We start from the raw sequence: 144,179 nt of genomic DNA, 5'->3' as shown, positions 1-144,179 counted from the left end.
TGTTTAATTTTTTTAGAAGAAATTTTTTTTTAGGTTTATGTTAAACATAAAATGTAAATTTTAAAGTGCATAAAAAAATTGAAATAAGTATTTATGGTTACAACATGTACATATAAAAACTAAATAAATAAACTTTAAAAAAATATATAATATTAATAAAAATGACGTAAAATAAGTCGTGGTAACCGAATATAATAATTAAAATATATATGAAAAATTGAAATTTAGGTCTATTTATCAAAATATATAAAAAAAATATAACTTTACAATAATTATTAATAAATTTTACTAAAGTGGTGAGACTAGACTTCAAAGAAATATAATAATAATGACCATAATAATACTAAAGAAAACAAGATCTTCACGACCTCCATCTTATCTTAAAGTAAAAAAATAAAGGTAAGTTTTCTCGCATTTGTCAGTCATACAAGACATTAACTAAGTAGGGATGGTAAAATGGGTCAGTCTGCAATCATATAGGAGACTTGGTCATCAAAATGAGAATGAATAGGGAAGTTTCTGGTTGAAACATGGAGCCCAAACTTGAGTGAAACTTTGAAGACAAGCTTCTAAACTAGGGATGACAAGCCCGTGGCCCGCGAAGAAAAACACGGGGTGAGCTGCATATTCCAATTTGTAGGTCTGCTTAGGACCGCTTAGGCCCACCCTGCATAACCCGCAGCCCGTGCGGGCCAAGTACGGGACGGTGCGGGCTGACTCGCATAACTTAAAAATCTAGAAATTTTGTTCTACACTCCCATATTTTCTTCATGCAACCTCATATTTCACATTCTGGAATTTTTATTCACATCTTATTACGCATGTTTCGTGAGAATAATATTGTGAGATCATTTACCTAATGCATCTAAATAAAAAAATAATTAAATTTATTCAAAAAAATTATTTTTTATTAATTTTTAAAAAACAACATTTCTTATGCGGGTGGGTCCACAGACCTGCATGCCAACCCTTATGTGGGGCAGACTAGTAAAATCAGCCCATATATTCGATGTAGAACGGACCAACCCGACCTGCATTTTACGGTCCAAATGCGGAGCGAACCAGCTCGCATTTTCATCCTTATTCTAAACCTAGCTTGAAGTCCAAACTTAAAGAAACTTGGAAGAAAATCTCATACACTTCCCTTGTAGAACCATCCTAGGGTTTCTCTTGGGTCATTACAAGCTCAATTGAAACCCTAGTTAGATTAAGAAAACCCTAATCTAAATTTGATTAGAACACAAGGCCCAAAATAAAATCATATGCTACTTGGCTCAAAATACAAGGTCCAAGATAAATTCATAAAGTATTTTGAACATTTTTAACAAATAGAGTTCTTGTAATCTTGTTGTTCCAAAATCTCTAGATTGACATCTTTTATGGCCCAAAAGACTGATTAGAGGTCCAAATAGACTTAAATAAGCCAAAACTCTATGTAGGTCTTGATCAAGTTTCTAATTACGTGACCTCTTTATTCTTGAATACAGTCTTATAGATGAATTTTCATCACTAGGTTAAGATTGTTCTTCTACCTTTGTTTCACCAAGCTTTAATATTTTTATAACTAGAAAACCTCATCAACACTCTTTGCCCTATACTTTTGGCATCTCAATGTACCGTTACATTTCTATATTCATATGAAATCACACTAGTTTTCATTATGTAAACCCATGAAAGGTTTAACTTTTCATTTTGTAAACCCATGAAAGATTTAACTTTTTATTATGTAAACCCATGAAAGGTTTAACTTGATTGTGCACCAACTACTTCAAGTAAACTTCTTTTATATTTTTTAAAAGAATTTTAGATTAATATAATCTTGATTTTGTGAAAGATAAAAATTAAAATATTACCAGATAATATTTTCAAAAAGATGCTAGAAATTGGAAGAATATCTTACAAACTCCATGAAATAAGTTAGATGGTGATTAACTACTTGTGACCTAATTCAAAAGATATGAAAAATCTATGAATACAAGGAACCTTGTACTAATTAAACCCCTTGAGATATGCAAGTACAAAGTCACATGATAAGAAACTAAGAAAGAAATTTTTTTACTTCCTTTAACTTTGATTAACCACCAAAGCGTAACACATGAGATAAGTTAAAAGACAACATTCAAAGGTAAGAAATGGAGATGCACGATTGTCATTATACTAGCTGTGCACGAGTATTTTATAAAAAAAAAATAAAAGAATTATAATAATTCCTGCAATTATATATGAATATGAATGAAAAATATGTAATTGATGATCTTTGAATTTTTTTACTAGTATACATTCTTTCAAGAAAATAAATTAATTAATTACAAAATAAATATTAATATATAAGAAATAAACATTAGTATATAAGAATAAATAAATACTCTAAACATATTAAAATTAATATAAACAATGCATAAAGATAAATAATACACATAGAAATGAAGAAATTTCTTTTAGAATTATTGACATATTTGTTGAACATAGACTTTGATGTCTCCAAATCCAAGTGGATTGCTTGAAGACTCGGTTGTTGTTTGTGTGTTTGTGTTTTGTGTAGTTTCAATTTGTTAATCCACTCTTAGTTATGATCCAAGGTTGCTTGATTCAAGTTCTTTTGAAAAGGATGTTTTCTAAAGAAAGTGGAAAATCAACTTGTTGAATTGTCGTTTCAACCGGTTGTTTTACACTTAGTGTTTTAGAAAAGAATTTGAAAAGGCTTAAAATTGGTTGATCTTACTGTCAAGCCAATTCAACCGATTGTTTCGTGTTTTCCAATCGGTTGATTTTTGAAAATTCTTAACATAATTATGTTAAAGTGGTTTAATCTATTTTAATTATTTTAAAACTGATTTGGCTCTTGCATTAAATGTTTTTAACAACTAATTGGAGTTTACATAATTTGTTTTACACTCTTGGTTATTAGTGATTCATATTATCTCTTTCAAATCAGTTTTCCAAGATTGCTTCAAGCTTTGGATTCTTTCTACGAATGGAATAGGATTGCTTTGTACATTTCATTTTCAATCTGTGATTGAACCAGGTGTTATCATTCCATTTCTCTCTTGACTATTGTATTTCTGTAAGAACTGTTGTTGTGCAGATCCAGAGGCTATTCTGTGATCTGTGGTGCTGTTTTCCAAAGGTGGTGTGTATTCTTGAAGGGTTCAAGATCACCACTTTAGTGTGTGTTGTGTAATCAAGGTGTTTGATTGCTTAGTGGAATTCTCAGAGGTTTTTGAGGACTAAATGTAACTCTTGGTAAAGAATGAACCGGTATAAAACTTTTTGTGTTGATCTTTCACCCCTTATCTCATTTAAATATGTTCTGCTTTGGTTTTTAATAACTGCTGATAAAAACAACCGATTGTTTCGCAAAAACAACCGATTGATTTTCTGGAATCATATTAAAACATATTTGTTTTTTGGATGAACTGATTTCTCCTTCATTGATTTCTCATTGGCTTTCAATCTACCTTTAAAACTTTCGAAAATCTTTCATAAACAATTCAACCCCCTCTTGTTTAAGGCCTACAATTCAAACAATATTGACTAGAAAAAGCACCTTAATTTGAAGAAAAAGGCTTAAGTTTCTAAGAGATTTGTTATCAGCCTTGTAGAAGACAAAAATTTCATTAGCATACAAAATATGAGAAGGAGTAATATAACCTTTAGGACTAGTCATGTTTAAGATCTTCTTCTCTGCCACCAGCTTTATGAAGTCTCTACTGAAAACTTCCTCAACTAAACAGAAAAGTAGAGGAGATAGGGCATCTCCTTGTCTCACCCCTCTACTGCAAGGCAAAAAGCCCACATAACTATCATTGATTCTAATAAAAAGCATAACTGACATAAGAATCTTACAACTCCAGCTGACGAAGGAATGATGGAAACCAAACTTCTTTAGGACCAACAATAAAAAGGTCTAGCTCAAGGTGTCAAACTCTTTATGAATACCAACTTTATAAGCCAAATTACCACCTCTGACCTTTTTAGAAAGCATGTTAATGGTTTTAGAAGCAATATCAATACATTAATAAATTTTCCTACCCTGCACAAAACTATACTAATTAGGAGATATAATTCTAGAAACAACCAAACCAAGTCTATCCACCAGAATCTTGGAAATATTCATCCCGGGAAGAATCCAGTCTTGCTTAAAAAACTATTGGACAACATTACACACATCTTTGCAAATAATCTCCCAACAAGAGTGGTAACAAACACCCCCAAAACAATCTAGACCAGGAGCACGGTTTCCATTAAGATTAAAAACAACAACTTTGATCTCAATATCATTAGGGCACTTAGTCAACATTAAATTTTCCTCAAAAGAAACCATGGCAGGAATGTAAGCACCAATAAATTCTTCAATTAAGCCAATATTGAGAGAATTTGGATTAGAATCAAAATAAAGAGATTTGTAGAAACCTAGGATATGTTCCTAAATGAGCTTAGGGTCCTCAATGACAAAATTATCTCTTCTGAGTCTGTGGATGCCACTAGAGTTATTTTTTCACTCTGACCACATAATGAAAAAAGGTAGTGTTCTTATTCCCATCTTTGAACCACGCCATCATAGCCTTCTCTTTCTAGAACAAATGTTGACAATGAATAGTTTGATCTAAATCCTCATTAACAATTTTTTCTTGAGGGATAATGACCTCTTTCTCCATATGACTAGCATTATCCATCTTCTGGTGGATATCTGATAAGTTCCATAGTTCACTAATATTTCATGTAAAAGGATAGACACTTATGGATTTTAATTGATAATAGAGTTATAATTCCACCTCTAACTTAGAAATTTGAACCTTTTACATATTTTTGGATTACGAGAGAATAAACACGATTTTTCTCAAGTTTGTGCCAATTTCATAAATCTAGGGGAAGATGGAGATAAAAGGGCTAAAGAGGAATGGACAAGTTAAAGACAAGATGAGAAGACAAAGTTTGAGCATTGAAAACTCGCCCAAACTCACCCAAGCAAGACCACTCCAGAGACAAACTTGTTCTCAGGAGCAAACTCGCACAAGACTCACTTAAGTGAGTTCACTCCAGTGAAGTTGGGCTTTTCCTCGTGAAATCCGCTTAAGCAAACAATATCTCGCTTGAGCGAGATGCCACTTAACCTACATCAAATTAGGTTAAATAGAAGACGTAAGGTAGAACCCTAGGGACCAAAGGGAGGCTCTTCAGAGATAGAAAACCCTAGAGGAAGCAACCTCAAGGAGAAACACCTTGAATCTTCTTTTCTTGATTTCCATGCTTGTAATGGCCAATATGAGTGGCTAAGTCTTCCCTTTGGGATTGGGAGTAATCTACTCAAACTCTTATGTATTGAGGTGATGTTTATTTATAATATTTTGTTCTTGATTGAGATTAGTATTATCATTTTAAAGTTTGAATCCTTATTCATGATTTTGATCCTTAGATTTGACTATAATGTACTCCTAAGCATCAGACCTACATGATAATGCTTAACATATTTGAATTATAGGAATAAATTTGAAACGTTAATTGCTTTATAACATTTGTTTGTAATGATAAGAAAGTTTTTATAAATATACGGCGAATTGATATTTAGGAGACAATCTTAATAATTTTCTATGCTAGGAATCAATATGAATGATTTTTATATGTGCATCAATATCAAACATGATGGAATGTTATATGTTTTTATTCATTGAAAAAACAGACGAGTGAGAAGGATTAACCCCAATCCTAATTTTCTCAATTCAATCATATAAATCATTTACCTTTTGTTATTTAAATTTCTTACTTAAATTCATGATACCAACAACCTTTTAAACAAACTTTGGCACATCTTTTAATATTCAGTGAATATTATGCTTGAGATTTTAGAATCGTTCCTTGTGGGTTCAATATCTGTCCTTAGGCACAATTTATTACTTATGACCTAGTACATTTTTTGAATTAAAGAGTCATCAATATCAAAGAGGATTTTCTACTTTAGAATCACCCTAGTGTGGACATTACCAAAAATGGTCTTGTTCTAGCTCTTGACCTCGACTTTCAACCTCTTGAGCTTATACTACAAAATAAACATAGGACAACCAACAACAGGGTTCTTCCAGGAATTTTGAATGAGCTACAGACAAGAAGGATTTTGTAACTACATTGTAAAAAAAACTAAAAGAACTGGACTTATAAAGATAGTCAAGAGAGAATAGGTTAGCAAAAATAGGGGAATGGTCAGAGCAAATTTTAACAAGATCAATTTGATATTTACAGGAGGACCACTCATCCATGCAATCAACATTACATAAAGCTCTTTCAATTTTGTGTAAACCTAATGGAGGACCATCTCAGCCACCTAAATCATCCAGCTCAGAAGAGAAGTGTTAAATAGAAGATTGTTTTTTAAAAGATTCTCTTTCTCAAGCCTTGTAAATTTGTATAGAGTAATTAGAATTTTCTATTTATGTCTTTAAAACTCTGTATTAAACTTTTTGGACCTTGTATTTGGGTTCATTTTTATATTAGAGTTGAAGAGCTTGAAGGGAGGTCTACTTGGCATCCACATAGGCGCCACATGGACACCTACATGGAGCCCTTCCCTTTTTTTTTTTCCAAAGTGACTCTTCCTTTTCCTTCATGATAACTTAGGCGCCTCATGCTCTCCTTTCTCTCCTCCTTATGCCACTGGTCACATCTTGAATGGAAAGCTTTGAGATACATGGACTGCAACATGGCAACCCAGGAATGGAGAGTTTTTAGGTTCCACATGTCACTACATGAATGGAGAGTTTTTGAGTTTCATTAGTCATTTTTCGCTCTATAAATAGAGAGCTCTTCTATTGTCAACGTAAGACTTGATTTGATTAATGAATTTCTGCCATATTGGTTTTCAGAATTTCTCTCAAGTCTCACTTTTCTTTTGCTTTCACTTTCTGAGTGTATAAGCCTTAGAAAAATCTAGAAGGTTGACCTAACCTCCTTCCTAGCCCCATTCTCCAAACCCAAACTCATTCATGTTCTTACCCATTTTTCATTGAATTCTTCCGTTTCCATGTCTTCTCCAATCATTCAAACCATTCTAAACCGAAGAACTTAAGAAAAGAGAGGGAGAACTCCATCAAAATCTCTCCTCCCATTCAAACCAATTAAGGAATTCATTACAAGAAACCTGATTCGGAGCAATCCCTCCTTTGGAATCATCAGCTGAAAGAACAATATTAAAGTCCCCTAATATGTGTTGAACCAAGTGGTGTTCAAGCTTTGAAGAATCCAAACCCTTTGAAGGATGTTGAAGCCTTGGTTGTGCTTCTTGTTGCTGTGCTGGTTTAGTATAGTTCTGGGGTAGTTTGAGTGTTGTAATCCACCCCTTGATCGAATCTAAAGCATAGGCATTCTCAATCTTTGTGAAAGTAAAATGTTTTCAAACTAAGTTAAAACAACCAATTGTTTATACTTAGATGTTTTAAGAAAAGATTGAAAACTGGTTGAACTGTTAGAACCAAAACAACCGATTGATTCGAGGAAACAACTGATTGTTTGTTTTGGGACCATAACAGAAAAACTGTTTTATCTTTGACTGAGCTTTAAATGATTTAACTGCTTACGCTCCAGTCATTAAATGCTTTGACCAATCTTTTAATGCAATTTAAGAGTTTGTTAAGATTTGATAACAAACTACATCTTTGAATATATTCAGAAAAATAGATTTGAGAATTAATCTTTGACAAGTTTTTTGCTAAGATTGGCTGTGTTCTTGAGGGGATCAAGATCAGCAATCTTAGTGTTGGTGTGTTGGCCAAGAAGAGTGTGTGTCTTGAGGTGTTCAAGGTCACTTTCTTGGTTGTGGTGTAAGTGATCAAGGTGTGATTGCTTAGTGGATTTCTTCAGGGTTTCTGAGAAGACTGGATGTAGCTTTGGATTTGGAGTGAACGAGTATTAACATCTGTGTGCAATCTCTCTATCCTTAACTCTTTAAATTCAGTTTTGTTTGTTGTTTGCTGGTATAAACAACCGATTGTTTCTGTGAAAACACCGATTGTTTTTCTGGTACTGCTGTTTTTTATTGTTGTTTTTGGCAAACTGAATTTCTTATCAATTGTTTCTTGAGATAATTTCATTCTTGTTTTAAAAGTTTGTGAAAACCCTCTTTAAACAATTCACCCCCCCCTCTAGTTTAAAGCCATCCATTATAACAATTGGCATCAAGAGCTTGGTTCTTGAAAGTTATTCAAGTTGATCCTAAAACTGTTTTTAAAATGGCTGATAGACTACCTTTTGGGGAAGGTGCTTCAATTAACAGACCACCTCTGTTTTGTGGTTTGAACTACCAATTTTGGAAAGTGAGAATGAAAATATTTATGGAATCACTTGACAAAGGAATTTGGGATGCAATTGAAAATGGTCCTTTTGTCCCAAAGTTTGAAAAAGATGGATCTGTCATTGAGAAGCCATGGTCTCAATGGACTGATGCAGAAAGCAAAAAGGCCAAATTCGATTGCATTGCCTAAAATATTATAACCTCTGCTTTAAATTCTGATGAGTTTTTCAGGGTCTCTCAATGCAAATCATCAAAAGAAATGTGGGACACCTTGGAAGTCACTCATGAAGGAACAAATGAGGTGAAGAGAGCTAGGAAGCATGCTCTAATTCAAGAGTATGAGATGTTCAGAATGCTTAAAGGAGAAACAATTGCTAAGGTGCAGAAAAGATTCACGCATATCATCAATCATCACATGAGTCTTGACAAGACCTTTGATAAAGAAGAGTTGAACATCAAGATCTTGAAATGTCTTGATAGAGCATGGCAACCCAAGGTAACTGCTATTTTCGAATCTAAAGATCTAACATCATTAAATGTTGCTTCTTTGTTTGGAAAGCTTAGGGAACATGAGTTAGAGATGAATAGAGTCAATGTTCAAGAGAGTGAAGACAAGCACACAAGGAGCATAGCCTTAAAAGCTTCCAAGCACAAAGGAAAACAAGAATCCAGTGATGAAAGTGATGTGGAAAACCTTAGCTTGCTGTCAAGAAAGTTAAGCAAATTCCTAAAGAGAAACCGCAACAAAGACTACAACAAAGAAAGGTATGGAAACAAGAAATCCAATGATTTTAATTCCAATAACTATACTTGTTTTGGTTGTGGTGAGCAAGGTCATATAAAGGCAGATTGTCCAAACAAAAGCAAGGAGAAAAAGTCTAGCTACAAGGAAAACAAAGGCAAGACAAAAAGAGCCTACATAGCTTGGGATGAAAATTAGGTGTCATCATCAAGTTCTTCATCAAGTGAAGATGAGAAAGAAAACATCTGTCTGGTTGCTAAAGATGATGATGAATGAGGTAAGTTCATGTGCTTCCTTGAATGAACAAAATTACAGTCAATTACTTGAAGCTTTTCAAGAAACTCATGATGAAGCTAATCGATTGGTTCTTTCAAACAACCGATTGAAAGATGTTAACAGCTGGCTAGAAAAGAGAGTGAAATCACTTGAAGATGAGATTGAAAAATCTAAAAATGATTTCAAAAATCTGGAAAACCATTTCAAAAATGCTTCTTGCAAGTGTGACACTTTCATTTGCGAAAATTGTGAAAATCTTGAGAAAAAGGTTCACTACCTTGTTGAAACTGTGGACAAGCTTTCAAAGGGGAAATCTAACTTTGAGAATGTCTTGGCATCTCAAAGCTGTGTTTTTGGAAAGGCTGGTTTGGGTTTCAATCCACAGAACCAACAAGATAAGTTTACAAATTTTTTTTTAAGAAAGCCAGTGAAACAACCGATTGTTAAATCGAAACAACCGGTTGTTACATGCTTTTATTGCATGAAAAAGGGCCATTCGTTTAGATTCTGCAAAATAAGAAAATTCTCTGTTCCTAGAGGCTACATGAAATGGATTCCGAAAGGATGTGAGGTTCCAAATGAGAAAAAGAAATCTATTGGACCCACATTTGTGAAGGGACCAAATCTTGTTGCTTGAATTCATGTTTGTGCAGGAATTCTAAAGAAGTGTGAAGAACTAAGTCATGAGATCAAATCCTTGGAAGAAAAAGACAGTCATTGAAGTTGAATCAATGCTATGCATCTGTCCAAAGGACCTCAACAATGAAAAGAGGTTTCTTGATCATAAAGCACATGGCTCATTGAAGAATTAACATAAGGATAAGACTTTCCTTTATTTGTTCTAAATTTGTGTTTTATAGTTCTTTCTCATGGATAAAAATATTTTTAATATGCTTAATATCATCTGCTTTGAACTCTTTCTGCTCATGGTTAAAATTAAAAATCAGTTTTAACTGCTGCAGAAAAACAACCGATTGTTTCTTCGAAACAACCGTTTGTTTTAGGTCTGACAGCACTGTGAAGAAATCCTTTTAATTGCTATTTTAAATTTCTATCCGTTGTAGATCAATTCAAAGAGAGAATCTTGGTCAAAGAATCTGTTTTGAAAGCTGATCACGTTCAGAGAGAAGTTACCACAGTCATAAAGGAATATATTCCAAAATCTTGGAAATTCAAGAGCCTTAATGACTAGTCAAAGATCACATGTGAAGACCATGTGATTTTTAGCTTTTTCTGACGTTTTTTGTGCAGGGCAGAGTCAAGTCCTCTCTCTCTGAAAAATCAGGTACCAACTAATAAAATTGAATGCTAATTGATTCTTTTTCTACTATAAAATCTGGTGCAGCTTATCTCTTCCACAAGAACAACCAATTGCAACATCTCTTGCAAAAATTTGTGAAGTGAGCTCTTCTCTGTTTTCTTCTCTGCCATCATGGAATCAACTTCTTCCACATCAAAGAGAGTCAAAACCAGGGCTGTAAGGTCTGGAGGAAGGCTAGAAGGCTGGTTTTCTGGAGACAATGATCTTATTGAGAGATATAGGTATGAAACAAGTATCAAAAAGATAAACAACCCCAAGGTTGTATGCTTTGATTGGCTGAAAAGTCAAAAGCTTGACAATGTAAGAAGACTGCTCAAGGATCAATCTCTCAGAAAGTTCCTGGAGATGAAGGGAAACATTTATCCAGATTTGGTAAGGGTGTTCTACACAAATTTAAAGTTTGAGGGAAACAATCTAGTTTCTCATGTGAAAGGTGTAGAAATGGAGATAACTCATGAAGTATGGACTGCTGTTGCTGGTCTCAAGTTCTCTGGTCTGAGAATCAACAAGGGAAACCTTGGAGTAGTGGAGGATTTTAACAAAATCCAATACTACAAGAGTTGCTTGAAGAATCAACATGCTCAAGTGAGAACATGCTCGGTTGGAGGTCTAAAGCTTGATGAAAGATTGCTTGCTCTCATTGTGACCTGGATTTTAACTCCAAGGGGGAGTAATCATTTTGTTCTTACTGAGGAAGATCTGGTATATATCTTCTGCCTCATGAAGAAAATCAAAATCAATTGGATCCACATCATCAAAGAGCAGATGCAAAAGGCTATGAGGTTATGTGACTATCATTATCCATATGTTGTTTTGGTATCTAAATTTTTACTCTATTTTGAAGTGAACATTGAAGATGAAACATCTGAGTTGGTCAAGTTAACTCAAGAGTTGAACAATGGATCACTCAGAAAAATGGGTTTTACCAAAGTAGGTGGCAAATGGATTAGCAAGGATGGTGACATTGGTGCGTCATCTAGTGGTGTTGTTGATCTTGAACAAGATGAACCTGCTGATATGGATGTTCAACATGAAGATCCACCTGAAGATTATCAAGATGCTGGACCTAGTGCTAGTGCTGGAAATCAAGAAGAAGAGATGCAAACCATGTCTCATTTTGAAAGACTCATGATGAATAGGCTTGATAGCTTTGGGGAGAATCAAAGAAACCTTCATGATCTTTGTGTTAGTAATTTCCAGAGGATTGACAACAGGTTTGACAACATGGATGCACGCTTCATGACTCTAGATGAACAGATTGAAGTTGTCCAAAACCAAATCTTTGATCTTCAGTTTGCTGCTGATGATGAATGAGGAAAAACAATCGGTTGATATATCGAAACAACCGATTGTTTTTGGTGGTTATATCTGGTTTTTTAAATTCTCTTTCTTTCTGTTGTTGCTGCTTTAATTCTGATGTAATCAAACAATATTTTGTTTTATATATTCTCTTTGTCTATTTGTGAAGACAAATAGGGGGAGATATATATGCTGATGTGTTTATATATTTTGTTAGAACAGTTTGGATGAGTAGTATTTGTTTCTGATTTAGCTCTGAAGTTTATTTTTTTTTTCTCTGTGCTAACCAAATATCAGAAGTTCTATGCTTTGTTCAAAATTGTATCTTGCAGGAACTACTTCAGATTCAATCAGGTACAACACAAGCATCATGGATTTGTCTTCATCAAATAGGGGGAGATTGTTGAACCAAGTGGTGGTCAAGCCTTGAAGAATCCAAACTCTTTGAAGGATGTTGAAGTCTTGGTTGTGTTTGCTGTTGCTGTGCTGGTTTAGTATAGTTCTGGGGTAGTTTGAGTGTTGTAATCCACCCCTTGATCGAATCTAAAGCATAAGCATTCTCAATCTTTGTGAAAGTAAAATGTTTTCAAACTAAGTTAAAACAACCGATTGTTTTATCGAAACAACCGATTGTTTATACTTAGATGTTTTAAGAAAATATTGAAAATTGTTTTTCAAATGGTTGAACTGTAAGAACCAAAACAACCGATTGATTCGAGGAAACAACCGATTGTTTGTTTTGGGACCATAATAGAAAAACTGTTTTATCTTTGACTGAGCTTTAAAAGATTTAACTGCTTACGCTCCAGTCATTAAATGCTTTGACCAATCTTTTAATGCAATTTAAGAGTTTGTTAATATTTGATAACAAACTACATCTTTGAATATATTCAGAAAAACAGATTTGAGAATTAATATTTGACAAGTTTTTTGCTAAGAGTTGAGATTGATCAAAGTTTGTGGAATAGGATTATGCTTGTATTGATTTTAGATTATCTCCTGTAACAAGTGTAATCCTTGTACTCTGTGAAACTAGTTTTCGTTTCTGTGTTTGCTGAGATTGGCTGTGTGTTCTAGAGGGGATCAAGATCAACAATCTTAGTGTTGGTGTGTTGGCCAAGAAGAGTGTGTGTCTTGAGGTGTTCAAGGTCACTTTCTTGGTTGTGGTGTAAGTGATCAAGGTGTGATTGCTTAGTGGATTTCCTCAGGGTTTCTGAGAAGACTGGATGTAGCTTTGGATTTGGAGTGAACCAGTATAAACAACTATGTGCAATCTCTCTATCCCTAACTCTTTAAATTCAATTTTGTTTGTTGTTTGCTGGTATAAACAACCGATTGTTTATGTGAAACAATCGATTGTTTTTCTGGTACTGCTGTTTTTTATTGTTGTTTTTGGCAAACTGAATTTCTTATCAATTGTTTCTTGAGATAATTTCATTCTTGTTTTAAAAGTTTGCGAAAACCCTCTTTAAACAATTCACCCCCCTCTAGTTTAAAGCCATTCATTCTAACAATATGCACCAAGGACCATCCAAACTCCAAAGTTGTCTCCTAGCAAAATAAGCATTAGCCCCATAAACACTTGCAAAGTGAAACACCTTTCTATAAAAGTTACACGTTGCATAAATAAACTGGAAATTGAGAACAAAAATTTGAACAAGATTAGGATCTGCAAGGCACATAAATTATCCAAATTATTACCATTATGAGATTTAGCAACAAAATAAAGGTTCAATTATTAAAAGTAGCAGCAATAAACTCAAAGAAAATTGTCCTAGGCTCAACTAAAAAACCAGCTAGGGAGTATGATGTTTAAGCAAACTACACAACATATCCACATATTTTTTATTGGCCAAACCTCTCACTTTCCAAAAAAGGCATGAAGTTTTCGTCTCTTTTTTTTAGGTTGCACATTCTTAAATGTTTTTTACTCCCTTTGGCACCCTTAGGAGGTCTCCCAGGTTTTATGATAGTCTTAACAATTTCCCCATCATTTTCAGAGGCATTGTCATCCTCCTCCACTTGATCAGCTCAATCAGTTTTCATAGTCATGCCTAACATGATAACCTTCTCTTAAACAAATTCCCCTCTCAAGGTCATGAATGTAAACAAGACCCAACTTGCATACATTTTACTGAAAAATATAGGAATATAAGGCCTTTTTTAGAACATTTGTCAAAAGATAGTCTAAGAGAATATATGATCAAAGAATGAGTCTTTCTTGGATCTTGATCTGAATGGCATGAAAATCAGCTTCAATATTTTTGTTCTATTATGAAAGGAATAATTTTTGGCAAACTGAATGGTAGATGCACTATCTGATAAAGTATTAAAGGAACTTGAAAAGAAATCATCATAGAGATACTTGATCCATTGTATTCACAAGTGGTTAAAGATCTATACTCAACATCTATAGAACTTCTAGAGATTGTAGATTACTTCTTGGATTTCCATAAAACTAAAGAACTATAAAATAAAACACAATATCCAATAATAGATTTTCTGCAAACTTGACGGGTAGTCAAACTTGAAATGAAAAAGGCTTGAATCTTTTTATCATTATGAACATAGTAGAACAACTCAATTTCTAAATCACATTTCAAATATCTTAGAATTCTTGAAGATAACTACATATGAAGTGCCATTGATTTGAAAACAAAGTGGCTAATTTTTTAACAACAAAACCTATATCATGTCTTGCGTTAGTCAAATACAAGAACCTATTAATGAAGTTCAATCAAAATTCAATTTTACAGAGGATTTTACATGGGAACTAGCTCATTTACAACCAATTAAGTCATATTTATAAATGATTTCCATGCAACACTTCTTGTTAGATCCAAGTTCAACATCCATGTGTTTGGTTTTGATTTTTTTTTTTAAATAGCAAGTATAAAACATATGCATCACAGATCATCTCAAACGCAATCCAATCTAGCGCATCAGACGCTATTACAAAGTGGACCTTAAGCCTAACAACATTATTAAATCGACTCATAAAGTGAGGTTTCCCCCCCCCCCCCTTTATATACTATGAAATGTTCTTATCTCCAGACAATGTGGGATCTCCAACACACTTCTCTCACGCCGAGACCCACCAACTCGTGCGTGGAACTATATATTTATGGGTGATCTGATAGCGGCACAATAGGGGATGAATTGATAAGCCCGACAAAATCTTGCTAGATAGATTCTAAATAACTTTAATACCATATTAAGAAGTGGACTTTAATCCTAATTCAACCTTACAAAACCAGCTCCTTGAACTTGATAATAGACTTTAATATAATATTATCCAACTAGAAGTTATATGGCCTTAATACTTTTCCTTTGAATTAGGAGATATTCCAACAAAAACTACCAAAGGCTTGCAATCTACAAGTCCTTTGTCACGTTGAACTACAGTACTCAAGATTCTTGGAGATCCCACATAGCCTAAAGATAAGGACATTTCATAGTATATAAGTGGGTGCAAATCTTACCTCAGGAGTTGGTTTTACGAGGTTGAGTGAGGCTTAAAGTCCATTTTCTAATATGGTATTAGAACCATTTAGAACCTATCCTATAGAGAGTGTGTTTAGCTTATTAGGCCACCCACTATCAGGTCGCTATCAGACCACCCATAAATATATAGTCTCATGCATGAGTTGGCAAGTCTCGACATGAAGAGGGTATGTTGGAGATCTCACATGATTAGAGATAAGGACAATTCATAATATATAAATGGGTGCAAAACTCATCTTATGAGCCGATTTTAAAAGGTTAAGTTAGATTTACAGTCCACTTCCTAATTGACACAATTGTATGGTATCCTTACCATAAAAGGGAATAAGGTATGTCTTAGGTTCTTGGGGATAATAATTTTCTCTAGGCTTATGTTGATGCTTAGGGTTGATAACATTCATTGTTGTGACCCTTTTCCATGTTTTCTCTTAGGATTATCTTCTTCTTTTTTCCTCATAAATTGAGCAAACATATCTCTCAACTCTTCATCCCTTTTTTGAGTTTATTCATCTTTTTTTCTATTTTCTTTATCTCTTTGTTCCATTTTTATTTCTATGTTTCTTATTTCGTCTCTTATACTTAAATTTTCATGTTGATCCATAACACTACCATGCACACTATATTTCTTAGTATGAGAATGATCACTCATTTTTTATAACAAGATTTTCAAAAAAATTTAAAAGATTAAATTCTCACAAATTATTTCTCAAAAGGTTTGGCCTAATGCAACTTTATACTAAGGAATATTTTTCAGAACTTTGTTAAAAATTAAAAGCAAAGAAGAATTAAAAAATAAGAACATTGTTCGTGTTCATTAATAATCCAAAAGAGTGATAATCCTTATGTATATAGTAAGATGGTACCCCTTTTTCTAGTGAGCAAACCTATGATCTTTTAGATAACACTATTTGTAAACCTTTTCGTTTTAGCCAAAGTGATTATTCTTCAAATAATACTTCGTCTTAGCCAGGAGTGACTGTGTTCCTAAAAATGCTCAATCATAGTCAATAGTGGTTGTGTTCCAAATAATACTCAGTCTTAGCCAAGAGTGACAGCGTCCCAAAGAATACTGTATGTCTTAGTCAAAGAGTGGTTGTGATGCAATCCAATCTTGTGGTTGATGGAATGAATGGAGTAGCAGTGGAATGATGTGAAGAGAATGCACTTAATTGAAGAGAAGGTGAAAGGTTTGTGAGGTTTGAAGGTTGAATTGAAGGGGAAATAGGTTTGGTCAACCTTCCCTAGGTTCACAGGATCACTAGCAAGAGAGATTTGGGAGAGAATGAGTTTCAAGTAAAACACTATTCATTCAATATATGTAAATCTTGGTACATGAGTAGAATTTAGAGTATTTATAGATGAAGGTAGCTTGCTCCTTAAGCTACCATAACTCTAGTTAAGTAGACTTAACTAAGATAAGTATGGTGGCTTAAGGAGATCATGTATGGTATTTTGAGATGCTTTCAGAAACCCTTACTTGTGTGACAACTTAGGATTTCTTAGAGTGTCTTTATTCATCTATGAATTACTATTGGAAAGAAACTAAAACTACAATTCTTATACATGTGTATTCTAGTATTTATACATCTTTATGACTAGAAGTTATAATGGAGCACATGAGGAGAGTTTTTTGACTATTAACACCTTTCTCTATTCTCCTAGTCATGGCATGAGTTAAAGGTCCTATGTGATTGGTGTTGGATGGTCCTCCATCAGGTTGTGTTACAAATAATACTCAATCTTAGTCAATAGTGGTTGTATTCCAAAGAATAATTTGTGTCTTAGCCAAGAGTGGTTGTTGTCCAAAGAATACTCTATGTTTAGCCATGAGTGATTGTGTTCCAAATAATACCCGATCTTAGCCAAAAGTTGTTGTATTCCAAATAATACTCTATGTTTAACCAGGAATGATTCCAATTCAAATAATACTGAGTTTTAAGCCAGGAATAACTACCAAGTAATACTCATTTGTATCTTATAATAGTAGTATGCCTAGTGGAACTCAATTTATTGATTGAGAACTACACATAATCTTCATTAACAAATGAGCCAATATAAAAATACAAATGTAAATCTTTCTTTATCCCTTATTGTTTTATATTACATGTTATTTAATTAGAATAAGAGACTTGAGAAAACAAGTTTAGAAAAGAGTCCTTATAGACATTTTATCTGTCAAAACTTGAAGTTGCATATATCATTCTCACCTTTAGACGTAATCTAATATACTCTCTTGCTTATGAGATTTCTAAAGTTTACTCAACATGAAGTAACCTCATGTCAACTTTCTCCTTGAGATTTCTAAGCTTACAAATTGAGACATTTGTAAGGTATAATAAAGTCCATACTTTGTGATGTCGATGCCACGTCCTAACTCTTAATGCTTACATCTCCATTCTTTTGTCCTTTTCAATGCATGTAATTACTTTTAGCATCACTGTACAAAAATACTTTTAAAAATTGGCAAGTAAATTCTTAAAATGTCAAATAAGTTCCTCAATTTAACTATCCACCTTATCTTACTCCTTTAATATAGGTTGATTATATCATTTATAACAGTTTTCAATAAAATGTTATACGAATATGGTTGTTAAAAATAAAAATGAGATAGAACATTGCACCCCAAATTTAAGAAATGTAAACACCATGGTTGTTTTGGACCACACTTGAAGATGGTGAAAGGTGGAGTAAGTTAAAAGGGATTTTCAAAGAATCTAAGACTGCAAGCAGCTGCTGCTGCTGCTGCCACTACCAGTCTGTGTTTGTGTCTGGCTGATGCATCTTTTGAGAGGATTGCAAAGGAAAAAGCTCTAACTAAAGAAAGAGAAAAGCTGCTGCAAATATCCCTCCACTGCATAAAGGAGACATTTTTTTTTATTTTTTTTCCTTTTGTAATTATGGAAGAGAATACACAACACGAATTCGAAAATGAAATTAGGTTATAAAAGTCATGGTAATAAAATATATTGATCTTTTCTAAAAGTCTTACCCTAAAATAGACTTTTAAATAAATTATCTTCATAATTTTAGTAGATTTAGTATTGATGTATTATACTTTTTTTCTCTTAAATGCAAAATAATTTCAAAAATATTGAGAATTTTGGTTAATTCAGTGAAAATTATTAAATTTTAATTGGAAAAATGATATATATATATATATATATATATATATATATATAATGTATGGAGAAAGAATAATATCACAAAAGTTTAATATTTAAATCTAAACTATTTAATTATGTAATCTTATATTTAGGGGGTTTAAGAACATTAAACTTTAATTCTTATAAATTTTAATCTCCTTATTTTTAGTTTTTTCTCCTATCTTGAATAATAATTACTTTATAGTTTATAATTTTTTAACATATCATTTTTTTCCTCATAAGCTTATCATACCTTTTTCGATATTTTACATATAATGTGAAATGGGTCTTCAAAAAAGCTTACCAAGCAATAAAAAGTAAGGTTACGACAATCACAAACGACACTTAAACTTTTTAATTTTATAAAACAAATTAGACCTAATTCCAACTTATTATTACCCTTACACTTTATCACTTTTTCTTAATCAAATCTAAGAGGTTTAATTACTTTTTTTTATCTGTAAGCAATTTTTTCAAAATATTTGAATTGGCGTAATGACCATCACACTAACAGCTTGTCTTTTGCTTCACCCTTACTACTTCTATAATTTTTTTTTTTAATATATTATGAACGATGAACTTTATATAATTTTTGCTAAATAGTCTAATTTTTAATAAAACATTATTTAGAAAAAATAACTATAGATCATTTATATCTTATATAATACATTATATGTATTTATCATTTTTATATAAAGGTGATTAATAATAAAAATATCTCTCCATATATATATATATATATATATATATATATATAAATATAATACGTCACAATTAAACTTTCGAAGTTCGCAATCTCTTGTTTTATTTATTTATCATCTAACTTTAAAATAACACACAAATATATTTTCTTGTTGTACAATATTGAATCATATCACAAGTCATCACAATTTTAAAAGTTTACATAAGCCATATTCATATTTCTAAATCTCGTTTTACCAGTATAAATTACAATTTCATCATCACAAATTTCAAATGATAATAATATTTCCAATAATATTTTCTTAATCAAATTCAATCCAACATATTAAGTCACAAACTCAACAATTGCAACATCAATGACAATCAAGAGGTATTTCATAAATAGAAGCAAATTCATTTATAATTCAAAATAGTTTTCCTTATTTGATAGTTATTTATTTTCCAACTAAAACAAAAAATATAGTTAAAATCACATTTAAGTCTCAAATAAGTAACTTAAGAAATCACCACCTGCTGATAAAAAAAAAAAAAAATCACCACCAAATCAATCAAAACACTCATCACAACTAAATCAAATCCTATTTCAAATTTATCATCAAAAGATTTTCAATGATAACTTCCCTTTCTTGCTCTCAATAAATTTCCAGCTCAAGTAATAGAATCTTTCAAAATCTAGAGACTTAAAGTAAATTATTCAAATATAACAAAAAGTTAATACAAGCTTAACAAAATTGAGAGGATTACTTTCTCAACTAACCCACCAAAATTTATGACAAATTCAAAAGAAAGAAAAAAATAGAGATTCCTCGTAATAAGAACAAATAGATACTTACTCCAATTGAAAAACAGATTGATCGAGTGTAAATGATCATTAACTCTTCGGTTACTACAAAATGTGATTAGATCTAAAAGAGATTAAATTTTGGAAAATAAAGATAAAGAGAAGTTAGAGGAAGGACCTAAAGAGAAAATGGAAATTTTTAAATGTACTAAAGAGAAAGAATAATGAAGAAATGAAACAAATTTTAATAAGAGATTTATAAAAAAATAAAGCAAAAAAGAGAAAGAAGGGAGAAAAGAAAAAGAAAAACAAGAAATTGTGAGTCTTAATCAAAATTGATACTAAATAAAAATCAATTTTATTAGTTGTTATATTGACTAAATTAAATATTATTTTATAGACTAGAAAAATTATTGGTATATAAATTAGTTTATATTATTGATAAATAGTTTCTAATTTGATATTTAATTAGCTACAAGGTTTTAATTACTAATTATTTATATTTTAAAATTGATAGTTAAAACATTGGTAGCTATTTAGATACCAATTTAGAAACTATTTATCAATAATATAAACTAATCTAGATACCAATAATTTTTTTAACTTTTAAAATAATATCTAATTTAGTCAATATAGTAACTAATTATTTTTTGTGTCTAAAATTGATTTTTATTTAATGATTTTCTTGTAGTGTATATATATTAAAAATAATTTTTGAAATTTATTTTTAATAGGATAATAAAGAATAAATTATTAATTAAAAAGTAAAAAACAATATAAAAAAGCAATAAAACCAATGTTTATAACATATTTAAAAAATTGTGAAAATAATTTTTTTACAAATATCCTATTTGTATAAATAATAAATGAATTATTTAACAAAATTTTGTACATGAAATAATTTAAATTTTTTTATTATCTTCATAATTCAAATTAATTCTATTTCATTAATCATTTTAAAACTGACAAACTAGGGTTCTGGGTAGCACTAGAACAGTATTAAAATTTGTCAGGATCTAAAGTAATAATTTATTTTACAAAAGTACAACTAAAAGAGAGTCATACTTGCAATACAAAAACACAAGAAAAATCATTTTTATTATTTACACACGAAATTTTTAAGAAATATAAAGTAAAAATATATGTTATAATTGTTTTCAAAATAAATAAATAAATTATACTGTAGTGTCCTTAATAACCTTTTTTGGTACAAAATGGTCTTTTTGATCCGGGCACAATGGTCTTTAACATTGTATAAGTATTTTTGGAACAATATTTTCATTTACTAGTATCCCATAAAAAATATTTAAATGAATTCACAATGAAATTATAAAATTTTAACAATAATATTTTAGTTGAATAAAATTAATATATTTTAGTATTTTAATAATTACTATTTTTTAGGAAATAAGAATTATCTTGAAATACAAATGTTGAGAAAAAAAACTACAAAGAAATGTTAGCGATTCATATTGAAACACTTTTTTATTTATTTTAAATTTACTGAAAAGCAAGAAAACTTGGATAATAAATTCACTAAATAATAATGATAACAATTAAGTGAGAAAATGTTCAATTAAACCTTAGTTATACTCTTTAAAATATATATTTAACTCTGATAATTATATGTTTGTAGATGCTTGAACACATGCAAATGAAGAAATGTGTCTTAATAATTGTGAACAGAGAGGCTGCATTGACGGAAAAACAACCATGCAATATTACTTTACTGTGTGAGTATTTTGATGAGAAAAGGAAGAAGACACGGTGGAATAACATAAGGTAATAAAGGGTGCATAAAGATAATTGATGTTATGGGGTAAACATGGTAATGAAAAACGAGAGATGTTGATTGGTGAGTGTGTGCATGAGACAGGGATGTTAACTTTCTCGCAGATTGATTTTTGAAAATTTGATCTGTTTTCTTTCTTTAGCCTTTATCTGCCGACAAAAACTCTGAGGACCATAAAGAGAGTGTTGAGTAGCGTGACATGTAACACAAACTCAAACTTAACTTTGTTTTTCTCCTTTTTCTTCTTCTTACTAATCTTCTCAGCTTCACTCTCTTGCTCATGGACATGGATGTTTGCCGAAATGTATCAGTTTCTAGTGAGCTTCCCACCCTTGATGACCTTTTCTCACATCAGAACATGGTTAGTTTGTTTTGGCCTATTCGTTACTTTCTATTTTGCTGCTTTTGGCATTTGTTTCATACAGTTTTTTGGCCTTGCTTCCTGTTTCCTAGTTTTACCACATGGGTTTTCCTTGTAGACCACTCCCCTTTTGATTTCAGTGCTGAGGGAGAGATTCTTTTGTGTGAATACATATACAATTTGCAAATACTTTATAATGTTTTAAGGTTAATCTGTTCACTTGGTTGTTTCCGTTTTACCTTCCAGTCTTATATGAGAAAAATGTTTTGGGGGTTTTGTGGCAATTTCATACTGACAGGGTGACAGAAATTCTTCTCCCAGAATCAAAACTTCAGTTCTATGTGTATATAAGACTAAAATTTTTAATTTTTACATGGACTAAAGAAACAATTTAATCAAGTTTTATTATTTGTTGGTGTGTATGTATATGTATGTGTTTATATGCTGTCTGGTGTGATTGTTCCTACTAAATTGAACTGTATTTTGGAACCTAAAATGTGAGCAGGAAGTGGATTTTGGCATGGAATGGTTGTCTGTGTTTGTGGAAGACTGTTTTTCCAGTAAGCCAAGTTGCCTTTTGGCACCCACTGGTGTTCAAACCACAAGCACTAGCAGCAAGCCTTCGAGCACAATGCAAAGACCCCAACAAAGTTACTGTCATTTGCAGAATTTTGTTGTGCCAGGGAAAGCCAGGAGCAAGAGGAAGAGGCTTTCAGCACCTAGGACAAAACACACTCTAAGCACATGGTCGCATAATTTTAGCTCTGAAGTGTTGTGTTCTGACCCTCCTCTCTTGAAACAAGCCTATTGGTTGGCTGATAGTGAACTCATTGTCCCAAAGAAGAAGGATGAGCAAGAAGTGAAAGTGGAGATTGTGGTGAGGAAGGAGAAATTGGGGGAGTGTTGTGATGAGGTTGAAGTTAACAATAGTAGTAATAATAATAATGGGCAGCACCCAATTCCCAGAAGGTGCACACATTGTCTGTCTCAGAGGACCCCACAGTGGAGGGCAGGACCATTGGGTCCAAAGACACTATGTAATGCATGTGGTGTGAGGTACAAGTCTGGAAGGTTGTTGCCAGAGTATAGGCCAGCCAAGAGCCCTACTTTTGTTAGCTATTTGCATTCCAATTCACACAAGAGAGTCATGGAGATGAGAATGAGTGTTCTATCTTCTGAGAAGTAGTAAAGTGATGTTACTACATACTTTCATGTGTAACCAAACTTGAAAAGTAAGGAACAAATTATTTGGAAACAAATATTATGAGCCATATGAAGCAGACTTTCAAAAGTACTAAAACAAGTGCAGATTATAGCTTGTAATATGCAAGGAAGAACTTCTGTTTTTCCAGTTCCCCATTTTTACTCAAATCATGGTTTGAGATTTAAAATTTATGTTGAAATATTATTCAACTATTGTTTTGCTAAATGTGTTACGATCCATTTATTCAAAGTTGTACACAACAAATTACAATTCCAGTTTTGAAGTTCAAAAACATGTTATCCAAGTACTACAATCCTGAATTCAAAGTAATCATGTTATCCATGTTATACCATCCAGAATCCAAATTTCAAATCATCAAATCATGTTACTAACATGGTTGATTCTAAATCATGTTTAATACACAATTTATTGAAAAGTTTAATTAAACGATAATATTGTCTGATGGAACGAAGTAGAAAAATGTGTAATTAGACAATATAATAGTGGTGTTTTTTTTTGAAAATTATGATGTGTAGACATTTATTGTTGTTTAGGCTTAGTTGTCTTAATGATTTTCTATTATTTTTTTTGTGTATAGAAAATATACATATGGTATCTTGTGAAACTTTGTGTATAGAACATTTTAGTCTCAATAAAAATGTTTTCTTTCAATCTTATTCTTGTGTTTTCTTGTTAGTTATTATTGCAAGCCCAACAATTGACTTTGTCTGTGTGAAGTGTTATACAAGTAGAAGGCTCGTGGGTAAAACACTTTCATGGTGAAGGAGTTTGCAATGTGTGGAGGATTGTGAGGAATTTAAATGTAGAATCAAGAGTTCCACATTGATTGGAGATGAGTGTTGTGAGCAATATCTGAGGAAAAGGACCCACAAATCTAATGTCTTAAGTTTTGGGTTGGAGGTTATGGTAGGTCAATTTTCTATATGAGTTAGCTCATGAGTCGAGACTCATCGGATTCACATCTCCCATGCTAAGTACTAACTCTCCCTAGTATATCAACTCAAGGAACCCAACAATTAGTGTCATCTATTGAGAATGTTGATACCAGAAAGTCCCTTTTTGAGTATGTTTTTATTGTTGAGTTTGGGGAGGTCAAAATAGAGAAGATACCTTCGGAGGACAATCTCGCATATGTGTTTTCAAAGTCCTTGCCAAGATCGAGGTTCAATGGTGCTTGAAGTCGATTAATTTTTCGTTGGAGGACAAAAGAAGATGATGTTGGATTGACTCTGAATCATGTTCAACTGATAGTCTCCTAAAAAGCTCAATCAAACAATGATATTGTCTTATGAAAGGGAGCATGGTATCGTTTACTAGAGACAATCTAGTAATGGTGTGTTTAGACAAATCATCAAATGTAGACATTTATTGTTATTTGAACTTAGTTGTCTCAACAACAACTTTCTGGTTGGGTGTGAGTTTGACTATCATATCCTCATCCATGTAGTAAAAATTCATCGTCATATCTATTGGATATTACTCATACCCATACTCGTACCCGGTCAATGTGGAGATTCTCCACCAAAATCGGGACAAGTTTAAACAATACCCTGCAAGACAGTTTCATTTGCTACCCTAATTGTCTGATGGAAAGAGGTATAGAGTATCGTCTATTAGAGACAATCTAATAATGATGTGTTCATACAAACCATCTAATGTAGACATTTACTGTTATTTACATTTAGTAAAAATTCATCGTCATATCTATTGGATATTACTCATACCCATACTCGTACCCGGTCAATGTGGAGATTCTCCACCAAAATCGGGACAAGTTTAAACAATACCCTGCAAGACAGTTTCATTTGCTACCCTAATTGTCTGATGGAAAGAGGTATAGAGTATCATCTATTAGAGACAATCTAATAATGATGTGTTCATACAAACCATCTAATGTAGACATTTACTGTTATTTACATTTAGTTGTCTTATCAATTTTCTATTATTTCCTTTCCTTAATTTCTATATATAGGCTACTATATGTATAACTATATAAGTATATGGTACCTTGTGGGAGGAGTTCATTTGTTAATCCTAATTGTTTGATGGAAATAAGCATAGTATAGTCTATTATAGACACTCTAATAATGATGTATTTAGACAAACCATCTAATGTAGACATTTATTGTTGTTTACACTTAACTAGTTTTATGATATTATCTTAACTTAATTTCTCTCGCGCTCTCTCTCTCTCTCCCTTATGTGGTATATTGTGAAAATCTATTTTAATTGTTTTCTTTCAATCTTATTCTTGTGTTTCTTATTTTTGTGTTTTCTTATTTGTTATCCTTACCAATCAAACCTTTTAACAAACTTTGGACCTTGCTAGCACTACAAAAAAATCGTTAAAAATAAACTAATTTTAGAGACTAAAATAATTAATCACTATATTTACTAAATTAGAGACCATTTTATAAACTAAAAAATTATTAATATCTAAAATAGTTTCTATTATTAATAAAAATTTATAAAGTAGTTTCTAAATTGATATCTAATATTAGCTATCAAGATTTTAGCTACTAACTACTTATGTTCTAAATTAGTCTCTATTAGCCTTTTAGAGACTAATTTAGAATATAAAATTTTAGTAGCTAAAACTTTTGTAACTAATTTAGATACCAATTTAAAAAGTATTTTATAATATTTTTATTAATAATAGAAACCACAATTAGATATCAGTAACTTTTTTTAGTTTCTAAATTAGTATCTAATTTAACTAATATAGTAACTAATTATTTTTAATCTAATTTTGTTGTGTTGTTTTAAATCTTTTAACATTGTTAGAAAAGCCTTTTTATCTTTGCTCAAAGCTTTTGCTTCTATAATATTGACATACACTCATTAGTGGCTTCTTGGATTTTTCAATATTGCTCCATTTTCCAAATTTTGATCCTTTTGTGCTTTGAAATTTCCTTGTCAACGTCACGATTTTGTTCCACTCAGTATCATATTCTAAGACTGTAAGCACGTGAGAGAGCTATTTTGTTTGAAATTTGAACTTTGCAGTTGGCATGCACTACCTTCCTCCATTACAATATCCATATGCTCCTCACTTCTACTTTCACCTAAGAATAAGAGGAACAAATCTACAGCGTTTTTTTTTTTAGGTTTTTAATTCCAAAATTGTCACTTTCTTTTTATTCGTTTTCAAATATTTAAATTGAAAGCACTGCAAATGACTTTTATTTGTTTTCTCTGTCCTTTTACGAATATTTGAAAAATAAAGAAATAAGTTAGAAATTTTATAAATAAAAACAGAAAATAAAATCACAAGTAAACGTTCTTTTGTTTTCAAAACTTTATCTCTAAACATAAAATTAGTCGGTGTATTGATTTTCCGGTTAAAACACTCTCTCTCTCTCTTTTTTTTTTTATCTAAGCACTTTTCTTGTAAATATTATATTTGATTCTCGCATCTAATTATTTAAGATCCTGTTCATGTAAAGTAAAGTAAAGAATTTTAGTGGTTAATGAAGAAGAAAGCAGTTGACATATCTACCAATTTATAATCTTTTAATCGTGTAATTGTCGGTTGATTTTTCTATTAACAATGAAAATAATTTATTTTAATAATCCTTAAAACTATTCTCAATGCTTTGATGTCACCAGTTATACATACACTAGCATGGTATTTCCCAGACACATGTGAAGACACCAGAATTAGATCACAGAATAAAAAGTCAAATGCATTAAGACTTGAGAAAAAAACAACTTTTTTCGTCTGATCTATAATGTTCAAGTAAAAAAGTTCTTCAGGAAATGAATGTTGAAACATTCAGAATATCTCAAGTACAACAACTCATGATCACATGTATGTATATAGTAGGGATTTGTTTTTACTATTCTCGTGCAATTTGACAAGATAATCACCCAAACAGGTAAAAAATTATCAAAATTGTTGACATAAGTTATCAAATTTAAGTTATGAAATTTGATAATTAATAAATGAAATTGCTGTCAGAATGATAAAAATCCCTATACTATACCTGCTACCTATAATAATAATGTATGTACAAGACCCTACAACATTAAAATCAAGGGTAGAGTGATAGATAAGAAAGCTACTATTGGGGGCCTGAGAGAAGGGGATAGGGAAGGATTGATCTGAAGAATAAAGTTGCAAGATGGTGTTGAAATGTTGGTTGTTGTAAGCCTTGCCAAACCTTCAAAATTGCAGGCCAAGTCATTCTGATCCTGTGTCTGGTAATACATGTTAAAGGCATATGAGGCATTCCCATTTGCATCCAAGTTGTTGCAAGAAGATCCATATCCAAGAGCAGTGCAATCAGCAAGTGTGCAAGCATAATTTATGTTATCAGCAAGTTTGCTTATGTCCTGTGTCTCAGGGTTGAACATGCACCACTTTGGATCAAGATAGTGCACATTTTGAGCACCAACTAGTAGCTTTTTTGGGCCTTTTCCAGAAAGGTCCATTGGAAACTTAGGCTTTCCATCATACTTAAAAATTCCCCAATGGCGCTCAAAGTTCCCTGGGTCAATGCTTTTGGCATCTTCATCAATGAGCCCAAAAAGATAAACTTCAATATATTTTGGCCTAAGTGGGGTCCCTTTATTCAGTGCAAGCCTTGGTAGAAGCCCATTGTAGAACCTAAAAGCATTGCCTACATTGGCATTTTTGTCCCCATCTGTTGGCCATCCTACCTCTCCTACCAAAATTGGCATGTCCCCATACCCCACTTTTTGGAGGGCAGAGACCAAGGTGTCAAAGTTTGCATCAAAGACATTGGTGTATGAAACCCCATTATCATTTATGGGATTGGCCACCCCATCAAAGAAGGCATAGTCAAAAGGGAAATTGTCATTCCCATAGAGGCTCAAGAAGGGGTAAATGTTCACTGTGAATGGTGCATTGTTCTTGGCCAAAAATTGCACAATTTGAATCATTAGCTCACTTATATCAGGCCTAAACATTCCAGCTGATGGAACAGGGTTGTTTATTGGAGACTCATACACATCAGCGTTTAAGGGCACTGTGGCTTTTATGGAGTCTCCTACACCAACTTCATTCAGGGCATTTTGAATGTTCTGTAATGCAGGGAAGGTGACTTTCATGAATGAACCATTGTAGGATCTCAAAAATGGCTCGTTCCCAACTGCTACATACCTTTGAAAGAATAAAGATGGAGTGAAAAATAAACACTTAGTTCATTGGAATTCAAATATAAACAAAACCAACATGCATTATTCATTGGAACTACCTAGTTCAAAAATCAGAATTGAGAAAAAGTTTCAAAGACAGAACATTTATCCATACTTTTGGATCTCAAATTTCTTGAGCAATTGCAAAAGGAAAAGAAAACCAAGATGGAGTAGCACACAAGTTCTTCTTCCAAGTCGCAACACTCAAAACAATAACAATTCTTTCTTCTCTTCCTTCCATCTCTTTGTTTATGTCTTTCAACATTTCTTTAAGACCAATGTTTTTTTTCTTCCATTTATTAAAGATGGGAAAGAAGATGTGCAATGAGTTTTCTCAAAATTAAAAGTGTAAAACTTAAAATGATTTTCTAGTCACAAAGGAAATAATTAGTTCTACAGATCTAGAAGTTGAATCGGTCAATTAAAATCGCTTTTTCTAAACACTCTCACAAGAAGCCACACCACAAGTACCGAAAAATAGAATCTATATTCAGAAAAAGGTACAACATCAGGTCACTTTTCTGTGTCTCCTTCTTAGATCCAGTGAAGGCCAATTTGCATACAGTCACACGGTAATTATACTTTAACCATAAGATAAAAAGTAGAAAATGAAAGTTATACACTATTTTTCGATCTGAATAAAATTTTATCTCAATAATGTACTTAATTTTTAATGTACATTTTTATTATGTATGAGATTTGATCACAAAGAAACTCATATCAAGAAAGAATCCAAATTAACAAGCAAAATATGAAACCAAATTAACACTCAGATCGGATTCATTATTGAAACATATTACATAACTTCTTACTAACATTCTACACTCCCTCAAAATTAAAAAGAAAGTTATGTAACTCACTTGATGTTAACTCCACCCCTGAAGTTGTAACTTGTGACATTTTTCTTCACCCACTGCATGGCACGATCATAGTCATTCATCTCAGAAAGTTGGTTATTGGGAATGGCAACCATGGTTTCAATCCCTGACCCAGATAGAGCACTCATGCTAGACTCATCTGCATCAAACAGCTTCACCTTTTGAATCCCATTGTCCTTCAACATCTCAACCACAGTGTCTGCTCTCAACTGGTGTGTGGCTTGAGTCCCCCAGTTCACCCCAAGCCCTTCCACACCCCACCAACCCATCACCCCAATCACTACAAAAACCCATCTCAAAAACCACCCTTTTCCCATCAACCCAGAAAAAACAAACAAAAGGGTATTACTACAAATTATTTGCTCTTCAAAGGCTTTTGGGTGATCACAAAATTTCCCCACTCAAAATCAGAGATACTGGATAGTGTGACAAGTGAAAGTGAGACCTTTGGGATGAAAAATCTAGAACACTTTTTCGCCCAACGAATGAAGAAGAATGACTTGGTTTTAACGTGAGTTAATTCACCATATAAAGAGACTATTTTCTATGGTTTGTTGTATTTTACCAATCTCTATTGAACTTGAAGATGTCAACTGGCACAAGTTCTTCCTGCCCACCACTATAAATCCAGGAATCAAGTTTCTTTGTTTCCTACACTTTTCTGACTAAAATAGGTGATAAAAATGAAAGTTGAAAATTTATGAAAAAGAAGGGTTGAATGAAAATCCCTATAGTGCCCAAAGAAGAAAGACAAAGTATGGATTAGCTTCACAAATTTTTTGTGATGGTGGTAAGGTGACACCAAATTGTGGATCTAGAGAGAGTTAGAATAAAAGCCACGTAACTTGAGAAGGGGTTTGAACTATAGCAGAAAGTGGTAAAGGTAAGAAAAAATAAATGCAGTGAAATGAATGGAATGAAAATAATGTAAGTTTGAATCGGTGATAAGAAAGAGTTGAAAGAGAAAGGTGTGTGTTTGTGTCGGTTTTGGATGAAAAGATTATGTGACGAACGATTGGAAGTTGATATTATTTGTTGTGTGAAGTGGGAAAGAGTTTAGACTTTATATTGAAGCAAAGAAGAAAGAAACGAGATGCTTCGGTTTATTCTATGTACAAACTACGTCAATTGTCACGGTTTCCAAAATTAATTAATTAATTTATGAGAGTTAATAAATACGCATCGATTCTCGTTTATAAGAGTATAAAAAAAATCTATTATAATGGTATAACCAACCTAAAATTTTTATAACACTCCATCAAATAAATCTAATTATTACAGTATACCTTTTCCATATTTTTTTATACAAGTTTATAGCTTTTTAAAATATTTACAAATTATAACTCAAAATATGGTAATCGATTATGTTCATATTTTTTTTTCATATTTTTCTAAAGGTACCGATATTTTGACATCTATATTGAGGTTGCTCCAGAATACAACCAGCTGACATGGTATTTTTAATATTAAAGAAAGAGAGTGTAGGTCGTGAAAGAGTGCGGTCGTGAAAGGTATTTGTCGAAGCAATAAGGTTTGTTCTTCCATTGGTCGGTGCATTTGAAAGTAGAAATGTGGATTCTGAAGGGACAACACTTGCGTTTTGGATTGGGAGGGTCTGGATTGGTGGGATTTTTGATTGGGCGTTTTCTAGGGTGGCATTTAGGGTTTTGGATTGGGCGCGAAACAAGTGTGCGACAGTTATTGAAGGGAGAAGCAAGCTTCATACAGGTGCATTGGCATTAGGGTTTTGGTTGAGTGCAATTTCGAATCAGGTATGTATTTTGGTTCGTTTGGTTTAGGGCTTATTTGTTTTATTGTTTTGCGTTTGGTTTGATTTCCATTGTCTAGCGTTCAGTGTAGTGTAATTGCGTTTCTTTGTTTGTTGTTGTGGTTTTTGAGTTTTGAATTTTTAATTGATTTGGATTTGATTGTTTACTGTTTTTTGGTCTGTGATTTTGGGACTGGTTTTCAACTTTTTGTGTGTGTTATGAGTTGCTGGTTTTGAATTTAATGTGAATGTTTGCAATGTTTTCTGTCTAGCTAAGTGGGGACCCCTTCGTATTTATGTGGAGACCTTTGAAGGAGTTTTTGCATTGTGATTTTGTATAACAATTTTGTTCTCAAAATAAAGTTTGTAGCCTTGTATAGTTTAAATTACTAAAAAAAAAACAATTTCAGTGTTTAAGTTTGGAAATTTTGATATATATTTTTTAAAGAATATTAGTTAAAGAAAGTTTGTATCATTATGAAGAAGTGCAATATGTAATGACGGTTAATCACAAATAAGTAAAACTGTTAGTAACCATCCTTGTCATATTGTTCAGTCATAGGGTTTGATTACATAAAAATCATGAAAATGTGCATGTAGAATAGTGCACGAATAATGGACCAAAGAAGGATAAGTGGAAAATAGAATAGTGGTTGTAGGTCAAGTGAACGTAGAAGCATAATTTGTTCATTATGTCCCACTTTTTGAGCCAATTGACATAGATTTAGTATAAAACCTTGTAAGTTGAACATGTATGTACCATTTTTGCAGTTTAACTCAAAAAGGTCAAATATCACTAAATTTATGGCATTGAAAAAATGAAGTTTAGAAAGAAACTTCATCTGCAAAAATTGGTGTTATGGTTTTTGAGTTTTGAAATTTCAATGGATTGGGTTTTCATTGTTTTTTGTTGTGCGATTTTGGGACTGGTTTTGAAGTTTTTGTGTGTCCAGAAGGTTAGGGACTGAGTTAGTGGTGATAGAATTGAATTTGAATGTTAATGTCCTGAATTAGTGACACTATCATGTGTAAGAATTGATGACTTAAAAAAGAGGGGGTGAATTATTTATCAAAGATTTTCGCAAAGATTGAATAAGAATGAACCTTTATCAAATAATCACAAATAAGAAATTAAGGAAAGCAATCAAACAATGATTAAGAAACTGTTTACAAAATTTTAACCGATTGAAAATACGTTTTAATCGGTTGTTCATAGCAGCAACAAAAGCAGAACTAAAACAAACAATTATAAGGAGTGAGAGTGAGAGAGATATACACAACCAATTTTATACTGGTTCACTCAACCTTGAGCTATATCTAGTTCCCAGAACAACCATTGGGTTCTACTAGTAATCAATTACAGATTACAACAACACAATCACAAAGAGGTGACCTTGAAAACCACAAGATCCACTCACCCTCTTTGCAACCACACACCTCAAGTCAGAACACCCTCCGACTTTGCATGATTTCACACACACTTACAAGTTTATGAAGTACAATTACAAGAATCATGAAAGGAATAGAAAATACCTGAGATTACAGAAACCAGGAAGTCCTATGATCTGATCTTGTACCAGTGCAAAGCTAAACAACAATCTTCCAAACTTTGAAAAACTTCTTTCAAAATTAATCTCAATCTCACTTTGTTTGATTTCAAACTGTGTAAAATCTTGTGTATTTTGTTTTGAAAGAAAGAATACATTTATAGCATTAAAAAACTAGCCATTCTAGGCAGCATTTATGAGCCAAAGCAGTTTTGATCACACCCAAAACAGATTAATAGGTTTTCAAAAAGCTGTTATGAAATGTTACAATCAACCGGTTAAAAATTCGTTTTAACCGGTTGAATTGGTTAGGCAGTTACATAACCAAATCAAAAATAGTTTTAAAATCTTTAAACAAGACAAGTGACAAACAAACGATTATTTCGATAATTCAACTGGTTGTTTTTCTCTTTGCTTAGAAAAACACTTTTCTTTTTAAAATAGAATGGGAAAGCTTTGTGCAAGGGTCAAGAACTGATCTTTACATAGATTCTAAACACTCTAATCTAAATCCAAACCAAAAGCAGCACAACTTTAAGCTTCATCATGGATTTTAAACATCAAAGCTCCCATGCTCTACATCATGGGGAAGTGGTGACCCCTTTGTTTTTATGTGGTGACCTAGGAAGCACCTTTTGCATTGTCATGTTGTCTTACCACTATTATGTTTGCATGTTCTGTTTTGGTGTTGTTAGGGTTGAAAAGGTAGTGCAGTGAGATGATTCAAGGTTAGAGAATTGATTATTGTAAGTGTAGGTTCAAATGTGATGAGTGTAGGTATTTATACATTGTCTTGTAACCTTCGAAGTTAATGTTTGAATTTAGTTTTATGAGGGTTGAGATGGGCAAGGAGGATGGGGAAGGGGTGAGGTATGTGGGAATAGGTGGTGACCTGCGGTCACGTTTATGCATAGTTAAAATCGGTGTGCTTTTTATTAATTTTTTGCATGTATTTTGGTGGGGCACTATTTATTTTGGTTTTTTGTAGAATTGAATTGTGGTGTTCATGGTTTTGAATTGATTAAGTAATTACTTGTTCAAGATATAATGTCAATTAGCGGACGTTCAGATGAGGAGGTTGTTACAATTGATCCTCATCCCGAGGCTCAAGCTAAGGTTTGATTGAAATGATGATTTTTTTTAAAGTAGACATGATGTTATATTTATGTTTTTATAATTTTATATATTAAAGTGTATTTGTATTTAATTTAATATACAAGTGTTTAGGCATAATTGCATATCAAAGTGTTTGGGTGTTGTGAAAAAGTAGTTAAGTTTGGAACAAAAGTGTATTATACAACCCACCCCATTTGGATGGCTTATGTGTGTCCGTGAGGAGATAAAAATGAGTCGTGGACTTTTAAGTAAGTTATGTAGTGCTTGGGTGGAGAGGAAGCAAGGTTTTGCACTTCAGTGTCAATATGTGTTGTTTAGCTATGTGTGTTAATTGTAGGTCTTAGAGTAGCTGGTACAAAAATTAAGGAACAGTAGAATTATATCTCACATTAGGAGTTTTTTTTTAAGAAGGTGATGTAAGTGTGGGAACGATATTTCTTCAGAGGACTTTTGTAAGTTGTACATCCTGTTAGGTTTGTCGGAGTTTATTGTGCCTACTAGAATGAGTTTAGTTCATGATGGATTGTTTAACATTGTTGATGATTTAGACAAACTTGGTATGTATAATTGGGGTGGGGTGGGGGGTGGGGGAGGGTTAGTGTATGACATTTTGGTTGATATTTTTTGTTCGGCCTCAAAATGGATGACAGAGGAAAGTATATCGCTTATCCATGTGGATGGTTATGCTTACCTCTTGCAGGTAATATGAAACATTTTTCTTATTAGTAAGTGTTTGTAATAAATTAATTTTTTGTATTCATTCTTCAAATATGGGCAATTGAGCATTTGTTCTCTTATAAGCGTCAAGTACCTAGGAGTGAAAATAAATATCCCCGTATCATGCATTGGGTGAATGTTAGAGTTGGTGACCATGAACTTCGACGTGGTCAGCGTAAGAATAAGGTATGTCATTTTTATTGGAATTTCGATCACATTAATGTTGTTTTGAATGTAGATAATTAAGTTTCGAATTATATATGTCAACAAACAAGTTGTTGCTGAGTTATGTGCTTTCAATGAAGAACTTTGCAGTGAATTTGTTCAAGAAGGTTTTCACCAAATTGGTTGTGGAATTAGAAAGAACAAACCAACAAAGGATGAAGTTCGTGCAATGAAGGTGAAAGTTGGTGAACTGGTGCACAAATATGAGGAGTAGGAAGTATTAATCACGAGTATGGAGAAAGAGGTCAACGAGATACTTAAGTTAATTGCAAGCAAAAATTTTGTTCCTGATGATACTTGGTCAAAAGTAGTTGAAGTTGAACCTCTTTCAGTGGATTCCACATACTTCAGAAAGCCAGAAAGTAGTCATGAAGACGTAGATGAAGAGAAAGACTTACATGGACATGAAGACCAGCCAAATGAAAAAGTCAACATGTTTCCTAAAATGAACCATGAACCGAAGAAACGTTTCAAGACTACTGTTTTGAAAACACCTTGGACAACATATTCAAGGAGGAAGCCAAAAAATCGAAAAACTTATGCTTGAGTATTTCAATAATAGATGTGTTTAGGTTTTTTTGGTTTTAAGTTAGTGGATGTATGGCTTATTGACATTGTTGAAACAATTGTAATTTGTGGTATTGTACAATTTATGTTGTTATGAAATTGTGGTAACAAATATTTTTGTTCAGGATTAATTTATTGTGGAAACTGTCAATGTCTGAGTTGTTTAATTTTCTTATTCATTCATAAATGTTTATTGCCTTGGTTAGCTCTGCAGGTATATTTGTGATTGTTGTGTATTGTTGAGATGTGTTTGTTAAAGTTTGTAGTGAATGTGGTCAATTGAGTTCAATCCAGGTTATGCAATTCAATAGTCCAGACCTGTGAAGTGGGGACCCATTTGATTTTATGTGGGGACCTATGTAAAACTTTATGCATTGTCATGTCATCCTCGAAGTTAATGTTTCCATGTCGATTTTTTGGTCTTGTGAGGGTTCAGATGGGACAACAGTGAGCATATTGGAGGCTAGGGAATTGGATAATGCAAGAGTAGCTTCTGTTGTGGCCTGTGGATATATGTGGGGACCCCGTTGATTTTAAGTGGAGACTTGTGTAGAACTTTATGTACTGTCATGTCATCCTCCAAGTTAATGTTTGGAAGTTTTTTTTTCTTTTTTGTGAGGGTTCAAATGAGACTCCAGTGAGAACATTGGAGGTTAGGCAATTGGATACTGCAAGACTAGCTTCAATTCTGATGAGTGAATGTGTGTGGGGACCCAAAAAGCAAGTGTTGAATACCAAAAAGCAAGATAAAAAAAATGACCTTGCAGAAACCTAATCATAGGTCCCCACTTATGACAACCACAACATGCCTTTAGCCACCCAATTAACATTCATACCTTACAACTACGTCCCTTGAAACACATTCTGCACTGCCAAGTTATGAATCCCAAAAACCAACATGCAAAAAAATGAACATGCAAAAACCTTGTCATGGGTCCCGACTTATTAACACATGTCCCCACTTACAGTACAGGAGTTCCTATGACCACCATAACATGCCTTTACCCACCCAATTGATTTTCATACCTTACAACTATGTCCCTTGAAATACATCCTGCACTGCCAAGTTCTGAATCCCAAATACCAAGATGAAAACAATGAACTTGCAGAAACCTTGTCATGGATCCCCACTTATTTACACATGTAGTTCCTATCAACTGTCAAAATAACACTCAATATCACTCAATTTATGAACATACAAGTTAACATTTATGTCGTCCAATGACATATTTCTGCCCAATATATGATATATAACAATACATGAAGTAAATATCTTAAATCAAATTGAAATTGCTTTCATTGATCAAACAAATGTATCTATATTGTTCACATAAGCTCATAATAACTAACATTTTTGTCAATAAGAATGAAATTGTACAATTACATAAAAAATATGTCAAATAAAAATCATGGACAATCTACTTCCAAATCTTTCAACACTGCTTATCGTTCAACGTTACGCTCATCTAACACCCAAGACAAAAGCATTTCTTGACGAAACCGTAGCAACTCCTTATGAATAATATAACATGAAATCAGTTTCCAATCACCAAACTTTAAATTAAACGTGTTAACTCATCAAAATAACTCTTACTGTAGGGTAATGGGGAAAGGTATTCCTATCCAACTGCTGTGAAGCATTCCACAACTCCATATATTTGACAACTAAAATGCCACAGTCATAACTACATAGAACAAACAAATTTGTAACCCTAAACAACAATTGAAAATATTAAGTCCAAACGAATTAAACAACATATAAATCAAAATAAATAACATTATTACTATCAATATTAACGTATTCGGTTGTAGGGGAACCTTCTCTTTTAACAATGAAATTTGAGAACCACTCTTTCTAGAGAAGTCGTCCAAAATTTCAAAAAGGTGTTGCAGTCGATCAACCTACAACATCCAATTTAACAATAATGATAAACAAATCTAAACAAAATCAATTCATTAAGTATTCAAGAACATCCAAATATTTACTATTATTTTATCAATCTTGTATCGACTTTCAATTCCATCACTAATGGAGTCCAATACATGCAATTGCCTCATCTGACAATTGAGTGCGTACAACCACTAGTGCTTATTGAACACGGTTGGCACAAGCACCTACAAAACAGTGCCAATTTTAAACTGACAAACAACATGACCATTCTAACCAAGACCAACAACTGGCAATCCTAATATAAAACAAAAATCAAGAATTGAAAAAGGAACTAAATTTTTTTTAATCCTAAATGCCTCGTTATCTGATGCCCATCTACTTAGTAGCTCTCTCATTAGGTTGTTTGAAATGTCCAAAACTTTGTCCATTTCAACCATCCACTTAAAAGGAGTTTGTTGTACCCTTTGTCGTTGAAAGCTGCTAAGCTTACGGTTTACATCAACAATATATTGAGTCAGCACATTGTGCCTAACTCGTACCTGCAACATCACAAAATAAAACAATAACACCATCTTTATTTATTATTAAACAAAGTCAATTCACAAAATATTCAACTATTATGAACACAAACTAAAAAACAGTACCTTCAATTCAGCTTTTGCATGACACAAAATTCTTGGACAATGAACTTTCCATTCTGTAAAATTTCACAAACAATTCATTTAATCAATAAAAAAACCAAAAAAATACATCCAAACATTCAATTGTAACACAACAAGACAGTACAAAAGGTGTTTCATAGATGCCCACATAAAAAGAAAGAGGTACCTAAACCACATAAAAATAAAGGGGTAACCACTTAGGTACACATATCACATTTCAAGCTACCTTTAAAATAATCAATTCTTCAAGCTCACTGGACTCCCTTTTGAAGCCTCACGAAAGCAAAAAAAAGACATGCAAACAATCACTTCTAACACAACATCACAGTGCAAAAAAGTGCTTCACAGGTCACCAAATAAAAATGAATGGGTCACCACTTGCATTCACACACCCTATTTCAAGCTGCCTTTAAAATTATAATTTGTCTAACCTACAATGAGCTCACTGGACTCTCTTTTCAACACTCACATCACCCAAAAGGACATGCAAATATTTATTTCAAAGACAACATCACATGCCATAAAGTTCTTCATACCCTAAACCACATAAAAATCAAGGGGTAACCACTAAGCTACACATATCACATTTTAAGCTACCTTTAAAATAATGAATTGTTCAACATATTCAATGACCTAATTGGATTCCCTTTTAAAGCCTCACAAAAGCAAAAAAAGATATGCAAACATTCACTTCTAACACAACATCACAGTGCAAAAAGTGTTTCATATGTCACCAAATAAAAACCAATGGGTCACCAATTGCCCATGTCACTGTCACTAATTCAGTTCATTAACATTCACATTAAATTCTATCACCAGTAACTCACAAGACACAAAAAGAGTTCAAAATCAGTCCCAAAATGCCAGACCACAAAACACTAATCAATGAAATCCAAATAAATTCAAACTTCAAAACCTAAACCACAACACGAATTCCTCATGACAAAAGTTTAATACTATTTCTCAATAATACAAACTTTCAAGTGGAAACAAATATACAATGATCAAGAAACCTTATACCACACAAGACACCACCACAAACAACCCTAAAATGCCACAAAACCAAAAATAAACACACTTACCCTAAACCCTAAACAATGCATTCAAAACAAAAACGGCCAAAACACCAATGCATTCAAAAAGCAACCACAAAACCAAAAAACACAATCAACCCTACATACCTTTTTGCCAAATGAAAACTGCGGGCACAACCTTTAAGCACCCGTAACCTTTTAACACTCCCAAGGAAACCTCTTTGGACTTCGCCGCACTCCACCTATAATCCTCGCCTTCTTAGGGTTCAACGTCTTCGCGATTTTGCCAAACGAAAACTCCGGGATCAAGTAAGCACCCGCAACCTCTTCGCACTCCGCCGCACTCCACAGCACAGTTCTCGCCTTCTTATGGTTCAATGTTTTTGCGCTGCACCTCTCAAGCTTCTTCTCTTTTCCCGATGCACCTCTCAATAGGGTTTTTTCAAAACAAAATCCTGTGCTATTTCATTTGACAAAAATACTCCTTGCAAACGTCAGCTTCACAACAACCTCAACAAGGTGTAATCTGGCGCAAAAAGGGAAGGTGGTATTGAAAAATCATTTTTGTTTTTTTAATTTGTGTTTTGCGTAAATTTTGCTTTGTTATTTTAATAAAACCTGGATTGTTTTCAGATGTTTTCTGGCACAACTTCTTCTTCCTCTCAGTCATGTTCTCAGTTATGTTCTTGTTTTGCTCTTGTTCAGGTATGTGATTTTTTAATGTATATTTTATTTTTATTTTAAATTTTTAGTTTAAATTTAAATTATGTTTGGGTGATTTTATTATAAATTTAATTTTTTTAATTTATTTTACATTAGTTATTTATGTGAATAAGTTTATAATTGACTTAAATATATTTGTAGTTAAATATATTTGTAGTTTAAGTTAAATGTGTTTTTAATTAAGATGTTTTTAGTTGTATATATTTTATGTAAAATTTAATAATTATATTAATAAATTAATTATCTCATGTTCTCTTAAGTTGTTTATCTAATTTATTATTGTATTTTTTTTAAAAGAATATAATGAAATATAAGTTTTTATTTTGTTTGACATTATTTTAAATTACAGATCTGAATATGTTTTTTTAAATTATTATTATTAATATATATTAATTTTATCTTATTAATCAAAATTAATTAAATACATTATTTAAAATTAAAAATACATATAGTAATGGAATTTATGCTATATTATTAATAAATGAATTCATAAATTGAGTATATTTATTATTGAAAATCTATTTAAATAAATTTTGAGATTGTTAATTAAAATAAATTTTAAGTATATAATAAAATTAATATAATTATTGTTTTTTAATGGATTAGTAAGAATTCATTTTAATATAACTAAGAATACATTAAATTTTCTTTTCGGTTTAACTTTTGTTTTTAGATTATTCCTTTATTTTTTTAGATTGTTTTGTTTTTATAAGATATTTTTCTACATTTAATTGTTTGATAAAAAAAAAGATTTATTTTATTTAAAATTAATATTTTGTACAGAATGAAAAGATAAACTGCATTTTTTTAAAAGATGAATTAATACTTATTCGTATTAAAATAATTGTTATATATATTAATTTAGATATGTATACAGTTTGAGATATTAATTTAGATATTATACAGTTTCATATACTAATTAAGTCAAAAAATTGAATCCTAACGTTTAATTTTTTTTATTAATATAAATTAATTTTATCTTATTAATCAAAATTAAATAAATACATTATTTAAATTATGAAATATTAATATAGTAATGGAATTTATGTTATATTATTAATAATTAAATTCATAAATAAAATATATTTATTATGAAGAATCCATTTAAATGAGTTTTGAAGGTATTAATTAAAATTCATTTTAAATATACAATAAAATTAATGTAATTATTGTTTTTTATTAATTAGTAAGAATTCACTTTAATATTAGTAAAACATTCAATTTTCCTTTTTGTTTAACTTTTGTTTTTAGATTATTTCTTTATTTTTTAGATTGTTTTGTTTACATAAGTAATTTTTCTTATATTTAATTGTCTATGAAGTTCTATTATTGTGTTTAATAACTTTTATTATTTTGTTTAAGGTATTTTTATGACTTTCGTTTATTTAAAATTGTGTTTCATATTTGATGTGATGAACATTTCATTCTTTCTATACAAGGTTATAATTGCATTATCCATGACATCATTATCCATAAAACTCATAAGGGTAAAGGTCCATCACATAATGAGTTCCTCCTAGCAAAGGAACGGGATTCAAGACGTTTTTGATTATTAAAGATACTTTAGTACAAAACGTCAGATGGTGATCTATGAAAAGATGTTTCATGGGAGATCAGTGTTATAACCAAAAGTCATGCATTTTTCGTTGCACCAGAGATTCAATTCCAGAACCATATGAATTTTCAAGGATTACAACATTTCCTTAGAATGAAACTTCAGTATTATGAGGACTTGGTGAGAGTATTTTATACAAATCTAAAGTTCACACAAATTGGTGACCTTTCTATAGAGATTTTGATGGAAGAGGGCCAAGCACACCCTTCCATGAAAGGCAAGAGCCAAGTCAAGAACGTCTAGACCCCAAGGCAAGAGCATCTAGACCATCCAAGACCAAGCTAGGAGCGTCTAAGACCAAGCCAAGAGTGTCTAGAACAAGAAGACTTGGATCAAGCTATGAATGGAAAAAGGCCTAATAGCACATATTCCGTGAAGGCCCATCAAGTGTAGTTTAGCTTTAAATGAGGTGTAAATAGCATAACCATGTGGACAATTGTTTAATTTTTTGCACATTAGAATTAAGGAAGCATTAACCTTGATTAGCTAAAGGTTTCTAGAAGCCTTTACTAATAAAGGACCATGTGCACCCATGTGCCATGTGCACCCATGTGCTTCACATTTACATTTCATTTGGCTTACATTTGTGTAGCATTTAGGTCATCAAATATGGTCCTCCTTAGCCTATAAAAGGAGGAGCCAACCTCATGTATTGCAAGATTAATGAGAGTAAAGTTATGCTGCCAACATTGTGCCATACTTTGCTTCTACCTAGTTTCTAGGATCTAATCTTCATCTTCCTCACCTACCATAGGGCTGGCCGAACCTCCCTACTTCCATACACATCATGCACCTTCAAGATCACCATAGCTCCTAGGAGGATCTTGCACATTTACATCCATGGCTTCCGCACCATTTTTCACATGATTCCGAGAAGAGCTCCATGAATTTGCCATCAGATTTGCTCAAATTGAATTGAAATAAGACAAATGGATTGGATGAACATTGAAAATCTCAGGTATGATGGTGTTAAGCTAACCCCTGGAACGATCCCCGAGGGAGTAAATTTTGATCGAACACTAGTGTTACCATCCATGATTTAGGAAGAGGTATAAAGTCAAAATGTCATAAATGCAGGTAGTCTGAATATGAATGACAAACTATTACATTACACATGGGTGCACATGTTGTGCCTTCGTGGCAACAACTTCGCACAACCATTGAATGAAAATATTTTCATGTTGTGGTGCAATAAAAATGATATATTGATTAATCGACCTCATTACGTCATGCAACATATGATGAAATGTCGGGATAACAACATGTCTCTGCCGTATGACATCTTGATAACACGGATCATGCAGATGTATGACTTGGACTTATCAAATGATGCAGTAATAATGCTAGAATTGAATCATTACTTTGGAAAAAAGTATGAGGAAATTAAATATATTCCAGGTCAATGGTATTTGACAACTTGGTAGGTCTTGTTGATCAAGAGTGATCAAAGGCTTTGAAGAATCCAAATCCAAGTGTTTGATGCAAGGCTGAAGTTGCTTCTGTGTTTAGGATAGGCTCTGGGTAGTTTAAATGTCTAATCCACTCTTTGTTGAATCTAAAGCTAATGTGTTTTAAAACCTTTTTAAGTTTAAAGTGTTTTTCAAACTAAGTGAAAAACAACCTGTTGTTTTGTTGAAACAACCAATTGTTTTACTCTTGGGTGTTTTTGAAAAGGTTGAAAACTGTTTTGGTTGGTTGACTTGCTGTCACACCAAAAGAATCGATTGTTTTGTGGTTTCAATCGATTGTTTGTTTGAAAATCCTAACAAAATTTTGTTTTGTTAGTTTAGTGTGCTTTAAATGATTTCTAACTGAATACGCTCATCTATTAAATGCTTTGACCAATATTTGAAAGATATAAATAGTTTGTTTATGTTTTATAACAAACAAGAAAAACAGATTTGAGTTTTTCAGTGGTGAAAGATTGCTTTCAAGTTTTGAACATTCACATCAAGCTTTCGGTTTTCTTAAGAGAGAGTGGAATAGGATTACATCTGTATTGATTTCAGATTGTTCTATAAACAAGTGTAATTTGTTCTGAATATTCTGTAAATTTTGGTGTTGTTGCCAATGAGTGTTGTGTGCTCTTGAGGTGGACAAGATCAAAATTCTTGGTGTGTGTGTTGTGCCAAAGAGCGTGTGTTTTTTGAAGGGTTCAAGGTCACTTCTTTGGTGGTTTGTGTGTAATCTGTTTTGATTGCTTAGTGGATTGCCCAGTGGCTTCTGGGGACTGGAAGTAACTCTTGGTTTAAGAGTGAACCAGTATAAACTGTTTGTGTATCTCTTTCTTCCCTTAAAATCATTTAAATTCAGTTGTTATTGCTTTGCTGGTATAAACAACCGATTGTTTCGAAGAAACAACCGATTGTTTTTCTGGTGCTTTGCTGTTTTGTGCTTAATATCTTGGCTAACTGAATTTCTGATTGAGTTTCATACAAAGGATTTTGTTCTAACTTAAAAAGTTTTCATAAACCCCTCTTAAACAATTCACCCCCCTCTCGTTTAAGGCCATATATTCTAACAATTGGCATCAAGAACTTGGTACTTGAAAAATACTCAAGTTTGATCCTAAAATCTTTTTTCAATGGCTGAAAAACTACCTTTTGGGGAGGGTGCCTCAATTAACAAACCACCTCTGTTCTGTGATTTGAATTATCAATTCTGGAAAGTTAGAACGAAAATCTTTGTTGAATCTCTTGATAAAGGAATTTGGGATGCAATTGAAAATGACCCTTTTATTCCTAAATTTGGAAAGGATGGATCTTCTATTGAAAAACCTTGGTCCCAATGGACTGATGCTGAAAATAAAAAAAGCAAAGTTTGATTGTAGTGCCAAGAATATCGTAACATCTGCTTTGAATTCGGATGAATTTTTCAAGATATTTTAATGTTCATCGGCCAAGGAAATGTGGGACACTTTGGAAGTCACCCATGAAGGAACAAATATGTGAAGAGAGCAAGGAAACATACTCTAATACAAGAGTATGAGATGTTCAGAATGCTTAAGGGAAAATCTATTGCTGAAGTGCAAAAGAGGTTCACTCACATCATCAACCATCAATGAGCCTTGGGAAAACCTTTGATAAAGAAGAACGGAAAAATCAAGCTTCTCTAGTGCCTTGATAGATCTTGGCAACCTAAGGTAACAACAATTTCTGAATCAAAAGATTTGACATCCTTGACAACGACTTCATTGTTTGGTAAGCTTAGAGAACATGAGTTAGAGATGAATAAACTCAATGTTCAAGAAAATGAAGACAAACATGTGAGAAACATTGCCTTGAAAGCTGCCAAGCACCAAAGCAAACAAGATTCAAGTGATGAAAGTGAGAAAGAAAACCTTACCTTGCTGTCCAAAAAGTTTAGTAAGTTATTGAAAAGAAATCGCAACAAAGAAGCCAACAAAGAAAGGTATGGAAACAAGAAAACTAGTGATTTCAATTCAAACAATTATACTTGCTTTGGTTGTGGTGAACAAGGGCATATAAAAGCTGATTGCCCAAATAAAGAAAGTAATGAAAAGAAGTCAAGCTACAAGGAAAAGAAGGGAAAATCAAGAAGAGCATATATTGCTTGGGATGAAAATGAAGTCTCCTCATCAAGCTCCTCATCAAGTGCAGATGAAAAAGCCAATATATGCTTAATCGCAGAAGGAGATGATAATTCAAGCAGCTCAAGCAATGTAAGTTCATGCGCTTCCCTAAGTGCTGAAAATTATAGTCAATTAATTCAAGTTTTTAAGGAAACTCATGAAGAAGCTAACCGATTGACTCTCTCAAACAACCGATTGAAAGGGTTGAATAACTGGCTTAAGAAAAGGGTCAAGACACTTGAAGAAGAACTGGAAAAAATAATAAATGATTTTGAAAATCTTGAAAAGCATTGCAAAAACTCTTCTCATGTGTGTGACTCTCTTGTTTGTGAAAATTGTGAAAATCTTGAAAAGAAAGTTCATTATCTTGTTAGAACTATGGATAAGCTTTCAAAGGGTAAATCCAACTTTGAGAATGTCTTGGCATCTCAAAATTGTGTTTTTGGAAGAACTGGATTAGGTTTCAATTCACAGAACAAGCAAGATAAGTTCTCAAAGTCTTTTTCAAAACTGCCAGGAAAACAACCGATTGTTAAGTTGAAACAACCGGTTGTTACGTGCTTTTATTGCATGAAAAGAGGCCATTCAGTCAAATTCTGTAAAATAAGGAAATATTATGTTCCCAGAGGTTTCAGGAAATGGATTCCCAAAGGTTTTGAGGTTTCAAATGACAAAAATAAATTAAATGGACCCACATTTGTAAGGGGACCAAAGTTTGTTGCTTGAATTCATTTTGATGTAGGGATACTAGAGAAACATGAAGTTCTAAGTTATCTGATCAAGTTCTTGGAAGAAAAGGATTGTGACTGGAACTGAATTAAGGGTGTGTACCAGTCCAAGCTGTTTCAAAAGCCAAAAGAAGCATTCTTGATCACAAACAATGACTCATTGAAAGGACTTCATAAAAAGATAAGACCTTCCTTGTCTTTACTTTTCAAATTACTAATTCATGATTAATTTCATTTTCTTTTATGAGAAATTACATCTGTTTTGAACCTTTCTCAGTTTATGCTTGAAATTCACATTCTGTTAAACTGTTGCAGAAAAACAACCGATTGTTTCCTCGAAACAACCGATTGTTTCCTCGAAACAACCGAATGTTTCTCCTCCGACAGCACTGTAAAGAATTGATTTAATTTCTCTATACATTCTGTCTGTTGCAGATCTCAATCATAAAGGGATCTTGAGTCAATAAAGCATTCTTGAAAGCCTGATTTGGTTTTGGAGGAAGTTACAAGTTGTCATAAAGGAATATATTCCATATCTTGGAAATTCAAGAGCCTTTATGTCTAGTCAAAGGTCACATGTGTTGACCATGTGTTTTTCTGCTCTATGCTGACGTTTTCTGTGCAGAGCTTGAACCAGTTTCCTATCTTGAAGACTGAAACCCACTATCACCAAAGGATCAAAGAAGGTTTCTGCTTTGCTATAAAATCTTTTGCAGTTGTTTTCCTTCACAAAAACAACCCATTGGTTCATCTCTTGCAACATCTCTTTCTCTCCTTTGTGTGTGCCTTTGTCTCATTCTGCTTTCATGGATTCCACTCCACCTACATCCAAGAGGATCAAAACGAGGATTGTGAGGTCAGGAGGAAGGCTTGAGGGCTGGTTTTAAGGAGATAATGAATTAATTGAGAGGTATCGCTTTGAGACAAGTACAAAAGTGATCAACAATCCAAAAGTTGTCTCCTTTGATTGGTTGAAAAGTCAAAAGCTGAACAATGTGGGAAGGCTTCTCAAGGAACAACTACTAAAGAGGTTCTTGGAGATGAAGGGGAACATATATCCGGATCTAATTTGGGTGTTCTACACAAACTTGAAGTTTGAAGAAAACAATCTTGTTTCACATGTTAAGGGTGTAGACATGGAGATTACCCATGATGTATGGGCTGCTGTAACTGGTTTGAAATATGCTGGTCTTAGATTCAATAAAGGAAACATTGGTGTAGTGGAAGATTTCAACATGATTCAATACTACAAAAGTTGTTTGAAGAATCCACAAGCTCAAGTAAGAACTTGTTCAGTTGGAGGACTGAAATTAGATGAGAGGGTGTTGGCTCTCATTGTCACTTGGATTCTAACTCCAAGGGGGAGCCACCATTTTGTTTTAACAGAAGAAGATCTTGTCTATATCTACTGCATCATGAAGAAAGTCAAGATCAATTGGATTCAATATCATCAAAGAGCATATGCAAAAGTCCACGAGGTTAAGTTACTACCATTACCCCTATGCTGTTTTAATTTCTAAATTTCTACTCTATTTTGAAGTGAATCTTGAAGATGAAACCTCTGAGTTGGTAAAATCAACACAAGAAGTGAACAATGGTTCACTAAGCAAAATGGGTTTCACCAAGATCAGTGGAAGATGGGTAAGCAAAGATGGTGATCATGGTGGTTCCTCAAGTGCTGCAGCTGCTGATTTTGATGAAGAAGATCAAGATGTTGATATGAATATTCACAATGAAGAACAACCTGCAACTGACTTTGATGCTGGAACAAGTGCTGGACATCAAGGGGATGGAATTCCCTCAATGTCTTCATTTGAGAGATACATGGTGGATAGACTTGATGGCTTTGCTGAAAATCAAAGAAATCTCCATGATCTTTGTGTTACAAATTTCCAGAACATTGACAACAGATTCCAGAGCATGGACACTCGCTTTCAGACCCTTGATGAACAGATTGAAGCTGTTCAGAATCAGATCTTTGAGCTGCAATATGACAAGGATACCTGAAAAAAAAAACAACTGGTTGAATGCTCGGGACAACCGATTGTTTTTGCTCTGTAGAAGCTTTACTGCTCTTTCTTTTCTTATTCTGTTTTATCTCTTCCTAAAGTCTATTTGTAAACACAAATAGGGGGAGAATTTTGTGTTGTGTTGTCTAAAACTCTACAAACTCTATCTACTTAAGTGGTTTTTATTCTGATGCTACTACTGATGTTTTATAGTTTGAATATTATTTTCCTTTTTGGTTGGTTTTCTCTGTTGTAATGGTTATGCAAAAAACAAGTTAAATGTGCTATTCTGACCTGCTGCTATAGATGTTGTGTATTGCATAAAGTTTTGTTTTGCAAGATCTGCTTCAGATTCAAACAAAATCCAACACAAGCAACAAAGATTTATCTTCATCAAATAGGGGGAGATTGTTGATCAAGAGTGATCAAAGGCTTTGAAGAATCCAAATCCAAGTGTTTGATGCAAGGATGAAGTTGCTCTTGTGTTTAGAATAGGATTTGGGTAGTTTAAATGTGTAATCCACTCTTTGTTGAATCTAAAGCTAATGTGTTTTAAAACCTTTTTAAGTTTAAAGTGTTTTTCAAACTAAGTGAAAAACAACCTGTTGTTTTGTCGAAACAACCGATTGTTTTACTCTTAGGTGTTTTTGAAAAGGTTGAAAACTGTTTTGGTTGGTTGACTTGTTGTCACACCAAAACAATCGATTGTTTCGTGGTTTCAATCGATTGTTTCTTTGATAATCCTAACAAAATTCTATTTTGTTAGTTGAGTGTGCTTTAAATGATTTCTAACTGAATACGCTCATCTATTAAATGCTTTGACCAATATTTGAAAGATATAAATATTTTGTTTATGTTTTATAACAAACAAGAAAAACAGATTTGAGTTTTTCAGTGGTGAAAGATTGCTTTCAAGTTTTGAACATTCACATCAAGCTTTGGTTTTCTCAAGAGAGAGTGGAATAGGATTACATCTGTATTGATTTCAGATTGTTCTGTAAACAAGTGTAATTTGTTCTGACTATTCTGTAAATTCTGGTGTTGTTGCCAAGGAGTGTTGTGTGCTCTTGAGGTGGTCAAGATCAACATTCTTGGTGTGTGTTGTGCCAAAGAGAGTGTGTTTCTTGAAGGGTTCAAGGTCACTTCTTTGGTGGTTTGTGTGTAATCTATTTTGATTGCTTAGTGGAAAACCAAGTGGCTTCTGGGGATTGGATGTAGCTCTTGGTTTAAGAGTGAACCAGTATAAACTGTTTGTGTATCTCTTTCTTCCCTTAAACTCATTTAAATTCAGTTGTTATTGCTTTGCTAGTATAAACAACCGATTGTTTCGAAGAAACAATTGATTGTTTTTCTGGTGCTTTGCTGTTTTGTGCTTAATATCTTGGCTAACTGAATTTCTGATTGAGTTTCATACAAAGGATTTTGTTCTAACTTAAAAAGTTTTCAAAATCCCCTCTTAAACAATTCACCCCCCTCTCGTTTAAGGCCATATATTCTAACAATCTGACCAGGCAGACGAAGAAATGATGAAGACCTTGAATTAGAACAAGAAAATGTTCAAGTTAGTTACCCTCAACCTGCAATCCCCCATCAAGCCGAAATGTTAACCCAAATTTATTCAATTAGGTTTGATGCAAACATAAGAATGTTATTTTAAAGTTATTCATTGTTCAATTTTATTCTTTTCTTCAAAATAAATTAGAAGTGACATGGTTTTAGGCTGTCATTTTTTCAAATGGTGCATTGAAGACGTTGGCGATGAAAGATATGCAATTATTGTCAGACAAAGGAATAAGATATGTCTTTTAGAAAAACTTTTGAAAGTCTCCACAAGAAGGATTCAAATGTTGTTAGTTCTAATTAACATTATTATATTCTTAATTTTGTCATAATTTCAAAATTACGAAGAAATTAACATGTATTTATCTCTCTCTAGATTAAATGTAATGACTTTAACTATTTTTGCTTTCAATGAATGACTACTAATGTCTATGCTATGTTTTAAATATCCATTTACTTTTTAAAATATATTAATTTTTTTTCATAATAATAATAAAAATCACGATTAATATTAATTGTCTTATATATATAATATATATAATATATATATAATATAATATAAATTAAATAATCATAGATAATATTAAAATTATTTAAATACATTAATTTAACTAAAAAAATCATTTAAATGAATAAAATAAAAAATAATATAATTATATTTAAATTTTATTTATTTATTTATTTTAATTTTACATTATTTTATTTATTTATTTATAATTGATATTTTATATTATTTTAATTAACTAAAATGGGCATAAAATTAATTATTATTTTTTTTTAAACATAAGGGTATATTTGTAATCTTACCATTTACACCATGAAAAATAATTCAAAATATCCTTACTACTCTCACATCATGCACCTACCTCAAGACACTTTTCTCACACATCCTCTCTAACATATCTCAATCTAAAGACCATTGTATTTCTTTACACTTTCTTCTCAAATCTCCATACATCCATTTCCCCACACCTTCAACTTTCCAATCCAAATGAAACATTAATCTTCAAAAATTCAATCACTCATTCATAAATATTTCAATTAGGTAAATCATGATAATGTGAATCCTCTACTTACAAATTTCAAGTTTAACCTCAACAAAATAATATAAAATAATATATTAATTAATTATGTGATAATTATGGTTATTGACTCATTTAGATTACTGTTATTTGATACATAAGGCACATAATTTATACATTACTTAATATGGGTTAATTTATTATTTAATAAAAAATTCATTGTACAATTAAACACTTGTACAAACCATTTACAATCTTAACAAACATTCAGGAAAACTGAACAAAACAATTTATCCCAAATGATAAAGGGGAATATAAAGTCATTGAATATTTTCATAAAAATCATTCATAAAAGTCATTCGTGCATTAAGTATTTGCCTTCATTTTAAGTTACTGAATAAAAAATAAATTAGAATAAATAGTACATTGATTCATAATGCAGGAAAATACATAATGTAAGACAAATACATTTTTGTACCATCTTATCATCATCCTTTCAGAATTTTGTATATCACTTAACTTTCAGGTTTTTATACATTTTCTATTATATACCATTATCGCATTAATAATTTATGTCAACATAACATCAACTAATTTTGATCGACTAATGGTAATGTACGATTAAATAAAATTTGTAAAAAAAAATATGATGGTAAAATCCGAAATAAAATAAAAATTAATAATAATTACACTATAAAATTATAAATTAATAATATAGAAAGACAGAATACAACTCTAGTATCAAACTTTAAATTCAACTTCATACTTATTGATTGATAACCAATAATTTGTTGTATTGAAAAGTTGAATTTTTAGTTTTAATAATTTTTTTTATAGAAGAACATGTTCATAGTTATATTTCGAAGCCTCTTAATAATTAAGAGAAGGGTGTGCATGAATGTGTTTGCATGTTTCAGACAACTTGTAAATAGTAGTGTGTTATGAGTTATGGGTCTGCAATGCACATTAATGAAACATAAATTTGGGAGAGGCATATTATAATATATAATGTGAAAGTTGCAGTTTTTGCATATGGTTTATTTATTATAGCACTTGTAAGAAAATTCTCTTGGAGTTAATTTATTGTTCAGATAAAAAAAAGTGTATCCGTATTTTTCTTATTGTTATATTTTATTTTTAGTAATTTAACTAATATGTATATCAATTTATAAATTTTAATAATTTATTTAAATATAATATCTGTATATTCTTTTTTTTATCTCTAATATAAAATTTATAATTTGAAAAAAATAATATTGATGAAGTTAATTACAAATTGTATATAAAAGAAATAGAAAATAAGTATAATTTTGGAGTAAAGCAATTTGAAATTTATATAGTTATTGTTTCTATCGATTAAAAAGATGAACAGCATTTTCCTATCAATAAAACTATTTTAATATTTTTAGAGCAATTTTATTATGTTTTAATAAGTTTTCGATGTTTTTGATAAAGTTATGAAAGATTTTTTTTAATTAAAAAATATATTTCAATACCTCTATCATGTTGCATTAATCACGCATTCGTCTTTCCTGAAACTAATTGTTATATTTAGAAAAGTTTATCACACTAGTATAAAAAAAAAAAGTCTAATAACGACTATAAAGAAAGACATTTTACAAAAAAAGTTACAGTATTTTGATGTTATTTTTAACAACGGTTGTGCCATCAATTAAAACTATAAAAATGAAATATTACAACAGTTTTAATAGAATCGTTAAAAACAAAGACCAAATGACAGTTCTACAATATTGTCACTAAAATCAATTACAAGAAATAACGATGGTTATGTTAAAAGTGTGAAATAAAACTCACTCTCTTCTTTTTCGGAAGACAAATAGAGTTTTATAGAGTATTAATTCCAAATTGTTTTTATGATCACCACCTACGATTTTTAACAAAGGTAAATAAAGTTTGTTTAAAATATTAATTGGATTAATTTAAAAATTAAATTAAATTAGTTTTGTTAGGTTCAAATGACGATTACATATTAAAGATTGCTAAAGAAGCATGAGATTTTCTAATTGTCAATTACGAAATGAATGAATATGTATACTTCAGGAGGATTTCAACTCTAACTCGTCAATTTGAATATTTTTGAATATTTCACCATGAAAGAAGGATAATTAATGTATGACATGTTTAGAAGAATGCATGTTCTTTTGAATGAGTTAGAAGCTCTAGGACAAAATTTTTGCAAGACTCAAAGAAATTTGAAATTGTTGGGTAGCATGACCAAGATTTGGGAGCCAAAAACTACAACCCTAATTAAGGTCTGAGACTTGAAGAAGTTCTTAAGAGTACATGAAGTACAACTTCAAGACAAAGATAAAATAGAAGCCTCAACCTTATTTGATTGAGAGTTGAAAGCTAAAATAATGTCAACTCCCAGTAGATGAAAAGAAACCAGAGCATTAAAAGTTTTAGAAGAATTTCAAGTTGAATTATCAGATGATGGTCAAACAATTCAACTAATGAAGAGATATCTCTTATGTCAAGACACTTCAAGCAACTCCTAAAATTCAAAGGGCATGTGAATAGAAGGCTTCCATCCTGAAGGAAAGAAGGATCCCATAGGCAAAATGAAGTAAAAGCCTTTTAGGATGTGGTATGCTATGAATTCATCAAACCTTGTCATGTAAGTTCTAAGTGTCCCACCCCAAAGAAGAGGATCAAACTCAAAAAGAAGGGATTGATGGCTTCATGGGATTACAAAAACTCTGAATCAAATGAGCATGTCAATCCATGTTTGATGGTTGATACTGATAAAGACGTATATCTTACAACTAAATCTATTTTCTCTTTTAGGTTTGCTGAATCTTCATCGTCCGATGATGATGATAATGAGAATGATCCTTCTAATGAAGATCTTCTCAAACTGTTGCAACATCTTGTCACATAAAGTGGTTAAAACAGAAATTTAAATCCTTAGTCTTAGAAAAGTATTTTGCTTAAACAAGACAAAAAGTGTCTGATGAGAAAATATCCATATTCATATAAACCACGTTAACAAACTTATACTGGTAAGACGTGCTCAGATCCTCAGCCCAAGCAATTAAGTGTAGTAAGCTCGGTTAGTCAAATTATGAGAAATACCCAGCTCGGCTTGGGGCAGATATGGGCCCAATGACACATTACGAGGTCGGCTGAGATGTTTGGTAGTCTATATAGAAAAGAAAATTAAAGTAAAAACAACAGAAGGAATAACTGAATTAGTTAAAGTGTATATGTATTTTAAATGCAAATAAAAGTTGTTAGGGATGATGTGACATTGTACCCGAAAATAAAGGTGCACATTAACGGAATGTTCTTACTGTTGAAATTATATTCTTGTTGTTGAGATTATATTCTGGTTGTTGAAATAATATTCTGATTGATGAAAATCGTTTAAGGCATGTCTATAAAAGGGGTTTAACACCCCGAGTAAAGGTAAGTTTTTTTGTTGAAACCTACAGTGATACAAATTGATAGTTTGAATACTCTCAATGACTTGATCATCGGAGTGTGATCAATAGGTAGAGCCCCATTTGTCCCAAAGGATCAGCATCTCGGAGCAGCATGTGGAGACAAAATCAAAGCGAAGCTCACCTTAGAGATTGACCGAAGTCAGCCGGTGAGAACAAAACTTAACAAAAACCAATGATATAAAAGAAAAACTAACATTTTACAAGCATGATTTTCAAAGTTTTTATAAAACTCTAGAGTTCTAAATCTTCTTTTAACAACCTCCAAACATGAGTTTGATAAGTTTGGTTTAGGGTATGATCTTCAAGGGAAGAAATAGAAAAATAAATCTATCTTTAAAAGAAAACAAAGGTTTTATGACTACTGCTGCAAGCTTCGACATATTAGTGCCAAATGCATACTCAAATGGAGAACCTAAAAAACTAATAGGAAATGACCCAAGAAGGTTTGTGTACCAAAAGAACTTTTAATCTCTATTACAAATAGAATATAAGGAAATGATTCATGAACAAAGTTGGTTCTTGGATAGTGGATGCTCGCGACACATGTCAGACACAAAGTTTACATTTTTATACCTCTAAGGACATGGAAGTGTCAAGGTAGCCCTTAATGGAGTCAACAAACGTAAGATTACTGTAATTTTTTTTGTAGGAACATCTGCTTTAGTTTGCATAAAAAATGTTTTGTACATTGAAAGTTTAAAATATAATCTTTTGAGCATAAGTCAATTATGTTATAATGGATATATAATTTCCTTTAATAAGGATATATGTGTAGTTTCATCGTTTGACAGATAGACTGCGTTCAAAATCAAACAAAAGAATAATTTTTATGAGATTGATCTCTTGGATAAAGTAAGCAAAATGTCACCTGCTTGCTTTCTAGAGAAGATGAAATATAATTTTTAATGAAACTCTTAATGATAGAGAACCCATTGAGCTAGCCCAACCTTCTAGAAGGATGACTAGGAGCATGACATAGGACCCAGGGCTAGGTCAGGCTTAGCCCATTGCTATTGCCACAGAGCCTCTCTTATACCTCAAAAAATTACCAGGAGTAAAGCCCGCATAATTGGACCTGAGCACCGACTATTTTCCATACTTTTGATTTCAATAGATTAGAGTGTACTTAGCATAAATTAGGCATGTACCAAAGCCCACCTTAACCTAACTTCTAGAAACACACTCAATATGCTCACCTTTGACCTAAATTCTTGAAAACTCCCTCATGTGCTCACATTTGACCAAGTTTTTAGAAGCTTGTAGTCATTTACGCCCCTACCCTTTCTCTCTCCCTTTCCCCTCTTAGTAATTGTTTTTTGCCTTTGCCCTTTTGAAGAGAACCTTCACACGTACTTAAACACTTGGTTAAGTTTGTGTCCAATGACAATCTTCACTGAGTTTCACCTATCATTGCTAATCAAAATCATAATTCTAAGTATAACCATTTAAAATGTGCAATTCTAAAATCAACTCACATCATGTGGTATTCAGAGCATGATTATTTTATGCTTAAATTTTTTCTGAATTGATTTCTCCTTTACAATTTCAGCACATTTCAATTATGTCTTTCTTTTATAGCACTTTACATTCTTTGTCATTTCAATTCAGCCTTTAAATCCTTATCATTTATAATTCCACTTTTTATTCATTAAGGAATTAGATTTTGCTTTTGAATTCCTTGTGTTATTTAAATTTTACTTTTGCATTTTGCTTGAGTCATAATGTTCTTAGTGTTCTAGGAGATTTAATTCCATTATGCTTATTTAATTTTAATTGTAAAAAACTAAAAAAAAAATTAGAAGTTGTTTGAGTAGTGGTTGATTTAATTCCAAACATAGAATCCAAGTATTCATATGAATTGAATCCCAATCCAAGATCATTTTCAAAAATTGGAAAATGAATTAAAAATATGCGTGAAAAAAGAATATGAAAATTTTGAATCCTTAAAAACAAAGAAAAGTTAAGTGCATTCATATTTTAGCTAAAATTAGTGATTCTATTTGTATGGAAAATTATTTTTCATAACTGAAATTTATCCTTCTTTGACAATTTCTAAAATATAAAACTTCATAGTTAAAGTCTAAGTAAGTGTCTTTGGGCCTTAAAGGTGCTTTTATTGTTTGTTTTGTTAAAACTTTTGTTTTCATATTGATTCAACTTTGGTTTAGCTTTTCTACTTTAATATTTTCTTGTTTGTCTTTAAATTTTCTTAAGTTTTGTGGAGTTCTTTTTTTGAATGAGTGATAAGAGTTTTGACGTCTTTCACTTGAAGTTTTTCTCGCAAGTTTGGACTCTGCGATTTTGTAACCTTCTTGTTTGATTGAACTTAACCATCCTTAATTTTTTTTTCTCAAAAAACCGAGTGATACACGTGAGAGAGTGACTTAATTGTTGTTTAAAACTAATTGTTTGATTTTGTTTGTACACAATTATGGCTCACTCAGGGGAATCCTCCTAGCCACCTTCTCCTCAAAGGGAAAACCTTATGTTGGAGCTTGAGGAAACCAATAGGAGCTTGGTCCAAAGAGAGGAAGATATGTAAAAAATGATGGAGAGGCTTCAAATGCTAGAAGAATCCCAAGAAAGGAAAACCCGACACAGAAGATGGGAGCTTAAAAGAGCCACAAGATACCAAAGGCATTATGGAAGTCAAAAGGAAGATAATGAAGAATGGTGAGGGCATATTTATGAAGATATGCACCACCATCATCAACTACACAAGAAGAAAATTCCTTTTGTAAAGTTACCTAGTTTCAATAGGGATAATGACAAAAATTTGTACCTAGGATGGGAAGCTAAGCTAGAACAAATATTTAATATATATGATGTAGATGAGGACCAACGAGTTAAGTTAGCTTCCCTAGAGTTTGAAGATTATGCCATGTAATGGTGGCATCAACTTGTAATGGACATTGGGCTAAATAAGAGATCAATCGTAGTCTTTTGGAACGATTTAAATGTTTGCTCTTGTTGAAGCTCTCACGACTTCATCAAGGATCTAGGATGATGGATGAATATTTTAAACATTTAGAAGTTACTTTGACTAAAATTAATATGCATGAAAGTGAAGAGTCAAAGATAACTAGATTTGTGAGTGGATTAAGGCGAGAAATTCAAAATGTTGTAGAATTATATGAGTATACATCTTTGGAAAAATTGGTTCACCTAGTTATCAAGGTTGAATCACAAATTTTAAAGAAAAACACTTTTAAAAATACTCATAATGATGACTTTTACAAATCCTCTTGGAAGGAAAAAAATAAATTTCAAAATCAAGATTCTCCTTCCAATTTATCTAGAGAATCCATCTCACAACATCAACCTTCTAAAGACAATCTTTCTCCTTCTAGACTTAAATCGTCGTCCAAAACCTCAAATAAAAAATGTTTTAAATGTTTAGGTTTTGAACACATAGCTACAAATTTCCCTAATAAAAGAACCATGATGGCAAAAGGGAGTAGTAAGTGACCATAGTGATCAATATTCTATATCTAACTCCCCTACCCCTCCAAAACCCTTGTGAAGATGAAGGTGAAATACCTTGTGAGGGTGACTTATTGGTGGCAAGGTGAATGTTGGGAACAATTCAAAAACCTTTTGATGAAACCCAAAGAAAAAATATTTTTCACACCTGCTGCCTTATCAACAACAAGTTGTGTTCCATAATCATAGATGGGGGTAGTTGTGCTAACGTGGCAAGTACAAGAGTAGTGAAGAAACTTGGATTACCCACTATCTCTCATAAAAAGCCCTATAAATTACAATGGCTTAGTGAAGAGGGTGAAATTATGGTCAATAAACAAGTCCTCCTAACATTTTTCATTAGAAAATATAAAGATGAAGTTTTATGTAATGTTGTGCTAATGGAAGTCATACATGTGCTTTCGAGAAGGCCTCAACAATATGATAGAAAGATTTTACATGATGGCCATATAAATAAATTTTGTTTCAACTTCCAAGGGCACAAGTTTATATTTAAACATTTCTCCCCCAAAGAAGTTAATAAGGATCAAATAAAAATGAAAACAAAAATTCAATCTGAAAAAGGTAAGGAAAATGACAAAACGGGTCTCCTCATCTCACCACACGTGCCGAAAACAGTAATGTTGGTTCGTCCGAAAATAAATATTGTCGTCTCACTTCGATACTATCTTTCCTTATCTTGTTTATCTACTCATAGCTCTAATTACATGAAACATTTGTTAGAGAAATGTGAGAATTTTTTCAAAATCCTTCTAAAGGTTTATACCTTATAAGAAGCTTTTCACAACAAATTCCCTTTGACCTTAAAAATTCTCTACAAACATTACATGTAGCTAGAACCATTCCACCCAAACTCCTAAAGCTAAATGAACATAAGTTTTCTTCACCATGCACAAATATAAACATTTCTATATTTCAAATGAACAAACTAACTATGTTATCTGCAGGAGTTCTAAATTTGAGGTCAAATTCTTTTCAACTCGGGGGGCATGATACAAATCAACTCGACAAACAGATGACCAAAGAACAAAACACACAGTCATCCCAGCATGCAAGACAAGACCCCACAAAACCTCAGAAGAGCCTCAGCAGAAGAAGAACTAGACATGGACCAAAATATCAACTGTTATTTCTTCTGGTCTTTTTACAAGACAAGATCAAGTAAATAAATTGAGCTCACATTGGCCCCAAATAGAAGAATAAGCTAGATTAGGGTGTACTTAGTATAATATGGGCTTGTACCAAACCCACTTAAACCTAACTTCTAGAAACACCTCATAAAACCGCTCTTTACTTTCATTTAACCTAGTTTTTAAAAGATTAAGGCTAGCTTGGGTGACACCTTACTTTAACCTACCTTCTAGAAGGTTTCTGTCATTATCGCCCCTTACCCTCACTTTTGCTATCTAAGGCACCCTCTCCTATAAATAGGTTCCTTGCCTCATTGTAAACACATCGAATTTGAATAGTAAGAAAACTCTATCAGAGTGAATCCTTGACTGCTTTTCCAAGCTTTCTTTAGGTTTTATCTTGATTAGAGTATTCTTCAAGTGGCTACTTCTCACCACTCATCTTAGAACTCTCCACCATTCCAAGTGGTGTGATGCTATCACCATTGCCATCTCCTCTGTAAGCTTTCTTTCTCTCAATCATTTCCTTTATTCTGTTTTCCATTTCACCAATTCTCTTTCACTTTTATTGCTTATCTTCTCTTCCTTTTAATTCAGTCATTACTTGCTCATTGTGATCTTCTGTTGTTTTCAATTTTGCAATCATCACCCTCACTTTAATATTATGTTTTTCTCTTTGTTCTATTGAAGATAACCTTCATACTTACTTAACCACTTGGTTAAGTTTGTGTCCAGTGACAATCTTCATTAAGTCTCACCATAATTGTTAATCACAATCATAACTTCATTGAAAATCCTAAAAATGTGTGCAATTCTAAAATCAATTCACATCATCATTTGACTAAAATTAATGTGCATGAAAGTGAAGAGTCAAAGATTGCTAGGTTTGTAAGTGGTTTAAGGTGAGAAATACAAGATATTGTAGAATTATATGAGTATACTTCATTGGAAAAATTGGTTTACCTAACCATCAAGGTGGAACCACAAGTTTTAAAGAAAACCTCTTTAAAAAACACTCATAATGATGGCTTGTATAACTCTTCTTGGAAGGACAAAAACAAATTTCAAACCAAAACCTTTCTTTCCAATTTCTCAAAATAAACCACTTCACAAACTAGAGTTTCTAAAGATCGCCCTTCTACTTCTACTTCTAAATCACCCACCAAAACCTCAACTAGAAAATGTTTCAAATGTCTAGGTTTTGGGCACATAGTTGCCGATTGTCCTATAAAAAGAACCATGATGGTAAAATGGGGAGTTGTAATACTATAATTCCCAATCATCGAGGGGTTATTAGAAAAGGGTTGGGTCAAAGATAACATGAGTCCTTGTGCTATGCCAGACATTCTTGTCCCTAAAAGGGATGAAAGTTTGAGAATGTATAGACTGTCGCACCATTAATAACATAACCATTGAGTATAGGCATTCCATCCCTAGATTAGATGACTTGTTAGATGAGTTACATGGGTCTCAAGTTTTCACTAAAATTGATCTTAAAAGTGGGTATAATCAAATTCGGATTAAACTGGAAGATGAATGGAAAACCGCCTTTAAGACCAAATTTGGATTGTGTGAGTGGTTAATCACGCCCTTTGGCTTAACCAATGCTCTGAACACCTTTATGTGAATTTTGCATGATATTTTAAGACCTTCTATAGGCAAGTTTGTACTGATCTATTTTGATGATATTCTTATATACCAACTTGAACATAGAAGACCATAAAGTGTATGTTAGAAAGGTACTAGAAACCCTTAGAAAAGATTTATTGTATGCTAATCCTGGAAAATGTGTCTTTCCATAGACCATGTTGAGTTCTTAAGGTTTGTAGATAGCTTTAAAGGAGTACATGTTGATGAACAAAAGGTAGCAACAATAAGGAATTGGCCTACACCCACAAATGTTAGCAAAGTGAGAATTTTTCATGGGTTAGCTAGTTTCTATAGAAGATTTGTGAACAATTTTAATACTATTGTTGTAACTCTAAATGAGATAGTAAAAAAAGATGTAGTGTTTAAATGGAACCAAGAACAAGCTAAAGCTTTTAAAACTTTGAAAGACAACTTGACCAAAGCTCCCCCATCTTAACACTACCAAACTTTACTAAGTCATTTGAGTTGAGTGTGATGCCTCTAATATAGGCATTAGGGTTGTCCTCCTTCACGAGGGCTATCCCATAGCTTATTTTAGTGAGAAACTAAAAGGAAGTCACCTCAACTACTCCACCTATGACAAATAGCTTTATGTTCTTGTTAGGGCTTTTCAAAACTAACAACATTACCATTTTCCAAAAGATTTTGTGATACACAGTGATCACGAATCTCTTAAATATTTGAAAAGCCAGAGCAAACTTAACAAGAGACATAGCAAATGGGTAGAGTTTATTGAGCAATTTCCCTATGTGATCAAACATAAGCAAGGCAAGTCAAATGTGGTTGTTGATGCTCTTTCTAGAAAACACACCTTGCTCAATTTCTTAAACACTCAATACTTAGGTTTCGATCACATCAAGGAAATTTACAAGACATTCATTTTTCTCATATATTGCAAGAGTGATAAAAAAGAGCCCACAAAGACTTTTTCATCCATGAAGGTTTTCTCTTTAAAGGAAAAAGACTTTGGGTGCCTCAAGGATCTTTGAGACAATATTTTGTGAAGGAGGCACATGAGGGTGGTTTAATGGGATATTTTGAGGTAGCAAAAACCTTAGATACCTTACATGAACAATTTTTTTGGCCCAACATGCGAAAATCTGTACACAACTTTTGTGATAAATGCATAGCGTGTAGGAAAACTAAGTCTAAGGTTCAACCCCATGGTTTGTATACCCCTCTGCCCATCCTTAACATGCCTTGGGTATACATTTTATGGATTTCATTATAGGGCTTCCCAAGACGGAATGGATTCTAGCTTTGTGGTAGAGCACCATTTTTTCAAAATGGCCTATTTCATTCCATGCCACAAAGTGGATGATGTTTGTAATATTTCCAATTTCTTTTTTAAGGAAGTTGTTAGATTGCATGGGCTTCCTAGAAGTACACTATCTGATAGAGACTCTAAGTTCTTAAGTCAATTTTGGAAAACGTTGTGGGGGTAAACTCGACACTAAACTGGTGTTTTCTACTACTTGTCACCCCTAAACAAACAGACAAACATAAGTGGTCAACAAAATTTTGTCCCAAATGTTAAGATGCCTTATTTTTGGGAATCCTAGGGTATGGGAGGACTTACATCCTCACATTGAGTTTTCTACTACTTCTCACACCCCTTTTGAGGTTGTGTATGGGTTCAATCCCCTTACACCTCTTGACCTACTTCCAATCCCTGTACTTGATGAAGTGTTGTGCAAAGATGGTTTTGAAAAAGCTACATTTATTAAAAACTTGCACCAACACGCCAAGCGAAAAATTGAAAGGAAGGTAGGAAAGTATGCTCAACATGAAAATAAAGACGCAAAGAAATGATCTTTGAATCTGGAGACTGGGTATGGTTTCACTTGAGAAAGGATCATTTCCCAACTCAAAGGAAATCTAAACTCTTTCTCGTGGTGACGGTCCCTTTCAAATCATTAAAAGAATCAATAATAATGCTAAAGAGTTAGATTTGCCTAACACATATTTAGGAAGTAATTCATTTAATGTTAACGATCCAACTCCTTTCTTTGTAGTTGTTTCAAATTTGTGGACGAATTTTCTCCAACACAAGGAGCATGATGAAACCCTGAGTGATAGAGAATCCACTACCCACATAATTGGACTGAGCACCAACTATTTTCCCTGTTTTTGGTGTCAATAGATTAGGGTGTACTTAGCATAAATATGGCTTGTGCCAAAGCTCACCTTAACCTAACTTCTAGAAACACACTCCATGTGCTCACCTTTGACCTAAATTCTAGAAGACGCTCTAATGTGCTCACATTTGACCTAGTTTTTAGAAGCTTGTAGTCATTTACACCCCTACCCTTTCTCTCTTCCTCTCCTCTCCTCTCTTATAAATGACATTGAATTTTGAAGTAAACAAAATATAATAAACTTATATTGCTAATACAAATAATATTTATAATAAGAAATACATTCCGAATTGCACAATATAGAATATATTTGAAAATCCTTAAATATCTTACCGATTTTATAATCCAAAATATATTTCAAAACTTAACACCTTCCGAATTGCATAATCCAAAATACTTTATATTTTTAAGTATATTCTCAATTGCACAATCCACAAGATATTTCCACATCCAGAAATACATCCAAATCACGCAGTCTAAAATATATTTGAAAAAATAACATTCCAAATTATACAATTTAAAAGATATTTCTAGATTCATATATACATTTCAGATTGTATAATCCAAGATGTATATCCAGATAAAAAATATCTTTCAAATTACACAATCCAAATTTAAAACACTTAATATATTTTAGATTGTGTAATAAAAAAACTTCCCAAATTTTCCTAATCCATAAAGAAGGATACATAAGCGAAAATGTCAAAGGCTAAGGTTTACCAACTTCTCCAATCGACACAACAGGACAATGATTGTCCAAGGCAAAGGGGTCCAGAAGTGCTCTCCAACCAAAAACACTAGGACGAGCAGATGATAAGAGTGTGCTGCTATGGAGAAGAACAGGAGATGAAGTGTGGGAGAGATGAAGAAAGGGTTTTATTTTTATTTTTTTTCATTAAGGGTCAAAAGGTATTCTCACCACTCCATGTAGAAAGAATTTTTCTTTGACAACTGAAAGCAAGCAAATGGCTGGTATAAAGGCGTGACAAATTATTCTTACACTACATGCATCTTGTTCTAGTGATAAAAACCAAACTTTCTAATGAATTTCATATTAGTCAATCCATAAGTGAAAAGAATAAATTCATAAATTCTAGATTAACTAATCCAAAATAAAAAAAATTAATTTCAAACTTATATTTGAAGATTGTTAGAACAGGAATGTTGAATAATATTGAAAAAAAATTCTGAATTAAAAAATCTTAGAATACTAACACTTAAATTTTTAAGTTCAGGATTGTACAATTCAAAGTCTTTTAGACAAAGGTGCATGCAGAAATAATATTTATATTTCTCACACCTCATGGAAGTGTGTAGGGATAGTTTAAAAGCTGTAATGATCCACAATACAAGCTTTAAAATCGAACTTTAGAAATTTCTTTGCATCATCCGTAAGAAAACTATGCGAAAACAAAGGTTGTGCATGTAATGTTATTCAACATTCTGCGGTATTCTCTTTTACACAAGACATTTTTCCTTCCTTGGAAGGCAAATGTAATTTATCGATGTACAAACACTAATAAGAACATGAGGTCACATATTTACCAGCGGGCATCTTCTAGACAATAGGCTCATCTTCAAGGTAATTATATTCAAAAGTGAAGTCAGTCTTGATTCTTTGACACCTGAGAATAATCAAATCAGGACAATCAGAAGTGCAGTGCCAAATAACCAACATAACAACCATTTAATGGATTTCTGAACCAGAAGGGAAAACAAGAAAATACAATCCATAAATTATTTTTTTGAATTAAATTGATAGTAACCAAAAGCACAGTGCCAAACATTAACTAATCATATTTTATGCAAGGATAACAAGGCTGGTAGGGTTTGAGTAGACACTAAATGCCCATTGCTATAGTCCTTTAAGGAACCAAGTTGTTCCCCCTTTAACCTCCGATCTGATTACATAAATTGACATTAAACTAAACAAAAGAAAATGGATATTTGCGCAATGTTTTAAAAGATAGCCATCTCCAATCAAAAGTGAAACATTACTATGAGTGCAAATAGATGAAATTATAAGTTCACTATGCTTACCACCCATGTTGCATGTCATCATTTTCTATATGGAAATCAAAGTACACATATGTTCCTTGCTCATATTCATCTGTTGCAACTTTTGGCTCTTCATGCCGTTGAAACCATGTGTTATACTTGCGGTGATATCTCCAAGACTGCTTCTTTAGCTCTTTTGCAGCCATATATTGTTGGTAAGTGTTCTACAGAAAATAATGAATGTAAGCTAACATGACTGAATGAGAGTAATACTAATCATCACCCAAAAAGTCCGTGTACCTGTTGATAGTAAAATGAAAAGAACAGGGTATCAGTACCATATGGTTCTAGACCCACTCTCTCCCAAAAGGCAGGATTATTAACAATAGGTGCCTGTACTTGAGGAAAACTAGGAGGAGTTATTGTAGGATGTTTCTGCATAACCGAAAAAAAGGGAAAATTTTGTCTTATAATCTATTAATACATAATATAGTATTCAATTAAAATGAGGATTATTAAAACTAAAAAAGTATACAGGAGTATAGGTCCTGGGATGTTCTGAGTCCTTAGGTTGCGGAAGTTTGAGGTGAGCTGCCTCAAGCATCTGCAAATTATATAACTGATCACGAACTCCACCAGAATTAGCAGTTAATGCACTAAAGTTGTCACCAACAGGTCCAAGGTCAGTAGAATTTCTTCCTATAACACCAAGGTTACCAGTACGCTGATTTAATTGTAATGGTTGGCTGGGAGACAAATCAATATCTCTAGAAGTCTGAACAGGCTCTGGAAGAGAGGTAGGTACTCCTGCCTGCAGCATAAACGTCAAACAGTCAGTTTGAATCACCCGTGAATATATTTTACACAACACACACAATATTTGCTGTGTACAAAGCAGAATAAGTTTTCTGTTGGACCCAACCCATCTTATTGCTTAAAGAACTATTATTACTATCTAAGTATGTTTGTATTTCAGTTGAAACACCCAAACCAACTTTCAGTTCCACAGAATACTGTCCCAATATGTTTAACATTCTTTTAGATTCAGTTAGAAGCAAAATTTAACTCAAACTTCACTTGACTTAAAAGTTACAATGAGTTACTTTTTTTTACCTCTAGTTGAGTTCAACTTGACTTAATTTCCTAACTGAAATCCAAACATACAGTTAGTCTTCTAGCTTTCATGTTTAAAATCAGTTTAGCTAACTAATTCATTTTCATATAATGATAAAATGCAAGGAAACTGTTAAATATATATGTGTGTGTGTGTTAAATTCTTTTGTCTTGCAATGGTCTGTTTCTCTTTATCTTTTTCGTGCAGTGACAGTTTGGGCAGGTGAATCAGTCAGTACTTAGATTGCTCCACTAGTCACGTGTAGTCCACACACTGTTCTCATTTTAGAAAATAGTTGCGCTACCACCAATAACCTCGTCAGCACCTTCTAGCTCCATTTCAAGGTCCCCCTTCCTTCTTTTATCTGTTAGGAAAGTGGGTTGTTATCCTCCTCCCTTTGCTAATTCTGGATTTTTTTTGTCCATCTTCCAACCACAACTTCAAAGAAACTCAATGACAAAAACTATCTATCTTGGTCACCTTTTGTGGAACTATGGATCCTTGACATCACGATCAGTTAGAGATATTTAAGTTCTATAGTGATGATGTCTTCGCATACCTAGATTAAAAGACAAGTTAAGAGTAGTGAAGTTTGATTTCCAACTGAGTTTTGTTGTGACAATCTGTAGAGCCCAACATTTTAGGAACCTTGAGGACTTTCAAAACCTATAATTCCTTTTGGAGTAGGTCCTAAAATATCCTTGCCAATTCAATGTCTATATGATTTACCTCAGAAGTTGGCATCTATCAAACAATTAAATCATTACATGATCTCTTTTATTGCTCAAGTCCAATCTGCAGTTGAACAAAAAATGGTTTTGGAAGCCGATTTGGTAGATGAAATGAAAAAGAAACTTCATAGGTTGTTCATGGTATTGGTCTTGCATGCCATGAACCCAAATTTTTTTGATTAAATTTTGACACGTCAAAAAGTTTCTTCAATGTAAAACCTTACGGCATGTCTTCTTTATATTCTAACCCAGAAAAATGGTGGGACTTGATCTGAATTTGTTGAAACTTCAGTCATGGTATCTACCCAGGAAAAATGATGCATGGGATCCATGGAGGATATGAAGCAGAAGTGGTCACCCCAAGGATCATACTGTAAAAGGATGGGACATATACTCAAGGAACATGTTATTCCTTGTATGAGTTTCTTAAAATGCCAGCACATATATCTAAATCTAAAATTTGAGCCAAAAGTTCTCAGGCTAAAATCCAATAGCCAAGTCTTAATCATCTTTGATGCCAAGTGCCTCAGCAACTTGTATTCCATGCACTACTGATTCAAGTGTTTCTAACCATATTTTTGGTAATAATTCCTATTTCTTCGCCTAAATTCCCTGACATTGTTACCTTGGCTAATGAGTCCAAAATTGCATCTTGTTGAGTTTGTCATGTTCCTCCCTATTCTTCTTTAAATTTAAATTTTGCTCTTTATTTCACTATTGACCTTATAGTATGATCTCTATAAGTCAATTGACTCACTCCTTAACATTTAATTTTGATTCCTTTGTCATAAAAGAACTTGGTGCAAGTTGTTTGATTGACGTAGAACATGAATTACAAGGCCTTTCCCATATGAAAACTAACCCCTCAATGCCTTATTTTTCTTCTTTACCTCTAAAGGTTTTTGATGACCATATTTGGGTAACGCAAGTATGGAAATTGAAAATAATAGTTCTTGATCTCCAACAACTCTAGATTTTAGAGTGTATCATGTTAACTAGGGAAACATGTTCAATCATCTTTTCCAAGCAAACTCAAAAAAGATAACACGGATTTTTTTACTATTCAATCTGATATTGGGCTCCAAGCCATATATTTCAATTTTATATATTTTGTTAGCTTTATAGATGAATAGTCTTGGTATACCTGAATATATTTAATAAAAGATTGATAATAACTCTAGTTTATTTTCGTGTCTTTATTCAATGAGATAAAAACCAATTGATTGTCCTAGCCATGTAACATCTTTTGGTTTTGGATATTTGGTCAGCTTTGTTGATGAATATGCACAATGTACTTGGGTTCAAACTTTTGTCTATTTTCTTCAACTAAATAAAAAACCCATTTGGTAAAATAATAAAAATTCTCCATAAATTAGACATTAAAAAAGCCTTTCTTCATCGTTAGTTGGAAGAGGAGATTCACATGAAGCAATCTCTTGGGTTAAAATAATCTACAAGACTTTGGTTTGGAAAATTTAGTCAGGGACAAAATTTTGGGATGACACGAAGTGAAGCATATCATTTTGTTATTTATTGCAACATTTCTCATAGAAAATTGGTTTACCTAGTTGTCACATGATGTAGTAATCATATGAAATGATTTTTCTAGAGTTGAAACAACATTTATTCAGTAACTTTCATACTAACAAATATAAGCTGCCTAAAATACTTCCTTGATATAGAGGTGGCTCAATTCAAGGAAGGCATTGCTATTTCACATAGAAAGTATGTACAGGATATTATGGAAGAAACAAGGATGATTGATCGTAGGCCCATCCCATGGACACAAATCAGAAGTTAATGGCAAAGCAACATGAACCAAATTTATATCCTGAAAGGTACAAGAGATTGATTGCAAAACTCATCTATTTGACAATCATTAGACCTAATACTTCCTTTGCAGTGAGAGATATTAGTCAATAGCGAAGTCGTAGACCCCAAAACTGGGATAGTGGGACTACTATTGTAATATTTTATATATATTATATATATATATATATATATATTAAATAATTAGTATACAAAATATATAAGCTTAAAAACAGAAAAGAAAACTCAAAATTCATACTAGTCATAATTAATAGTAAAACGTCATGGTACTTAAACAAATATAGATTATAAAGTCAATCAAGTAAAACCATACATAAAGCCTAAATTATCAGCTTCTAATACTCCAGTTCTCAATAATAATAATCAGAATCTTCATCTCCTTCATCATAGCATTATAACTGTACTCTTCCTCCTCTTCCACCACTCCTTTTCCTTTTTCCTTCCTAGAATTAGATGCAGCTGCTTCCTCCCACATTAGTATTTTGTCTCCTAGTGTATTTCAAAGGTTCTCCAGCCCCATGGCGGTTTTGCATTTTCATTATTCATCAATCTCAACTCACACACAAGAGGCCCAAACCTTTAAACTTAGAGCACATCAGTCCAAAATGATGTCATAAGAACAACATCCATTCCTTTCTTTCCCATAGTTTCTTTAGTTCCCTTAGACTTCAACCATTCATCCACCGTGGACATCCTTATAAAATTAGCCTTTTGTTTGTGCAAATTTTGTAAGGTAAGGAACATGGTAGCAAATCTTGTAACTCCATGCCTGACTTAACTCGGTCTTGTTTGTAAACTTCCTCATGGTGTTTAGCACCACTGAATGGTTACAAATGTAACCTACAAGCCTCATGCCCCTTTCTATGGCCCGTTTAACTTTAGGGATTTGTCCAATATCTTCAAGCATCAAGTCAAGACAGTGTACAGCACATGGAGTTCAAAATAACTTTAGGTTACCAAAACCAACAAATTAAAAGCTGTAAATATAACTACCAGCATTATTCATTGAGGTGAGTACTTTTACCCACCATGAAATAATTACTTCCATTGTCTATCACCATTTGAATAACATTCTTTTCTCCAATTTCCTCAACAAAGCTATTCAAAACCTCAAATCTTTTCACCAGTCTTCACATATTCAGAAGCATCAACACTTTTTGACACACATTGTTCCCAATGAACACTTTACCAAAATGTTAATTGAAGTCCTATTCTTCTTATCCGTCCAACAATCTAACATAATTTAGCATCCATATTTCATTTCTCGTAGCATGTCCTTGTATTCCAACTCTTTTTTAAGGAGTGGAATTCTCAATGCATGATCAATTGAAGGCTTTAAATAAGGACCATAAGTGCTATCACATCAATCATCAATTTGAAACTCTTTGAGCATGCAAGATTGAATAGAATTACATTCCTAAAACAGAAACAAGCAATGTACTGAACTGCCCTTGCTCTTGCCTCCTTCCAAGTATAATTTATACTCGTTTGTGCCGCCATTGCTTTTCCCAAATTGATCTTTTCTTCAGGTCTCTTGGAAAAGAGAAAATCAATTGGACTTTTAAAATTTAAGTTCTTCTTGGCAGTAGTTGAAGTGGCTTGGCTTCAGCTGATGCATGGGCCTTTTTCCACTGCTAAGTCTTGCACGTATGTATGTATGTATATATGTATATATATATATATATATGTATATATATATATATGTGTATATATATATATGTATATATATACATACACACACACACACACACATATATATATATATATGTATATGTATATGTATATGTATATATATATGTATATGTATATATATATGTATATGTATATGTATCGTTTTCAGCCTTTTTCTGATCAAATACTGCCTTCATTTCCAATTTAACATCCTGTGATATCTTCCTAAAAGCACCCACATCTCTTATTTCGAGTTGATGTTTTTTGGCTCTAGTAATATGCTTTTAGGAAAAAATCACTTCACTCTTCCTATTGTTTCTGGTCTTTAAGCTGTTCCATTTCCAATAAGACATCAACCTTCTCACCAGTGGGCTTGAACATGTCAGTTGATGAAGACATTGATTTTTGGGACAGCATTGGCTTCGAATCAGAAGCGATGGTTCTGATTAAAAGTTTCATGGCTGCTGAAAAACAAAAGTTGGATAAGAAACTGAATAGAAAACATAAAATAAATGGCAGCTGAACACAAAAAAATGATATTAAAAATATCAGAAACCGAGAGAAAGGTAAGCAGAGAACAATAACAAAACTGAATAAGAACGCAAAAGAATTAAATTCTTTTTTAAAATTACTCAATAAAAGATTGAAATAAAGAGAAGCAGAACATAAAACTTAATAAAAATTGAATATGAGCACAAAAGGATTAAACAAATTTAAAAAGATACCGAGATAAAGACTGAAGAAAAGAATCAAAACTTGTGAGCAGCGCAGAATGCCAAACGAGTTATTATTTTTTAAATAATAAGACACTGAAAAAAATAATCAAAACTTGTTGGCAGCAGCAGAACGCAAACCGAATTAAACTATTTTAAGAAAATATTAAAACCGAAGGACTAAATAAGAAAAAAGATATATCAGTTCTGAAAAAACCAGAAATAGAAAAGAAAACGGAAAGAAAATGAAGAAAAAGAAAAGAGTTGAAGAAAATTCTTACTTACTGTTGCCGGAGATGTTGGTCGCCGGAGGATGAAGGTCGCCGGTAAGGGGTGGTCCGAGGAGAAGAAGGCTTACCGTGTGAGGAGAGGAGATAACGTAACGTGATGAAGAAGAATACGTTCGCGGGTTGTTTTCGTTTATGTTCCACATAATACATTGTAACGCTTAATATATAATATATAATATATAATATAAAAAATACATTTGAAAAGACCGGAAAAGCCCAGAATACCCTCACAAATGACCATTAAGTGAGGGTATTTTGGACTTATTGTATTTTACGTCCATTCCTTTTCTCACCTAATCTTCATAGTCAAACTAGGATGGCAGACTCACTGGCTCTACCTTTATATGATCCAGGGTTTATTGATATAAATCAGATGCATGGCAACATTTTGTGCAGAAAACATAGCACGTAGGTATGTGTGTGCATGTGTAAAATATATGCTTCAGCAAGTTGAACAGTATATAAGATAATGTGTCTTAAAGCATATATAAAGGTCTGAGTTGGTCGATATACCGGAGAGTCTACAGCATACGTGGATTTCAGTTCATCTTCATTCATAAAATTCTTGCTAATTCCAGTACTAGCAGTAGATTCAGTCCCCGAATCATCAGGAAAAATCTGTTGCTGTGACTCGTCAACCTTAGAATTGCCAACATCTGCAGAATATAAAAAACTTTGATGTTTTTTGATCTTTCACAAAATTTACTATTCTTTCTATGTACTGGTGAAATATGATATGAATGTACATATTGCACACTTACTGTATAAGTATAGATTTATTGAATAATAAATATAGATTTCTTTGTAAGAAAGTCTGAAATCACCAGAAAAATCTGCGCAACAGTACAAATGAATAGCTAAGAATATCAGTAATAGGTCATTATGCCGTGAATATAGTCGAGGGGTCTTGGAGGTTGATTCGTTCCCGACAAACTGGTGATCCAGGAGTCGATCTGAAATCATCTAGTGGCCGATTAAATTGTCTATTGGATACTTTGCTCATAAACAGTGAAGGTGATTTGGATTGCGTCTAATGACCGATCATTAGAATCTCGAAGTGTACAATAGTAGTGGGTTGTTATTTTCGCAAATATAGCATAGATTGAGTGAGGTCTTCTAGGAGCCGAATCATACCAATCACCAGTTCTCTCATGGGCAAATTCACTCTTAATTCACCCATCGTCCACTTAGAATGGAGGAGCGATGATCATAGCTTGACATGTAAGTCATTTAAAAGACGATCCCAATCAGTCATATCACTCGGCCCAGTCGTCCAATACCCGGGATGGTACAATTAGGATTTCGTTTCTCCTTATATACCAATGCATTGTTTCATTTTTATATCAAGAAAAGTAATTCCATAATGCTTGCCTACAACCTACACATTTTTTCACATGGTATCAGAGCTCAAGTTTTTTCCCTCCAGTCTTGGTCTCTTTTTACCACTTTCAACCTTCGTGGCCATTTTATCAATGTTTTCCCTGACCTGGGGAGGAGGATTGGACTTGCTAAGGAAAGAAAAAGACTCTACTACCTAAAACCATCTCAAGAATTCAAAGTTGACCAATCCACGTCTATACTCAATGTATAAAATAAAGACATTCTTTGGTTGGAGCACTGTCACTTAAAACATTCATCATTTTCTCTTCTAAAAAATTATGTTTCCCTATTTATTTGAAAATCTAGATACCTCAAAACTGCATTGTGAGGCTTGTGACTAAACATACCCATGTATACTTTCCCATTAGCAATAGAGGTTCACAACCAAAGAATTGTATATCTCTGTTGATGTCACCATCATTGAAACTATTTTATTTCTCCAATTTTGGCTTCTAAGAAGTTCCCCAAAAAATTGTGATGATCATCTTGAACCCTATGTTTTGTCTTATGCTCCAACTAAAGCCTCTAAAAATGAACATAAAGCTGAGCAAATTAATTCTGGGGCAGAATAAGAAACTGAAACTGATAATATTATTGATGCTATTGAACTGCAACGAGATAATATTAGAAGAGTTAGAGATTAAGCCCTAGGTGTTAGTACCTACAATTTTCCAAGATTCAACAATGTCAACACAAGAAGGAAGAGCATTACATATATATGGCAAGTCCATCAATCCAATCCAAGTTTTGAACTTAAAAACACTGATAGGGATGTCAAATGAACCCGTCCCCGTTAAATATTGTCTAAACTCATCCCGATTATGATGGGGAATCCCCGCATTGACTGAGTATGGATAATACACGATATTTTAAATTGGGTATGGGGACAAGGAAGTGTATGTACATATACTCCCCCTATGTCTATCTGCATACCTGTTGCTATTTTAAATTAATAAAACACCTTTAGTTTATTAAGTAATCTAAATAACTTATATTAAATTTTCTTTGATCCTTAGTTTTATAACTTATTTCTACGACAAACATTTTATCATTGTTACTCTTTTTTATAATTTTTGACCTTTATCTAATTGTTATTTGATACTCTGATTTGAGATTTAAGAAATTATAATTTTCTCCTGATATTTGACATTGGAGAAAAGAAAATGAGTATTATTTAAACATTGAATTTTTGATAATATCATGTTTCCTTTGTTGTGATTTTTAATTTAGTTGACATTTGGAACAATAAGGGATGGGTATGGGAATACCGCCTATCATCCACAAACAAATGTTCAAACTGAAGTAGTTCTTCCCTTGTTTTGTACAAGCAAGGCTGAACTTTCAATTGATTGGGGTTCTAACATGACCCCTCTACAGGTCTTCTTCGGCCCAAAACACACTCATTGTCTCATTAAGTAAGACAGTAAGAAAGGTCCTTCCCTAGAACTTGAATTCTATCATGGTCAAACTTATTATTTAATCATGTCAAAAACTTGTAGATCTTGTCCTTTTCCTTGTAGTGTTTGAGTAGGTCAACATCTTCATTACATTTTGCTTCTCATAATGGTTTAACTCACCACAAATTTCCCTTGTTTTTTCATTGGAAATTCTCATCTTAAATTCATAGATTTTGGCAGCCTCAGCAACTTTGAAATAATTTTCTTTACAGTTATCTCATACCTCCTTAGTTGTCATCAGAAACATGCCATAATCACTCACCTTTGGTGTCATGGCATTGCACAACCATGATAATACAACAACATTTACCTCGTGCACGCTACAAATTTGGGGTCTAAACACTCTGGGGGGTTATTAGTGAGAAGACCTGATTTTCCCTTCCCTTTTATAGAAGGTGTGGACAAAGTAAGACCATTTTTGGAAATTTTTCGAATTAAGCCTAGGGCTTGGTTGAATATTTTATAGTTCAACATTACCCAAAATGTTTGGTTGGTTAAGGGTTTTCTGAGAATTGAACATTTTTTAGGATTGTGGAAGGAATACAAGCATAGAAGGAATACCGTGGAAGAAAGAAAGGGTTGTGGTGTTGCAGCAATGCAGGTTGCACATCTTAGAAAAACTCTTTCTGATAATATTCATAGAAGAGCAATTTCTCTTAAATAGAATACCAAAAACTTAATAATGGAAAATCCTAATTTATGATAGACACAATCTAGCCCTATAATTCAGGATCAATGATCCTGTACATTAAATATAAAATATTATTACGAAGTGGACTTTAAGCCTAACTTAACCCCATAAAACCGGCTCATGAGATTGAGGTTTGCACCCACTTATATACAATGAAAGGCTCTAATCTCTAGTTGATGTGGGATCTCCAACACACCCCCTCACGCCGAGACTGCCAACTCGTGCGTGAGACTATATATTATGGGTGGTCCGATAGCGGCCCGATAGGCCCAAAACAAACACTTGCTAGGATAGGCTCGAAAAATGGCTCTGATACCATATTACAAAGTGGACTTTAAGCCTAACTCAACCCCATAAAACCGGCTCATGAGATTGAGGTTTGCACCCACTTATATACAATGAAAGGCTCTAATCTCTAGTCGATGTGGGATCTCCAACAAATATACTGTTAGTTTAGTAATCCTCTTAATTATCCTCCTAATTATGAAATGTATTTAAATCTTCTAATTATGTAATTAAAACTGTACAAGGAAATATTATCTACAACATAAATCAAGGGACTCTCACATATAGCAATATCCATGAATTGTAACACTTGTCAATAGCAAAATTTAATTCATGTCCAGCGACTATTGATCTATAAAAAGGATGGATCTTCCAACAAGCCAGAACTAGTCTTAGATAGCTTGCAAGAGGAAGTCATTGGAGATAACAAAGACTTTGCTTCTGTCATTTCAGTTTTCAATTTTGGTTAGGAGATACTCTGTTTATAAAAAATTCTCAAAATGGTAAACTCACTCTACTTTTGGTCTATGTAGATGATATGATTATTACAGGTGATGATGAGTTTGAAAAACAAACTTTGAAAGAGAGACTGGTTGCTCAATTTGAGATGAAGGATCTTGGGAAGCTGAAGTACTTCCTTGGGATAGACGTTGCTTACTCTAGACAAGGCATCTTTATTTCTCAAAGAAAATACATCCTTGATCTCCTCAAAGAGACTGGTAAGCTGGGTTGCAAGACCACTGAAGTGCCAGTAGAGAAAAATCATAGGATAGGGAATGATGAGGAAAATCCAAAGGTGGAGAAGACACAATATCAAAGACTTGTGCGAAAACTCATTTATCTATCACACACTAGGCCAGACATAGCTTATGCAGTTAGTGTGGTTAGCCAATTCATGCATGATCCAAGAGAAAGGCACTTGCAAGCAATAAATAGAATTATTCAGTACTTAAAAGCCTCTCCACGGAAAGGATTGCTATTTAAAAAAGGGGAAAACTTATCCATGAAAATATATACTGATGCTGACTATGCAGGATCAATTGTTGATAGGAGATCCACCACAGGCTATTGCACGTTCCTGGGTGGAAATCTGCTGACATGGAGTGGCAAGAAACAAAATGTAGTTGCAAGTGCAGAAGCAGAATTTAGAGTCATGGCTCAAGGGGTTTGTGAACTATTATTGATGAAGATCATACTCGATGATCTCAAAATAAAATATGAAGCTCCTATGGGTTTGGTGTGTGATAATAAGTCCGCCATTAGTATTGCACACAATCCAGTTCAACATGACCGAACAAAGCACTTAGAGATATACCAACATTTCATTAAGGAGAAGTTGAATAATGGTCTTATAGCCAGCGAGTACAACCCTTCAAGACTCCAATTGGCAGATATGTTTACTAAGGGACTTCCTACAAAACAATTCAAAGATCTTACTTGCAACTTGCAAGATCTTACTTGAATGATAGATATACATTCACCAACTTGAGGGGGAGTGTTGCATAATCAGGAGAATTATTCCATAATTAAGTGCAGATTTCATTCTCTATTTATTAGGACAAATTTGTTACTGATTTGATTTGTACAGCTTTAATCACCCCATTATTTCTTCCTTTCATTACCTATTATTTCTTTCCTTAATTAGGTTGTAAACAGTCTATAAATTGAGACTGTAATCACATTTGTAGAACATATCAGAAATACATTCCATCTATTTCTTTCAACTCCTTGCTTTATACCGATCTAGTGTCAGACTTGTACTGATGTAGGGATTCTGATAGAATCAATAGCTGAAAGAAAACTTTGGTGTTGGATAAGAAGTTTTACTGTAGACACAAATTGGGATATAGGATATTTGACACAAGATATTTTTTCTTTTCTCAAGGCAATAGGTAAATCATTTAGGTTAGGTTCAAAAGCAGTATTTAAGGTGTCGGCGGTCAATGGAGGTGGCAGTAGCGGTCAATGGAGGTGGCAGCGGTCAATGGTGCAAGGTGGTGGTCAATGGAGAAAAGATAAGGAAAAAAAAGTTACAGCAATGAAGGCTGCCCAGAAAAATAATTGCAGCAATGAAGGCTGCTAAAAAAAAGATTGCAGAAGCAGAGTCTCCCAGATCAGGAGCTCTAATACCAAGTTGAAAGAAATAGATAGAATGTATTTCTGATATGTTTTATAAATGTGATTAAATTTTAATTTATAAACTGTTTACAACCTAATTAAGGAAAGAAATAATAGGCAATCTGTTATAGAATGGAATCTGCACTTAATTACAACATAATTCTCCTGATTATGCAACACAATCAAAGCAAGAAATAATGGGTGATTAAAGTTGTACAAATCAAATCACTAACAAATTTGTCCTAATAAATAGAGAATGAAATCTGCACTTAATTAGAGAGTAATTCTCCTGATTATGCAATCAGATATCATTCATGTACACAAGAGTATACATTAGTATATCACTAAAAAAGTGAAAACAAATAAGGAGGGATCACATTTTCTAGCTTTGAAATCAAATTGAGGAAGAGCGCTTTGTATCTGTCAAACCATTGACGTAGACTATATATGCTTTGTTTATATGCAAACTAGAGAAGTGTTGGAGGACTCAAAACCTGATGCGTATACAATCTCATCAAGTAAACTAATCAAAAAAACATTGTTGATGTCAAGTTGATGTAAAACCTACCTATTGGTGTAAGTTAAATTCAAAATAAGTTGGATAATAACTGGTTTAATATGAAGAGAAAAAATCCATTTAAAGTCAGATCCAAGGACTTGAATATCAGTCATAGCAGTAGGTGTTGTATTTGCCAAATTAGAATTAGATCTAACCTGACCATAGCTTGAGTTCCATTGACAAGGAAAAGCTCCAGCTAATTTATTTCGGTACTACGGAATCTAAGCAGTTTGAAAAGCAAAACCAGATATAGTAACTAAAGTTTATATTGTTATTTTCGACATTGAACCCCAAATACTATGTGATTCTTCATTTGGCCTAGGAAGAGGAGGCTGAAAATTCTTATCAAACCAATGGTAACAAAAAGCAAAGTGTCTGAAACACACTTGATAATGGATGTTGGAGAATCATCCCCCATGTTCACCCTGTTGGCCGCCACAACGAACCAGTCAGCCATCACAACCACCATGATAAAAACCACAAGCAAAATCATTAAAGTTGTTGCCATCAAAATTTTGCGACATGAGATAAGCCTGTAGTGTAACATCATAACTTTGTTGCAAAGTAAAAGAAATACTATGACTGAGTGAGATTGAGAGACAGAATCAGCAATCAGTTTCCTATGAAATTTGTTGACAATATCTCATTCGCAAGAGCAACACTTCTATTTCCTTAAGGGAAGGAGTTTCAACTCATCCTTCAGATAATTGAATTAAAATCCCGTGGTAAACCTTCCAAGATTTGTGATCTTGAAGAGAAACATATTCACCAACAAAACATGACGCTTCAATGAGAGCTTTGATGCAAAAAAACTTACTCCTCAACCATACAATCATCAAGCAAACCGCAGTTTCCTAGCTTATGTCCGAGCTTGATTTTGAAAATGATCATGAACCTTGTACAAAACATGATAGGAATGATGACTGTCTACAACCCAAGAGAATATTGAAGTTGTTTTCAGGGATTGAAGACACAACAACTCTTGGTAATCAAGAATTAAAGAGGAATGTTCAAACATACTAAAAAATGTTGCAATTGGTGAGCCTTGATTACATGTTCCACTTGTTGCCACGGAAGAAAATTTGATTCAGTGTTTTTCAGAAATGGTATGGAACCCTAAGCTCTTGATACCATATTGAAAACTGAAAAGCAGAACAAAGGACAAAAAGTGATGAACTGAATTGTTATTTCTTAATGATAGTACAGAAAGCTTTTTATAAGAGAGTTGTTCTGATGACAGAGGTACAAAAGAGAGCCGTTCTAGTGAAACTTGTACATACTGACTTATACCTAACTACTCTTTCTACAATATATTCATACAAAAACTTTTTGTTACTTGTAAGTTAGTTAGATTAGTTGAACCCTTGTTTTGTATACATTGATGCCAGCTGTATCTTTTCAGTAAGTTGAATAAAATTCTTCTCACAGTTTTAAAACTCTATCTTATTCTAATAACACATCCGGGGTGCTCATGCCATAAATTGCTTGTTCAACATTTATAGGTTGGCCAACAAGAAGATAACATTAGATTCTAATAACATATTATGAATCAATTCTACCAAAAATATGAATTGTTAAGTTAAAATTTCAAAATATACCTGGATCTTTAGAAACAACTGACAGCAATGATTGTTGGCTAGATGGGGAATGGATAGAAATGGATGGCTGGGGTAATGAGGTGGAAGAAATACCACTAAGACCTGATGACTGGAGTCCAAGTCCCACACCAGACTGAGAATTGAACTGCACATATAGTGGGATGTTATAATGGAAAGAAAGTCCAAACCAGATTCAGAAAAATCACACAAAAACATTTAAAGCTCACAAATAGCACTATATGTCATCTAAAATATATCTTTCCACTGTAGAAAAAAATCAAGTTAGGTTATGAATGTGCAATTTGTCTTGCAACAAAATATTCAAGTATTTGATATAGTCAATTATAGAGAAGAGAAATAAAATCTTACAATAGGAATATTAACTTGATTAGATGAAGACACATAAGGAGCAAGACACGAATTAAAGTAAAGGGAAGACTCACTGAAGGTGACATCTACTGAAATAAAACAGTTAAGAGAAGGTGAGAAACATTTATATCCCTTTTTGTGATCTAGTGAACCCTAAAAAGACACATTTGTGTGACCTAAGAGATACTTTATCAAGACCAGGACTAAAATATGAACAAAGCATGTGGACCCAAAAAACTTTGGGAGGTAAGGAGTGGAGAGGGTCATGTGGAAATAAAATAGAATGAGGAATTTTGTCATCTAAAACTGAAGATGACATGCAATTAATGAGATAACATGCACTAAGAACAACATCAGCTCAAAAACGCAGAGTTACATCACCATGAATTAAAATAGTACGAGTTGTTTCAACAAGATGTCTATTCCGCCATTGTACCATCAAGACGTTTGGGAGCAACAACTATGAGGAGATTTTGACACACACCATAAAGACTTTAAGTATCATTGGTGCATAATAATTTTGCTTGTTCCCAAACTTTTGAAAATATCTCATACGTACGAAAAAATTGTTTTAAAGACGAGCAAATGGTAAATTTGATAAGAATGCATAATTGTGCATCAATTTTCAACCAACGAGAAACCTCATTTTCAGCAACATTGGGATGGGTAAGATGATGAACATAACCTTGACTCTTAAGCCATAATTTAAAATCTGAGGTCCAAGTTTCATAATTGATTCCATCAAATTTGTCAATGGAGAGATGAATATTGACATAATTAGTATAAATAGACGGATCCAACATAATGACAACGGAAGAAGCCACAGTGGCAGCGAAAGCGGAAGAGGGAACGAAAGATGCCATAGATGATAAGGAAAAATCCAAACACCGGTCAATTAGCGGCAGCAACAATGATGAAGGCTCCGGTGGCAGCTTTTGCAGCGAGTCTGGCAAGAGTCCGGCGACGGCTCTGACAAGAGTCAGGCGACGACTTCGGCAAGAGTCCAATGGCCGACGAAAGTTCGGTGTTGACTCCAACGAGGCAGTGGCGACTCTGGTGAGAAGATGGCTAAAAAATTCTAGTGAACAGTGGGTTCACCAATAAAAATTGAACCCTAGCCCTATGCTTTAGATACCATATTAAAAGGAAAGAATAGGGTAAATCCCTTGTGTATATTGAACGCATAGGGTTATGTTTATATAAGAAAAGAAACATATGGGTTGGGCCCATTACATAAATAGAAATATTTAACAATATCTATAATATCTCATAATAACTAATAATAGCTAATTATATCTAACAGATACAACGAGAGGGAAGAGAAGAGAATAAGAACGATCATATCTAGAAACTAGGTACAACAGAGCACACAACTTCTCAATAAATTCTATCTAAGATGACTCATTCTAACATAGAGGTAGATTGTCATTTCATAAGAGAAAAGTGGAAGTCACGAGACATCACCACTAGATTTGTCAACTTTAGTGAACAGTTCGCCAACATTTTCACCAAGTCTCTAAGAGGACCAAGGATCAATCATATTTGTAGCAAGTTGAGTATATATGTATTATTAGGAAAGTTTTTATTTATTCTCATCATATATTTATTATTATAGAATATCAAATCTCCACTGTACATATTTATTTTGTTTTCTCAACATAAATAAAGAATTCCTATTGTCTCAGAAACACACGATTTCAACTCAATATCGCTCTATTTCCTCTAATTTAACAATTGTTAAAGCATGTATAAGAGGTCTTAGCAATTTAAACTGTTTTCATAAATGCTTCAATTCAATCAGAATGAGTTGTATAATTAAACTAATTGAAAGAAAATAATGGGACTACTGTTTTCTCCTAAATTTCTTTATGATTCCTGAAAAAACAAAAGCAATAGATTCAACTCCCAAATGTATTTGCAACCAAGTGTATGCATACAGTATAGAGCCCAAGCAAAAACAATGACGAATATATCAGAAGAAATGCACGGACTTGCATATTTAGGTTAGATAACTCAAGGATTCCAGCAAATGCAAAAGGCTCAGCAAATCTACCTTTGAAGTCAGGTGTTAAAGTGTAGATAAAATCTTTAATTTTCTAACTACACAATGAATCATCAATATTTTGGCCCTTAATGAATCTTCATTATTTAAATTCAGTGTAAAAAAGAGAAAAAAAATGCAGAAAAATGATACCTGCTGGAAGAGAGGATTTTGCTGCTGAGAAGAAAACTGCTTGGGATTCCCTCCTGGAAAAGATGGCATATTAAGAAGGGCACTTTGGCCTTGTTGTTGCACTTGCTGGAACTTCTGTAAATATCTTTCCCTTTGATCAGGAACTATTTCAGTTCTTGCACGAACATGACCCTGAAGTATAAAATAAATAAGTCCCTTCAAAGGAATAAAAAAAATATAAGTCCCATCCCATCCCATAAAATCCTTAGTCCGAGATCATTATTACATGTACTATTAAGTATGTTATGTTATGATTCTACTCCAACTTTGCCTGCCAGAACAATGCACTTCTATGTAACTAAAGATATATAACTTCTTACGTGAACAAGAAAAAAATTTAGCTATATTACGTGATCTATTTGTAGTCGTACAAGACTCAAAACTGATGCTAAAAACTACCATCTCCCTAGCATGGGTCTGTATGTGCACCCAAGTAACATTTTTCATGTGAATAGGCCTATATACATACTCATCCACAAAATACTTTCACATGTAAATTAGCAGCTGACCTCAAATGAATGGAAGATCACCAAAGTCACTAAAACAAGCATAAAAGATTTTTCTAATCTTTGATAATTAAATCATTCAATAAGATAGAAAAGAGAAAAGCAAGAGAACAAGAAATCCTCAAGAAATGTGCCAAGAGAAAAAGGAAAGACAAGAGAAGGTATGAAAAATCTTAGTTAAAGGTATTCATCATAAAACTTATGAAAAAATCAAGTTCAAACTACAATCATCACCTGTGATGAACTCCGTACAACTATATGATTAATGAAATTATCAGCCAAACAATTATTGAATACATAATTCATTTGGAAGAGTATATACTTGTTCTAGTCTTCCAGAGATCTCCGTACATATCATTGGATTTGCTACAAACACATTTTACGTATAAATGGTTTAGCTTGTCTTGTCTACTAGGTGAAAATTTATCATAAAACATGATTGTACTTATATGATAGTGACAGGAGATCCTCTATAAAGAGATGGGACTATGTTAGGATCAAAACCTTGGGCTTTGTACCAGAATAACTGAAACACTGTTATGTTAGTTAAAGAATAGAAATGGGAAGAGTATAAATACTAAGGGAAGGGACAGAAGGGTGAAGTTGCATGCTGCTACTGCTCCCAAATTACCTGGGGATTTGATCATTCTTTTTTTTTATTAAGTGTTCCATCATTCTTTCTTTTCATCTCTTCTGATCCAGTTTGTATCAGATAATAAGTACAAGAAATAAGATACGATAAAACTGAGGGTGGCATGAAATTTAAGTAACTATGTGTATGACTCGGTCTAATAAAATAATGGATTTTAGATATCAAATGCATACACAGCTTAAATATTTAGCTAGATGATTTGATGTCCTGTACCTCTAAGTAACTAAATGAACAACAACCAGTAGTATAACAATCTAATTGCACATTATTATTTTATCCGATATTGCCTATTAATAACATTGAAGGCAAGCCTGGCACAACAGTAAAGTTAAGCCTATGTGACCGGTTGGTCATGGATTCAAATCCAGAAACAGTCTCTTTTGATATGCAAGGGTAAGGTTGCATGCTAGGGTAGGTTAGTTTTTTATTGTCTATTAATAACGTTAGACATCTATCTTCAGTTTGGAACTATATACAAGTTGCAAGCTCAACCAATATAGCAATACAAGCAAAATTCCAAGTTAGATCATTAATGAATGATGTACTTATAATTCGAGAAGAAAAGTAACTAACAGCTCACACTTTGAGTACAACAAATAAGCAAAAGGCAATATGACAGTTGGAATAGCAAAAGAAAATTCAAGAGCAATAGTGTACCACATCATTCTGATTCTGGAAGGGACTTCCAGGTCTCCATTGCATGCCAGGAATAGCAGAAGGGGAGAAAACTCTCCCAGACACAGTTGCACCTTCGCCGGCATTACTAGAGTCAACTGAGGAAGTTCCATCACTAGCCCTTGCAACCTGAGGCATAATCATTCTATTACTTAAAGGGGATACAAGAGCCGACACCATCCCATTGCTTCCGAGTCTATCATCAGCAACCAATATGTTTCTCTTGGTTATTTCAGAAGCTGAAGAAACTGAACCAAGAGGCCCATTGCTGGAAACCATGTTTCCAGAAACAAGAGGTATGCTATTTGTTGTTTGATTTGATAGACTGTTTCTGCTGATATTCCTTATGAGTGCAACATCTGAAAGTGATGGAGATGGTCTTCGGCCAGGGAAACTATTAATCTCTTCCTCTTTCATAGTGCTAGACTGATTTACAAAAGATGAAGCAGTGACGGCACTACTAATTTCCAAGGAACTCCGAACAGAATTTGAACCAGGTGTCACTGAAGAAATGGCTGGTGGACTTGACAAGTTAGGCACTGGAACATTTATAGAAACAGGAGTAGCAAAACTCCCTGCTGGTGTTGTAGCAGTAGAACTAACTGTACTACTTTTAGGAGGTGGAGTTCTTGCACCAACATCAGAATTGCTATCCTGAGAAGCTGTATCATCGGCTTGCTCCTGGAAAGAAGCATTTGATGATTAGAAATCGGAGTTGCCCATATAAGGACAAACCAACAATTAATGGAGTTGCCCATAAGCTATAGGTTTTTCTTTGTTAACTGGTAGTTCAGCCACAAGCACTTGGTGCAAATACAATCATGATTGACCATCATGTACTATTCTTAAAAGGTTCCATTAGAAAAATATCATTATAAAAAATGTAAACATTGTGTAACATAAATATTGTTAACATGGGCTAGAACAACTATTTGAGTACTTTCTTCATTTCTTGCGTGACTTTTAAATCTACTAATCAATTTGTGAAGACATCTCATAAACTGATTCAACTATAATAAGTTACAACATTTGACAATTAAAAATAAAAATTCCCATAAACATGGGTTTTAACCAAAACTCATCAAACCTATCCAATATTGTTTATATATCATTGAAAACCATAACTAAAAAACAATTAGAAAGGCAAAGTGAGCCTTGTGTCTCTAACAGGAACATGTTTTTTATAAACTGCAAAAATATTCTCACTGAATATTTCTGAAAAAAAGATCCCTATAATTCAATAATAATGACTCAATTTTTTTCAGCTCATAGAAGCAAGAATAGCAGAATACACACAGATGTTTGTGATGCTGAAGCTGATGTTGCCAAAGGCTTCAAGCTAAGCACAGGTGCCACCTGCCAAAATAGTAAATAAATTAGGAGATCCATATATAGAAAAATTATAATATATAAACATAAAGGAAGATGTCTCGGTGGGTCAAGCAAGTAGGGTATATCCAAGGTTCACTTTGGATATAAGGGACTTTTGGACGTACTAAAACAACTCTCATGTTAAGGGAAGGGATAGGAGTGACTTGGAGCTCTCCTTTTTTGTCCCCACATATAACATCAATGTTCCAACTCAAGTCCACTAAAATGACATCATTAGAATCCATCACTATTTTCTGTTTTGAAGCTCAATGCTACCATCACAGTTTTTTCCATAAAAAGTGTCCTAGCGCATTAAGAAAAGAGTGTCCCAATCCAGTAACACAAATCTAATGGAGATTTTTCTGCAACTGGTACGGATTTGGGAATTAATTCCCTCAATAGATTCACACATTATTTCCCCAAGTAGATCATGGTGAGAATTTGGCTGCTGATCAAAAAAAAAATGAATGGTGAGAGTTTGGCTCCTAAGAAAGCGAATTCGCACCTGTTTCTCATTTCTGCAATAAAAATCTTCCCAGGATTTGGTTCCCAAGAAACCGAATTCTGGGGGTATTTTTTATCCCACAATGAACACGAGCGGAAGGTCAGTCAGTGGGTGTCAAAATTGAAATAGAAGGAAATATAAAATTGGAAAATTTAAAATATTAAAATTTATAAAGTATAATACCAATACAACGAGAATGAAATTAAATATTTTATAAGTATTTTAAAGTAACTAAATATTATGGGAAAAATAAATAAATATTTTTTGTTTTTGTATTTGTATAATAAATTGCGAAGAATAATTATAATAAATTTGTAACTATATTTTTATAATAAACTTCAAATTCGATGAAAAAATTATAGTAAATTATAATATTGGTACCAGAATTAAATCTTGGTATTTTTTTAAAGGATATCAAAATAAATTATAGCAAAATTTAAATAAAATTGTTGGCGTATTTTATAAAAAAAATATTAATTGTATGGTTTAAAAAGTTATAAACAAAAGATGAGTTATTCATTGTTTATAGGTATGTAATGATAAAAAAAATTAAGTGAATAAGTGTATCATTCGGTTTAATAAAAAAATAAGTTCATAAATTATGATTTTAAAATTTAAAATGAAAAGTAAATTATAAAGTATGATGTAAATAAAGAATGAGTTATATATAAATATATATTATAAAGTATAATAACAAATATTATGTAATAATATTTAGTTATAAATATATATAAGAAAACATAAAGTGAAATGAAATATGTGTTAGCAACTAATTAAAATACAATTTATTTATTAGTTAAAGGTGGATGAAAGACAATACATGAGATTTATATAACATAAATATGACAACAATGAAAGCACTACTAGTTTAGAAAAGTGTGGATGTTGATTTGCCTAGATGGTTGATGTAGGTACTATTTTGTAAGTCCTGAGCCAATTCTTAAGGTGTTGCATTGTGTAAATTTTTAGTTTGGACAAATTGTTCCATTTTTGTAGATGAATCTTCACGTTGCACACTTGGGTTAAGAAGTTGAGTGCTTTTCCAACAATTAATCATTTGTTGGACGTCAACATTACTTTGTATTTGTATTGTTGTGTTTTATTGACAACTCTAGCTGGACAACAATAGTTTATTTCTATAACCTGTTTTTGGTCTCCATATTGTAGTATTTTCGATATGTTGTAAAATAGTTTATTAAAAGAGTAGTTATGTGGGATTGACATTCTTTTAGGGTTGACACATGTGTAGATTAGACCATAACCATTTGAACTTTCTACTATGGTGGCCCGTTGGAATAGTCCTTCATAGTAGATTATTGCTTTAGTTAAATTGAATGGTTCTAGATTTGTTGTAGAGTTGGATGCAGTCAATGCGTTGAGAAAATGGAAATTAAAATTGAGACTTCTAAGTTAACAATTCAGAAACATTTTCATCAGTTATTATCTGAACAACATCATACCTAATTTTCCCTTGTGTGGTTAGTTGAGGTTGGCGATAGTACAACCTCATCAACAATGTTTGATCTTGTAGTCCTAAAGCACCAAAAACATTCTACTTTAAATGGGAAAAGATACAATTATGAGGGATGCGAAAAAAATTTAGGAGACGGACAATTAAAGTGGACGCCGTCATTTTCTATTATCCGACCATTTGTAAAGACCCCTAGAATTCGACCCTCCCCGGAAACCAAATTTTGGGAACATTTTTATTGTGGAAGTGAGAAACATAGGTCAGAATTCGCTTTCCTGGGAGTCGGATTCTCACCATGAAAAGTTTAGTTCTAGTTGGGGGAAATAATGTGTGCAAAGGGTTTATTGAGGGAATTAATTCCTAGATCCGTACTAGTTGCGGAAAAATCTCAATCTAATGTGCATAACATTAACTTATTTTCAAGAAGCAATTCTTCAATTTGTAGTTTATGACAACTTTGAAATAAAGAAAGGAAGAAAAAGGTATCTAAATAGAAGCTGGAAAACATTCAACTACAGATGCATCAATATGTGTTAATGTGTGCGGTTGTGCACCTCTCAAGTATTTGCAACATAGCCATAATCGTTAAACAAATACCTTAGCAAGACCAGGGGGAATTGTTACAATATCTTCCGGTGAGTCCACCTTATCTAGGGGTAATGAACTATATAACTCATCAACATCATTAAATTCTTCAAAGTCCTCCTATAAAAAAAGAAAAATAGGGAAGCCAAAAACTTAATACCAATTCATAAATTTCGCATGGTATCCATTGAAAACAAAAAAGAAAAGAAACTTTGCGTTTATTATTCTAAGTTTGTATAAGTCATGAACTTCTATTGACAAAAGTTATATATAGACTCCAGAAGTTCATCTAACTGACTAGGCCAGTTACAACTTGTTGAATATACCATATTGTTTAGAGATATGGCTAAAATAGAGTATATAAATAACATACAAACCTTACATTAAATCTGGCTTTGAAGGATTGAATAAGACCTCACAGTGACCAATGTAACAAACTACTCTTACAAAATGCAACAAATAATGATAACTATAACTAACTAACAGTCTGATAAAAGTTACACACCCACACTAACTAACTATTTAGTAAAAGGAGTTATTTTCTCACACTAACTAACTCAAGACTCTCATCAAGGACTATATAAAGGATACATAAATTAATTTCCTCAATTCTAGTGTTTAAAAACAGAATAAAAAGTGTTTAAGCTATGCAAGACAAACCTGATTACGCTCTATATAGTCATCCAAGAAATCTTTGACATCATTCACCTGCTCTGGACTTAGTTCATCATTATCTAGTAGCCTCAAGATAAACTCACATTTCTTTACGTGAGCCTTGTGCCGAGTAATTGATGTTTCTAGATGTATCTGACCAACAACACAGAAACATTTTAATAGTCATGACTTAGATTGTCAGGAAAATTGTTTCTGATATTATTTGTAGAAGAGCAATTGCTCTTAAATACAATACAAAGACTTAATAATATAAAATCCTAATTAATGATGGATATAATCTATCCCTGTACACAATAAATATAAAATATGTTGTCATCCTATTAATCCTCCTAATTATCAAATGTAATTAAATCTCCTAATTATGTAATTAAAGCTGTACAAGGAAATACTAACTGCAGCAGGGATACTGATATAGATAAATCATCGATCCCATAAATTGTATTTCCTTTACTACACATACCAATCTGGGTGGCTTGCTCTTTCCTTTTTTTACTGAAAGTCCTTCAAGCTCAGCTTCAAAGTTATCGATGTGAGATTCTAATTCCGCAACCTACTCAAATATTTAAAGTAATATTTTCCAGAGGAAGAAATATAAGTAAGCTATTCAAAGTTCCAAATAAGTATAGCGTCTTCTAGATATTCGGCAGTACACAGAGACACTCCAATGTTAATCATGAAGTAAGAAGGCAATAAATTTGTATAAACAGAGAACTCCAATGTTAATCATATGATGTGAAGTAGACAGAAGACTTGTATAAACATAATTATGGAAAGAAAATGTTGAGAACCAAATTCAAAAGTGAAATTTCATCAGTGAATAGGTATCTGAACAGTCAACAGTGAACCTGCACTATTTTCCATGTGGCTACTTGCAAGAACCATTAGGGAGAAAGAAAACATGACTAATCATTTTCCTAGTACTATGAAGTTACATTAAGCATACAAGCTATTAAAGTAATGAGTAATATCCAAACTTCGATCATAACTGTTAAGATCCCATATCAACTACAAATATGGCCACCATACAATTTATAAAGAGGCTTGGGCAATACTCATCTAAAGGGATAGGTTTTGGAATTCAGTTAGCCCCAAAATAGTATCAGATCCCACAGTAGATTTTAAATTGATACATCTTCCAGTATCCAAAAAATAAACTTGGCCCCATGGATTACCACACAATCAAATTGACAGTATGATTTTCCCTTTTTTAAAACAATCTCCACACTCTATATGCCCTGTTCCAGGCACGAGATGTGTGTGTGTGTTTAATGAAGGCTTGGCTTATTCTCACCTGAATGACACCAGGAGCTAACTTTTGGGTTGAGTTACGTTTCAAATCAAATTCACGAAAAATAGTAAAAATGATAGTTATTCATTTCAATCAATTTCGTACCACATTGTTCAACCAATCCCTTGTCTCTGATTTAGCCTTCCCTCTAGGATCCTATCACGAAGGATTGAGAATGAAAAACTTTGTCATAAATACAATTACAGAGGTCCAAAATGCTATAAAATAAAAAAGAATATTTCCCCAAGCTAAAAACTCACAGTTTTGGGCTGTTGACCTAAGCCTTCTTTAGAGAATGCTTTTGTCTTTGTCTCCTTCTCACAGATCTTGAATCTTTCCATTTCACGCTCAATAAGCTTGCGTGAATCCACTAGAGCTTGCTCATACGAGGCACTAACCTATCACACATCAAGTTAAAAGAAAAACAAATGTCAAATTCAAAATCAAGTTAAAAATCCAAAATTTACTACAAGAACATTTCATACCACACACGATCAAACAAGTCAAACTAGCAATACCACCATCTAAGCACAACCAGAAAGAAAAAGTGCAATATAGAACCGATGAATAGACAAAACATAGCATAGTAGCAAACATGACTTAACTGTTCCATACTAAAATGCGCTTTGATTATCCATTACTTGCCATTCAATCAAAGAATAAAAACCAATCTTCTACATATTAACTAGAAACACAACATCAAGACATAGGATAAGACTTCGTGTAGTTTCTTAGCTTTCATTGCTGTTCTGTAAAAATTTTGGTTGTTATTGTATCATACAACTTTCATAAAACTGCTTTTTGGGTGTATGTACCTAGCCTAAGAGTTGAGTGTCACATAATATAACTTTTCCTTATATTATACTTTTCTCCTTATATATATATATATATATATATATATATATATATATACATATTGTTCGAGATCTCACATTGACTAGAAAGATAGGGTCAATTCATAGTATATAATTGGATGTAAACCTCATCTTATGAATTATTTTTGTAAGGTTAAGTTAGGCTCAAAGTTCAATTCTTAATATGGGATTAGAGCTTTCGGCAAGGCTCCGACAGCGAGGACGTGGTGGGGTGGCGGCTGGAAAACACCGGTGAACAGTGGGTGGGTTCACCAGAGAAAATTGAACCCCAAACTTGTGCTCTAGATACCATATTGACTGCAAAAGAAAATATCAGTATGAATAACAGTCAGACAGTTCAACTTTCCAGGATCTAAGAGAGGCTCTCCCTGATTTGGTAGAAATTTGACATTGGAATCCATGGGTGTATCAACAAATTTCGAATTCATCAACTCAATTTCCTCCAAAATATCCAATTGCATATTTTCTTTGAGATAAGAATACCAGTATTGGATTGTGCTACTTCAATCCCTAAGAAATATTTGAGTTTTACAAGATCTTTGGTTTGAAAGTATTGACAAAGGTGTTGTTTTAACTATGATATGTCATGGTGATTAGTGCCTATAAGAACAATGTCATCAACATATACTATAAGATGCATACACCCAACACTCGATTGACAGTAAAAAACAGAATGATTTGCTTCACTACTAGTCATACCAAACTGTTCGACAACATTGCTAAATTTTTCAAACCAAACCCTTGATGACTTGAAGCTATATAAAAATTTGCGGAGACGACATACTGATCCAAAAGACTCCCCTGAGCAACAAAACTGAGAGGTTGCTCTGTATAAATTTCTTCTTGCAAATCCCCTCTAAGAAAGACATTTTTGACATCCAATTGATAAAGGTCAAGAAAAAGTATCACCATAGTAAACCAAAAATTTGGGTATAACCCTTAACCACAAGACGAGCTTTGAGACGATCAATAGTACTATCAAGATCAACTTTGATAGCAAAAATTCACCTGCAACCAACAACAGATTTTCCAAACTATAAAGGAACGAGTTCTCAAGTTCCATTATTCTGAAGCGCACTCATTTCATCAAGCATGGCCTGAGTCAACCAGGATGGGCTAAGGTATTACCTACAAATTTTGGAATAGATACAGAAGAAATAGACAAAAGACAGGTATAAAAAGGTTGAGATAGTCTATGCTCAAATTAGTATAATGTGGAAAGGGATTATGGGTAAAATGTATACCTTTACGAATGGCAATGAGAAGATCAGGTTCAACTTTCGAAGTAAGAGGGGTGGAGGTGTTGGCAAGATCTCGTGAGCTTACTTAGCTTAAAACAATTACTCAAAGAATTGCAATTTGGAGAGGTCACTCAAATGACACTCATGTGATAATCGAGTTGCTCTTCATACTAGCTCAAATGTCGTCTTTCACGAAATGACCAAACATATTGAGATTGATTGTCATTTCTTTCGAGAAAAGATTGTGTCTGGAGACATAAAAACTAAGTTTGTTAATTCAAATGATCAATTAACGGATATTTTCACTAAATCTTCACTTGGGACCCAAAATTGATTATATTTGTCACAAGCTTGTTACATACGATTTATATGCATCAACTTGAGGGGGAGTGTTTAATGTAATGGACTTAGCCCATAATTTCTCTTATTATTTTCATCTATAAATAAACAACCCTATGTGTGCATTTTTACACAAGGGGTTTATCCTATTTTTCTTTTTCCTTTATTTTAATACATATATCTATATATATATATATATATGAATGTGAAAAATGTCTTTCTTCATGGAGATTTAGAAGAAGTGTACATGGAGATTTCTCACGGATTTGAAAAATCATGACGGAAAGAATAAGGTATTCCTCCTAAAGAATGTCTTATATAGTTTTAAAGAATCACCAAGAGCATGGTTTCGGAGATTTACTAAAGCAATAGTTTCCTCAGGATATAAGCAAAGTCAAGGAGAAAATACTTTATTCATAAAACACTTCATTACATGTAAACTTATACTATTGTTAGTCTATGTGGATGACATTATTATTGCAACAGATGATAAAGTAGAGAAATTGGCTGCCCAATTTGAAATGAAAGACTTGGAAAAACTTAAGTATTTCCTTGGAATAGAAAGAGGTTACTTATTCAAAAAAAGAGATTTTCGTCTCAAAGAAAATATGAACTGGGTCGAAACAAGTAAGCTAGGATGTAGAACCTCATAATCCCTATTGAATAGAATAATAGAATTGGCATTGAAGAGAGTTCTCCTTAGAAAAAAAAACAATATTAAAGATTTGTAAGAAAAATTATTTCTTTATCACAAACGAGACTAGACATTGCTTATACAACTAGTCTGATAAGTCAATTTATGCATGATCATAGAGAAAAACGCATGCAAGCAATTGACAAAATTCTTTAGGACTTAAAGTCAAGCCTAGGAAAAGAGTAATTATTCAGGAAAGGAGACACTTTGACCCTGAAGATATATACTGATACAAACTATGTGGGTTTCGTTATTGATAGAAAATCTACATCTAGACACTGTAATTTTCTTGGATAAAGTCTAGTGACATGGATAATAAAAAATTAGGATAAAATATCTCGTTCTAGTGTAGAAGCTAAATTTGTTCATGTTTGATATTTCACATCAACTAGAGATAAAACCAATTTTTAGTATATAAATGAAAGCATTCCTCACCTTACAGTCAAGTTCTTTGGAGCTATTACGCATTCGTTATTGGGCTCTCGTTAGACCACCCACAAATATTTAGTTCAATGCTCAAGATATAAAAGCCTCAGCGTGAAGAGGAATCCCACGTCTAAAGATAAGATAACTTATAATATATGAATGAGGGCATCCTCCCCCTACAAGCTAGTTTTGCAGGGTTAACTTAGGTTTAAAACTCATTTCCTAATAGCTCAAGGTGTGTGTGAAGAATTCTAGATGAAAACCATACTTGATGACCTCAAAATTAAGGTTGACATCCCTATGCAATTGTGATGTGATAACAAGTTAGCCATAAGCATTGCCCATAATCCAGTCTAACATGATAGGACCAAACAAATTGAAATTGACAAGCACTTTATCAAAGATAACCTTGACAGAGGCCTAGTGCTTACAACTCATGTTCCTATAGGATTTCATAGAGCAGACATTCTCACACATTCTCACTAAAGGGCTTCCTCATAGCCAATTCCATGATCTTATAAGAAAGTTAGGAATGATTGATAGTCAATTACCAACTTGAGAGGGAGCGTTGTATACAACAAATTATTAGAATAAAACATATTCTCAATATCTCCATAGTAATTCGGAAAAAGAATCTTCAAAATCTTCCTATTTATTAAGGCATATTTTTATTTCCTTTTTTAAAAGGTTTTGGTTATTACAGATAAAGATTATGAGGATGTAATTTGTATAATTGATATCAATAAAGTAATTCTTTATTTTTCAATTCACTTCTTGTCAAACATTTACAAAAGGCTCAATAAGCAATGAAGTGTTTCGTAGATGCTAGTGTTGAGGTGTTCACTCTTCTACAAGTGATACAAACCATCTCGACAAGCAGATGACTAAGGATACAACAAATACTTCACAATTAGGTCAGTCATCTCAGCATACAAGACCAGGTCCCACCAAACCTCGAGAGAGCCTCAGTAGAAGAAGAACCAAATATAAAACAAAATATCATATGTTCTTCCTTCTAGTCTTTTCACAAGACAAGTTTATATAAATAAATTGGGATCACACTGGGGGTCCAAATAGAAGAATAAGCTAGAGTAGGGTATAATTTGGGTTTGTGCCAAAGCCCACTTTTCATGACAATGCACCTAGGATTAGGGTTTTTAAACCTAGTTTCTAGAAACTAGGCCTAGGGGTGGCATTGACTATAGTCAACCCTTGGAGCTGCCCTCATCCCTTCCCTTTCTACCTCTCTCTCATCTTGCTCTCCAAGTCACTCCTTCCTATATAAAGGATGTCTTGCCCCATGTATTGACACATTGAATTTGGAAATAGAAAATAAACTCTGCAGGAGTGTTTAGCGAGACTTGAGTGCTCTCCTTTTTTTGTCTTATCTTGAATGTTCATGCACTTCAAGTGGCGGCTTCACGACTCATCTTGGAGTCTTCCACCATTCCAAGTGGCATGATTCATTGCCTTACTCCATAAGCTTTATTCATCCCTTCATCCTTTTCATTCTTCTTTGCACCACTTTCCATTCCATTTTATGTCTTTCTCTACTCTTTAATTTCAGCTTTTACATTGTTTTTCTTTATCTTGCTCCTTGTCTTAATTTCGCACCTCATCATCATCTTCACCATACAATTGTTTCTCTTTGCCCTCTAGAAGTGAACCTTCACGCTTACTTAACCACTTGGTTAAGTTCGTGTCCAGTGGGAATCTTCTTTGAATTTCTCACCATATTTTACTTAAAACAAAAACTCATAAACAAAGTGCAACCCATAAAATGTACAATCTTAAAATCAACTCACATCAACGAGGGATTGGGTTTATCTTAAAATGAGATCTTTTCATTAATCTTCAATTACCAACGCTTACTATCATAAGTTGTCCAAGCACTTTTACAATCCTTTTTCTATTCTATAGAAAATTGGTGCAATTGCTTACATCAACCTTAGCTACCTAAGACTTCTCACATCATCTTGTTTCCCATTGTTCTATGCTCAAATTGCTTCATGATCCCCAAGCAACCACTCAGGCTCACTTACAACTTTGGACCGTCACCCACTCGTGAAACCCCTGTCTATTCTTGATTCCAAATTGGACACTTCCACAACCCCACCTATTCAAATGGTTTTGGATCAATGGTTATGGTTTTTTTTGCTGAGAACACAACATGGGAGAAGTGGACTAAACTTTGCTTCCAATATCACCTTGAGGACAAGATGTTTCATCCAAAGAGTGGTATTGATAGTGCAGCAACTTTGTAATATCTTCAATTAACGCCATTTTTTTCTCCTTCAAATTCTAAACAGAATGGAGAACTCTCCAGAAAGAACAAAGAACATTCTCCAACAATAACAGAAGAAGCAAAGACAAAGCATAACATTGAGCGAGCAAGCATCGGCAACTGTGAAGGCAACACCAACAATGATGGTCATGAGTGTTAGGATGCTGACAACGGTGAAGCTAGCATCACTGGAGCTGCATGACTGCTTTGATAGCTTTTGGCGACAATAGTGATGGTTATTCGACAACAATGTCAACATCAACACTAAGAGGTGCGTGCATCATCTATAGTCTCCTTCGTTTCTAATTTGCGCCATGGTTGGGAACCCTAGCAAAACAAAAGGTTCATACAAGTGTTGGGTTTTGTTTTTTGTTCATGTTAGGTCTCGTTTTTTAGCCAACAAATGGATCGTCGAACCCTAGTTACAAAAAGCGAAAAGGATCGACAAGGCGCATGATCCCATGATTTGACGTTCAACCTCTTGATCTCGCAACAATCCATGCCTCTCTCAATCTGCCATCAACATCTCCTTTCAACATCCCTTGTACACACAAGATCCCATAATTATGCTAGTTCACACATGATTTTAACAACAGCATATAGGGACTTGTGAAAACAACAAGTAATGCATTGATGAAACAAAGTCCAATGACGAATAGCTACAATGGAGAAGAGAAGTTGAATAGATTTCATTTTGAAACCAAGAGCGAAAATATCAAGGATATACAATCTTCTCCAGAGATTTTTGTGTATCCTTTGGCAATCAAGCAAGCTCTATAGTGTTTAATATTACAATCAGGACCTATTTTAAGAGTTTACAACAACCAACACCAAATAATTGATTTCTGAGCAAGAAAAGGAACCAACTCTCAAGTACCACTACTTTGAATTTCATTAATCATGACAATCAAGTATAATATAAGTGGAAAGTCGATGATAATCGAGGTTAGTATAGCGGAGGGAAGGGTAGCAAGTAGAACGTATACTTTTTTTGTTGCGTAATTAGGAGATAATTATTTCATAATTAGAGCAGATTTTGTTTATTATTTATTAGGACAGAATTGATATCTTTTGGTGATTTGATTTGACTTGTATAGCTTTAATTACCTATTATTTCTTTCCATAATTAGGTTGTAAATAGTCTATAAATGTATATTGTAATCACATTTGTAAATACATTCAATCTTTTTCTTTCAACATTTTTTAATAGAAATAGGTCAATTATTTTCAAAGGAGGGGACCAGATCCGATATGGGAAATAATGTCGAGGAAGAATCAGGCTTAGTTTCTACTATATCATTACTCTTCGAAGATGGTCTCTCACTGGAATGTCAATAGGTGTTGGAGAAGCATTTGAGGCAGACTCAAAGAAACAGGCATCAACAGACACAATATTGATTAAGATCAAGAGAAAAACATTGATATAGTGTTTGAGAATTAGAATGAAATGTGCATTCCCATAGCATCACGTTTTCTTTTTGGAGGTAGGCTTCTTTAATAACAAAAGATAAGGATCATGTGTGTACAAATTCTAACACGACCTACCAAATCCCTCAACAATTCACACCTTGTATGACACAACAGGAAAAACATTTAGATACTAGATGGGTCCACCCACATTTTCAAATTCAATTAAAAACCAATTCATCATAAAGGACGTTTTAATCTAAAATTTAATTCCCACAAGGTTTGATCCTATAGTGGTTGACCCATTTCTTCATTGAGCGAAAAGCACAAAATAAATCATATCAATTTTTCAATCAAAAGTACTATGTGAATTCCTCAATTCTTCCTCTTTTCTATCTCTATCTCATTGGTAGAGAGTTTGAATGAATAGAGAACCTTTTTTTTCTTCTGTACTAAATAAAAATTATTACATTCCAATTCCTTCCTAATGTCTCCTAAAGAAAATAACAAATTGGATCCCAATTTGACAGTTTAGTGTGAGTTTATCAATGCAGTTATGCACCCTTTGAAATGGAATCCATTCTCTGAAAGGACTTTGTACGCTGGTGGATCCCCCTAGAGTTCTTTTTCTCGGCCTTCCTTCACCTATATTTATTAGTCTATCTTTATTTGATCAAACTTATTTGATGGCTTCTATGTCTTCTTCTTACACTTACACGGTCAAACAGTTACAACTTTATACATAAAATTTGCAAACAACCCATCAAAAACATAAGAATTTGGCAGATTTAATTCATAATACAGTTTTAGAGCTATTATTGACTCATAATTAAGGATTCAATCCTTATTAACCTCATTCTTCCAAATAAATGCTTGAGTGGAAAGTAAGGACCTGTTTGAAGGGAAGGAAAAAAAAAACTATAATAAGCAACAGAAGATTAAAAGAAGAGAAAGAATTTTCACCTTTTTATCTTTGATTTCGCTGGACTGAATCCATGTCTTAATCTGGTCCCTGTACCTCTGCAGCTTCTTAATCTCCTTCTTCAGGTCAGCCTCGAACTTCTCCTTCTGGTTCGCATTCTCCGTGTCGTAGACCTAACTCACCAACCGCCACGTGTCATTCGGAAACAGAATAAACTCGAAATTGAAGAAGATGAATAAGAGAAGAACCTTGTTCCAGATGCTATCGAAGACTTCGATGCCTTCCTGAACCTTCTTCAGAACACGATCAATCTCGCCCTGGAGTTTCCGACTCGCGCCCATTTCCGCTGATTCAACTCATCCAACTCGAGCCTCAAATTCTAATCTCTTTCGAAATTTTCGGTTCTGCCTAGGTAAGTTCAACCTCTGTCTTTCATTTCTGAACCTGTGTTTTCCTCTTTTTCTTCTTCCCGAGACAGTGAGACCCACTCGTTTACACAAAAAAGTCGTTGTTGTCATTGAGCGTGTGCATTTATCCAACACAATTAATTAACTATTTAATAATAACTAGTACACTTTGTTATTTTCTTTTATTACGTTTGTAACTAAAATATTAATTATTATAAAATTATCAAAATAAAAAATAATTATTAGAATTAGAAATAGATATATAAAAAACGAGTTGTAAAAGCAATTTATTTTATTAATACTAGCGGTCGCGCGTGTATCCGATTTTTTATTTTTTTTTAATATATATTTATATTTTATATTATTTTAGTGATTATAGTAATATTTAATCTTTTAAATCAAATATATAGACGATCATATATATATAGTCATTTTGTTTTAACATAGATTGTGAAAATTATGTCATAAAAACTTTTTTTTAAATGCATATTGATTGAATATTATTAAAACTCATTAAATTTAGTAAAATTATGTTTATTATGGTTTACATAATAATTTTAAAAGACCTCTCATTAAATTATGTTCCACAACATAAAAAAAACCAGATCTTCATAAATAAAAATATAAACCAAAATAAGATAATGCATAAAATAAAAAATTGAAACATTTTACATACTAATTTTGCTGTTCAAATTTGAATTAGAGTAATAATGAAAAAACATTATTCTATGATTGCGGATGTGAAATTAGAGTATGAGAAGTTATCACTTTCCAACTTTTTTTATAATTTAATATAAAGCAAAGCAAAAAAGTTAAAAAGGTTTGAATTATAATGTAGTGCAATATTGAGAAAATATAGGTTCTATGTTATCAAATTACAAAGACAATCACAACACCACATAATTATGATAGGCAGAAGAAAATCACAACAGATATTAAATGATCATAAAAACAATAATTAATATGTATTTAACTTTAATGCTTTATAATTAAGATATAAAAATTTGAGGTATATGTATTAGATTTGTTGCACTTTTTTGATACCCATTGAAATAGGATTCTTTCGCAACCAACTTTCTCTCAAAATTGTTGCACAGTATTCTTCTCCCCAGAAGAAATAAATGAAATGTATTGTACATCTACATTCCGTAATATATATGCATATAATTCAAATTCATGGTAGATAATGAATTGCCCAAAGAAGAAGAAAAGGAAGAAAACAAAAAGGGAACAACGCAAAAGTAGGTTGTTAAGATCATATGTCATTGATTTGCAAACTCAATCTCATTTATGTTGCTCAAGCAGGTCTTCGACAAATTCTTCTTCTAAAGAACTTACATCAATATCTTTTTCAGTCTTGAGTATAGGCTAGACCCTCATTAGACACAACAAAACCTTCATAATCATTATACAACAAAACCTGCATAGTTTCTGAAAAACAAATAAACCTTGAAGAGATGCTCCTAGAACACCATAGTTTGTCGAGATTTTCTCAATCACCGATCCAAAGCCACTGCAAAAAAAATCCCAAAAACTCACAAACAATCAATGAAAAGTGCAAGATTAATCAAAGAAATGAAAGTATGATTTTCCATGAAAGTGAAAAGGAAAGAGAAAAGAAAGTGAGAAGTATGGTAAAAAAAATGTGTTATGTGTAGTGGAGAGAGAAAGTGAGAAGTAGGTACCTATATAGGAAAGAGAAAGTGGGAAGTAGGATACGTGAGTCATGTGTAGTGGAGAATATAAGTTTAAATCAGAAAAAGTAACGTACCAAATCATCTTCACTCTCCTGCTAAAGTGGTACACAAAATATTATAAATATATTTAATTTTTTATTTAATAGAGAAGAAGATATTTAAAACAGAAAAGTAACTAATCAATTTCTCCACTCTCTCCACTCTCTCCACTCTCCAGTTAAATAATAACAAACAAAATAAATTAATACAATAAATTATTAAGTAAAGATAAAATGGAAAAACAAATTAAGAGCAGTTAAGAGGAGAATAAGAAATGACACAATGACCATAATACAATAATAAAATTAAATATTAATATAAGGATAAAATAGGGAACAAAATTAAGAGCAGTTAAGAGGAGAATAAGAAATGACACAAAGACCATAATACAATAATAAAATTAAATATTAATATAAGGATAAAATAGGAAAAAAAATTAAGAGCAGTTAAGAAGGGAATCCCCTTTATATATAGGTATAGATATTTATTTATAATTACGCAATGAAATTTATTATGAATAATTTCTTACATGTTATTAAATCAATAAAGTTAGTCGTTTTTACAAGAATAAATAGCAAAAATTGTATAAGAAAAATGGTTAAAAAATGTCATATTATTAATTTTTATAAATAAGTATAATAATAATAAACTCATAAATTTAATTTTTATTTATTCGGTTGTGGTATGAAGTTCTGTTAATTTTAATATTAATTAATATGTTTGTGTAAATGAAGGTCTAATTACTTAATCAACTTATACCCAGTAGCATTTAGCAATAATAATTTCATAAAATTTATCTTTTGCATTTTTTATTTATGAATATGTACGAAGTTCATTTTAATTTTAATATTAATATGCCTAAGAAAATGTAAGAAAAACAACGAAATATTATTTATTCAACTAGTCTATACCAAATAATAAAGGTACCTAATATTTGGGTATTCATATTTGTTGTTAGGCATATTTGTTCCTTAATTTAATTTTGTTCATTCATCTTTATTCACAAATTTATTTCCATCTTTTTCAATTTATCTTTTTGTTAAATTTTAAATAAAGTTAACATTTGTTAAAAACTTTGGATGTCATTAAACATACATATTTAAAGTGTTTTTAACATATATTGACACTATTAATAAGTTTTAACTATATAATTTCTACAAACCCTATTTCATTTTTAGTCAACATTTTTCCGTATTTTTATTCTTTAAAATCTTGTTTAATAGTCATAATATGGTAAATAAAATAGGATAATAAAAAAAAGAACACGATAAAATAAAAATAAAATAAACATTAAATTTAGTCAATGTTTGATTAATAACTTGTGTAGCATCCTAAAAAATATAAAATTATATAAATTAATCATGATAAGTAATCTAATCACTAATGAAATATGATACTTAAATTTTGAAGATTAACGCATGAATATTTGAGTTAGAAAAATAAATTGTAAATGGTTAGTGTGTTAGATTTAAGATAAAGTTATTTACAAAAAATTAGTTTGATTAAGTTAAGTCTTCAATAAAATAACTATCTCGTTTACTTTAGTCAACATTTTGCGTCAGCAAAACCTTGAGGATCCTGCCTCTCACGCTCAAATTAATCAAGTCCACTTCGTAATATGGTATCAGAGTCATTTCGAGCCTATCCTAGTGAGTATTTGTTGGGCCTATCGTGCCACCCGCTATCGGGCCGCTATCGGACAACCCATAATATATAGTCCCACGCACGAGTTGGCAGTCTCGGCGTGAGGGAGTGTGTTGGAGATCCCACATCGACTACAGATTAGAGTCTTTCATTGTATATAAGTGGGTGCAAACCTCAACCCTATGAGCCGGTTTTATGGGGTTGAGTTAGGCTTAAAGTCCACTTTGTAATACTAATTACTACAAATTCATTCATTTTAAATTTTTATTTTCAGATTTATTATATTAGATTAGATTAAATTAAATTAAAGTACACAAAATATTTAAGCAGTGGATTAGATTTGTTAATTAGGTTACTCAGTATTGGCTTAGTTGTATGTTGTTTTGATGAATTATGATTAGGGTAATGATATATTCACAATCCTACTTTTTTATACAATCTTCAATACTATTATTTTAATATTTAATATTTTTCCATATCATTTAATTACAAATTTATTCTTATTATATATTTATATATAAATCAATTCCATCAAGAATTATATACAACTCTCATGGTTGTCAAAGTATTATTTTTCTTATGATTTTACAAAATTCTATTGCTATATATATGTGTGGAGAGAGAGGGGGATGGAGGGTAGAGTTAAGTTTTGTTAGTATATTGTTTTGTTTTTAAGTTTCTTCATTATTATCTTTTGTACTCTTTCCCACATAGAAAGACACTTATGTTGGGAAAAGTAGTAGCAAAACAACCATTTTAACTTTAAAATAATTATTACTTCTTCAAGGGCAAAAAAATAAAATAATTCTAAGAGTAGAAAAAACTTCAAAAATCAAAGTATAGAAAAGTTTTATTTGCATGATGTATTTTGCTTGTATATTTTTACTTTATTTTTCTAGTCTTTTCTCAATGAGGTTGTTTGAATATATTTATAGATATTTTTTTTGTTATTAGGTTATTTGGTGTTCCATCTTCATTAAGTGTAATAGCTTGGTTGAAGGGAGGTCACCAAAACCATTAAAATTGGATAAGTGGCAAATCAAATATGGGATCTTCACCATTACCATTATTTTTTATCCATTTGTGTCTGTTTTTCACCAATAGGGATCAAAATTTCAGTATTCGTTGCACGGAAATTGCCCAAATGCAAAACCAACTCAAAATGACTTGGTTTTTCACCAATTCTTCCCAACATCAACTTTTACCCATTTGTGGTTGTTTCCTATCAATACGGCTAAAAAGCCTTCTAATCAAAATTTCATAATTTTTCGCACAAAAATTACCTAAGTTTCAAACCAACTCATGATTACTTGGGTTTCCCACCAAAAATTCCAAATATATTTCCTATGAAGAGGGCTAAAAAAGCTTAAGGTCGAAATTTCATGACTCTTCACACTAAACTTGACTAGTTACCAAAATCACTCAAATTGGATAAGTGGCAAACCAACCAAAACTAACTCAAGGTGAAATGTTTTTTCACCAAACCATCCCAAAATTATTTTTTATTCATTTATGGTTGTTTCCCATCAATAAAGCTCAAAATCCTTCTGATCAAAATTTAATGATTCTTTGCATAAAATTTGCCTAAGTGCAAAACAAACTCAAAGTATCTTGGTTTTTCCACCAAACCTTCCCAACAAAGTCTTCAAGTCAAAATTTCATGATTTTTTGCAAAATAAAACTACCTAAGTCGCAAAGATTTCCCACCAAACCTTCCAAACATATTTCCCAAGAAAAGGGCTAAATAATCTTGAGGTCGAACTTTGATAACTTCTTGCACTAAACTCGTTTAGTCACCACAACCATTAAAATTGGATAAATGGCAAACCCACCAAAACCAATTCAAGATGACTTTGTTTTTCCATCAAACCTTCTCAAATTCATTTTTTTTTCATTTTTGCTTGTTTCCCACCAATAGGGCTCAAAATCTTTCCGGTCAAAATTTCATGATTTTTTGCACGAAAATTCTGTAAGTGCAAAACCAACTCAAGATGATTTTGTTTTTTCACCAAACCTTCCCAAAATCATTATATATCCATTTGTGGTTGTTTCCCATCAACAAGGCTCAAAATCCTGTCGGTTAGAATTTCATGATTCTTTCCACAAAAATTGCCTAAGTGCAAAACCAAATCAAAATGACTTGACACTAAACTTTACCAACAACATCTTTTACCCATTTGTGGTTGTTTTCTACAATTACGGGAAAAAACCTTTTATGGTAAAAAATTCATGATTTTTTGCCCGGAAAATACCTAAGTGCAAAACCAACTTAAAATGACTTGGTTTCCACCAAACCTTTCCAACATTATTTTTTACCCATTTGTGGTTGTTTCCTATAAATGGCTAAAATGTCTTTTGGTCAAAATTTCATGATTTTTCGCACTAAAATTACATGAGTTGCAAACAAACTTACGATTACTTTGTTTTCCCACCAAACCTTTCAAACATATTTTCCCTGAAGAGGACTAAAACCTTGAGCTCGAAATTTTATGACTCCTTGCACTAAGCTTGACTAGTAACCAAAACCACTAAAATTGGCTTAATGACAAACCAACCAAAACCAACTCAAGATGACTTTCTTTTCCACCAAACCTTCCTAAACTAAGTTTTTACGCATTTGTGATTGTTTCCCATTAATGAGGCTCAAAATCCTTTTGGTCAAACTTTCATGTTTCTTTGCATGAAAATTACCTAAATGCAAAACCAACTTAAAATTTGTGGTTGTTTCCTATCAATATGGCTAAAAAACCCTTCTAGTCAAAATCTCATGATTTATCGCATGAAAGTTACCTAATTTGCAAACCAACTCATGATATCACTTGTCTTTCCAACCAAACCTTCTAAACATAATCCCCGGGAAGAGGACTAAAAAAGCTTAAGGTCAAAATTTCATGACTCCTCTCACTAAACCCGACTAGTCACCAAAACCATTAAAATTGTCTAAGTGGCAAACCAGTCAAAACCAACTAAAGATGACTTTGTTTTTCCACCAAACCTTTCCAAAATCATTTTTATCCATTTTTGGTTTTTTTCCATCAATAGGGCTAAAAATCCTTCAGGTCAAAACTTCATGATTCTTTGCATGAAAATTGCCTAAGTGAAAAACCAGCTCAAAATGACTTGGATTTTCCACCAAACCTTTACAACATCATTTTTTACCCATTTGTGCTTGTTTCCAATCATTACTGCAAAAAAAATCCTCTGGTCAAAATTTGATGATTCTTTGCACGAAAATTGCCTATGTTCAAAACCAACTCAAAATTACTTGGATTTTCCATGAAATCTTTGTTGGACATCTTCTAACTTTGATGTTTGATGGAGCCATATTGAAGACTTTCTTCTTTAAGTGTCTAGGTAGTTTAATTTTTGTTTTTTGTGTCTTGATTTATCTTATGCCTTTAGCAATGATAATGAATCCAAGAACAAATATTATTAATTGGTTAAAAAAAAATTCAACTTGTTTTTAAATTGATATCTGGAAAGGTACAGTTTTTCAATCTATTATCTTTTAAATTAGTTGATTGAAAATACATAAGTAATGTTTTCAGTTTCAGTTCTTTCCATTTGAGAAAAATAAGTTTTCATGGATATTATTTTTCTTTAATTGAAATCAATTGATTGCTTCGAGTTTTCAACATATTGATTTTACTTAAATGCACATTTTTCTAAGAATTCCATTTTTGTTAAATCTCTATAAAAGGGTATGCATTGTTTCAAAAAAAGGTAACTTATACATTTAACAACTTTTACATCTGAGAGAGCCTTTGTGATTCAAGTTTTTATGAGAAATAACTTTTGAAATATCTCTAAGGTTTATTGGAGCAAAAATTTCATAATCTAGATTATGGTCAAATATATTCACTGTTGTTGTGAATTTGAGGAATCCATTTGTCTTTCTTGATTCACTTTCCAGGTTAATTTGTTCCTTTTTATACTGTATTTATATACTAGATTATGGTCAAGATAGAGTTTCTTGGTACGTTTCTCAATTGTGATAGGGTGTTACAGTAAGGGGTTTATGTTCTTATACTGTTCAAAAATAAATTTGTAACTTCTTGTAAAGAAATTGTATTGTTTTAGTGGAATTCACCTTGGTGTGAGGTGAAATTCGATATAGCTTTGTTATGAGTGAACTAATATAAAATTCTTGGTGTCTTTTATGTGTTCTTTATTTCTGCTTTATAAAATGTCTGCATAATAATTTGCACTAATACAATCAATTTGTTGTTTTAAAAAAATAATTTGTTCTTTCTGTTCTCTACATATTTGTATTGATTCTCTGTAATAACTGAAACTATTGTGATAATTGATAGTGGTTGTTACATTGAATATTGATATATTTTGTTGCAATTTGTATTACTTGGTGATTAACAATATTAATTGAAACAAAAAATAGTTTAATAAGATTTCATTGATTCTAATATTATCAATTGTTTTCTTAAAGCACTAATTGATTCTCCTGGAATTTGTACCTACCATATAATCAGTATAAATTTATTTTCAGTATTTCTTGATCATAAAAAGAATTTGTTAATTTAAAAAATAACCTGTTGAAATTAATCTTGATATTTATTTCCTTTAAAATAGATTTAAATCATTTCAACTGTTTTTATAAGATTTTGTTCTAAAATGTGTGTATTGAAAATATTACTCAATTGTTTTTAAATAAAACAGATTCATTTCTTGTATCAGTGTATTTCGAATACAAAATTAATCTGTTGGTTTTCAGAACAATCTGTTAGAATTCTCTTTGATTTTTTGTAAACTAAATATTTGCAAAAATCTTCTAAGTACAATTCACCCCTCTTGAACTTAGCTTCCCCTTATTTCAATAATTGGTATCAAGAGTTGTGGTGAATGGTCCTTTATTTCCTATGCATGTTGTTAAAGATGAAACTATTAAGGAAACATGGTTTGGGTGGTCTGAAGCTGAAAGTAAAAAAGCTCAATATGATTTTGTAGCTAAAAAAATTATTACATTTGCTTTGAATCTTGATGAGTTTTTCAGAGTGTCTCAGTGCAGCTCGACTAAGGAGATGTGGGACATTCTTGAGGTTACTCATGAAAGAACTGGGGACTTAAAAAGGGCAAGGAAACACACGCTCATTCATGAATATGAATTGTTCATGCAGCAAGGGGAAAATATTATTGATGTGTAGAAAAGGTTCACACACATATTGAATCACATGACAGGCATGGGAAAAGTCTTTGACAAAGAAGAATTGAATATAAAGGTTCTGAAATGTTTGGATAGAAGCTGGCAACCAAAAGTTACAGCAGTCTCAAAATCCAAAGATTTGTCAAAACTTCCTATGGCAGCTTTGTCTGGAAAACTGAGAGAACATGAGATAGAACTTAACTGACTGAATGATCAGGACAATTCATAAAAGAAAATCAAGAGTATAGCTCTCAAAGCTAGTACACAAAAGAAGGTCTCCATTGAAGATGATGAGGACTCAGATCAAGATGAGACCTTAACTCTACTCAAAAAGAAATTTTGCAGGTTTTCGAAGAAGAAAAACCATGACAAATTTTAATCAAAGATGATGTATTTCAATCAAATTTTAAACCTAAGGATTCTAGTTCTGCTAATTACACATGCTTTTTTTGTGGTAAGTTAAGGCATATTAAAATGGATTGTCCAAGCTATCAGAACAAGGATAAGTCACAAGGTAGAAAGGCAGACAAAGGCAAGGGCAAGAAAGCATACATATCTTAGGAAGATAATGACATGTTTTCATCCAATGATACCTTTGCAGAAGGTGAAGAAGCCAACCTTTGTTTCATGGCATATGGAGCATCCAATGGTGATTCAATAAGTATTTGCTCTACTGATAAGGGGAATTATGATCATCTCCTACTTGCTTTCCATGAAACACACAAGGAGGCAAATAGGCTTTCTGTTATAGGAAACAAGTTAAAAAGTGCAAATAACTTTCTTGAATCAAAAGTAAAATCATTAGAAAAATATTTGCATGATTTTCAAACTAAGCTTGTTAATCTTGAATTGATTTGTTTGCATGCAACCTGTAAATGTGTTGAATCTAGTAAAATGAAAAAGAACTGTAAAAATTGCAAAGTTACGGAGGATAAGATAAAATATCTTTTGAAAACCTTGTCTAAGTTTACCATGGGAAGAACTAATCTAGAAACTGTTTTAGAATCACAAAATGTTGTGTTTGGTAAAAGTGGATTAGGATATAAACCTGGAAAGAAAAATAATGTCAAGAAGTTATCTAGTTTATTTGTACCAGCTAAAAAAAGTATGTCTAGTTTAACAGTTCTAAAAATATGATTTCCATATCATGTTTTTACTGCATAAAGAGTGGTCATACTTTTAGGTCTTGCAAGCTAAAAACTTATCTTATTCCAAGGAGTTTAACCAAATGGTTGCCTAAGGAAAGGTAGTAACTCATCTAGACCCAAAAAGTAAGGGTACCATCTTTATTTGTTTATATTTGTTTTGTGAAAACAAAAGGAGAAAGAATATTAAATCAGTTGTATCTTGAGAGTGGATGCTCTAAACATAGTTTCTTGTCCTCAATGGAGAGGATTTTATTCCAATAAAGGCATGCCACTTGTCACTCTCCCAATGAAGAAGATTTGCACCAATAAGGTGGTGACACTTGTCACACACTCATTTGAGAGATTTTGAGAGACTTTCTCCTATAAAAAGGGGTCTTATGTACATGATTTTTAACTTTGATTTGAGTAATGAACTGTTGTCCAATTTACACTTTTACTTGTTCAAAGTGTTGAACAAGATGCTTTGATATCTCCAAATCCATGAGAAAATCTTGAAGACCTTGTTGTTGGGTGTGTGTGTGGTGTCCTATAGTTTTTAACTTGTTAATTCACTCCTTAAGATGATCCAAGTTCATTTGAATCTTTATCTTTTTGAAAAGATGGGTTTTCTAAAAGGTTGTGAAAATTCAACCCATTGAAATGTCGAATCAACTTGTTGTTTGGCACTTAATGATTTTTAAAATGATTTGGAAAAGTTTAGTTTTGTTTTGGCTTTGTTGTCAAACAAAATCAACCGGTTGTTTTAATAAATCAACTGGTTGTTTTAGTGAAAATCTTAACAAAATTTTGTTAAGAGGTTTTAATTTGTTTTAAATGATTCCAACAACTTTTGTTTTTTGATTTAACTACTTTGACCACTTGATTGAGGTCATATAAAGGTTGTTTTACGCTCCTTTACATTAACTAAGAAAGTAAGTTTATCAAAAATAGTTTTCAAGATTTCAAAAGCTTTGGATCATCTCAAGTGTGTGGAATAAGATTGGTTTTGTACTTCTGAAATTTAATCTTTGATTAACCTTGGTGTATTCTATTCCCTTTTTCCTTGAACATTGTATTTCTGTGTGTTCTTGTGTTAGTTAGTTTCAGAAGGTTTTTCTGGAAATTGTGTTGTTTTCCATAGAGTGGTGTGTGTTCTTGAAGGGTTCAAGATCATCACTCTTGGTGTGTGTTTCGTAATATAGGGTTGATTACTTAGTGGATTATCAGTGGCTAGCTGAGGACTGGATGTAACTCTTGGTTAAGAGTGAAGCAGTATAAACATCTTGTGTGATTCTCTCTATCTATATACCCATAAACTGTTTTAACATTGTTTTTGCAATTCTGCTGGTATATACAACCGGTTGTTTCATGAAAACAACTGGTTGATTTTCATCAAGTTAAAACAATTTTTTATTGGTTGAACAAAATTTTCAATTGATTGATTCTACATAGCTTTTCACTCTACCTTCAATATTTGCAAAAATCTTTCAAAAACAACTCACCCCCTCTTGTTTAGCCCTTTATTTCTAATACAAAGTTCTCTCTAGAGTTGTTTTCTTGCTAGACAATTTTGTAGACTCCTCTTAGTAGTGTTGGCCCAACCTCACTCTAGAAGCTAAGTGTTGGCTTAACCACACTTAGATTCACCGTCATAATTTTCATCACTTCCAAATTTCTACAATTCTTCAATCTTCTGCAATTTTTTTTGTCATCCATAGAATAGATTCAAATCAAAACAATAAAGAAGAAGATTTACAAATGAGGATGCAAGCTAGGGTTGCAACAACCATCTTCTCAGCATTAGTCAACTTTGCCAATATCTACCGAAAAAGATTAACTACAACAATCTAATAAATGAGATTCGTTGCTACAATCTAACGGATGAGATTCACTCTAATAATCTAACAGAGGAGATCAACATTCTAACGGATTAGATTAACTATCAATATCTAACAAATGAGATTAGTTATTAGTATCTAACAAATGTGATTAACTACTACAATCTAATGGATATGACTAACTACTACAACCTAAGGGATGAGATTAACTGCCACATTCTAACAGATAAGATTAACTGACATTATCTAATGAATGAGATTAACTACTATAATCTAACGGATGAGATTAATTTCCACAACATAACATATTAGATTAACTGCACAAATCTAACATATGAGATTAACTGCCACAACCTAACGAATGAGATTAACTGCCACAATCTAACAAATGAGATTAATTGTCATTATCTAATGGATGAGACTAACTAGTACAATCTAATGGATGGGATTAATTGCCACAATCTAACATATGAGATTAAATCTAACAATCTAATGGATGAGATTAACTGCCACAATCCTAAAGATGAGTAACTACAACAATTTCATGGATGAGATTAATTACCACAATCTAACAAATGAGATTTACTATTACTATTTAACGCATGATATTAACTACCACAGTCTAACGAATGAGATTAACCCCCACAATCTAACAAATTAGATAAACTGCCACATATTAATGGATGAGATTAACTGCCCCATCTAGAAGATAAGATTAAATATTCTATTCTAACGGATGAGATTAAGTGTCACTATCTAACACATGAGATTAACTACCACAATCTACTGAATGAGATTAACTTGAACAATCTAACAAATTAGATAAACTGCCACATTCTAATGGATGACATTAACTGCCACAATCTAATAGATGAGATTAAGTACAACAATCTAAGGGATGAGCTTAATTGTAAACTCTAACGAATGAGATTAAATCCAACATTCTAATAGATGAGATTAATTGCCACTTACCCAACTTCTCTGGACTGGTCTCGCCTGGGCGAGATCGGGCTTGCTTGGGCGAGTTCCTCTAGAGTTCTTCTAACTTATGTGAGTTTTTGGGTGAGTTTTGAACGTTCCAACCTTCTCTTTTCATCTTGTCTATTCTCCTTTAGCCCTTTCATCTCCATTTTCCCCTAGAATCCTGAAATTAACACAAAATTTGGGAATAAATTGTTCCTATTCATACTATAATCACAAAATATGTAAAAAAATGTTTAAATTCATAAATTCGGGGTCAAATTATTTTATATACCCATAAGTTCCTGCATTTTAATATGAAATATTACTTGAATATGAAACTTATCAGAGGTTCCCTTGATACTTTGCAGATCTTTCATGAAAAATGATAGGGTCATTATTGATGTTAATGAGGGAAAGATTAAAGTGAGAGCTCAAGATGATGAGGTAACTTTTAATGTCTTTGAAGGTTTGAAACATTCTAATACAGGGAAAGATTGTTTAAGAACAAATATAGCAAAGGAAGCCTTTCCTGAAACTAAAGAGCAATTGGACCTTTCAAATATTTTAGAAATGTTATACATCATTGTACTCCACAAGCAATTGAAAAGAAAAATAAGCTTGTACCCGAATCTGTGGAAAAGCAACTCACTACTAATGAGCTATCTACATCATGTATAAAGGAGGAAGACAAGATTCATTAGGATACAATTATAGCGAGGATGAATTTAAACCTGGTAAGCCAATTATGTTTAAAATAAAATTCCTACCTAGAAGGTTGAAGACAAAATGGTCAAGTTTGTGGGTTGTCAAAGAAATCATAATTGATGGAACTATTGAACTTGAAAGTCCATACTCTAGAAGAATTAAAGTTATAACCAGGAAATTGTTACAATAAAGGACTCATCCACCTTGATTAAAACAAGTGTCAAACTATATGATGTTAAACAAAGCGCTTTCTAGAAGGTAACACAATATAATTTTTTATTTATTTATTGTTGATTTGTTTTTTATTTTTAGTTTTGATACTATTTGATAAAATCCATGTTATTGCATAAAATTAAGAATATTTTGTGCATAAAATCCATGTCACTTATACACGTGCCACATCAGCCTTGCCTAAGCGAGAATTACATGCTCAAGCGAGTTTCATTTTTAGAGTTTTTAAAAACGCGAAAAGGGGCCATTTTTTTAATTTCAAATTCCCTTTGTAGTTTCTAAAACCCTAAAGTGAGATTTTTTTCTCTCTATCCAATGCTAAATCTCAAGTTTTTCTCTTCCAAATTCAAATATTCTTGCTCAATCTTTGCCATGTAAGTTTTCTTGCCCCTACTTTGTGCTTTAATTTCTATTTAAAATTATTGCTTATTATTTTTGATTGCATATTTTGGTAGTTTGGGGGTTTTAGAATTTGTATTGACTATCTAAATTTCAATGTAAATTTTAATTATATATTGCTTGGTGAATGATAAATGAGGAATGTCATCCTTACGCAGGGGAACTCTTCATTGTACAACGTCTACTCGATATCCAACCTTTAGAACTCACCAACTCGTAACGAGAAAACCTTTTTCATACTCGCTGTCAAATTCTCGGCCATATCTGTTCTTTGATAGTTGATAGTGGTTCTTGTTGTAAATCTTGTAGTACTAGGTTGGTTAATAAACTTTCTTTACCCACTCAACTCCATCCTTCTCCATACCTCTTGGATTGGAGTAATCAAAATAATGGTATAGTTGTCAACACCTAAGTCCTTGTGCCCATTCAAATCGGAAAATATGTTGATAAGATTTTATGTGATGTTATTCTTATGGACATCAGACACGTTATTCTTGGCCGCCCTTGGCAGTTTGACACTAATACTTGACATGACGATTATGCTAATAAAATTACGTTTCACCAAAATAACCATAAATATACTTTGTATCCCCTTAATCCTGCGGAGGTTCGCAAGAATACTATCCAATTCAAAAAGAAAATAGAAAAGGAAAAATTCTTAGACACACAGGAACACAATCCCCATGTTTCTTCGTCTATACCTTTAAAACCTTTGTGTCTTATTACTTCATTGACATTTCCTTGTGCTTTTCCTTTAAGTTCTTTTTGTATTTCTCCTACCCCTATCTCCACCACTCTTCCTCAGGCCAAATATTATATTTTATGGCTCCACATCTTTTATAGTTTTCTCTACTATATGCTTATTTTGTTTCCTGTTCTTTTCAGGTAGATTCATGAGCCAGGAGGAACATAGATAGTGTCTTTTATGCACATAAGGTGGCACCATCAATTGGATCTAAGGACAGATCCTTTTCAAGGGAGGGAGCCTGATGGAGGACCATCTAAGCCACCATACACAAGAATAAAGACAGAAGAATTATTTGTTTAAATAGTAGAATACCCATGTATAAGACTCATATTTTCATTTTCTTTCAAGAGTATTTTGTAGATGAATCAAAGGCACTCTAGAAACCTTCACCTGTCACACAAGCAAAGGTCTATAGAGCATCTTAAGAGAACATACATGCCCCTCCTTAAGCCACCAAACCTCACCATAGTTAAAATCGCTTAACTAGGGTTATGGTAGCTTAAGGAGTAAGCTACCCTCACCCTTTTGATCTATAAATACCTCACATGAACCTCTTGTATTCAAATTTGTAATTAATTGAGTGAAGTATTCTGAAATGAAGTTCATTCTCTCCCAAATCTCTCTTTGCTAGAGAGTCTCTTTTGGACTAGTGAAACTTGGAAGGTTGGCCAAACCTCCTTCCCCTTCATTGCACTTTAAACCACCAAACCCTAGCACCTTCATTACCATTTGATGCTCCTCTCCTCAAATCCTTTCGCTGCCTTACTCCATTCAACTCCAAAATCAAGAACTTGGATTACATAAAAAGTTCTCTTACAAATCATGTGAATTAGTTTTAAAATTTTGGAGCAATTCCTTGGCATTTCTATACTATTTGATGCAACACTATTAGAGTTGAATTTAATTTTGTTTTCTAATTGTTATTATTTGTGACAAATTGATATGTTTGAAGACTTTTATAGCTATAGTCTTGCGAAAAAGAATGGGTTGTACAAAGAGCATTGCGACACAAACTATAAAAGTAAAGAGAGTTAGGATTAACTCAAATTCTCCTGAACCTTCAGCAAGAAATCAGTTCAGTGATAAGGAAAAGCAACGAAGATATGAAGAAATTAAGAATTGAATATTCATTAATGAAAAAAAAGTGAAATTGCAACCTAAAGAATATGATGTATTTTTAAATGGGTTGTAGAGAAAAAAAAAAGTGGATGGGACTAGCAGAACCATTGAGTAAATATGATCCACAAGTGGTTTGTGAATTTTATGTTAACGCTTGGACTAGAGGCCAATGGACTTAGGGAATGAGGTCTAGAGTTAGAGGAAAATGGGTGTGTTTTGATAGGGTATCCAATAGTGCTTTCTTGGGGAACCCATTGCAATTAATAGGTAATGATGATTGGACTTATCACCAACTGAGGCCCAAAACCTATGATTTCAATGATGAAGAGGTGGCTACCAGATGTCATCTTCTCTATTTTCTTTTAAAAGAAGATTATTCTATTGATGTAGCCAAAATTATCTTTTATGATATTTATAAGTTTGTTAAATTAGAGGTAAATCAAAATAAACAGAAGGCCAAAGGTTCCTTAAGGTTCCCTATGTTAATAACTACTCTATGTGCAGCTCATGGGGTTGAGGTGAACCCAACAGTAAAAATCAGACCGATTATTGATCAAAAATTTATTCTGCACAATTGCACTAATACAAAAGAACAACCTCCACAAGTTGGTGATGCTCCATTCCATTAGTCACCAATCCACCAACCTAGCTCATCATCATCATCTTCTATGGAGGGTCTGATGTTAGAGGGAATGACAAGTCTTTGGACCACCATGGATCGGATGCAGTTAGAACAAAGAGCCACATGGTAACAGATGCAATTAGAAGAAATAGCCATATGAGAGCATGTGCAAATGCAGCAGAGTGCTACTCATATAGGAATGATGTATTTGCATCAAGTAGCTTATCACAACTTTCTTCAAGGCCAACCCAACCCCTATATGCCTCCAGATCGGTTTGGAGCTTATGTTGCATGACTTAGGTCATGTATTATTTTTCTGTGAGGGCATGTCCAATAGATGAAGCAAGACCATCTACAACTATAGATGAGGATTTCAACACAGAGTTAGATGAGTTGCTAAGAAGAGATGATTACGCATAACGTAGAATAAACATGGTTTTATCTTTCTAGTTATTTTATTTTTTCAGTTTGTTTAATTTGCTTATTTTTTTAGTTATTTAATTTGCTTATATTTTTTGTTTTATTTGTTGAGTTTTTTTAGTTGTATTTTGTTCTTAAATGTTATTATGAGAACTAGAATATTAATTTGAATCGTGGGGAAATTATTAATCAAACTTTGCGTTTAAGATTAAAATAGTGAAATGATATAAACACGATTGAAAAAAAATGTGTTGAATTCATATTCAAATTTAGTTGAGATTGTGATACATGAAAATTAAACAAGATGAGTAGTTGGAACAGAGAATGATAAGCAATAAGGAATTTGACTAATTAAGCCAAGTAACTGTGTGTGAATCTTAAATAGTTCGAGAGTTTTGCTAATGAATTGAAAGTTATGGTTGCTTGATTTTTTATTTTATGTTACACCATAAAAGAGCATTAAAATTATTAAGGCATTTTTATTAATTAGAAACTCAAAGCCAACATTTGTTTAAATTGATTATATCTTTGTGATAGCCTTTTTAAGCCAAGAATTATTTTTATTGCACCCTGGACCTTAACTGATATACTTTCCTACCTATTGGCATATTTAAGGAAGGAGAATATAGATGTAATTTATATAAAGAAAAGGGGATGGTTTGTTTTAGTTGTTTTCACTATTTTAAGTTTAAATTATTCGTTTGGTTGGAAATAGGAATAATCTATTTCCATTTTGATTGATAGAAAAGAAAATAATCCTTTTTATGTTGAAATCATAAATAAGAAAAGAAAATGGGGAAAAAAATTGAAGTCAAAGAAATTGGTCATTAGATAACACATATGTAATGCAATTGGATTATAGGTATGTTCTTTTTCTTTTAAGTGTGCCTTTTGTTATCTAAAAAACCAATATTTTTTTGGAAGCCTAGCCTCATTATAACCCTGAAGAAGACCTTAATATTCATGTTCTAATGTGATTGTGATATGAGGTGAAATAAAAAACAACTGTAATTTGTTAGAATTCAATGGAAATTGAGAGAAAAGCTTACATATGAGAGAAAATTTTAACCCAAATATGATTTATTTGTATTCATTTACTTTGCTTGAGGACAAGTAATATTCTAGGTTGGGGGAAGTTGATAAGTATCATAATTCAATAATATTCCATGCAAAAAGATAGGCATTTATGGACTTTAAATGCTAATAGAGTTATAATTCCACCTCTAATTTAGGAATTTTGAACCTTTTAACACATTTTGGATTATAAGATGAATAAGAACGATTTATTCTCACGTTTATGCTAATTTCAGGAACATATGGGAAGATGAAGATAAAAGGGCTAAAGGAGAATGGACAAAGACAAGATGAAAAGAAAAAGTTGGAACATTGAAATCTCGCCCAAACAAGACCACTCTAGAGGAACTTGCCTAAGGCTCTCTTAAGCGAATTCACTCTAGTGAAGTTGGGCTTTTTCTCGTGAGACTCGCTTAAGCAAGCAATATTTCATTGGAGCGAGATATCACTTAAACTACATCAAATTAGGTTAAATAGAAGGCGTGATGCAAAACCTAAGAAGAGTGAGGATAATGAGAGATAGAAAACCCTAAATGAGACAGTCGTTAAGGAGAAACACCCTGGATCTTTTTTCTAGCTTTTCATGCTTGTAATAGTCAATATAAGTGGCTAAGTCTTCCCTTTGGGATCACTACAAGAAAATGATTAAATGGCAACTAATTTAGAAACAAAAAAAAAATAGTTTCTATAGTAACTAATTTAGATACCATTTTATAAACTAAAAGTTATTAGTTACTAAAATGGTATCTATTATTAATAAAAAATATAATAAAATTAGATACTACATTTTTGGTAGCTAATAATAAATAAAAAAATAAAATAAAATTAGAGACCATTTTTTTAGTCTCTTTGTTAAGATGTAATTAGAAACCAATTTTTAAGTCACTTTTAATCTATTTTAGAAACTAATTTTTTTGTTTATAAAAATAAAAAATTAAAAACTAATTTTTTAGTTTCTAATCATCACATAATTAGATACTTAAATTTTTAGTCACTACTATTTAAATTTAGATATTTAAATTTAGTTACTAATTTTAGAGTAATTAAATTTTATAAAATTAATTATTTTTTTAATTTGAGCAAATTGGGTGCAGGAGGTAAAATTAATTATTTTTTTAAATTTTTTTAACTTGAGCAAATTGGTTGCAGGGTAAAATTAATCTATCTTTTTCTCTGTAGCTTTTTCTTCTCATCTTTCAATCTCCACAACACACTCTCCAACCGGTGGCGGCGACGCATCCACGACGGCGACGCTCTCCGACGGCGACTCACTCGCGACAGCAGCGCGCGACGGCAGCGCATCCCGCGACAGCAGCGCGCGACGGCAGCGCATCCCGCGACAGCAGCGCGCGACGGCAGCGCATCCCGCAACAGCAGCGTGCGACAGCAACGCGCGACGGCAGCGCAACGCGCGACAGCAGCGATTCTGCGACAGCAACGCACGACGACAACAGAGTAGTATGCTTCTCCTTGTCTCATTTCGTGCTCTATTCTTACTCTGTTTTTTATTTTTTGTGCTTGCTCATCCTTATAGATTTTAGGTCATTGCAGTAGAGTATGATGTTTTCCCTTGTCTCAAATTTAACAATTATATTCCAATGTGGAGTTTCAACATTTGATTTTCCCATAGAATGGTCCTCCTTCACATTTTTATTACCATTTCAGAAATTCAAAACTTAGCAATTCTTTTTAATCTTCTCAGATTGCGTAAATACTTAATTTATAACTTCTCAACTATAAACTGATAACACAGTTGTTCCTTATAAGATAATAATGTTAGTTTTATATTAGTTGATAGTTTTTTTAATCTATGTACAGAATCCTTATAACATAATAGTGTTAGTTTTTGTTTTTTTGAATAGAGTATTCTCTGCTGTGTGGTATAAAATGCAAATCAATTCATTAATTTATTCACAAAAGTCTCCATCACTCTTAAATTTATGCATCTTGAACACATTAATAAGATATCCATTTGTATGAAATTGGTCTTATAATCTTGCACACACTTTTTGATCTAGTTCCAGACCTATAGGATTGTTACATATAATATTGAATGACTGAGTATTAAAAGTCATAAGATTAGAACGTCTTATGACTTGGGATAACCTAATTTTTTATGAGTTTCCTTTCTACTTATTGGACTTAGGATTTTAATTGGATATCCTCTTTGTTATCAATCCTTTTGAAAAATGGGATTTGTTTAGCACTACCATCTGCATGAAGCTGAAAATTAAACAAGAACTGCCCAAGATAACTTAATTTCTTCTATGTGTTGAGATGGATTTGTTTAGAAGTCTTATATTTATTCATAGGATTTATATATGAAACTGTTTTGTTGAATGTCTACGTAGCTAATATGTGTATTAATATGTGTGTGGTGGGTGAGTAAATAGGTTGAATTCTTTTAGTCCAAGACTAGTACCTGTGGGGCTGCAAGTTTCTCCTGTTCTTCCGGCAAAAAAAAAGGTTAGAAATTTTTTATTTTAGTCATTGTATGTTAATAGTTTAGGGAATATTTGATTGTTCTCAAATAAATTAAATAATGATAGATTATTAGACTTTCTTTTATAGTTGAATGATGCATTGTGTTATACGACAGATTATGGATATTCGTCAAAATCGAAGTTGGATGTATGATAGATTTATGTCTGATAGAAGGGGATATAAAGATGCATTTTTAAAAGGAGTAGATGAATTTGTGTCCTATGCATGTGCAGAAACAAATTTGTCAAATGGAAAAATAAGATGTCCTTGTTCTAAGTGCAAAAATCTAAGGTTCTTCCATTTTGAAGAAGTTAAAGTTCATCTTTATAAGAAAGGATTCATTCCTGAATATTGGTATTGGACATGTCATGGAGAAAGTGACCCAAACATATGCATAGATACTAGTCTTGAGATTTTGAGTACACAAGAAGGATACCTCAATAGATTTGAGAGCATGGTTTATGATGTTGCTGGTCTAGAGTATGAAATATATCATGATCAAGAAATGGATGACTCTCCAAGTATGAATGAGACTTCAAACATAGAAGCCCAAAGGTTTTACGAACTATTAGATGCAGCCCAAAAACCATTATGGCCCGGATGTAATAATCACACCGAATTATCTTTTGCTGTTAGATTTTTGACAATTAAATCAGAGGGGAACATGTCTCAAAGATCTTGTGATCAAACATTAGCCCTTATGAAAGAGACACATCCTATTGGTAATCTTATTCCTAAAGATTTCTATAGGGCCAAAAAGTTAGTCTCAAAACTTGGTTTAACTGCAAAAAAAATTGATTGTTGTGTTGATGGTTGTATGTTATTTTACACTGATGAAGAAATGAAGTTAAGAGAATGTAGATTTTGTCACAAACCACGTTTTCAGATACGAGGTGTTGGTAGAGATAAATACAAAGAGGTTCCTGTTAAAAGAATGCATTATTTACCTCTCATTCCTAGGCTTAAGAGATTATATGCCTCCATGAGTTCTGCTCCACATATGAGGTGGCATCATGAAAATAGACGAGAACCTGGGGTGTTGTGTCATCCATCTGATGGTGAAGCTTGGAAACATTTTGATAAAATGTATCCTGAATTTGCATCTGAACCAAGAAATGTAAGGTTAGCTTTATGTTCTGATGGTTTTTCACCTTTTAATAATTCGACTCCACCTTATTCTTGTTGGCCGGTAATTATCACCCCTTACAATCTTCCTCCAGAATTATGCATGACTACTCCTTTTATGTTTTTGACATTAATTATCCCTGGGCCACATAGTCCAAAAGGTAAAATTGATGTGTATTTGCAACCATTGATTGATGAGTTAAAACAATTATGGAATGGAGTGTTGACATATGATATTTCAAGAAAGCAAAATTTTATGATGAAAGCTACATTAATGTGGACTATTAATGATTTTCCTGCATATGGAATGTTGTCGGGTTGGAGTACATCAGGGAGATTAGCATGTCCATACTGTATGAACCAATCAAAAGCTTTTAGATTGAAAAGAGGTGGGAAAATTTCTTGGTTTGATTCTCATCGTCAATTTTTGCCTATGGACCATTCATTCAGAAGAAATAAGGATGCATTTTATAAAAATCGAATTGAAAAGTCTCAACCTCCAAAATTTTTTACTGGGAATGAATTGTGGGAACAAGTTTGTTTTCTCCCAAAAACAACTGAAGTTAGTCCTTGTATTTGTGATGAACATGGTGGGTCTCATAATTGGACAAAACAAAGCATCTTTTGGGAGTTGCCTTATTGGAAAACCAATTTGATAAGACATAATCTTGATGTAATGCATGTAGAGAAAAATGTGTTTGATAATGTCTTCAACACAGTGATGGATATAAAAAATAAGACCAAAGATAATGTTAAGGCGAGAATGGACTTGAAGGAGTATTGTAAGCGAAGAGAACTAGAACTACAAGTTCAATCTAGTGGAAAAGTCTTAAAGCCTAAAGCAAAGTTTGTTTTGTCCAATGAACAAAAAAATATTGTTTACAAATGGATTAGTGAGTTGAAAATGCCAGATGGGTATGCCTCAAATTTGCGTAGATGTGTAAACCTAAATCAGAGGAAGTTGTTTGGAATGAAAAGTCATGATTGTCATGTGTTAATGGAGATGTTATTACCTATTGCTTTTCGTGCACTTCCCCATCAGGTGTGGAATCCTATAGCTGAATTAAGTAAGTTTTTTAAGGATTTGTGCTCAACAATTTTGAGAGTGGATGATTTGTTATTAATGGAAAAAAACATCATCATTACGACATGTAAGTTGGAACAAATATTTCCTCCTGGATTTTTCAATTCCATGGAGCATCTACCTATTCATCTACCTTATGAAGCTAGAGTGGGAGGTCCTGTTCAATACCGCTGGATGTATCCATTTGAGAGGTAATTGTTTACTTCATTTAATGTACACAATTGTATATGTTACTTATAAGTTTAGTAGTTAACAATATGCTTTTGTATAGGTACTTGAATAGGTTGAAACGAATGGTTAAAAACAAATCCCATGTAGAGGGTTCTATTTGTGAGGCATACTTAAGCTTGGAGACTTCTCATTTTTGTTCATATTATTTTGAGTCACATGTCCAATCAATGAGAACTAAAGTTGGTCGAAATGATTTTGGAGGTCAAAATGACACGAGGCAAACAACTTTATCAGTTTTCAATCATGTTGGTCGTCCAGGAGGAACTTGTAAGAGTCATTATTTAAATGAGAAAGAATTAGCTACTGTGCATTTGCATGTCCTGCTTAATTGTGAGGAAGTTCAACCATATATTGAGTAAGTATTTTAATTTTATATCTCATTTATTTATTTTTTTAATAGTTTTAATGTATATAAGAATGTATACAATTACAGACACTTTGTGCAATATTTGGAAGCATCTATTCCAAATATAAGTAGAATTGATATTGATGGGAGAATTGCATCCGAATTTCCATTTTGGTTTCGAACATATGTAAGTATTATACACTTTTCTTTTGAATAGTTTTATTAATTATGAAAAATAATGATTTTGGGATTGTTATTTATAGGTTCATGATAGAAATAACTTAGTACAAAATCAACATTTGCATCACTTGGCATGGGGTCCCCAAAAAAAGGTTCATACTTAGCCCATATACTTTGTCAATGGTTTCAAGTTTCACACGAAAGAATGGACTATTGGTAAGAAAAAAATCAATTGTGGAGTTTGTGTGAAGGATGATAATGAAAAATACTATTATGGTATTATCAAAGAGATTATGCAAGTAGAATACTTAGGAGAACCAACCAAACAATTGGTGGTATTTAACTGTGAGTGGTTTGATAATACCATTAATCATGGTATAAAAGTTCAACCTCAATATGACATTGTGGAGGTTCATTGTCAAAGAAGATATTCAAATTTTGATCCTTTCATATTTGCAACAAATGCAAATTCAAGTATATTATGTACCTTATCCAGAAAAAATAAAAGAAAAGGTCAATTGGTGGGTGGTTATTAAAACCAAACCAAGATGTACAGTGGATGATCGATATACATTAGAGGTTGCTTATCAAGAGTCAACAACTAACGTTAATATCACAACAAATGAGGAGTTACTTGGTCATTTGATGGATGAAGACGAGTATGAGGAAATAGATGAACTAGACATGAGAGTTGTTGAGAATTCGAAAGAAAGTAAGCAAATGGAAGAGGAAGAAGAGGAAGAAGAGGAAGAAGAAGGTTTTTTTGAAAGTGAATTTGAGTATGATTCTGAAGATGATGAAAACTTAAATCAATATAGACTTGATGATTACTTTAATGGTAATAGTGATGATAGTGATGAGTAAATCACTTTCTTTATGATACTGTAAAGGTGAGGCTTCATTTGTATTTGTGTTCTATTTTCTATAATTTTTTCTATTATGTTTTATTGATTTCAACAATTTTCTAATTTGTTTTATAATTATTGCAGATGTCAAACAAAAATCATGGTAAAGAAGTTACTTTTTGTGAACATTCGACCAAACAACGTTCAAGACGTCCTTCACAAATTACTTGTGCTTCTCGACCAATTGCTTTCCCATCCATTGATTCATCATTAAGAACATCTCAGTTTGCAGCTCAACCTTTGGCATTAGGAGCTTTTAGTTCAAATTCAAAACCTAATGTTAATCAATCATTCAAAACACCTAAGTTTGCAGCTCAACCTTTGGCACCAGGAGCTTCTAATTCAAATTCAAAACCAAATGTTGATCAATCATTCGGAACATCTCAGTTTGCAGCTAATTCAACATCAAATGAAATTAATTCAACACCAGATGAAACTAATTCTACATCAGAGTCACATGGCAATTATGTCAAGTCAGTTTTAAACCTTGATGGGCAAGGGTATGTATATCAATGTAATCATTACTCTTAGAACAACCAAATTAATAATAAACTGTGGAATTATGATAATTTACATGTCATTTTGCAGATTCTTACCTTCACGCCCTGCAGCTAATGGGATTGGAAATATCTTCAAAAGTCATTATACCGATCCATGGCCATCTTGGAAGAAGATACCAATTAGAACAAGAGACTTGTGGTTTGGAGAGTTTTTGGTTGATTTCATATAATTAACTTTGTTTAATTATCTAGTTTAATTTTATTATCTATGCTAGTCTTACATATAATTAACTTTGTTTCTTTATTAATGCAGAAGAAGTTTTCGATTTGTCCACCGGATCATTGGTGGGCAAGAAAGAATTTTGAAATGCGAGGTGCTGTAATCATGAAAAATAATCTAAATAAGGCTCGACAGAGAAAGATTAACCCAAACTGGATTGGAGATAGTACATGGGATATATTATGTCAGCAATGGGCATCTGAAGAATTCCAAAAGAAAAGCACGATCGGGAAAATAAATAAAGTCTCTGGATGTGGAGGTTTTGGAGGATCTCGTCACACATGTGGCTCTATTAGCACATCTCAACATAAATATAATATGGTAATTTGTTTTCTAACTATTTTCTTTTTATAGCATCTCAATATATATATATATATATATATAATATGGGAAGTGTGTGAATTTTATTTTTTCAGACAAAGATGAATGGAATTCCTCCCACTATATTAGAATTGTTTTGTCGCACGCACCAACGACGTAAGGACAACTCTTGGGTGGATAAAAAATCAGAACAAGTAAATGTAATGAACTATTACCTTTTATTTTAGTTGTTTTGTTATATTTTTTGTTTTTTCATTTTCAATGTTAAAGTTATTGTTAGTTTATTGCTGTTGTGTGTTTAAATATTTTGAAATTTTGGATGAAAAGTAGTGTGGTTGAAGTGAAACAGCTTGCGATAAAGCTCAATTTCATGATTTTCAAAAGCTGGGATAGGTTTGTAGAAAAAGTTGTTAATGTGCTTTCCCTGAAAACTGTTTGAGCTAGAGGCATACACTGCTATAGTGATTAGTCTCTCTCAACCTCTAGGTTCCTAGTCTATCCGACCTGTCCTTCATCATCAAGTTCATCTAGATTTTGCCTCTTAGGTGCATCTTACAAGACAAAGGTATGTACGTATGTTCCTCGTCACTTTTTTATAATTATATTTCAAGGGTAGGTGCATCCATAACTATTATTACAAAACACAACTAAATTATGCAAGACCACAGTGTAAGAACCGAGGGAAATCCTAGACATGGATGGGGCAACCTAGACATGGTAAAAAGCAACCAGAGAAAGGCTTACTCTAAGTGAAACCCTAAGCCTGCAAAGGAGTCAGACTCTGACTGGATATCTAGAATGGCCATAGTGAGCACGGGCTTTTGAATTAATATCTCACAGAGCAAATATGGAAGCATATTGTGATACTTAGGCCTTAAGGCCCTCCTGACCAATAGATTAGCTTTGAGATGGGTTTTCCTCCTGGGTTTGAGTCGTACTAAAAACATTGGAACAAATCAAAGGGAGCATGTCCCAATTAAATAAAGACTAAATCAAATTTAAATGCAACTTTCACGTTTAATTTAAAAATATAAATTGCTATTGGTGGTGATGAAAAGCCAGAGGAACCAATAGCTCCAGTTATGGCAGCATTGGCTGCCTGCTGAATATACACCATGTTGTTATTTTGATTACACCTGCTGAATATAAATCATTTGTTTACAGTTTTACACTTTAGAGCATATATAAGTGACCTCCAATTACAATAAAGAAGCTTTGCATGTAAGTACACAATGAATTTAAAGAAAATTAATAAAAGATAACAAGATAAATGTCTTGCACCACTGTATCAGAATGAAACCTGACAAGGTTTTAAATTTCTAATCAATAAAAACAATACCTTAAATCAATGCTAATGAACCGAGGGGAATCAAATCAGTGTGTTAGGTTGTTATTGGACATTGGAAAAACCGAGGAACCAGTATGACACCAAACCAACACTGGCAATTGCTTCTTTGGTGCCAAAGAGAAAGAGGGGAATTGCTGGCACACACATAGATCCTTACCAAATAAACCTCAGAGTACACTGTTATGATACGTCACTGTTATTGTTTACCTGTACATTAATGAAAAGTTTCCAACTAATTTCTTTTTAATTACTTCAAATAGACCGAGAAGCAATCATTCATGAAATAATATCTGTTTGTTTTCTTGATCAATATTCTATTGGTATAAATATTCTATTGATGTTAACAGGCAGAATTTACACGTTAATTTGAAGACTTAACACAAAATGCATCTGCACAAGGAATTCCCCCTCCAAATGAGTTAGATGTTTGGTGTGATGTAGCTGGAACCAAGAATGGGAGGATATATGGTCTTGGAATTGAATCTACTGTTATTGGAGGTAGGCCTTACTACCTTGGCTCATCTTCTTCCTCAAATGGGTGGATACAAAGTCAAGAGCTTGATGAACTTAAAAGAGATATGGAAGTAGTTAAGAAAGAAAGAGATGAGCTTCGAATCAAAATTTTAAATATTGAGCAACTTTTTGAGAAAAACAATGCAATGATTCGACAATGGATGGATAGTATTAATCGTCAATCAATGCCACCAAGTTTTGAGGAAACTCAAGATGAGGATGAAACACAACCACCTAGTCAACCACTCAGTCCTTATCAAGGTAATTTTGTTACACTATTCTATATATATTTTTAAATTTCAATCTTGCTAATAAATTTTATTTTATATTTTTTGACAGGTAGATGATTATTGTTATAGCTAGCATCAAAAGCTCACATGGTACACCACTGAGCATTAGCTCTTCATGGAATAAAGTTCACAAAAAAATGATAGATTAAGCATTTTACTTTTCAAGCGCCTTGTTTGAATCATTTGTAATGATTAGTAGCAGCTCTTAGCTTCTACATTGCATAAAATTACTTCTAACAATAAAAATAGTTGTTATAAGTTGTTAATGACAGCATAGTTGGTGCTGCAGAATTATAATATGTGTCATTCTCATGTGCTTTGAAGTCCTTTTGTTCTGTTTTTTATGCAGTTTTATCCCAGCTATGCCAATCTTTTTTTGCCTCACTGTCAGGAACTAAAACCATAGTTGGTAGAGGGTAGATAAAGTAAGAGTGGGTATGCTAGTAGGTGCAACTGTGTAATTTTTTACCTTAGCTGCAGGTTCCTTCTGTTGATAAGCTCAAGAGGGGTGGTTCTGTAGAACCTTATATAGACAAGTAAGATAAATGATATAGTGAACAATATTGAGAGGGCCACTATTACAACCATCTTGCTTGGACGAACTGGTTGAGGGAAATCTTGCATGGTGTCTGTCTCACTGTATTGTGCTTGAACATTAGAATGAAATAAAGAACCATCATGATGAACACTGGTAAATGGTTCTTGAAAGGCATGTTCCTGAAAATTGAGATCATGCCACCAGTGATGATGCTCCAATGCATATTTGGCAAATCATTTTTAGAGCTATAGCTATATCTGTATTTGATAAATGCAGACAATGAGAAAGTTTTCAATCTTGGCTTTTAATTAGTTTTACACTCCCCAACAAGGAAGGTTAATCTGTTTGTTGGTTTATGCAATGAACGCATCAACAATTAAATAAAATAAATAAATAATAATAAAATAAAGAAATAATAAAAAAATAAAACAATAATAATAACATAAATAAATAATAATAAAATAAATAAATAATAATAAAATAATTAAAATAATAAAATAATATTTTATAATAAATTATATTATTTAGAAACCAATATAGTGACCATTTTTTGGTATTTATATTCTATATATTTTGGTCACTAAATTAGTTTAAATAAAATTGGTTGTTAATTTGGTTTTTATATAATTGGTCACTAAATTAGTTTCTATATATTTGGTCACTAAATTAGTTTCTACATATTTGGTTACTAAATTAGTTTCTACACATTTAGTCACTAAATTAGTTTCTATATATTTGGTTACTAAATTGGTTTTTATTTAATGTCACTAAATTGGTTTCTAAATTAGAATCTAAATTGGTATTTAAAATTAGCGACCATGATTTTAGCCACTTAAAACTATTAGTTTCTAAATTAGTTTCTAATCAAGTTAGTGACTAATTTTATCATTTTAGAAACCAAAAATTTAGTTTCTAAAAGCACTTTTTCTTGTAGTGGATTAGGAGTAAATTGTTCATACTCTTACGTATTGAGGTAGTATTTATTTATAATATTTTGTTCTTGATTGATGATTGGTATTATCATTTTATTCTTAAAGTTTGAATCTTTATTCATAATTTTGATCCTAAGATTTGACTGGAAAGTACTTCTAAGCATGTGACCTAAATGATAATGCTTAACATATTTGAAATGTTAATTGCTTTATAAGATATGTTCGTAATGATATGCGAAGAATCGATATTTACGAGACAAACTTAATAATTTTATATGCAAGAAATCAATATGAATGATTTTTATATGTGCATCAATGATTGAATGTTATATGTTTTTATTCATTGAAAATACAAATGAGTGAGAATGAGTAATCCAATCCCTAATAATTTTATGTGAGGAATTAATATGAATGATTTTTATATGTGCATCAATATCAATCAAGATGAAATGTTATATGTTTTTATTCATTGAAAATACAAATAAGTGAGAGGGATTAACCCATGATCCCAATTTTCTCAATTGAATCATCTAAATAAATTACTTTGTTTTTATTTAATTTCTTATACAATATTCATGATACCAACAACCTTTCAAACAAACTTTGGCACATTTTTTATATTTAGTGAATATTATATTTGAGATTTTAGAATTATTCTTTGTGAGTTCGATATCCGTCCTTATGGACGATTTATTACTTCTAACTCGGTACACTTATCGAATTAAATAGTCATCAATTACTCACACTAAACCCAAATAGTCACCAACACCAAGAAAATTGGATAAGTGGCAAACCACTGAAAACAAACTCAAGATACTTGGTTTTTCCACCAAACCTTCCCAACATCATTTTTTACCCATTTGTGGTTGTTTCCTGTCAATACGGCTAAAAAAGTTATGGTCAAAATTTCATGATTTTTCACATGAAAATTACCTTGGTTGCAAAACAACTCACTATTACTTGAGTTTCCCATCAAACCTTCCAAACATATTTTAGGGTTAAAAAAGCTTAAGGTCGAAATTTCATGACTCCTTGCACTGAACTCGAGTAGTCACCAAAACCACTAAAATGGGATAAGTGGCAAACACACCAAAATCAACTCAAAATGACTTTGTTTTTCCATCAAAGCTTTCCAAAATCTTTTGTATCCATTTCTGGCAGTTTCCCACCAATAGAGTTTAAAATCCTTCGAGTCAAAATTTTATGATTCTTAGCCCGAAAATTTCCTAACTGTAAAACAACTCAAAATGCTTGGTTTATCAATTAAACCTTCCCAACATCATTTTTTACCCATTTGATGTTGTTTCCTATCATTACGGAAAAAACATTTTGGTCCAAATTTCATGATTTTTTCACACGAAAATTACCTAAGTTGAAAACAAACTCACAATTTCTTGGTTTTCCCACCAAACCTTCCAAGCGTATTTGCTCGAACTAAGCCCGACTAGTCACCAAAACCACTAAAATTGGCATAGTGGCAAACCAACCAAAACCAACCCAAGATGACTTTTTCTTTTTCACCAAACCTTCCCAAAATATTTTTTTTTTATCAATTTGTGGTTTTTTCCCATCAATACAGCTCAAAATCCTTCTAGTCAAAATTTCATGTATCTTTCCCATCAATTTGTTTATAGATGCATATTTCTCTTTTGTATTCAAATTCCTTGAGTCTGGTAGTGTGCTTAATGTTCAACAGTGAGGAACGACTGTTGAATTTCCATAGGGCATGAATAAGATCATAAGGTGATTACATGTTTTTTAACCCTATTAAGCCAGTCATGTGACTTGATGGTTGTAGAGCGCAAAGTTGGGACTATAGTGAACTGCTCCATCTTAATACAAAGTTAAGATCATAATAATGACTTACTGTTCTAGATAACCTTGTGCGATGAATCAACTTAGTTTGACAAAAATAGGAACATGGATTTTGAATAGAACATTGTATTTATAAATAATAATAACAAAGGAGATTCAAAGGGTTATTTCAATTCCTACATTTGTGCTTTATTGATATCTCTTTATTTCAATGATTGTCTAACACTTCACCTCTCGATCTAAATATTTAGTAATGTTACTAGTATTATTACTCACATGAAAACCCCTCAAAATTACAAATCACTTCATAATAAAAGATAACCATAATGTGATATAATTAATTCCTTATGGATACGATAACCCTCAATTGTACTACAATTGACGTGGTCCAATTTTCGAGTAATAAGAGATTTGACTAAATAAGAAATATATTTTTTACAAACCCACCGTCAGGTACTCATCTCATGGTTAAAAATGCTTATGCATGAGGACGAGTGTACCAATGTATGCATGAGGACTCACATTTGAAGGGGAGATTGTTAGGAATTCAAGTATGGATTCAAGTTGCAGATTGAGTAGAAATGAAAAGGTTGAGCGAACAAACCGATTAACTTAAGGTTTTGGGTTGAAAGCAATGTCATGGTTTCTTATGATAACTCATGACACATTATAGTCGAATCTCCATGGTGAATCCCCCCGGAATAACCCAATAGCTTTCACTCTAAACAACATTTTTTATTGACAACGCCATATTTAACTTACATTCTAAGAAAAAAATTATCTGTTTTTGTTGAAATCTTCATTGGTATTTGTGATTCAACTTTTCCGTATATTCCGTATATAATAATGAAGTACTTTGGTGAAAAAATTCATAGATAAAATTTGTATGTAATTTTATCAGGTTGATGTGAAAAAATATTACCTACGAATTTTTATCTACGAATATTATCTATCAATTTTTACCAACATATATTACTTACGAATTTATCCGTAACTAAATACACATGGATTAAAATTCATAGATAATTACATAATTAATATTAATATTATTATTATTAATATGAATATTATTATTATTATTAATATGAATATTATTATTATTATTAATATGAATATTATTAATATCATTAAAATTATTATTAATATTACTATTAAAACATTAATATTATTCATATTATTATTATTATTATAAATTTTATTATTAGTATTATTAATGTTACTAATATGATTAATATTATTACTAATACTACTAATATTATTACTAATATAATTACTGGCATTATTACTAATATTACTAATATTATTAATGCTATTATTGTTATTATTATTGCTATTAATGCCAATAATTATATTATTATTATTATTATTATTTGTTCTTAACGGTTGATTTTGATCGGACTTAATAGTGAGCTCTGGGTTAAAACGACTTTGTTTGGTGTATTGAACCGAGATGAAGACGTTTTGTGACGAAGGGCGCTCCACCTGTTGATCACACTCCGACAATCAAGTCAGTGAGAATATTCAAACTATAAAATTTGTATCAGTGTAGAGTTCTCAGAAAACTTACCTTAAGGGTTTAGCCCCTTTTTATAGACATTCTTTCAACATTTATTCAACAAGAATATAACCTCAACAACAAGAATATAATTTCAACAGTAAGAATATAATTTTCAATTATAAGAATATTCTGTTGACATAAATCTTTATTTTTTAGGTAAAATGCGACATTATTCCTAACAGCTTTTGTTTACATAAAAGATATACATACACTCAACTACTTCAGGTATTCACCATGTGGTTTTGCTTTTAGTCATTCTCTTGATATGGATTGTCAAACGTCTGTGTTAAAATATATGGCCTTAAACAAAGAGGGGGGTGAATTGTTTATAAGAGATTTTCAAGAACTTTTGAAGGTTTAATGAAATTATGTGTAGAAATCCAGAAGAGGAATCAAGTTAGCCAAAAACACAAACTGTTTTAAAGCAAAACACAGAAAAGCAATCAGTTGTTTCTTCGAATCAATCGGTTGTTTATACCAGTTAAAACTTAAACAGCTTAAAAACAGAATTTAAAGGAGTTCAGAGAAAGAGAAATGCACACGAACAATTTATATTGGTTCACTCTTACAACAAGAGCTACTTCCAGTTCTCAGAAACCACTGGGTAATCCACTAAGCAATCAAACCAGATTTCAAAACACCACACACCAAAGCAGTGACCTTGAACCCCTCAAGAAACACACTACCTTTGGCTAACCACACCAAGAGTATTGATCTTTAACACCTCAAGAACACACAACACTTCTTGGCAATACAACAATAGAAATAGAGAAGATTAAGAAAGGATTACACATGATCAAAGAACAATCTGAAAAGAATACAATTGCAATCCTATTCCACTCACTCTTGAAAATCAAAAGCTTGATGTGAATCTTGAAAACTTGAGATCAAATATGTCAAACTGAATTTCTCAAAACTTTTTCTTACTCTTTAGAAACATATAACAAATTATTTATATTTTCCAAAGATTGGTTAAAACATTTAATGAAGGAGCGTATTCAGTTAGAAATCATTTAAAAAAGATTCACCAAACAAAACATAATTCTGTTAGGATTTTCAAAGAAACAACCGGTTAAAACCACGAAACAACCGATTGATTTGATTTGACAGTTAAGTCAACCAAATCAAACAACTTTCAACCTTTTTCAAAACATCTAAGAACAAAACAACCGGTTGATTCGACAAAACAACATGTTGTTTTTCACTTAGTTGGAAAAACATATAATTTCAAAAAAGTTTTAATTCACATCTGTTTTAGATTCAACAAAAGAGTGGATCACACTTTAATCTACCCAGATCCCACCCACACACAACAACAACACCAGCCTTTCATCAAACACCTTGGATTTGGATTCTTCAAAGCACTTGATCACTCTTGATCAACAGTCTGGGCTGACCTCATGACAAACCATTGGGCCCGTTACTCACCTTAGGCCGAGTTAGGTATCTCTCAAACTGGCTTGTCTAATCGAGTTACTACACCTAAGTGTTTGGGTTGAGGTCCCGAGCACGTCGGACTAGTACATTATTATTATTATTTTTATTAATATTATTTTTAGTTATTATAATTATTAATTGTTATTAACATTATTATTAATATTATTATTAATATGATTATTTTTTATTATTATTGATATTATAAATATTAATACCATTATTATTATTATTAGTGTTATTAATATTGTTATTAAATCTATCGCTGTTGTGTAAGATATTTAAGAAGATTTACTTAAATAATATTTTTGAATGATATTTGCTCTATTTTTGATGTGTTTTACAGAAGAGTATTTGGTTGCAAAATTTGAGAGAATTTCCCTGCATAAGATTGAGTTGATTTGTTCTTGTTTCCTCAGAATAATAGAAGTACGAAATTAATATCTTCCTTTTCCATAATGGAGCATCCATCAGTAGACGCTTCAGAAGATTGTCTAGTCCTTCCATAACCAAACTTTCCAATTTTCAAAGTGAATTAATTTTTTTATTGGAAAATCTTTAAAATCTTTGCAAAGGATAACTAGATTCAAATATTTCTCTTCAAATCAACTTTTTCAGCATTAGACGTTCTAGAAAGACCGTTTAATGGGTGTGTCAAGTAAGACCATCTAATCTTTCTTTAGTGAGAGACTTTCCAAACTTCAACGCATTATTAATCTTCATTTGCATTATCATTATTAAGTTTGGAATCTTTGCAGATGATCAAGGTCAAATAAGATAAAATGTATTTAAAAGCCAAATTTAAACAATGATTCTAATTATGGTCCAGTTTCATCTAGTTATGCGGATTTTTTATAAAACAGTGGATTACTCTCATTTGCACTATAAGAAAACTATGCTAGACACTCTATTTTAAAATCTTAAACACTACTACAAAAAAGTACTTTAATAACAATTAAAAAGACCATATGAAGACGGCTATAAATTTGTCGTTATTTTGATTATCGTTATAAATCAACTGGTTATAACAAAGATTCTAAAATTGTTGTTTTAAAAACATATTAACGACACATATAAAAATGCCGTTATTCTAAAAATAAATAGAAAAAAAAGTTTATTTTTAAAGACGGTTCCAAAGAAATCGTCTTTATAAATGGTATCATTCAGAAAAAAATCACGATGATGATCCTGATGATATTCACAACACAAAGCTTCTTCGATTTTCAATTAACAAAAGCGGCATATATAATTTTGATAACAGAGATAATCATAACAAAATCTTAATTTTTATTTAGCTCACAGACAAAACTTTCCTTAAAAAGACAAAAATTACCCTTTAACTCTTTCAATCTATTTTTATTATTTTAGATTTACCCAATCATATTAATTATTTTATACTTTTTCACACTAATTGAAAAGAAAAATTATAGTAAATCATATCATTGCATTAATTAATCATAAAATGATATATACAGGAATAAATATGTTGATTAATAAATAAATGTTAATCTGGCGGTGCATAAAAGTTAAATTTAATTATTTTAAGTATTTAAAATCAAAACCTTATCTTAGTTAAATTAAAACTACTTAATATAAATTATTCTGCGCAGTCTTAGTGGATATAAAAAGTTGTAAAAAGTAATAATATAATTACAAACTAAATTTCCAAGTACTTAGGTTCAGTATATATAATAAACATATTCATTGAGTTTGGATAAAAATACCAATGATAAATTTTCTTTATAATTGCATCAAACTCTATTCTATCCAATAATATTTTATGTTAAAGTGAAGAATTATATATTTTCAATTTTAAATTCAATCCACAATGCAAGCAACTTTTATTCTTGTTTTTGTTTTCAAAAAACTAGATTATACCCACAAAAATGCTGACTAAAAAGATTTTTTATCTGAACTAATTTATTACAGCACCAGTGTTGAGAGATCTGTAATAATTCTTACATTTGGAGATTTCAGTAGCTGATTTTTTTTATCAAATCCAATGACGATGGAAAGATGGTTACAAATATTTCTCCTCCACTAACACCTCCCACAATCCAGAATGCAGATCATAGGAATCCTATTATGCTCCCTGTTACACTATTCTCCATCCAAATTCGATGTCCTACAAATTAAACCACCCATTGTCATTTGCTCAATAAATTAACCAAATAATGAGAAACAAAGAGAAGAGTTTTGGTGACTGAGTAGAGACACTTACCGGCCAAATATGTTGGTATCCGGATCTTGAGCTCCATAGAAAGTTCAGAACTTTAGAAAGAAAACCAGTACCCTTTGAGTGTGTTTTTCCTCACCAAAGCCAAGATCCAACCTTCCTAAATGGAAAGTAGCATAAACCCAAACAACCCAAAGCTAGTTACGATGCGGAGGGTGTTGCGACGTTGGCGGTGCGGGCGCGGAGGGTGCTTTGACGTTGGCAGCGCGACCACGGAGGGTGCTGCGAAGTGGGCGGCACGGGCGAAGAGGGTGCTACGACGTTGGTGGCTCGGACGCGGAGGGCTCAGGGGCGCGACGGTTGCTGGCAGTGGTAACCTCGGGGTTGCGAAGGACTTGTGACAGTGGTAGTGGAACGTAGGTGATATGAGAGAACTAGTGTCAGTGGATAGTGAAGAAGGAAGAGTGAATGGGCAAAGTGAAAGAAGAAAGAAAACACCCAAAGTAAAAATGAGAGGAGTTGGGCGCGGAAGTTAAAAGCAATGCATATAACGACACTTAATAGAACAACTGTCGTTGTTTAAAACCTAAATTGACTTATAACGACAGTTCACAAAGCAAACCGTTGTTAAAATCCAAATTAATTATAAGTTTTCTACCGCCTCTTTTTTAACAACGGTTATATAATAACTGTATTAACGACAGTTAATAGAACAGTTAAAACCTAAATTGACTTATAACGACAGTTCACAAAGCAAACCGTTGTTAAAATTCAAATTAATTATAAGTTTTCTACCGCCTCTTTTTTAACGATGGTTCTATAATAACTGTATATGTTTGAAGTCGTTGTATTAATATTTTTGTACTAGTGAAAGTTCGATAATAATAATTAATAAATGGTTTATAATTCTCTAAATTGTGTCTTATTGAATTTAATTTCTTTTATCTCTAGTTAATTGAAATGTCTCTCATATCTATTATTTTCCCCATAGTACGTAAAAAGTGCATTCAATTTAAAGTTGAAATATATCTGTAGATGTTAAAATTGTGAACTTATCATGCTTACATGTTAAGGCTTGATGTATAAACATTTGAATTAATATTACGCGACTTTTCTAATATAGAAAGAAATTAGGTGTTCAACTAATACAAACATTATACAAAGAGATATTTCAAAATATATATTTAAGAAAAAAATTGAATTGAATTTTTTATTTAAATTTTTTGATATTTAAAAAATAAAAGTAGAAAAAACTCGAACATAGTAACAAAATTGTATACTTTTAATTTAAGTATTACTTTTATTTCAAAGTAACGCAAAATTCTTAATTTTTCTAATACTTTAGAAGTACATACTAAAATTCCATGGTGGGACACTACTTGCTTGATATGGAGTTCAAAGAGTCAACACAGTCAAATATCTCTTCTAAATCCATGGAGTCAATCCTTCATATGAAGATTGAGTTTTTAAAGGTTAATTTTCTCCTAAATTCGTTCTCATTAAATTTAGAAAACTCCATATTCAAATGAAAGTTGACGGGCCTTGTCATGTAATAATCTAGCTAAAAAAGAGTACATTCTAAATTTACCTTACAATCAACATAGCTTTGCATAGTAAAAGCAAATCAAGCAAAAACTGAATTCTAATTTAAACTTAAAAACCCATAATAAAGCAAAAAATGATTGGTGTAACCGTCCCACCTAAAACAAACCAAAACTAAAAAAGAACATTTGCAGAAGGTATAAGATGGCATTACACCATGGAATGTTAAATGTTCATCCACTTTCACTACTAAAAAAAAATAAAAATGGTAAGAATAACCTTTTCATCAGTATTTTGATAACCACATTTTATTTTATGTAATTGATCTGCAAATGGGTAATTGAAATTTGATTGTTTGTTCTTTGCATAACATGTCTCTTTCAGATTCTTCTCCTCTTCCTCGGTTGATGGTGCTTCAACTATGCTATATGCGAAGGGATTTCAGAAAATAACATGAGGTAGCTAGAGAAGAATACCAAACATGTTTTAATTTTCAAGAGAATGCCACCTTCATTGAATGGTTATTAATGATAAGCTATTGTTGTTGCACATTTAGATAAACAAAAAGAAGAAAAGATTGGCACAAGTTATGTTCAGAAAGGGAGATGGAGAATGACATGGAAGGTGTGCATTGGTGTAACATATGCTCTAAAATGGTGAACCCAATTAGTGATGCTGAGAACATATGCCCATTTTGCGAGACAGAGTTTTCTGAGGTAATGGACAACCTAAGGGACCAGAATGATGTTATTGACTTGAGGTCAGCTTGGGTGTTCTCACTTTATGCCCCAATTTTTCTTGGTTTGATGGGTGCTTTCAGTCCTTCTCTAGCAAGGATTGCTCCACATGTAGGTAGCAGCTCAAGGGGGGAGGAAGAAGAGGTTGAGCAACAGATGGAAAATGAGCTTGTGCTTGGAAGAAGAAGAAGAACTTCATCCTACATGATGCATCTTTTCCGGGGACTTCATGTGAGGATGGTGTCTGAATTTGAAAACCTTGAAGACAATAGGAACATGGATAGCAGCAGCATACTTGTGATTGATCCATTCAATGAAGGCGCCCTTATTGTGAGAGGCCCTAACTTGAACCACACAAGTAGTCCAAATGAGAATAATGTAGTTGGAAGCTCCCTGAATGACCTTGTGGTAGGATCTGGCTTTGATTTGTTACTACAACACTTGGCACAGATTGGTCCTGGTGGGTATGCTAGTGTGAACCCTCCAGCACAGAAGGCAGCAATTGAAGCATTGCCTAGTGTGACTAGTGAGGAGAAGTTGCAGTGCACAGTGTGCTTGGAGGATGTTGAGGTCGGGATTGAGGCAAAGGAGATGCCATGCAAGCATAAGTTCCATGCTGATTGCATTGTCTCATGGCTCAAACTTCATGGTTCTTGTCCAGTATGCAGGTTTCAGATGCCATATGAGGATCCAAATGTTGAAGCCAATGTGGGAATTGGAAATGGCAATCAAAACAGTGAGATAGTCAGAGCTGGAGAAGAGAGACCAAGAAATGGAAGGAGGAATTGGTTTCCAGTGCTGCAATCATTTAGCAATTTTCTTCCTTCTCCCTGATCAAAGCTTTCTTGTGTTTCAAGTTGCAGTTTTGTTGTTATCCTTGTAGGAAATTTCACACATGCGATTGATGCAGCTGCACTTCTGATTGTGATATAGCCGCAGAGAGCTAAAAAACCTTAATGCTCCGGCTAAAGTTGTATTAGTTAACCGTTTATTAAACCCTTTTAGGGTCTTGTCTTCATCATCTTCATCAAGCATGAACAGATAACTCTGGACACTGTCATGCCTCTTAAATCCTTCCATGTTTTAGATTTCCTAGTCTCACTTTCTTGTACAATTCAAATACGTATATGTTTGTAAATATTTGCAAAAGAAGAATAAGTTTTAGTACTATTTTCTGGTAAAATATACTGCATTCTTTTGTTTACCAATCCAAAAAGAAAATGAACATGGTATCACTGTTAATGTTTAGTTCCCGAGAAACAATAACATTAGTTTATAAAGTTACAAAAAAACAACTTTGAGTACATGATCTCTAACTAACTGACATTTTAGTTCTGAACTTTGGTTCACATCAATCACTGTGGTCCTTAATATTGTTGTACATTGGTCAATTCAATCCCAGACTTTATCAAATATCAATCATTTTAGTTCTTAACTTGGGTTCATATCAATCAGTTTGGTCCCTCATATTGTTTTATACAGTGAATTTGATTTCTAATGTCAAGGATCAAATTGACTATTTTGTCAAATGCAAAAACCAAATTAACAGTGCTGTCAAAATCAGAGACTAGATTAATTGTTGTAGAAGTTAGGATCCAAATTTGCTTTTCATAAAATCAAGAACTAAATTGAGTAATGCTCAAATTTCAGGACTAATGGTATATTGATATTTAATTCTCACACCAGATTCCCTTCAATGAAATCAGAAAGAGAACAAAGAGCTATTTTGTGAAAACAAAAGTACAAAGAGCGTAAAAAGAAGCCTAAAAACTAAAAAGTGAAAAACTAAAAACAAGGGTTTGGTCCTAGTTCTAAGTCCTAGTCCTAGTCCTAGACTTTTGTCCTCAGTTAACAAACATCCAATATCTTGATCACAGTACTGGATTCAACTCGGAACAGTGCTACAATACTGTCTCCAGGGGTGCACAAGCCAGTTTTCATTGCATATGAAAGAGCAAACTTGATGGTTTCTTGTGTTGACTCAGTCTGGGAGGCCCCACAAGAACCAGTGGCCAAAACAGGTACTAGGCCGCGGTAGATAAGACTATGCCTTGCAGGGGCTTCTTCACTGCAGAACCATTCAAAAGAATCTGTGGTTATCTCAGGAACTACCACAGAGAGAATAGGCATGCTGGGTCTATACTTGGCCACAAGTTTTGAAGTGGTTCCACCTCTAGTCAGCACTAAGATTAGAGCAGCATTGATGCACCTTCCAGTCCTGACTGCTGCTGAAGCCATGCTCTCCAAAGGACTCATTGGAGTGGGAGCTGTTTCCATAATTCTTTTGAATAGATCACCGTAGTCTATGAAACTTTCTGCTTCAGAACAGATTCTAGCCATGGTTTGGACAGCAATCTCTGGATTGTCTCCTGCAGCAGTTTCCCCACTAAGCATAACACAGTCTGTGCCATCAAGGACTGCATTGGCAACATCAGTGGCCTCGGCTCGGGTAGGCCGGGTTGATTTGATCATGGACTCTAACATCTGGGTGGCAGTCACCACAGGCTTGCCTTGTATGTTTGATTTGTGTATCATTAATTTCTGAGCAAGAAAGATTTTCTCAATTGGAATTTCCATTCCCAAGTCACCTCTTGCCACCATGAATGCGTCTGAATTTGCAAGTATGTCATCAAAATTAGCAATGCCCTCTTGATTTTCAACCTAACAAAGACAAGAACATGACTAATAAGTATAGGAACTTTTTGCTTTAACATTTTTTCTTGTTTTCAGGTAATTGTATTGGTAACTTGCGAATCACTGAAAATGGAATCAAAGTGAAGATAACAGGTAATTTCTACAAGGAATTTTGAAAAAAAGGGTAAAAACAAACATTTTGTCCAATCAAACAAGTCCTGTTGCATTCTAAAGAACGGTTGATATTTCATTTGATGATTTGACAATAAGATGGATGGATGGGATACCTTGGACATAAGAAGTATGTTTTTGGCATGCTCTCCAAGTAGATTTCTGACCTCCACAAGGTCTGAACCTTTTCTAACAAAAGAGAGAGCAATGATGTCAATCTTATTAGGAACCCCCCACCCCAAAATGTCCTCCTTGTCCTTCTCTGTCAAGGTTGGAAGATCAACAACCACTCCGGGAAGATTAACATTCTTCCTCTCTCCCAAAACTGCAGAATTTTCACACCGACATCGAATCAGGCCATTCTCCTTGCTACGTTCCAAGACAGTGAAGCTTATTGTCCCATCAGCACACAGAATATTACTCCCTGGACTCAAATCGTGTGCCAACTTCTTGTAGCTCATGCTGATCATCTTCTCATCACCCTTTATACTGTAATCAGTCGTGATTGTGATTTCTTGTCCTCTATGGATTTGTATAGGTTTCCCTTCTTTCAAAAACCCAGTTCTGATCTCTGGACCCTGCAATTTTTTTCAAACATAAACACCAAAACCAAATATGTCAAATGACCATTCTCAAATCATCAGTGACAGAATGAAGCTCTCAAAGTAGCATCACCAATGCCATGATGCACCTCAAAGAATATACCCAAAAAGAACAATTCACTCATTTGAATCTGTTGTATACCTACTTAACGTATTCTATTACCAATGTAACTAAAATGCAAAAATTGAAAATTAAAATAATATAACAAAGTAACTTGTAAAAGCAGGTAAAAGGTGAAAGAGTTTTGAAACCTTGGTATCCAACATGACAGCACAGAGAATGCCAGTGTTGTTCATTGCATTCCTGAGATTGTCAAGGGTCTCTTGGTGATAATAGTGAGAACCATGAGAGAAGTTGAAGCGAGCCACGTTCATCCCTGCCTTGAGAAGCTTCTCCAGCATCTCCACAGACCTACTTGATGGTCCCAAAGTGCACACAATCTTCGTCTTTGCCTTCACACCCTTTTTCTCCATTCTTCCACCCATCAACACCTTTTCCATTCCCTCCTTAGATATCAATGTACTATTCTTCCTGCTAAATCATCACACAAATAAAGCACGAAAAATAAGAACTTTATATTAATAAGAAAAAGGGTTCATCTATGAACCAATTTTTGACACTTGCACAAGGAATATACATGCAAGTACATGGCAGGGCAAGATGCTACAAAACTTGTTTCACAAATTAGCTTGAAGCCCAAGCAAATTCGTCCACGAAATGTATGTGCTTTCTTGTACAAATCATTGTGCAAGATCAACTTTTGACGGTTAAAACTTGAAATAGAACGAATATGCTCATAAAGTACACACATGATGTGATCAATCATTAACTAAATCGAATATAATGTACCGTGTAATTGACTTCCAGAGAAAAAATGTTGAAACTCGAAGCAAGAAGAATTGGAATTCACCAAAAGAAGAAGATTTGAAGCGTAGTGAAGTAAAACCGTGAGACGAGTCCCTTGTATATATAGGCAAATGGAGAAATCTTGTAACCATGCATTTCGCAGAAAAAGACAAGATTATGATAAAATCTTTAAAATATTAATGTCACATAATCTATTTATAAGTTTTCCTTTTTATTTTATTTATGATTTTGTAATCCTTTCTAATAATATGATTTAATTGCGATTTACTTTAAATTTTGAATTTTGTTTGGCACTTTATCAAGTTGAAGATTTTCTTTAGAAAAATTATTTCTGATATTACGATGATAATCCATCCTAATTTGATTTTATTTCTCAAATATTAGATTTTTACACATCGTATCACCAAAGATGGCTTTCATGATTTAAATAATATTTTTTATAATAAGTACACAAATTAATGCGTGGATATAAATAATGATTTAAGAAAATGAAAAATTATCAAGAGCAATTTATTTATTTATTAATTCATTTGTTAAGATAAAATCTATTAAACTATAAAATATACGCTACACTAAAAATTTATCCAACTAAAATCTATCATATTAAATATATATATATATATATATATACATATATATATATATTAATTAGCTATTTGTTTAGCTTTTTTTTTATCTAAATTGTAGTGGTTTCAAATCTGCTAGTTAGATAGGATTTAAGGTAACAACTTAAATATACGCATTTATTTTCTTAAAAGAAATCCGTTGGAATAAAACGAGACTATAAAAAGTATTTTATACAGTCATATAATTATAAATTATGATTAAAAATGGTAAGATATTAACTTTTGTAATACTTATTCTAAAATTTACATATAAGATTACTTTAAATTAATTAATAATTAATAATATAAAAACATTTACAAATTTAAGAAAATGAATTTTTGAAAATAAAAAATATTTAATGCCAGTTTTCTACCATCGATTTTTACTTGCTTTAATAATTTTGGGCATTTTTTATACTAATATTAAGGAGTACATTTAACCATTTTTAACTTAACTATCTAATTCAGTCTTTTTTTTCAACTATATTTTCCTAAAGTGTCCTTTTTCACTGGAATTTCCTTAAAATATCTAGGAAAGTACAAAATAAATATGTTGAAACTAACTTCATTGTAAAAATAGTAAATTAAATTATTAAAAAGTAAACAAAAAGTATATGTTATATAACTTTATCCATATTCACTTTTTTTTTCTATAAGGAAAGGGTGTTAAAATATGTTTTAAGAATTTATAATAACCATGTAAGATTTAATAGAAAATAAAATTGTATACAGGATTGTTTTAAAAGGTTTAATATATAAATGCTCTAAGTTGGTGGAGGGAGTTGTGTTCCATAGGATTAAAGAGATAGATTGTACAACTATGATTCATGAGATTTGAAACTCTATAGCTAATTCTCTCATTTGAGCTCTTCTCCCTACAAATATACTCGTTTCCCCTTCTCAAACATTGAATCAAACTTTATTAAGATACTACTTCATTATAAATCTCATTACTTGGATTGAGCCTTATAATGTTACTATACATTTTTTTTATTACATATAAACTTTTCTTAAACATATATTATTATTAGTGGTTACTTTAAGAATATAATATGGGTGTTTACAACTGCACCTTGACGAAGTTCTTCCTACAATCATTTGTGCAAAAAAGTTAACGACAATGGTTTTTTAACAATTAAACGAAGGTTTCAAAACTACTGTCTATGCACTCGTAATCTATTTTATTGAGACATATACGACTATTCTGGAACCGTCGTGTATAAGTCACACATAAACGACAATTATGGTTATAACTGTCGTTTTAGACCTTTTTCCCTGACACTGCCAACATTGTGCATGCTCGAGGTCTAAAACGACGGTTATGACCATAATCTCCGTTTTAGACCCTTTCCTACAGAGCAATACAACAATACTATTGATTAGTTATCCTAGAGTTATAGAAATTAAGGAAATATGTTGCCCAAGCACGTCTCACATAATCTATGGCGGCCAAAGGCAGTGGTTGCTCATCAATAAAGAACTGCATTACAAAATAAGGTTCACATTAATTAGTATTAAGATACATATACTTTAAAGAATTATAAAGAATAATTTATATACTATTACATGCTCCCAATATTTTTAATGTCTACTCTTACAATGGTAACCATTCATTGCATAACTAATAGCCACACTCATAGCCTTCTGGTTGTCTATTGCACTATAATTCAATAGAAATTAAAAGTTAATATTGATAAGCAATGAAAAGAGGAAGACAAAAATTACAAACCTTTAGATTCAACCATGTTAGCTTTTGATATTTTGCACTGTGTCGACCTATAAGTATGTTATATTCACACCATGCCTTGATTAATACAAAAAACCGCGTTAGTAGGCGTTTAAGTAACATACGAAATCAAGTTTATAACAGTCTTATCAATTATGGATAACACAAGTAACTGCCAATGACCCTTATATCATCCATGAAAAGAGTTAGTGAATATTTAAAACAAGAAATAGTAATACTTGGCAAATTATAATTGAGCTTACTCATTAATATAAGGCAAAGATAAATTGTTTTCCCTGAACTCAGACTGTTAGTGATGTATGACGGAGTTTATGCGTTCTTTCCTCCAATTGGATTAATCAAATAGGGATCCAAGAATCCATAGATATCTTGATTCCCGCCATTATTAGAAACTTCAGACAAATACCTACAAGTTATTAGTTAAAGCATAATCAATAATAATTTAACATAAAGTAAATTAAAATATAGGTAAAGATACTTACATCATAAAAAAATGAACTATAGTTATATTAAGTGTTGATTTTTCTCGGCAAGTGTACCGAATCAACTGTAATATAGTACTCTTTAAAGTACGAATGTCGAACCCACAGAGAACAATTCTAATTAAGATGTTTTGTTGTAAAACTCATTAAGTATAGAAAATAATTTTGAGACTTTGTTCATAATCAAATTAAAGATTTCACAAATAACTCGGAGAGTTAAGGTTTGATTCAACCAAAACCAAAGCTAACTTATCAAATATAGAGAAAGATACTTGGGATTGAATTGCGTCTATCTCAATCATATGTATTTTGAATAATACAATATATAATACTCAAAACTACTTATTCTTGATGCTTAATTTAAAGTCATTCACCTTGATTCCTCACAGATGAAATTCATAAGATAATTTCTCAAATACTGATTCCTTAGATATCTAACAAATCATCCAGCTTTATGAACAAAATTATGATGCAATTAATAACCTGGAATCTATTCCTAGCATTACAAGTTATCAAGTATTTTCGTCTATTTCAGATCCTTAAAGGTACTTTCTAATTAAATTTAAGGATAAAAATCAAGACTCTATTGATCAGACAGAATCAAGCAATAAGCATAAAACGAAAATACCAAGAACAAGTAGAAAAGAGAATATTATATATATATATATATATATATATATATATCACCAAGAATACATTTGATTAAGGTAAATTACATTCAATCCCAAGTTAGAAAGAACTTAGCCACTCATGACAGCTCCTCCAATCTTCATTCTTGATTTGGATTGCATAAGAAAGGCTGATCTGAGCAAGTTCTTCTCCAAGAATAGAGTTCTCCTTCTTCTTCTCTCATTAACTTCTCTCTAAAGATCTCACATTTTTTCCACCGCAAGTTTTGAGTTGTGTTTCAAAATTTATATAATCAACTTTAGTTCAAGCTAGCCCGTTTTAGCTTAAGCTAGATCTTTCGGTGCATTTTTAGCTTGAGCTAGCGATTCTAGCCTGAGCTAGATCAGTACTGCACCTTTAATCAACTCTGGACAGTTTTAGCTTGAGCTAGCAATTCTAGCCTGGGCTAGAATTGTATTGCACCTTTAATCAACTTTGGACAGTTTTAGCTTGAGCTAAATCCTCTAGCTTGAGCTAAATCTTCTTGTTATCCAATTAAGTTTTTACTTTCTTTCTTTCAATGCCAACTTGAATAATTCTTTTAATGCTTCATATTCATCTGCAATTTACACAAAAATTGAGATTAAATTTCTTCATTTGTTTCTTGGTTCAAAATATATAATCAGATTCAATAATTCTCAGATTAGGGTAATTTTCATACATTAAGCAACAATTAAGTTCCAAAGTGTTCAATTTTATCAATCATAAAAACTACACATTGACACTTATCAAATTCCCCCCAACGTAGAATCTTGCTTGTCCTCAAGCAAAGTAATTGAATCCCAAAAAATATGAGTTCATTCTTCCCC

General features: G+C 32.4%; 6 protein-coding genes and 2 pseudogenes across 9 annotated transcripts; 4 read left to right on the top strand and 4 right to left on the bottom strand.

Moving 5' to 3' along the window:
- The first annotated feature begins 21,880 nt into the window (after positions 1-21,880).
- Positions 21,881-23,631, top strand: LOC137837335 (GATA transcription factor 9). Its single transcript, XM_068646316.2, has 2 exons — positions 21,881-22,202; positions 22,708-23,631. Exons 1-2 carry the CDS (start codon positions 22,122-22,124, stop codon positions 23,386-23,388), a joined length of 762 nt encoding a protein of 253 aa, XP_068502417.1. The 5' UTR covers positions 21,881-22,121; the 3' UTR covers positions 23,389-23,631.
- Positions 23,632-27,217: 3,586 nt separating this feature from the next.
- Positions 27,218-30,458, bottom strand: LOC137837334 (glucan endo-1,3-beta-glucosidase 8). The gene is made up of 2 exons (XM_068646315.2): positions 29,448-30,458; positions 27,218-28,552 (listed from the first exon to the last, which is right to left on the bottom strand). The coding sequence occupies exons 1-2, from the start codon at positions 29,780-29,782 to the stop codon at positions 27,448-27,450; spliced, it is 1,440 nt and encodes a 479-aa protein (XP_068502416.2). The 5' UTR covers positions 29,783-30,458; the 3' UTR covers positions 27,218-27,447.
- Positions 30,459-63,380: 32,922 nt separating this feature from the next.
- On the bottom strand, positions 63,381-97,626 carry LOC137837333 (uncharacterized). Of its 2 annotated transcripts, XM_068646314.2 has the most exons (16): positions 97,311-97,626; positions 97,104-97,235; positions 89,135-89,272; positions 88,980-89,030; positions 88,047-88,136; positions 87,572-87,718; positions 86,924-87,031; positions 84,276-84,335; positions 82,962-83,660; positions 81,108-81,278; positions 78,545-78,689; positions 70,970-71,112; positions 64,643-64,918; positions 64,408-64,542; positions 64,150-64,331; positions 63,381-63,734 (listed from the first exon to the last, which is right to left on the bottom strand). In XM_068646314.2, exons 1-16 carry the CDS (start codon positions 97,401-97,403, stop codon positions 63,668-63,670), a joined length of 2,637 nt encoding a protein of 878 aa, XP_068502415.2. In that variant the 5' UTR covers positions 97,404-97,626; the 3' UTR covers positions 63,381-63,667. The 2 variants fall into 2 exon arrangements, 1 of the variants encoding a protein (XP_068502415.2); XR_016520711.1 differs by lacking the exon at positions 78,545-78,689.
- LOC150027929 (uncharacterized) lies at positions 68,005-69,585 on the bottom strand (annotated as a pseudogene). Its single transcript, XR_016520480.1, has one exon. The product of XR_016520480.1 is annotated as an uncharacterized LOC150027929 (transcript).
- Positions 97,627-116,422: 18,796 nt separating the features above from the next.
- LOC137837332 (uncharacterized) lies at positions 116,423-120,536 on the top strand. The gene is made up of 4 exons (XM_090301088.1): positions 116,423-116,711; positions 117,647-117,719; positions 117,853-120,137; positions 120,218-120,536. The coding sequence occupies exons 3-4, from the start codon at positions 117,856-117,858 to the stop codon at positions 120,534-120,536; spliced, it is 2,601 nt and encodes an 866-aa protein (XP_090157214.1). The 5' UTR covers positions 116,423-116,711; positions 117,647-117,719; positions 117,853-117,855.
- A 190-nt stretch (positions 120,537-120,726) lies between these two features.
- Positions 120,727-125,495, top strand: LOC137836434 (uncharacterized; annotated as a pseudogene). Its single transcript, XR_016520312.1, has 7 exons — positions 120,727-121,593; positions 121,693-122,108; positions 122,197-122,323; positions 122,422-122,709; positions 122,805-122,909; positions 124,405-124,831; positions 124,910-125,495. The product of XR_016520312.1 is annotated as an uncharacterized LOC137836434 (transcript).
- Positions 125,496-135,423: 9,928 nt separating this feature from the next.
- Positions 135,424-136,692, top strand: LOC137836433 (E3 ubiquitin-protein ligase SIRP1). Its single transcript, XM_068645151.2, has one exon. The coding sequence runs from the start codon at positions 135,461-135,463 to the stop codon at positions 136,424-136,426; it is 966 nt and encodes a 321-aa protein (XP_068501252.1). The 5' UTR covers positions 135,424-135,460; the 3' UTR covers positions 136,427-136,692.
- A 533-nt stretch (positions 136,693-137,225) lies between these two features.
- On the bottom strand, positions 137,226-139,945 carry LOC137837331 (pyruvate kinase, cytosolic isozyme). The gene is made up of 4 exons (XM_068646312.2): positions 139,850-139,945; positions 139,252-139,531; positions 138,514-138,975; positions 137,226-138,253 (listed from the first exon to the last, which is right to left on the bottom strand). Exons 2-4 carry the CDS (start codon positions 139,498-139,500, stop codon positions 137,441-137,443), a joined length of 1,524 nt encoding a protein of 507 aa, XP_068502413.2. The 5' UTR covers positions 139,501-139,531; positions 139,850-139,945; the 3' UTR covers positions 137,226-137,440.
- Between the last annotated feature and the right edge of the window lie 4,234 nt (positions 139,946-144,179).

The sequence above is a fragment of the Phaseolus vulgaris genome, chromosome 4 (assembly GCF_051622355.1).
Source record: "Phaseolus vulgaris cultivar YP4 chromosome 4, ASM5162235v1, whole genome shotgun sequence".
Classification (NCBI taxonomy): Eukaryota; Viridiplantae; Streptophyta; class Magnoliopsida; order Fabales; family Fabaceae; genus Phaseolus; species Phaseolus vulgaris.
The sequence above is the reverse complement of the archived record's forward strand: the minus strand, read 5'-3'. Positions and strand labels throughout refer to the sequence as shown.

Bases quoted from the DNA above. Each gene is read 5' to 3' on its own strand.
- LOC137837335 (XM_068646316.2), top strand. From the start codon at position 22,122: ATGGACATGGATGTTTGCCGAAATGTATCAGTTTCTAGTGAGCTTCCC. The intron at 22,203-22,707 runs GTTAGTTTGTTT...AAATGTGAGCAG, and splicing joins TTTTCTCACATCAGAACATG to GAAGTGGATTTTGGCATGGA.
- LOC137837334 (XM_068646315.2), bottom strand. From the start codon at position 29,782: ATGGGAAAAGGGTGGTTTTTGAGATGGGTTTTTGTAGTGATTGGGGTG. The intron at 28,553-29,447 runs GTGAGTTACATA...ATTCTTTCAAAG, and splicing joins AGGGGTGGAGTTAACATCAA to GTATGTAGCAGTTGGGAACG.
- LOC137837333 (XM_068646314.2), bottom strand. From the start codon at position 97,403: ATGGGCGCGAGTCGGAAACTCCAGGGCGAGATTGATCGTGTTCTGAAG. The intron at 89,031-89,134 runs GTGAGTTTTTAG...CCTTCGTGATAG, and splicing joins TAGGTCAACAGCCCAAAACT to GATCCTAGAGGGAAGGCTAA. The intron at 81,279-82,961 runs GTACACTATTGC...TTTATACTTCAG, and splicing joins TCCAGAATCAGAATGATGTG to GGTCATGTTCGTGCAAGAAC.
- LOC137837332 (XM_090301088.1), top strand. From the start codon at position 117,856: ATGGATATTCGTCAAAATCGAAGTTGGATGTATGATAGATTTATGTCT. The intron at 120,138-120,217 runs GTAATTGTTTAC...GCTTTTGTATAG, and splicing joins TGGATGTATCCATTTGAGAG to GTACTTGAATAGGTTGAAAC.
- LOC137836433 (XM_068645151.2), top strand. From the start codon at position 135,461: ATGGAGAATGACATGGAAGGTGTGCATTGGTGTAACATATGCTCTAAA.
- LOC137837331 (XM_068646312.2), bottom strand. From the start codon at position 139,500: ATGGAAAAGGTGTTGATGGGTGGAAGAATGGAGAAAAAGGGTGTGAAG. The intron at 138,976-139,251 runs GTTTCAAAACTC...AAAAAATTGCAG, and splicing joins CTGTCATGTTGGATACCAAG to GGTCCAGAGATCAGAACTGG. The intron at 138,254-138,513 runs GTATCCCATCCA...TGTCTTTGTTAG, and splicing joins ACATACTTCTTATGTCCAAG to GTTGAAAATCAAGAGGGCAT.